Here is a 144,179-nt window from a genome sequence, read left to right on the forward strand (position 1 = left end):
TCCTATCATACCTAGGCTGCTACATATCTCCTCCTTTACTTCCATAAGCTGTACATCATTACTGAAATGTAAAAAGGATGGAATGCTTTCAAGTACACTGGAAAACTGGCTGATTCTATGGAAGGAAGCCTTTGTAGGACCGTTCATCTCCTATTAACTTCACCTCTTCCAAATTCCAATTTCAGCCTCTCTTATCATTATACTAGGGAAAAAAGAAAAAAAAAAAAGAAAACAAGAAGCATGGGAAAATCAGCTACAAAGCATGTTTGTTTTGAGTGTAACCTAAAAAAAATGTGAGCAGATATGTGGCACACTGACTTTTATGATAGTAAAGAGGAGGTGAAAGATAATGAGATCCTAATAATAATGAAATCCCAGCTTTGTACAGAGCCAGCTGAGAGAGAGAGGGACAAGAGAAGATTTAGGATTTAATTTTTTCTTCATCTGGGAAAAACATTCCTATTTTAAAGCTGATTTACAGCCATCTGGATAGTGTTAAAACTAACATGAAACAAATTTATTATGAGATGGGCAAATAGCTGTTGGTGAGTGAGATAAAATTTCATTTAAAACTCTGAGCTCATATTACAGATTGCCACTGTTGAAGAAAAAAAACCTCTTCGCTTGTGAATATGCAAATTCCACACAAAACCATTGAAAGAGTGAACACTGTGACATTTGCACGGATTCCTGGATCACAGCAGCCAGGGCTTAGGAACCACGATCCATTCACTTTTAAGAGATACATGGGCCTTCTGAAACAAGTTTTTGGCACATTTATTTCCCCTTTGAGTCATGAATGTTGTTCAGTGACATGGAGGAAGCAGAGGGCTGAAAGAAACAGTTCATCTCATACCTTTGTACATGTTACATACCTATCTGCTATGTAGCCGATTATCACGGAGCCAATAAAGAACCCAATGTTCACAGATGACTGAAAGAGGTCCAGCTTCCAGGAGTCCTCACACACCAGGTTAAACTGCACGGACAGTCACAGAAGAATGGGAACATTCAACTCAAACCATGTTTTTTCAAGGAGGGGTAATGGAAGGAAGCAACTTGGAATAGAAAAGAGTGAAATGAAAAAAAACAACTAAGAAACAGGCTCTGAAAAATAAAATACGTAATCTCTTAAAGCCAACATCTGCAATACATCTCATCCAGATTTTCCAGACTTTACAGAAAAGTTATGCCCTGGAAAATAATTACACAATGACAGAAGAACAGAATGACAAAGAACAGAATGACAGAGGCAGAGAATCTTTGAATGGAAAAATAAAAAAGCTCAGAGAAATGTCACCTTCTCCTCTCCCATATTTGCTTGAAATTTAGAAGATGCTTGGAGCATGGTTTCCTTCTCAGATGCCAAGGACTACTCCTAGCCATGTATTATCTCACTGTGTGAAACCAGCGCAGTGTGTAGGAGGTGGTGGGGTTACCGCTAGGCCAGCGGGGCAATTTGTGTGCAGGGGCTGTGAGCAAGGATCTCCATCCATGGAGCTTTCTATGGCTGTGCTTTGCCTTCAGACGGCATTGTGGGGTAGTGAGTTTTCCCAGCCTTGGCTCAGCAATATGGTTTGCAGGAGCTGGGAGAAGCCAGGAACGTGGCCAAATGTAGCTTTTGTGAAAGTTGGAGAGGAGTCTTTGGTAAATCAATGAATGCACTGCCTTTTTCTTTTTAAAAACTATTATGAAAATATCAATTCAAATGTTACTAGAATTCAGCCTGAAAATTTTGTTTTAACCCCACTTTCTACCCCAGGTAAGTTTAAGGACTGCAGGTGAGGCAGATATTGTTGGACAAACTGTTCCTTACCTCAGTCACTATGGAGGTGCCAGGGTAGTCGTAGACCCACCCATCTTGGCAGGGGCCAAGTGGGACAGAGCTCCGGTTGCCCACAAGGCTTCCAAGGGGGTCGGTGCAGCTGACAGCCGTTGCGTTCCAGTCCACCTCATACCTGCTGCAGCGGCTGCTGTAGGCGGCCCCATGGCTGCCCCACTCGGGAACGGTGTGGTTCAGCTGCTCCGCCAGGCTCCAGCCACAGCGCTGGCTCAGCTCCGCCACGCCAGGGCTGAAGCAGCGGTGCTCGGGGGTGAACCCGAAGAAGACGACCCCCACATAGACTGGAGTGAAGGCAGCAGAAAGCAAACACAGGGCGAAGAAGGTTTGTTTCTGGAACCTGTCAAATTCTCCGATGTGCTCTAAAATGTCATCCAGTGTTGGCATCGTTTTTTCTTGCTTCTCATTAAAAATTAAAATATCTAACTCTGTTTGCTTTTCACAGCTTTTACCTTCACCGTGATCTTATATCACAGCTGAGGTGTTTATTTAAAACCTGTAGACAAATAATTAAAGAATGTGGTCAATTGTCAAGCCATGCATTGCAACCTTTGTTTCTCAAGAGCCTTTTCTAAACAAACTTTTGGTACTGGAATATTAACCAATTCTCTTGGACCCCCTTACCTTCCAATGCTGTAACCCATGGGATACCTGCAAGTAGGTCCTTGAAGATGTCAAAGTTGGCTCTCCTGAAGTCTAGGATTGCAATTCCACTTATTGCCTTGTTTCTTCCATGTAAGATCCTGAACTCCACTATCTCGTGGTTGCTGCATTCAAAGCTGCCCACAACCTTCATATTCCCAGACAGTCCTTTCTTGTCATTGACAGTCTGTCAGCATAAAGTACGGGGTAGACAATAATTCCTTTTCCCAGTGCTTTAAAGTTAACTGAGGGCATAACTATTATGAAAGTACTGTTATTCTCTCCCCTGTATGTGTGTGACTGGAGGGCCTTATTATCAGGATTATCCTGAATATAGATAACAGCTTGTTTGCTACTTAGGGGTCATGGAAAAGGACAACTCCAAGAAGGCACAACAGAGCAGACTTCTATTAGGATCTCAAGAGCTGAAGAATAGCACTGTATCCCACATAGGAAGCAGACAAGACACCACAAGTACAGATTGGCATTTCTTAATTATAGGTACCCAGACCAAGCTTGCCATGGTTCACAGGTGACTGCTTTATCACAAGGAGCAAGGAAAGGATTGAGGGTCGGTGAGTGTCCCCAGGACACAGCACTGGCCCTTCTTTGTCCTGTGCCCCTGGGAAAGAGTAGGAGGAAGTGTGGATTTATTAGATAGTGTTAATGGGCAAATGTGTGCTTAGGAGACGGAGGCATCTTCAATCTCTTTTACTGCGTGGGATGATTTCTTTCATGTTCTCATAACTGCAGTTACATAAGGTGCTTTCATGATGTTCCCTGTATGGTTCCCCTGTAAACAATTAGCTTGTGTTAAGTAATGTAAGTAATGATGGAGAACTGGAAGAGATTCAGGGCACTGCATCTGAGCATCAGAAGTGTGGATTTGGACAAAAACTTCTGTGGGCAAAGGCTTCGGCCATTTAAAGCATATTTCTACTGGTGAATGTTCTGAAAACAGGTTTTGTTGTTCCTCTTTTCTAGTCAAAATGAAACCACTTTGCAGCTTGCTTAGTACTTCTGGAGGGAATCCCTGGGCAGGTTGGTGTCACTGAGTTAATGTCTCTCCCAGGAGCACTCAGTGACCTCTCAGGTTTATGAAGCACAAAACTAAATGATGAACTTTGGAGGTAAACAGAGGTGATAAGTAATGTGATATTTTGTAGGGCTATTAATAACAAGTCCTGCTGAGTTGCAATGAAATCATACCTGGAAATTGTCAAGAATCCCAAGTGAGATTGCTACTTTGCAATAAACATCTTTTATAGCTAAGAAAAGCACAAACCTTTGACCATTTACAACTTAACTGTTCACCTAACTGTGTTTAATTCTGTTTTACATCAGAAGCAGGGAACAGGCTATTTCCCTTGCGAATGCTTCAGGTCAGAGGGAAAGGACCTCAATGCACAAGCAGCCCTTAAACTGTACTCCCAGCTGCACACACACAGCTCCTCAGTGCATGTATTTGACACATCTGTTCTCAGCTAAAATTTGGGCCAGCGAAAACCCAATTAATTGCAACAAAAGTGCATAAAGCATCCCAAAGGTGTGCTTACTCCCTTTTCTGATTCTGCCAGGTTTAGTTTCATCTTGGAGGAAGACTGATATAGTTATTGGGTTCATCTGCCAGTTTTGCTGGCAGAGGGTTGTCTCCACTTGTAAGGTATACTAGTGTTCCTTCTCTTGGAAAACCTCTAGTGGCACTTAGAAATTCTCTTGTATTGCCAGTAAGCTTTAGATATTGCATGGCACCTGGAGGATTCTTCTATCGAGCTGCCCTCAAATATCTTAGCAAGACTCCCTAAGACTGGTGACACCAGCCATAGGGGAACAGAGGGGTTTTCTCTAATGAACATTGTGTGAACATCCTCCTCACATTCCTTCAGTAACTGTTTTGGAAAGTAACTCCTGAGAAGAACAGCCATTGCATCCAGCCTTGTTCCCTGGCTGAGGCACACCTCAGCCTGTTGAACTCCATCCTCCATCCTGTTGGACAATTCATCTGATAGCTCAGCAGGGCACAGTGTACGTATTGGTGTCTGAGCTGGTGGGACAAGGGCTTCCAGTTGAGGAGATGGAGCAGGGCATGCCTTGGCTAGTCCATTCCATCAACACGAGGGAATGGAAATTTCACTGACATATGACTTCTGTCATTTTAGCACATCAGAGTGTGTTTGTTTGATCACTTTAAGAAGTTTTGCAGATGAGTTTTTTTCACTTTTGAGGGGGATGGAGCAGAGAGCAAGCATATATGCAGTTCTGTTGGTAGATCTGAGTGCAAATGAACATACAGCATGATAGCTTACCAGTGTGGCATCTGTACTGAGAACCTAAACAAGGCTCTATTTGGCCTAAAGCACTGTTCCACACCCACACTGCTTAATCTTTACCACCTCATTCTACTTTCCCTTGTTCTCATTACCGTGGTCTTCACAATGCCCAGATATGTTTGGAGCAGTGACACAGGCCAAAACCTGCTACTAGTGGCCAGGATGGAAAAGATCACCCTGTTTCAGGATGATGCATTCAGATGTAAGCCATACCATGCTACATGCCTCCAGCAACAAAAATGGCCCCTGCTCATTTTATTTGTTAGTGCTGATGCAGTACAATGTCAATCAGTGTATAATGTGTAACAGCAGCTGGGGAGCAAAGTAAACAAAGCTGGAGCTGTTCTGTTAGCAAAGAATATCTGGCAAAAGAACCATATTGCCCTGCAGAAGAACCATATTGCCCTGCAGTCCATGAAGCAAAGCATCAGCTCTGGCAGGTTTTCTGCATATAATCAGTAATCTCGTCAGTTTACAGCAGTGAAACATTACCGTGCCCTACTATACAGATGTCCGCCTTCCAAAAGATGTGTTCCTGTACTCTGACCCTCCTGACTTTAGATGTATGCTTGCAGGGCTGAGTGAAATAGGAATGAAACAAAGCCTAAAATTCTGCTCTAAAAAATTAGATACAGATGCAAGCCAGGTCTAATTAATCCACAATAGTAATGTATAATTATAGCATATATGCTGTCAAACAATAGCCCTGACAATCAAAGAACTGAAAGCATCTTCTCACTCCTGAAATAGAAGGAGTGAGATATATAACATTTCAGAAAAACTGAAATAGAAGGATTTAACAGGCTAGCGTTCTAGAGAGGTTAGCCTTCAGATCTTTGAGAATTCAGGCTAAAATGACTTACTAAAGATGCCTTAGACAGTCATTTCCACTAAGGTGCCTGCTCTGGTGGTCACCTATATGCAAGCATCGCTGTGTTGAATTCCTTCTGGTGAGTCATTCTTTTATCCACATCACTTAATTGTGCTTTCAGTTAGTGCTTTGCTGTATGTAGTTTTATTGCAACTCTGTTTCCTGTTAGGAGATGAGCATTTAGCAGGGATCTTTACAGGTGATGCTACGAGCCAGAATCAAGTACTGATCTAAGGATCAGATTTAAGGAAGATATACCGTATTCACAGGAGTATCTTTGAGAATCACTGCATTCAAACAAGCAATGAGCCATGTTGCCACTGGGGTTCATTGCTTATGCATTAGGGAGGAGGTAGATGAGACAGTCAGAGCCACTCAGACTTCTTAGTGGGAAGGTCTCACTTCCTATTCCCTTTCCACTGACCAGCTCTGGCTCTCGTTAGTCCTGTACATCATGAACAAAACCAGATCACTGATCAGGTAAATGCTGATCCTAGTAACTATTGGGATAGTTTTATCTTGCTGTAGTCAGACATAGGGGCTTAGCGAAGGGCTGAGGAGGGGCAGAGTCAGTACAAGGGAAGGGACCAGACCACATGGCTGGGAGCCACTGGTAGAGAGAGGCTGGAACATGGAGCAAAGGACAGGGTCACAGAATGACAGAACGGCTGAAGTTGGAAGAGATCCAGCCTAAGCCCCTGTTCAGGCAGATTCCCCTAGAGCACATTATCTGAGATTGCATCCTGGTGGGTTTTGAATATCTCCAGAGAAGACGGCACCATAACCTCTCTAAGAAACCTGTGCCAGTGCTTCATCACCTACATAGTACGGAAGATTTTCCTCATGTTCAGTCTTCCTGTGTTTCAGTTTTTTGCCTGTTTCCTCTCATCGTATTGCTGATGATTGACAGACTCACTGAGATGAGTCTGGCCTCAATCTCTTGACACTCTCCATACAGATATTTGTAGACATTCATAAGATCACCTCAAGCCTTCTCATTGTTGGATTGTATATGCCCAGGTCCCTCAGCCTTTCTTCGTAAGAGAGATGCTCCAGACCCTTCATCATTTTAGAGCCCTTTGTTAGATGTTCTCCTTATAGTGACAAGCCCAGCTGTCACATGGCTTCAGTTTTCAGTAGGGCTTCACCTCAGCTGACTTCAGCCATGTCAGTGCTGAGCATACAGTCTGAGCTAGATGTCCATGCCTGCTGTCCATGCCTGTCTAGTCAACAGAGAAAGACAGGTGTATAGTAGAAGCCTTCAAAGGTGATTGACAGAAGAACTGTGCACCCAGAGCTGTTAGCAGCCATCTAGATGAGGTGTTGACGCATGAAGACATTTCTGGCAAGTTAACTAAGACATAAAGTGCTGGGCTCAGAGTGGGGCTATGCTGACATGCTGACTGCTTGCAGCACCTGATCTGTTGTGAATCCTTTTGGGAGAAAGGTGTAGGTCAAAAAATGCAAAAAAGCAAAAAAAAAAAAATTTTGGGTAGCCCAGGTGTCATAACTCACCAGTGTTTTCCGTCACAGGATCTCAGGTTTTCAGACCCAGAGGTGAGAACTAGGTATCTAAAAGCCAAGAGCTGACTATAGAGGGAGCCTACGCACCTCTGTTTTTAGGCTAAGTTATTTGAAGAAAACAGTGTTTGTTCTTGGTATTTATTTACATCTAAAGAATGCATTACATAACTGAAAGAAAGAGAAACAGAATGTACCTTATGGTTGGTTCACTTAGTACTAACACATTTTTCTTAGATGATAATTACACTGTATTTGGCAAAAAAACCCTCTATCTTTGGATTACCCGCCTCTAAATCCATAAATCTCTACATGAGCTCATTTTCTCATCACTAATTACCACACAGTATTGTGCAACCTGGGAGTAGCTCTGCTTATGACAACTCAGTGCACAGTCCTCACTCTTCAGCTTCTGCTGTGGCATGCAGTGTGATCTGCAGCTGGAGTTTGCCCTCTGAACATTGCATTTCTGCTTTTGCAGTGGGTGGGAGCATGGCTGAATCACTCTGCCACTGGTGTTGGGGCACAGAGGCCACACATGGCTGGGTTGATGGATGCTCATGCTGCACCACAGCACCTCAGCATGCTGAGCACCTGTGCCAGGGGGTGCTGCTGTTTTGTTCTGGCTCACCAAGGAGACAGCAAGGTCACCCTGCTGCACACCTGGGACATGGGCAGCTGCTCTTATCGGAGGGGGTGGAGATAACATACTTCTATGGGGAGAAAAGAGTTCTGGTGGTAACTACTGGTACAGAGTCTAAAGGGTGTGCTTCGCACTTCAGGAAAAATACATGGGTTTTGTTCAGTGGCGATCTGAGCTTTTGCACATGCCCACCCACCCATATAGTTCACAAAACTTGTCCAAGAGCTGCATGGGGGGTGAGGCTCTTTTCAGACAGAGGTGAGGTTGTACCTGATGTGGATATGGGCCAGTGTGGGCTGTTTGCAGCTATCCTTGTGTTTCAGCCCATTCTGCTATCACATCCAGCCACATGGCTGGGAAGCATGCTGGTGCTGAGCTTTAGTCTCCTGATCACCTGCCATTCATGGTTGGAAAATTACTAGCCTGGTTCCAGAGGGCTTGCATTCTAAGTTTCAGGTTTATTTCCTTTGTGTATGTGAACTGCTGATACCAGCTCTAAGGGGAACGGAACTCAGCATGAGACCAGCAGTGCAAACAATACAGATATTACAAAGCTAGATCCTACACAAGGATCTTGAAGAATGAGTGAGGATGGAGTGGACATGTAGAGACTGCAGCATAACATAGGTTTTTGCTGGGAGAAATTTGGCTTGCACCAACTCTGCTGTTAGAGGCAATGTGCTGGGTAACTGCACTCTTAGGTACACAGCAAGGGCTGAGGCAGTATCTGTTTTACAGTTCATACTCTGCACACTGTAGAGTGGGGACAGCACTTGCCCTGCTGGGGGTGAAGAAGAGGCTGCTTCTCTGAGAGACAGGAGGGTGCACGGAGGAGAGGCTGAACTGCAGAATCACAAGACAAGACTGCTCTGGAGCAAAATACCCCAACCCCAGAAAGATGGAGAGGATCAGGGGATCATGGGAAGATGCTGCTGTTGTCCTTCAAGACTGATTTGTCCTCCATGGAGACCCTAAACTCATCTTGTTCTGTTTCAACCTGTGGCAGATCCTACTGACTGTTCCTGCAGCCCTTGTCCTGGGCATCCAGATGAAATCCTATGAGATCCTTGAGGCAACAATATACAAGTACCTGGAGTGGTGGACTGTCTCAAGCCAGTCCTATTAGGATAAAATGTGGCATAACACTCTGAGACCTGATTTTCTGCATTTCTAACAGCCCTGCTTTTAAGGTGGCTGCTATGAAAGCAGTTTGACCAGATGCTCAGCTTGGGTCTGCTGCCTCTGGCACCATACAGGTGCTGCCCCAGCAGAGGACTGCGTTTCCAACACTACCTCTTATGGAAGGTGCTCGTAAGTCTTCTCTACTAGAGAAGTTGAGAGATCACACTCTTTCATTTCCATACCTTAGCTTTAGTTTTTGGGTTTTGGTGTCTTTTAGTTTGGTTTAATGAATATTTAGATATCCATCTGCACTTCTGGGAGATAATAAAACATGCTGGTGCCACAAATCCTATTGCAACTACACATGAGATAATGCAAATGTAATCTCACAGCATCTAGAAGGATAAAGAAAGCTGCCAAGGAGCTTAATGCCAAAATGGACACACCTATATAAAGAATGATTCGGCTGAATGCTACAGATCTATCGTGAATTGTATTTCAGCCTTGTATTGGTTCAATAGTAGCAGTTATTGGAGGGATAATGACAGCACAAAAAATCTCTGTTAGGACTGTTACAATCAGAGAAGGCACCGTCTTCTTTGTTTTTGCATTTTCTGCACTATTTGTAAATCCAGACTCTGTTTTTAAAATATTTTTTAACTTCACTGCGAAAGGACAAGGATTGGAAGAATCTAGCAGCTATCCTTGTGTGATTTTGTATATATATGTACAGAATTATAGTTAAACAAGCACCAAAGATGAGACATTGAACTTTTTATAGCAAATGATTGGTGGAATTGACACGTTCATGGACAGCTTCAAAAAGAACCAAAACAAAAACAAAAAACAAACCGAAAAACCTGGCTGGATTTGGCTCTGGGCAGCCTGGTCTGGTGGTTGGCAACTCTGCCCTTGACAGGGGGTTGAAACTAGATGGTCATTATGGTCCTTTTCAACCCAGGCCATTCTATGATTCATTCTATGGTTCTATGAATGTGGACAGCCTTCCTTCCCTTCATCCCCAGGGCTCTGTAACTTCAGTGTGACTGACTAGACTAAAGAGTCTGGGCTGAGAATTGAAGGTTGTCCACAATGAAAGGCAAGGAAGCTTGCTAGCAGGCAGCATTGAAGCCAAACATTATGTATGGAATATGACTTAGGAATCTGAGACAGATGTTTTTTGATTGAGTCTTCCCCAGTGGCCACTAGTACTGCTGTGCTGCCCAGCAGGCTTAGAGGCTGCCCTTCTGACTGATCAGGTGCCTCAGTTACTGCCTCTGGTGAAAGAAGCAAGGCAGTGGGTAGATGCTGGTCATCATTAGACATCCCCTTCAGGGTGGTGGTAGGTGGGAAGAAACTACCCATGAGCTTCAGTGAGAAGCTCATGGTATTGGTACCCCTGAGCATCTGTAGGGCTGGTTGCCTTCTTGAATGAACAGCTTTTGAGATACCTGAGCTTCTGAAGTGATCAGCCATGGGAAACCCCAGCCAATTTACATCAAAGGGAGTGCGATCATTGGACTTGGCTCGAGTGCACCATAAATCCAGCATAGAGTTACTATGGGGCTGGAGTGTGTCTGCTTTTGAGGTATGAGGAACTGGATAGCTGCAGCTGGGAGAGCTCCCAGTGGAAGACCCTCTTTCAGTAAATGGAGCGGAGGTGCCAAGTCATGCACATTAGTTTAAGTGACAGCAGAAGAACAGTACATCCCTCTGGACCCATGGTGGTTTCCCCAGGCTGAGGTGGTGGAACCAGCAGCGCAGACAGTTTTGCAGTGCACAGGTTGTCTGCAGAAAAGTATCTTGGACTGAATGACCTCATAAAATGCAAGAGCAAGACATCCATTTAATGCAGGATTCCAGTGACTTGTCAGTTACTGGGCTGCTCCCATGAGGATGACACGTAAGAGTAAGTGGACTGTGACTGTACCAGGAAATTCAGAGCCTCAGTTTCATTTTTATGAGTCCCTGAGAGTGGAAGTTGGTAGCAGGACAGTGAGTTATATCTGTGGGGAGCATCCAGCTTACCAACTAGTCACAGAGATAAAGTACGTGCTTTTGCAGGCTTTTTCAGACCAGGTCATAACTACATTGCAGCAATGTCAACATTAAACTGCACCTGATCCTTGAATGCAGCAGAAGATGCTGGGATCTCAACTTTTCTACCTGATCTCTGGATAAGTCTTTACTGTGACCTGCAGCAGAATTGAACACTCCAATAATGCCAGCACTAGTTCCCAGCTTGCACAGTACACAACGCTGACATTAATTGCCTTTGAATAAACATGTGCTTCTGTTGAATTAGTGCACATGATATAGGGTGTATGCCAGATTTCTGCTTTTACATGGGTCTCATTGCCAGCCCCAGGATGACAGGAGATACCCAAGCCAGTAGACCATGAGGAACTTCACCAGAAAGTCTCTTCAGTACTTTCTGGACAAACCATGCAAGTTTATACACGTGGTTGAAGCCATTGAGAAATGTTTCCTTGATTTCTGAAGACACAAGAGGAATAGTGGATAGGAATACATCTGTCAAGGAATGTGCCAGGCAGGTGACAGCATCTTCTTCAATGAATTTGGACAGAGTAGGGTGTGCAAACCTCAGCACAACTGTCCTTCCATGCTGGTCCTCTGTAGGGCTGAACCATGCTACCATGAGGCCACAAATCTGAACCCAGCTCAAATCAAATATGACAGCTACCCAGTAGGGAGAAATACATGTCAGCCTCCTAAACTCTGATTTTACCTAGAACATCCTGTAAGACTTGTATGTGCTCTTATTTACAGGTGGCAACTGTTAAGTCAGATGGTAACACACAAGAACATTGTTTAAACTTCTGGTTTACTGTGGTTATCTTGGGGTTTCCAGTTACAGAGAATTCAATAGAAAAACAATTTCCTGTGCTGTAACCGGAGCACTGCGGTGACACTATGGTGGCATCTGGTGATGCAAACTCCCATTCTCATGGCTCCCAGTAAGCTCAGAGTGTGCTGTGGTGAAGATTTTGTGGTCTATTCCTGTTCAGCCTCTTTTCCTCCTTGGTTCTGAGGTCACAGTGACAGTGCTTGTGCATCATGTTCCCATTTGAGTTTGGTGCCATGTATTGTTGCTTCTTCTTCCAGCACTGCCTTATAATCAATTTTTTTCTAGCCAGTGACCTTTACCTCAGGCCTCATCTTGCATCAGGACTCCATGTGCAGGCTATCACCCCAGCTGCCCCTTGGGAACAGCCATGTCACTGGGCCAGTTGTGACTGCAGCCATCAGTGCAGCCTCTCTCAATCCTCAGTCTAAGGCTTGCACAAACACACAGCATTCCTCTGGGAAAGGTGAGCAGTGCAGAGGAAGCAGGCTGCTGTCCACCTACCTCCACTAGGTGAACTTAGTCACTGTGTCACAGGCTGTACAGCAGCAGACAGGGAGATCCTGAATGCTTTCTGGGATGGCAGCTCCCCTGCCACAGACTAGTTGTTTTTCCCCACCATCCTCATCTCCTCACAGACTTTCCCATTTGAGCCTAACCTGCCATCCCCGGTTCTGCTGATTTTTGCAGTTATTTGGTATCTGTGGTATGGTAGCCTCAGTATTTTGTGCCTGGGTCAGCAACTCCTTTGAGCTGCTAACTCCCTGCTGAAATACTAGCAGCTATGTGGGCCCAGCATGGATTGGTGCTGTGTGCAGCTGGGTATTTGGAAGTTGAGTGGTTGGGATGGTGCCAGAAGCTATGCTGCTGATGCTTATGTGGAGATGACATGGCAACACTGCTGTTTTATGCATTAAACAAAACCAAAGTTGACCTCTTCTACTTCACCTCAGCTACGGGAAGAAAAAATAGCATATGAAAATACTAAACTACTGAACTAAAAATACTGTATGGAATAATCCTCTAAATAATCTTTTAATGAAGCTCATGTCTGGATGAGCCTCCGAAATCTCAGTTTCAAGGATCTGACAGTTAATCCAGTAAAAGCCTGTTTGCTGAAGCTGGTCCTTGCCATCTCCTCAGCTCAGTGTAGACGCACAAATAGGTGGGGCCAAGAATGCCAGCTGCCCCACAGAGCTCTCGTAGGCATCTCTGCAGGGACACAGCAGCTGTTGGTACTGCCTTGTAGGGGTCCCCTCCCTGCTTCCCAGCGTGAAGCTGGGCTACCTACTACCCCTTGTTTGGTCTTGGTGGTTTCCTGTATCACTTTGTTGCCCCAGACTCACACTGTATTATTTTGTCTAGTCCAGCTCCCAAAGACACAGGTGACAAACTTTGCACCCAGTCACTGCATGGTTTGTTTCACAGGAAAATGGATGTGAACGCTGCAACTTCTGAGAAATACTGGGCTTGAACTGACCTTTGTTTCAGCTCATCTGCTTGCTCAGAATTTCAGGATCTCAATAGCTGTTCCCTTTCTGCCTTGATTTTCAAATGTTTGTTGAATCAGTCCTGCTGTGGGTCTTCACATCATCTATTTACATATTTGTGCTTTTTTTTTTAAAAAAAAAATTATTCTTAAATGCTCAGAAGCATTAACCAAAGAAGGTGAAATATAGTAATTTAGTGTAGTAAATGTAATGACATTTCAAAGCAAATGAGCCTTAAAACAACTGAAAGTAATTAAAATAACCTGTGGTAGGTTCATACGTACAAAAAATGCCCATTTTGGGTAGTGTGCTAGGTGATGGAGCATGAACAGTGAGGGTGTATGCCCAGTTAAACAGCCAAATGGAAGTGGCTTTATCCTTCCTATTATTAAAGCATGCTCATCAAATAGAAGGTAAGAACCCAGACATACAGGATTCCTTCTGGTTTGTGTAGTGAAGTGAGAACAAAGGACACAGTGTTATAGCAGAGATAAACTACAAAACCAGTCAACTATAAATAGACTGTTAGCACTGTGAGCTTCCAAAAACAACAAGATGGAGATTAGAGGAAGGCGTTGAAGAATTATGGGTTCACATCCAAAAACCAACAACAAGCAAACGAACCAACCATACAAAAAAAAAAAAAAAAAACCAAAAAAAAACACCCAACAACAACAACAACAACAAAAAAAAACACCACAAGCAAAACTGATCTCATTTCCCCACGTTTTCCAGGCAGGACTTGAGGCAAGTATAGCCTGAGAAAGAAGGCAAGTAGTAATTCACAGCTGCCTGATAACAGTGGTACTTTTTTTTTTTTCTTTTTTTTGGGGGGGGAGGCTTTCATTCTTATCTCTAGAAATATTCTTGCTTGTTGCACTATATGAGGTAACCCTTGTTTAACTCAGGCTTCCTTATCTTGTGACCAAAAAAATCCAGTTATTTAAAGTTATTAGCAAGGTTCTTCCAAGCATACTCTGAAATTACAGGATATTTACCTGAACAGGAAGATAGTGCAGCTCCTCTACTGGTCTCCAGTGCTTAGAGAGATGCAGGTGTTTGCTGTTTCCTGAGTAGCATCAAAGTCAGTGAGGCACAGACCCTCCTTATCAGAGGGGTATCTGAATGCCTAGAACCTCATGCTCTCCAGAAGATGACAGGTGCAGCGTACAGCTGTTGTGGTGCAGCCAGCCATCCAGGCCTTGGAGTGTACTGTTTCTCAACAGCCCTTGGTACCTGAATTCCCACTCTCTGCACTGAGGCAGCAGAATGTGAAGATGGTCTTTGGCTGTAAGTTAGAGGATGTCTTCCTGCTCTGCTCTAACCTTTTTGCTTATAATGCTCAAAATAAATATAAATATGGTCCATAAACATGGGCTATCTCAGTTGTGCTCACTGCTCTCTCCCTCTCCTGTGTGTGCCTCTTTGTTCCTTTTTTGCTTTTCCCTTCATGCTTTGTTTTTTCTTTCTCACTTGGACTTTCCCATTTCTCCCTGTATCTCTATCTTTCTCTGCTATTTCAGCTGCTGTGCTTGTGATGAGTACAGATCCCCCTGGTTGTAGTGCTCTATAGTTCCTAGAACTACACTTATGTCTATTTGTTCTTGGAACCAGATAGTAAAAATAGTCTAACAGCCATGGAAATAGTGAGGGAGATGAGTACATGTATTGTACACTGCTTTCATGGATTGCCAAAAGGTGGAAACCCCGTTGCTTGATATTGACTTTTCCCATGTCTCAAAGCTAGCCTGCAGCTAACTAAGTTGATCTTGGAGGCCTGGGAAAGGACATGCTCCACTGAGTAGAGTTGCACCTCTTGGACAGAGAGAGAAAATCTGAAAGAAAAATAATTGAGAGAGAAAAGATGAAAATGGGTAGTGAGGAAAAAGAAAACTTGATAAAGTGTAAGGAAAAAAAGCCAAAAAAACTCCAAACCAGACAAAAGAGCTGTCAGAGAAAATGCTGCATGTAATCTAGTATCCTGACTTGGAATGAGATTGTACACATGTGGGAGAGGGGGGCATAAACTTCTATAACTGCCCCCCAAAGGAGATCTTTCTCTGATCTCAAGGAATCCACTATTTTATCTCCAAGACTGAAGTCTTGTATTTTTTCCATCCTGGTTTCTTAATGAGATGTATGAACGAGATGTTAACAAGAGCTCTATGAACATGCAGTATTTATGGGGGCTGTGGTTAAGGTTCTTCGCTTCAACATGGAGGAGAAATGATTTCGGCACAGAACCACTGCAGCTGGCTGTCAGTGGGGGTGAAGCGACTGGAGAGGAATTAAGGACTCTCTCATCTTCTGCTTTGAACTGAGCTTTGCCATTAAGGTACTGTAATTTGAGCTACTACTACCAAGCTCATCACCATGGACTCTGCTGTGAAGCCACCAGGTAGTGGAGGTACAGACAATCCCTAAATGCTGCAGTCCAGCAGAAGGGCTGCCCCTTTTCCTGGCATGGAGGGCTGAAGAAAAGACTGGTGTGGGCAGTCTTCTTGCCCTAGGATGGGGTGATACCGATGTGTTTACACTCCTGTTGCTTTAGGCTACCTCATCTATAGCAGATTTGTATGGGAGACAAACATTTGGGAGTATGAAGCAGCATTATCAAGCTGCATAATGAGCAGGGTGGATGATGGCTGCCTGAACACACCCCAGGGCCCTCTTTTATCTGGCTATCTACAGCACATGTTTTTCTGTACAATTTAGTCACAGAAACAATGCTATAATCTATGATTGTGTCCTAAAGTGGATGCGTATTCAGTGATGTCACTGCTACGTTGCTTATGTTATCCCAGAGGATACCAAGGTTTTTAAGTTTCTCTGAAGCACCGGTAAGTTATCTGGAGCGTTATGCTAAAACTGGAACTTCCTAGGATTAAACCAGAGTAGGTATTGATCCAAGTCTTTTATGCTGTCACCCAGACATATGTAAGTCGTACTGGTTGAGCCATAAGTGGGCAGGAAGTGTATGTCTTCTCTAGACTACATAGTTTTCATTCTGTTTCTGAAATAGCTGTGACATTTAGGAGTCTAAAGACAGCTCCAAACAAAGATGCTTGTGTTTGTATTTTAGCTGTACTTCCATATCTCTTTCTCCTCTGCTTCCCTTTCATCACTGCTTCTGCCTCTGCTCTTTCCCTGGCTTGCTGCCTTCTCACCTTCCCCCTCCTTCTTTTTTTGTTCACTACTCCACATCTATTTTTTTCTGCTTCTATCATCTTCACCAGTCAACATCTTCCTCGGCTATGTATTCCCTTACATACCTCTCAATATCAAAGAGCACTGTTTATTTTATTATATGCAGAGGACAAAATGCTTGAAATGCTAATTTGACCCCAAGATCTGTCCACAAAGAAGAGTTGAAGGCATTCTCTAAAGAGGATGCAGTTGCAGGCTTTGTATACAAACCCATCATCTTCTTGACCTCAAATATGTTCAGTTTTTGCAGTTCATGAAATTGAAGTTCCAGGAAAGCCTTGGAAAAAATGGGAATTGCTTTACTTGTAGAGTAACGTTAATGCTCATTCCCATGAATCTCTCACTGGGATGTTTTAGATTTCTTTCACAAACTGTAGCCTAGCAGAACATTGATATGATATAGTGGCAAATATTGATAATTCAGTTTTGGACCAAGGAATGAAAACAAGTATGAATGCTATGGAGGTCAGGTCACCTTGACATTGTCTATGCCAGACAATTGAATTGACTTTACTGAATGAATCATTATGTCTATGACCAACAATTACAGTAAGTAATATCAGGAACGTTCCCAGATTTCTGCTGCTGGGACTTTGAACTGATCTCTCCCAACTGCCAGCTTTTCTTTCAGATTCTGGTGCACATTCTGTGCACAGTAGGAGCATAATGGATGAGATCAATGAAATTTGTCAACCAGCTGCTAGACCATGCTTACTTTAGGAAAGGAAAGTAGTTCCTGATGAAATGCTCAAATATTGCTCAGATATCACATCAGACATACATCAGCTCCATTGATTAACTTAGAGGTGGAAATGGATGGCTTCTTAAACAGGTGAAATGCTGACCAGGGATATATTGTTATATGGTGTACAGGAGACCACTTATGGTTCAGAGCTGAGCTAACACTCAACATGAAAGTCACATTTCTTACTAGGGAAAGGCTTGAGAAGAAGCCAGTGTTTCACACACTCAAGCAGAGCTGTGAGAGCACTGCACATCAGTGCACTGTGAGAGCCTGCATCAAGCTCTGTCCCTGTTGGTTTAACTTAGAGGTGGTCCTACAGATAAATTTCCCTGGTCATGGCAGCTGTCAGAATCTTCCATCTAATCTTTGGCACCTCAGTGTGATCAACCCTTGCTCAGCCCCGCTGGTATAAAACAGTTTCTTGTGTTCAAAGCCAGCCATCAGACTCTGCTATTCTTCCTTAGGCACAGACCTGGACACAAAGGTCACCTCTAAGCTTAATTATTACAAAACAATTTAACTGGCAGACAAGTGAAATTTCCTCAAAAGCATCTCTTGATACAAGCACAGTAGCTCTTCTACCTTCAGCACTCATCTTTGCCAAGCTCACAGTACAGCCTGGTTTCACATCTGGTATAAAACCCATGTCAGATAGACTGTATAGTGATCAGAGTCTTCCTTAGTTTGCAACTAACTGTTTTAGAAATTGTGGTTCTACCCAAAACCATAGCTGTAAGTGACAGTAGATAAGGGATTGCTGGAGATATGCTTCAAAGGTGCTGGCTCTGTGGTCCCTCCTGCAAAGGGAGAGTGGGGCTATAGACCTTATAATCCAAATAAAGTGCAGAATGTGTATTGTTGCCTCTGATCTGACTGAGAGTTCTGTATGAGTTGTGCCCATGTGCCCATGAAATGAAGCCCAGATCTGGCTCTCCCTTCCCTTCTCACACTCAAAAATCCAGCAGAAAAGAAAAGTGAAATGATTTGTTTATGACAGGCAGAAAGGGAAAGTGGTCATTTTGCATTTTACTTATGGGGAAGATTTTGTGAAAATAAAATGAACAAGGACATGTAAAAGTCTTTTATAAATAGATGGAGCCAACTTTAAAAAAAAATCCTGGATTTTGGACTGGAACAGTTAGAGAGCCTTCTTTTAATTATGCTATGGAAAGGAAAGACTTCCAAATTAAATCTGTACGAGTGATGAAGTAGCGCTCTGGACAAGTAATAAACCATTACTGCAGTACTCACTTCTGTTTGCTGAAGAAAGACTTCACAGTTCTCTCTGAGGCAACTTTCTCTCCTGCTGAGTGGCTGCATCACTCATTGCTGCATTCTGCAACAGCCTCTGCTCTTTCCAATTAACTCACTGCTTTGCCCTTGCACCTACATATTTACATCAGCATTAGTGCCTCACTCACCCCTAAGGAGTTAACTGCTTTTATTACACGATCTGCTTGACATTCAGGATGAATAGGAAACGGCTCGCCCCTCCTCTCCGACAGTATTTTCGTGCTCTTTAAATCTCTGTGCCCCGGGCTGCCTGCAGCCTGGCACGCTGCATGTCGCCGGAGGGTCATGCACGGGGGCACCCGTGGGACATGAGCACAGAGCTGCTGCAAAGCGGAAGCCCTGCGGGCACATTGAGAGGGCAAGCTGTCTCGCACCATGCCCTCCTTCGATGAGGTGTTGAAGGAAGCCGGGGAATTTGGAAGATTTCAGAAAAGGGTCTTTTTCCTCCTTTGTCAGACAGGCATCACTTTTTCATTCCTATTTGCCAGCGTGGTTTTCCTTGGGCAGGTGCCTGACAACTATTGGTGCCGGATACCTGGGGCGGCTGATTTAAGTGAAAAGTGCGGCTGGACGCTGGAAGAGGAGCGAAATTTCACAGTGCTGCCCCTGCTGCTGGTGAATGGCTCCTCCGGTGGGCGCTGCGAGCGTCTGGATGTGACCTGGGATGCGGCTGCCGGCTGTGCCAGCCCCCTCAGCCACCGCCTCGACGGTAGAGTGGGCAGCCCACCACTTGCCACCTGCCAGGACTCCTGGGTGTACCAACAGCCCCACGCCTCCATTGTCAGCGAGGTAAGGAGAGGCTCTGTCCCCACCTCAGTGCTTCCCTAGCAGGGTGGGGTTGCAGTAGGAGGACCTAAGGATGAGTCACTTCTTCAGGCACTGATTTTCCTTACTGGGTTGGCTTTGGTCCCACCAACAGATCAGGACAAAGAGTGAGATCAGGTGTCAGTGTCAAACTTCCAGGGAAAGGTGAGCTGAGCTGGATGGTGCCTCCTCTTACTGCTCTGTTTTACTGGAGGGATTTGATGTTAAAACAAAGTGATGCCCTTGTGGCTGGGGCTGCCTGTGACCAGGTTGGACCAGCAGCATGTGTTCTCCATGTCTCCAGTGATGAATGCTGAGCTCTGCAGGTAGCAGTGAAAACTGGCAGCTGGCTCCCTTCTGAGATCCAATGGGAATCAACTGAGACTGTTGTGTATACTAAAGAAAAAAGCAACACATCCATGCTCAAAGTATCATTTGGCTTCTCTTGAAATGTCAGAGTGCCACCAAGTACCTGTTACCACTGCTGGTAAGCACGTGTAGGTACGGTGACATTTGTCAGGCTGTGAAAAGCCACGTGCAATGCTGTCCTAGAAAATCCTCTGTGCAGTCTGTAATAGTGAAGTAAGTGTACAGTAGACCTCTCCAACTGTGTCACCAATGCAGTGATGAAAAATTAGTAGTGTGCTTCGGGAAGCTGAGCAGGAAATAATCAAGGTGCAGTGCAAAACATGGCAACATAACTGCTGGCTGTAGTTCCTGCCTGATTCACCAGCTTTGACTGTGCTGGAGCTGTGCCCCTGAATTGCAGAGTAGGGTACAGCAAGTGAAGCCTTGAGCAAACATGAGGCAGAAAGTGGTGCCCACCCCAACCTTTCAACTTGCTACTCTCCCAATCCAGCTGAGACACTGCTGCTCACAGTTCTCAGGGTCTTCAGAGCAAAGCTTTGTGCCCTGAACACTGGTTTTTGTGTGCCACCACCAAAATTAGGCTGCAAGTGACAGGTGGGAGCTGGTGTCCAAATCTGGTCTTGTCTGGTGGTAATAGCGACAGGAAGGTGAATGCTGCTGGGCTGTGGTAGGGAGGCTGTGCTGCTGGTGTGAGGCATGCTGCTGGCATCAGGACAAATGTAGGTCCTGGTGTCTCCTACTTAGGAAGCTGTGCTCACCAGCTACCTGGTAGCTTAAGAAAAAAAAAGAACAGAAGAAAAAAAAAAAAGGAGATTCCTTTACTTTTCCATTTTTCTCCCTTCAGATTCTCTGTGGCATGTGAGTTGTGCCAATAGGACTGTGTTCAGAGGTTGTTTATGGCCTTAACCCTTTTGATTTTCCAGATGCATTGAAACACTTGGCATGGCTTAGAGAAAACGAAACCAGTGTTTGTGCTGCCACTGTAAATGGGAGCGAAAGGTTGAATGTTCACTGGCAAACCCTGTGCACAGCTGCCTTTCCTGTGCCTTTCCTTTCCCCGTGCACTTTCCTGCCTTTGTCCTGGGGCACTGCCAGGGCTGTGTAGAGCAGGAGGGATGCGAGTTGTTTGGGGAAGCACTCCTAATGTGCCAAGGGAACAAATTGAGAAAAACAGAAAGAAAGGGCTTGTGAGTAGCAGGGGGCAGAAATGCCTGTCCCTGCACAGGGACATCAGATCACACTAGCAGTGTCACCGCAGCTCCAGGGTGGTGGAACACCTCAGTGCTTGGGCTCTTCACAGTTTTGCAACATTTGCCAAACAACTCACAGCCCATGAGGCTCAGTTTCTTCATGTAGTAAGGAAACCTGTGACATGCATATCCTAGTTCAGCTGCTTTGAGATCAGCTATTAAAGGATCTTGATTTGAGATAATTTAAGTCCCAGAGTGTCCTTTTACTCATCTGAGGTGCTAACAAATAATGACTGAATTTAAGTAGATCTGTAATCTGCTTAACCAGATCAATGAACACCTTCTCCTTTTCTCATGCATCTGCTATTAAATGCATCATTTTGTCTATGTATGTGCAGAATTTTTTTTGTTTCTTTCAACTACCTGAAGAATTCTGGTACCTTATATCTGCTCCTGTGTCTGCTGGGGAACAGAGCAGGCTTTTGTCCTTCCACATTTGGGAAGAGCAAAATCTATTCAGAAATCATCATAGGAGCAGTGCTTAGCAAAGCCTGTCAGTATGGCCTAGTGACAGGTAAGAGAGAAATGCTAAGGGTTTTCTTTTAAAATCTTCTGATGTCCACAGGCCCTGAGAGGTGATCCACCCAGGTCATGGTGCTTGAAGGAGACTTAAGCAAAGTGCACTTGGGATGATTTAAAGGTTTTGAGATACCAGCAAAAGCCTCACAATGTGTGAAACTTGGCTGAGATCCCTCTAATGTGGTAGTGTCTTTGATGATGGGTCTGAGTAGATATCTGAGCCAAGTATAATCTTCTCCCATTCAACTTGATGAAGTCTTGTGCAACTCCATGTATAAACGGGAGGCATAACTGTGTGTATCATGTCATGGTTTTGGCTGGCATAGCCATAATTTTCTTTGTAGAGATTGGTATGATGCTGTGTTTTGGATTTCTGATGAAAATAGTGATAATAATACACCAATGTTTTAGTTGTTGCTGAGCAGATGTACACAGAGCCAAAGACTCTTTGTTTCTTTTGCTGCCCTGCCAGCGAGGAGCTGAGGGTACACAAAAAGCTGGGAGGAGACACAGCCAGATTTGGTGACCCAGGCTAACCAGAGGAATATCCTATGCTCAGCAGTAAAAGGTAAAGAAGGAGGATGTTTGGAGTGACTGGTATTTGTCTTACAGCTGCTACCTATGCTGAGTACCTATGATGAAAGCGTAATGGTTTGCAAAGTACTAAATATTTTATTCAGGCATTTTGGTGATGATGACTTACTTCTTCAGGCATGCTCACAAATTACAGTCACACCTGTAGCTTGGATTGCCTGTCAAGGTGCATGAAAGCATGAGGAAAGTCTGTGTGCTCAGATAAGCAGCTACATCACAGCTGGTATTTTTGGGCTTATTAGCAGCCTGGGTTGGCAAAAGTTCAGCAGAAGGGACTGATCCCAATCTGTCTTGCCTGCAGCAAGTCTCCATGACACAGATGATGTTTAAGGACCTGGCAGCAACTTATAGTCAAAGTGTGAGGTCTGAGGTGGACAAATGATAATTCAGATGTATCCTGTTGCACCTGCTGTGAATAAATCTTTTTACTCCTCTGCTTGCCTCAGAAAATAAGTCAGCCAACATTTGCAGAACCTGTAAGTAGGCCAGAAAAGTTTGTTTCAGTTTCTGCAGTCTCTTATCTCAGGGGATAATGCAGCAGTCCAGCTCTGGCTGGAGATAGCACAGCTGGTCTTTTTGCTCTCCCTCTCTGAAACAAGAAACAACACCCTTGAAGCACTGATCTAGTGTGATCATTGTTGCTGGTACAACAGTACGTTGTCTTATTTCCACCATCACTCTGGAATTAATATTAAGCAGCGAAGGGAAGGTGGAAAAAGGCAGACGCGAGCTCAGACAGAAGTAATAGCTAAACTTCCTACAAAACTCTCCACTTTCCCTGTGTGAGAGGGGCTGGAGCTGTTCCTTGCTTTTACATCTGTGGGGCCATGTTTCTGTTGTCTCAGTTGAGCTAGCTGGTACTGGTTGAGGGTTTGGGCCTTGGTTTGTCATATTGTTTTTTGTACAGATGCTGTTTCTTAAGAGATTGTATGTTTCTCTGGGAGCAGAGTAGAGGCTGGCTCCATTTGTCCTGTTAGGTGCTCAGCTTGAAATAAGACATGGAAAATGACTGTGTTCTGTAGCACTCTTTCAGAATCTTTTACAAAAAGATTTTCTCTCTTTCCTCTGTGTGTGTTTGCAGGGCTTTCATTGTATTAAATATGTGTTGAAGATAGCACTTTGGCTGTCCAGAGGATGTAAGAGATGAGAGAAGAACTGCCCAACAGCAAATAAACAACTCCAATTTTCCTCTTGCAAATAAGCAGTAAATTGTCTTAAACTCTTTGTTGCTGTTTAGCCATTTGTATGGATGCCACTTAACACACATGTATAGGTTTTAACCATGCTGTTGAAACTGGGCTGATGGATTACTGTAGGTCTTTTTCATCAAATGATGGGTGAAACTCCTCATTGGAACTTTACTGTGACAGGTAAAAAAGAACTTCCAAACTCCTGCACAAAAACGCAGTGCTTTGAGGAGCTTTTAATGAAATGTTGTCATTTAAAGCAGTGCATCTCTGCAGGTAGAGGTGTGCTGAAACATTTTGGGACTTGGTGCATAAAGCCTCTTTGTATGGGAGCTGCTGAGTCACAGCCTGAACCACTGATTGAGCACCTGGGGAAATGCCCCGGTCAGTCCTGGGAGAACAGGTGAAGGCAATTCAGCAGTGTGACCAGAAGGGGTGAAGCCTGGCTGCACCTCCTTAGACCTCATTTAAGGGCTGACTGCTCCTGGGGAAGGTGCTTTTTCTGGAGATCCCTTCTTGATGAAGCTTTCTCCTCCAAACTTAAAATCTTGTGATACAGGTGAGCAATCTTCATCCCTTCCTTCATAGCAACTTTCTATTGTGCTGGTCCTTCTGTTGTTGCACCTCTGTTGTAACACCTTTCCCATCATATTGATCTGTCCAATTGTTATATCTCTCAAATACAAGGAATTACAAGTCTGCTGTTAGCCTTCATGTCCAGCTGAAATGGAAAAAGCTTGTCTCTTGCCAAGCCTACGAGGAAATAAGAGGTTGCCACAAATTATGTTTTGTGATTCTAAGTCAAGTATGAGTGTTTATTCTGTTCTCATCTCAGCCAGTTCCCACTCCTTTTATGAGAACTTATTCTCTGATGAACTGCAGAGGTCCAGTGCAAAACCTCTTCCTTATCACAAAAAGATCTAGCCAAGGTAGTTTGATGCTACTTTGGAGATCAGTAAAAAAGTGTACCAGTATTTCTCCTTCAGTCACACCAAGGGGCGATTCTGCCTTGCGATTTCATGTTAATGTTCTGGATGTTCCAGTTCTTAATGACTGGAAAGACATCCATCACTGGGATGTTCTTCTAAGCTGGACTTAGAACATCCACCTGCCTGTACTGCTAGGCCATCAGGGTAGGAGGGACTGATTTCCCCACTCTAAGGATACTATGGAGGGGGATATCCTGAAGAAGATAGTTCCTATTGCTTGTCTCACCCTCAAATGCCGAAGGAGGACTGAATGCAGCCCTGCTCACTCTGATGTCTCCCAAAAGTTTCTCTAGGATATTGTCCCAAATTTTGCAGCAGATGAGACATGCTGGTGCAGCCATGGAGTAGCACTTCTGAAAGGAAACCCCACATGGATCCTAGTTTGCTGAGGTCTGTATGGCACTCAGCAATGAGCCATCACTCTCGCATCTCTTCTGCAGATGTGAGCTATAGCTCTTCTTCCCTGGGAGTCCTAAACTTGAAAGTTCAGGAAAACAAAACATTTTTAAAAAAACAACCAGTCAGCTGTGGTCTAGACAGATAGAGCTCTGGAGTTTTTGATTCTCAACATTACCAGTTTTCAAAAACATGCTAGATCACAGGAGGGGGTAGTTAGGATTTTTTTGTTTTGCTATGAAAAGAATGTGTACTGTCAATAAATGGGCTCTCCACTGATTTCGTTACAAGGATTCCTTGATGTCACCAGATGTATTTATGCAATTGCTCCTGGTTGGCAGATTCCTCAGTGTGAACCCTACCTGCCTGTGCATGGGCACAGCCTATGTGATGATGGCACAAACATCAGCTAGTGCCTGGAGGGGCACATGTCCTATCCTGGAGCAGAGAGGAGGCACCACTCCTTTCCTTTTTTTTTTGGAGGCTGCTAGACAGGTACATGGAGACGTTTTAGCAAGGAGGTGTCATACAGGAGTACTACTGGCTAAATGAAGTCACTGAAATCCTGGGTATATAGATGCAAATACTTTTCCAGTGATAAATAGGGGAATAACTATTAGGTAGAACTAAATGTCTGAAGGCAATTAAGTAAAAAGAAGACTTCCAGAGGACATGCAATTCTCTTGTAACTGTTAAATTCTCCTTTAAAGATAGTTTGCAGATGAAAAGGAAGATATTTACAGGATAATAACTTAATTGCTAGCTGCTAGGTCAAGCAAAAAGAAAAGCTTCAAGAGTGCTTATCTGTACCAGAAGTTATGTAAATACATTAAAAATGAACAGGGCATGGGACTAATTCAGGTGTCTTCACTAATTTCTTCAGAAAGAACACAGTTTCCTAGAAGTTTTGTTTTCCTGTTTACAAGAATATTTAAAATATTTGACTATATTATTAGCCAGAGCTAGTTTCATCTGTGTTCTATCTGTCATCTGAGAGTGATATGGAGATGAAAGACTGTTCTCCAGTAAATACATTTTTCTCTGAATGTTTCTACGTGTGTTCTCCCACTCTTTTTAACTGCTTATTCACACTGCCTGTTTATAGCAAAGAGAGATCAAATTAATTAAAGATTAAATATATATTATTTGCAAAAGTATATATCAAAAATACATGCTTCTAGAACCAGGGCCTGGGTAGGGCATGGTGCTGCTCCACATGGCCACCCAAGGGCCCATTGCTGCCATGGGCCTCGCAGGTTTTTTACTTTGGGCAAGGTGATGGTGCTTGGTGGCTAGTTGACAGCTGGCATGTTGGAGCTCACTCTTCCCTGACTGTGGTGCTCCTAAGTTACCTTTGCATCTTTGGAAATTTCTCTCCGCACTTCGAAGGTTGGCATGGCCTTCCTACGATCACAGCTCTGTAATGTATCAAGGGGTGTGGTAGGGGCACTTTGGGGAGGAAATGACTGAAACAGGAGTGAGGGGGTCACCTCGCTAGCGCGTTGTCATCTCAGGCTCCTTCCTGAGCTACCTGTGCATGGTCAAGGGCAGGAGGCAGGCAGCCCCAAAGGAAAGTACCCTGGCTCTTAACTATGGACACCTCCCCTGGGATGGGTTGCATCCGCTCTGACAGTGCCCTGATGACTGATTCAGACAGCCAGCTTGCTACACTGGGGTGAGACAATCTTACTGTAAAGAGTGGGGATTTTGGTACCAAATGTCAACAAGGAGGTCATGTTTGCTTTCAGAGAACAGTTCTTCAGCCAGAGCTCCATGTGTGTCAGTAGCTGTACAATTGTAAACAGGTTTGAGGTCAATTATTCTCCCCTTCCTGGGAGAACTGGTATGTCAGCTAGGAAAAACAGTAATACCAATACAGCTTTTTAGTGTAGAAATCTTGGGCTTGGTCTCTGAAATCAACAACTGAATTCAAGGGAGAACTATTTTCTTAATGGATTTCGATGTCTGTGTAAGCATAATTTCATTCTGACATTGCTTTGACAGTTTTATTATGTGCATCTTTTAATTTTTTTTTCTCACACTGATTTTATGGGTGTTTCTGGCAGGGCAATAATGCTCTCAGTTTGTTTGCTATTCTTGTGTTCCCTATTTTCCCTATTCTCGCTTTGTCTGTTCTGGCTTATAAGGGGAATCCTCTCTCATGACCATCTTCTGAAGGAATAAGTATCTGAGGACTTTTTGATCTCTAACTCAGGCAATTCTGTGAGGGGCTCTTAAATCTCATCCTGAATTAACCTCTCTCTGCTAATCTATCAGCCTGATATTTCCTTCCAAGGTCTGAATCAGAAGGAGCTGAGCTGTTTGTGTGGTGGTAAGTATTCTTAACCCCTCACAGGAGAGACTATTCACTCTGCAGGCCATGAAGTCAACTTATCTGTTATTCCTGGGGACTGCTGGCAGAGCAGTGTGAGGACTTTGCCTTTCTTGGAGAATGACATGTTCAGACTGACTCCACAGGCATTTGCTGGAAGGAGAATAAAGTGGTGTGAAGGCTCATGTGAAGTCATGTTGAGAGCTGGGGCACAGATGCAGGCTGAAGCTGGCTTTCTGCTTTGGGGTCCTGTGAAAGAGATTGCTGCATTGTACAAAAGCTCAGCTGAGCAGCAGCGTTCAGCTCCAGCCTAAACATATTGCCTATGCCTGAAATGAAGGCTCAGCTGGCCAGAGGAACCTTACCAAAGGACCTGCTGACCAGGTGTTGTGGTTTAACCCAGCAGATGGCTGTACACTACATAGCCCTTTTGCTCACTCCTACTCTTCCCTGTGAGATGGGGGAGAAAATGGCGGGGGAAAAAGAAGTAGACTCATGGGTTGAGATAAAACTGTTTACTAAGATAGAGAAAAGAATACATACATGAATACATGAATGTATGTAACAAGTGATGCACCATCAAAACCAACTGATTCCTAAATGTAAGTGAAACTCCAGTTCCAGAGATCTCCTTCCTCATCTTCTCACCTTTGTCCTTCCTGCTTATGTTGTTTCTGTACTGCTATGCTCTGGGGATGATGATAGTCTACCTAGGATGTTTACACTTCTCTCTTGTTCCCACAGTATAACCTTGTGTGTGGCCATGCCTGGATGTTGGATCTCTCACAGGCTATCCTCAACTTGGGCTTTCTGGCTGGTGCCTTCACCCTTGGCTATGCAGCAGACAGGTAAAGTGTTAGCACTGCTGTCCTTCTATTTGTTTGGAGATGAAATAAGCTGTAGTGACTGCAGTAAGCACACGTGACCAGTTTGGAAGTTTAGTGAACTTCGGGTAAACTACTTCAGTCTGAATTAACCAAACCTTGACTTCTTTTTTGGGGAGGAATCTTCAGGCAGTGATATTTCCTGATCATACTTGGACTTTAAAACCAAAATATTGGTTTCCAATGTTTTCTGTACACATCTGGACCCAGGAAGGGTAGAAGGATACAGAATGAAAAGGATGTATTCATAAGAGCTTTCTGGGCTAGTGATTACTGGAAAATATGTAAGGGAACCATTGAGGAAAGCAGCTACTTGAGGAGAAGAGGAGTGAGCACAGTTCACTGTTCATATGCTGGACTCACATGTAGACCATCAAGATCATAACTCTGTACTGTTTTTAACTGTGCTAGGGCTGGATGAATGTCATAGAAAAGATGTGGCTGACAATCAGGCTTGGGCAGCAGCCCACTCTAGAGCAGGGAGCCCCCGCTATTGCTACCTATTTTTTTCTTAAAGTGGAAGAAGGAGCCTGGCTTCTGCTTTGTGTTGGTAATTACTCATTGATAGGCAACCTATGCTTTGTCTACAAGCACCCCTGTTCACTATTATCAGTTATCAGAAAAATAAAGGCAGAAATAAAGTATTTTATGAAGAAATATGCTCTGCCAGTGAAGTGGACGGCAAGCAGAAACACTTACAGAATTAACCGGAATGTAAACTCAGAAACCAAACTTTAACCTAGCAAACAAGAGTACTTTTAAGAAAAACTTGATCTTTTCAAGGGATATAGTACTAAAGAATATAGAAAAGAGGAAGAGATGTAATGGCACGGGCAACTTGGGGTATGTTTGTTCAGTGTTTGGTTGTGCAGTTGTAATACTAGTACCTTAAGACTATATGAGAGATATTGCAGCTAATTATTACATTATGTCCAGGAGTACCCATGTATTAATCGTAATGTAACTACAGAGCAACTATGATTGCTATGCCTTGATGGAGGCACTGCAGGAATGTGCTTTACCCAAGGCATTAGACTTTTCTTTTTGAAAAAGAAGAACTTAGACTGAGAAGAACTGACTGAAATGAAAATAACTTCCTATCCTGATTATTGTCCCATAGCAATTCTTTCCAAGAAATCTTTTGAACAAAATGAACAAATATACTAATCCTTTCTGGCAATATAAACAACTGTATCAGCTTTCAGTTTCTTTCTAAAACCATAGCATTAACAACACCAGAAAAGATAGAAATGGAAATTCTTGTTGTGTTCCAAGGACGTGATTGCTATTAAAATTATAGGGAGGTTTTATTGTGTTTTTCTTTTGCTTCTTTTCCCTTTTTTCTTCTGGAATTGTGGCTTACCTTCAGCACACCCATTAATAATGACACTTTGTTTGCTGGAAAATGAGAGTCATGAAAAAGTTAGGCAGACTTGAGAACCAAGTGGTCTTAAACCTGAAAAAACAAACAAACAAAAAAAAGCAACACTGGAAAATCAGATAAGGTGATTAAGGAAGTAATGGCTTTTTTTCACAGAGCTGGCTACAATTACAACTAAGAGATTAATCTGTGTAAACAGAATTCCCTCCCCCCTCCACACACACGCACAAATTTTTCCCTTATTTCAATTAAATCAAAACTACAAACTGTGACTTAGGGGCCATAGTTTAGCTACAATATGATCAGCAGTTGTCTAAAATAAAAGAGAATCTGATGAGAACATCTCCAGTTTTAAAATTCAGTGATAACTACCATGGAGAAAAGAGCCACGTATCCTGAGGGCCAAGACTGCAGAGTTTCAGGCAGCTTCCATTTGGAACAAGGCACATCTCAAAAAGGCACCTTTGAATTTAACATTCAAATGAGATGGTACACTCTATTGGCTATCATGATTTTTGTTTTCTTTTTTTCAACAGATATGGCAGAATCCTCATCTACCTTCTCTCCTGCCTTGGGGTTGGGATATGTGGTATTATAGTGGCTTTTGCACCAAACTTTAGTCTATTTTTGATCTTCCGTTTTCTCCAAGGTGTCTTTGGCAAGGGAACCTGGATGACATGCTATGTGATTGGTGAGAACTGTTATCTTCCATTTTTCTTTTTCTGACTCAGCAAAGTGAGGGAATGAGGAATGGAGGACAAGGAGTCTGGTTATCCCTGCTCTTGATAATAATTTTTCCTTGATCAAAAGGGATGACAAATAACCCAAGTCCATTCTATTTAATGCATTTATCCTCAGTGCCAAGGTGGATGCATGCAAATTGTAACTTGGTATGATCCTGGGCTGGGCTCGTATTGGAACTAATAACTGTTTCCCCAGATATATAGTCTGCATGCAAAACATGCCAGGAACCCTTATAGAAGCTCTACAAAATAGTTTCCTTACCTGACAATGTCTGCTCACTTACTGGTACGATTGCAAGTGCAAGCTTGTTTCAATACTGAGTACAGATATGAGATGAGTATGAGCAGCAGCATACATGCTTACTTGACCTCATGAGATCTCATGGATAAGAGCAAGGAAGAAATAATGCGTAAGGGCAGCCTAGAAAGAGTGACGTCCTTCAGAACTGTTCTGATTCTCCTTTCATATGTGTCACCACACTATTTGTGTGTAGCAGGTCATAGGTAATTCAGAAGCAATGCAGCTTTTCCTGTTGACAGAAATACTGTCTGACATATGGGCTTGCACATGTTTCATAAACACACATTCACAAAATAAAAAAGTCCAGCAAAGGATTAAAAAAAAGGCTATGTTTGTTCTAGTAAATAAAGCAAATTGTAGACCATATCTTAGCCCTCAGAGAAATCAGTGTGGTGGAGCTAAACTCTCTTCCCCATGGAAGTTTTGTCCATATTCACTGTAAGTGCAGCCCCTGCCTGAATGATCCTCTGGTCTGGAGCATGAGCCAAAATTATGTGAGGGAGAATGCAAACAACTGCTACTAATTGTGATGCAGTCTCAAGACCTTGGTCTGTCCCTGTTTAATTTGTTAGTAAACGTGCAGTCAGAGACCTCTGGCCAAAGAATGGTGGATAAGTTAATGGGGTGGTACCAGTACCACTCATGTTTGGACAAACCTGGTGACAGTTTATACAGCTGAAGGCAAGATGCTGGGCTAGACAGACTGACCTGAACTGATACAGTACCATTCTTCCTTATGCTCCACTGCTGACATTTTCTTTTGAGCTAGGTTTGTTTCTGTTTTGTTCATTTTGGCTTTCTATCTGCTCAGTGACAGAGATTGTTGGTTCTGATCAGCGGATCGTTGGGATTGTGATACAGATATTCTTCACCTTGGGAATTATGATTCTCCCTGGAATTGCCTACTTGGTTCCCACCTGGCAAGGGATCCAGCTGGCCATTTCACTGCCCAACTTCCTTTTCCTACTCTACTACTGGTAACATTGCAGTCATTGCTCTTGTTGCTATTGGTATTAGAACACCTTGAGACCACCGCAGCGGCTCAAAATCCCTAGTGTGCAAGATGTAAATTAGGAAGGAGATCTTGCATGTATATACATGTACTCACATGTACATACTAAGCCACATATCCTTCTCCTGCATGTTGTACTGTTTCTTCAAAAGTTTTCTGTCATTGCCATGGCACTTTTAGACTGTGATTAATCTTAACTGCAAGCAAGCAGAAACTGAAACACTAATCTATGGTCTTGTGTTGGGCACAGTTTATAAAATATGTATGAATATAGCTAGAAGCTTGCTCTTCTGCCTGTTCTTGAAAGTACACGTGGTTAATGTTGGCTTTCAGTGTACCTTGCTGTTCTACCAACAACCTGTTGGTTTGTTGGTTACTGTACTTGATGTACAAGGTGCAGATAAGTTAGATTTCTTACTTTTGAACTTTGATAAGCATTGACATGGTCTGTTTCCTCCCTTCTTCCCCTCAAGGATGACATATTGTGTGAGAGACTGAGGAGTTTTCTCTTCTAAAGATTGAAAAATCAGTGTATAAAAGGGTATAAAAGCAGGCAAAAGTCAAAGGACTTTTATTTACTTAAGATTTTAACAGGCAAAACCCCTGCTAACGACTTCTCTGTTTTTACAGGGTTGTTCCTGAATCTCCACGTTGGCTTTTGACACGCAAAAAGGGAGAGAAAGCATTAAAAATCATGCACGACATTGCAAAACACAATGGAAAATATCTCTCGCCGCATTACTCTGAGGTACTGTCATCTGTCTGAGCTAGATTTTTTTTTTCTAAGATTTTTTTAAATCTTTTGAAAGTTCAATGTGATTTGTATGGTGGGCAACACTCGAAGCATCACACCAGAACAAGATTTTAGTCTCCATACTTAGGTTGTTAAGTGCAGGAGTGTTGGAAAGTGCTACTGGCTAGAAAGACAAGGGCTGGAAAAAAGTTTGAAAAACAATGAATGAAGTCTCTCATTTGAAACATGCCTACTTCAAAAACCTGCGGATTACTAGCCTAAACACTAGCTGTATGCTAACAGTATTTCAGAAATTTTCTTACTGAAAAGAAACTACTTACAGAAAATGCCCATCTATGAGCATAGAGTAGTATCCATAATGCCTACGTTTTCATTCTTACACGTATGCAAAATTATCATGTGTGAGTTTTAACTAGAGTTTCTCTGAGACTAAAAGCGAAGACATTAGGATGGTAGTGTTTAGAGAGGACTAGTTTGTCCTGTCCTCTCAGGAAGTGTTATAATCTGTGCTTTGTAGTTGGCATCCTGGGTTCTGACAGGTTGGTATCTCACAAAATTATTTCCCGTTGCTTTCCTTTAGTAAGGGAGGAACTGAGATTTATCTGAGCTTAAAAAAAAAAAAGTGGAAACACTTCACAAAAATCCTAGAATATTGTTCTAGATGAACCCCAAGCAAGTTTAATACTTTTTTCCTTAAACACCAGACATCTCTTTCAAATGCACAGGATTTTATTTATCTGCTAAGAAATGTGCTCCGTAAATCGGTCACTCAGCTGAAGCTGTTCTGCTAATTCAAGAGCATTCCTGCCCCCATAACTACAGACTTTGCAAGAAGCATACTAGAAGTCTGCAAATATGGAAGTATTATAGAAATGCCAGTTGGTTTATACTTATATTCCATTGTATTTCCACTTCATTAAATGTCTGTTAATGACAGCTCAGGCAAATTAATCTTAACACAGCAGGCTCTGTAGAGAAGCAGGGCCGTGACCTATGCTGTGCCTCTTGAGATGTCTCTAGACTAATGATTTTCTAAAGTCAAAACTAGACATACTATCAGGGATTAGTGTGCTGACCCACACATTTCCGTAGCCGGATGCTTTATTTATAAGCAACTTAAGTACCATAATGTTGCTGTAATTAAGTTTTTGTATGTTACATTGTTCGGGAGAGCAGTAATGATTGCGGGGGGAGGGGGAAGAGGGAGGAGTTTTTCAGGGAAAAAATTATACTTAACTTCTGTGGCCAAGAAATGGAATATACAGAATAAAACTGTTGTATGTTAGTGAAACAATGTGATTGAGGGAGATTTGAGGAGAAGTAATAGCTTAGGCCAGCGATTAGTGAGCCAAGTCACCAGTGAAAGCCAAAGCATGAATGTAATACCAGCCAAGATCAGGAAATCACCCTAAGCTGTCCTACAAAGCAAAATGAGCTGTGCTGAATTAGCCTTTGGTACAACAGAAGTGCAGATTGAAACCAGTGAGAGATGAGTAAACTGAAAAGGGCTAACTAATGAGAAAGAAATGGGTAACTCTGCTCATTGTGCTTGGCTGGGGCAGATACCCCAGTGAGGTTCACCTGTCCTGGTCAGCATTACCCAGCACTGAGCATGGCCAATGATGGGAAAAGCTTTGCTGCTGCAGCTCTCCCTCTGCATGCAGCTCTTGCACCCTCTTCCTCCTTCCCCTCTCTGGACATATCAGCATATTCAAAGTGTCACATCAGAATGCAGACGTCTTTCCTACTTTTTGCTATAAGTCATATTTAATTTCTTTCAGAAGTGTTCCACCTCATGACCCTGAGGCACTCATAGCTGCAGCAAATTATCCCAGCTTCAAGCTGAATCTGTTCCTGGGACCTTTTCAGTATGCAATGTGTCCTCTTTGTTGCTGTGCCCAGAGGAGAGACAGTATCTCCAGGAAGCTCGTTAGCAGAGAAGTGAGTGCATTTCTCACATTAACTCGCATCAGAGTTCTCATTCACATTGCAGCTCCAGAATTTCAGGTAGAGAAGTGCAGGTGTGGAGAGATGGGGGTGAGAAGCATTATCTTTCATCATATTTTGGCTAAGATTATCCTGTCCCTATACAGCAGTTTCATTGCCTGCATCCCTTGTATGGCTTTGGATGCATCAGCCTTGTGTTTTTACTGGCACACAGAGAACACAGATGACCTTTGTATAAAAACAGATAAACATTACTTTCTATTGCTCTTTGAGTTATGACATTGGCACAGTTCAGCTCTGTGCAGAACTCATTAACTTCGTTGAATATTACAAGCAACTGGGAAAAAGGACTTATAATTATCTTACTATTTATTTTTCATGCTAATTGTTTCATACTTGATCTCTATCCAAAAGGAGAATGAGCCATGACTAGTTGAGTAAGAACTGCTTCTTGAGAGAGTCATGGATCAAAATACTCTCTCCCTTTACACACAAACATTTCCAGTATATACATTAGCTTACATGTGTCTCATACATGTGCACACATTGTTCTGCAGAGTTAAGTATGTGCAGACTTATATGTCTCTGCTATGAGTAGCCTTTGATACTTGTTGCTGAAAAACTGAGATGTAATTCGATGGGACATAAACATGTCATGGAAGTTAATTATAAAACCTCCCACAGAGTCTTCGCATTGTGTATCTTGGAAACGTGGGCTCTTGTCTTTGAATTCCTGGCTGCACTGATGTGAATAGCAAAGCTCTCCATGACTTCAAGGGAGAAGAAGAGAATTTTCTTCCTGACAAATTGTTGACTCTTCAGTGTTTTATTTCTTCATCTATACAGAATGCTCAGTTATGCTTGGGGTTATTATGACTTTATTGAGTCATTAAAATGTATGGTAGCAGCCATGCTGGATTTGTCTTCCATCCTTTGGAGGACTAAAACCATATTTGCACAAAGGGCACAGCTGATGGCTGGCAGCCTGCTCTTATAAATCAGTCATGTCAGCTTTGTAACCATATTATGAGCAAGTCTGAGAGCAGTGCAGGAACCCAGCAACCTCAGCCTGCCCTACAAAATGCTCTGGAATGCAGCAGAAGTGGCAGTGCTTTGAAGAAAACTCAGGGCACTGGCTGCAGAAGAAAAGCAAGAGGGAGCAGAAAGGAAGCTCAAACAACTGTGGCATTTCTCTCTCTACTTAAGAAGTTTTGTGACTCAGTTATGAAAAGTTGTGCTTAAATATGGCTGTATAAATCTCACTGGAAACATTTGTGCTGCTTTGTGGTCTGAACAACAAATGCAGAGCAACAGCCATGGGCACAGCCCTGGCTGAGCAGAGGAGGTGTCCGGACAGCGCTTTGGCCTGTACCTGTTGCCTCTTCATGAATGCATGTGGTCCTATGTACTTCTCTGTCTCACCCTATCTCCCTGCAGGCCAGGGTTGCCTTTCTAGGCGCCACAGCAGCCAGGCTGCCTGAAGTCCCCCTCAAAATGTACAGCAGGTTTAACTCCTTGTTTCCCTCAGCTTTTCTGTGAGATGATGGAAGTTCCAACTGTGGTTGCCAGTCCTTAGGCAGATCCATGTTGGTCTCTGCTTAAAACCTCCTGTATGTTCTCTTCCTCACCTGCAAAAAGAACATAAGAATCAAAGGTCTGCCTGTTGGCTCAGACACCAGCATGTGTCTTAATGTTATGTCTGTAAATGTCAGTAGTGAATGCTTAGGGAACAAACTAAGAGCAGTGTCTTGGGCAGGAGTAGCCTGATCCTTCCCATGATATGTTCCTCAACCTCTGGTCCTGGCAGGCTTAGGAAACTCCTGGCCAGGTTCTCCTTCTGATTTGCCACGTTTAAAAACTGGTGGCCAAGTCTGCCTCTGTGGATGTGCTTAATAATCCCTTTTTGTCCCTGCTAGTGTTCTGGCTCCACGAAACTCTATGGCAATGAGCTCCAAAGTATAATCATGATATAATCAACCAGCCCTTTTCTGTTATTTTAAACCTTCCAGCTAATTACTTCATCATCTGCCTCATTATAATTGTGCTAGAGGAAGTGTGAGTAGACTTAACCTCTGAGGCACATGAAAATCATTAATCCATACTTCACAGGATTTTTTTGTTGTTTCAGGGTAAAAGCCTTGATCAGCATAGTGCTTTGTGCTTGAAGTGCCTCTGAATTTCACCAGCTACATTTTGCAACCCCTTCACAGATGTTTCACAGATCTGTTTTTTCTCACACTTCCTGCTGCCCATCTGTATCACCAGTGGCTATCCCACAACTCATTGCTTTGCTTTTCCTGTGGCATTCTCTGCTCAGAATTTGTTATTTGTTCTCTATTTGTTGTCTTTCAAGGGATTCTAAGTCAATCTCTTTCAGTTTGCTATGAGAAAATAATTTTTCCACTCTCAGGTCAAGATTTGAGATTTTTTTTTTCCAATTTTTGCTCTGTCGTTGCTAAGGAAAACCAGCATCTGAATTCAGTTATAAGCTATTTCTAATAACTACATACTGCTCTGGAGTGCTAGAAGCAGCAAACCAGGCTGTCAGTGTGCTTTCTCACTTCACTGAAATACTGCTGAGCACTGCATTTACTGATACTGTGCTGTCAGATGCCTTACAGCTGGTTCTGCTGTTTGCCTTTCTCAGATCACTGTTAGCAACGTGGAGGTCACCAATCCCTCTTTTCTTGACCTGGTGAGGACTCCTCAGATGAGGAGGAACACACTCATCCTGATGTACGCCTGGTAAGTGGCCATAATCAGTGCTGCTAGTTAGACGGGTGGGACATTATCAAGAATAATCCTCTGCTGACTTCTAGGGCATTTCCAGCCATTTGCCTCACAGAACTATTTTGTCTTTGGTGTTTAGGTTCACAAGTGCCCTGATCTACCAAGGGCTTGTCATGCGCCTAGGAATTGTTGGAGGAAACCTCTACCTGGACTTCTTCATCTCAGGAGCTGTTGAATTGCCTGCTGCTCTCCTAATTTTAATCACAATTGATCGCATTGGCCGGCGCCTTCCCTTCGCAATAGGCAACATTGTGGCAGGAATTGCATGCCTTATTACTGCCTTTTTGCCAGAAGGTAATTTCCAATTCTTCACTACCTTGGCTTATTTAGGTCAGTGGCTTTTCTCTCTGACACCCCTTAAACAAGGGCGTGTAGACAGAAGTAAAAGGGGTCTAGTGATGCAGGCAAAACTAGGAGTTATGAAACAACACAATTTATTTGCTCGAGATATGGCACAGTTATATCTTTAATAAACAGTGAACAACAGATGGGTGTGATCTTGGAAAATGTGTATAAACGCCCTGTACAATTTTGAAGGCATGTGCAAAGGAAGAACACACAAACAGGAAGGGAAGATGCATTCATTGACTTGGAAGTCTCTTGATGGAAGAAATCAGTGGTCTAGCTAAGACACTGTTTGGAGTCCCCTCATTACAAAATAAAACTATACCTGGGAAAATATTATGGCCCTAACCTCTTGAGATCTTCCTCTGGCGTCAGGGCTGTCCTGGTCTTAGACTGTTACAGTGGCTCAGTGGTGCCAGGTTATTGTGTGCTCTGTTCACCCTCATTCATGCTCTCCCTTTCATTCTCATCCAAGGAAGTAGGGGATGTGGCACACAGCAGGAGTCTGGGCAATGCTGAGGGGGTAGAGGAATGGTATGAGTTTCAATTAAGTAATTCTTGTCTGATTTCAAGGGCGTGTAAAGGGTCTGATATCACTTGAAGGCTCCTTTGTTTTCTTTAAATTGTTTTCCCTCCTGTATAGCTGTTATATTGTACCTTCAAGTGTGTATCCACAGAGGGACATTTGGAGATGCTGTGTACTGTTACCACGTCAGCGTGCTTTGCCTCAGAACAGCAAGGAACTGGCAACCAACCAGGCATTAGAGAGGCTCATTCTTCCCAGAGATGTTCCTGTCAGAACAAGCGGCAGTTTCTGCTAACCAAGAGGTTTTAATCACAGACTTTGTCAAGGGACAATAGTTTTGCTTCAGAAGAGCATGAGGAACCATTTCAAGGGTGTGATGTGTTGACGTAAGCAGGCAGATTTGCAGTGAGTGCAAAATGAAATCCTTCAGAGAGGACTGCTTGCTCATCTCCCTCTCAGTTAAGCTCCCTGCAAAGCAATTCCTCCAAAAGTACTTATTAGTGCATGTTTGAGGACCACTGAAGTCTTTGAATGCTGGGTCTGCTCTCCTAAAGGATTTTGTCCACCATGACTCAGGTTTCTGCTGCTGGGATCCCCTGTGTATAGCCAACATGCTGTGCTTGGCTACTGGCCAGTTCTCTGCTGTGGAGCACTGCCATTTAGGGCACAGAGGGCCCAATCCTGGAAGCTAAGGTACTCACAGATAGGACATCTGAGGTCCCAGTACTGCTTCAAGTAAAATGTTTGCACAGATGGGAAAAGCTGCACCAGCAGTTTGTGAAAGCCTAGTCATGTTGGGGTGGTCACACAGGTCAGAACCCCTAGCTCAGGGAGGAGCTACGCTTCTCCCGAGGGGTCCCTATGGACTGAAGGGCAACCAGGCTGAGAATGTGGGTTTGTTTTGTTATTTCCAACCTTTGCTTTTCTGGCAAGTGTTTGAAAACAGAGCTTTGCAGGGCAAAGGCAGTTTCACAATGTAAGATGAAATTTGTTGGGGGTCTTGTTTGATTATTTTGGAATGGAAAAACCTCTAAGTATCCATTTGTTGGTTCTGAAAGAACTGAAATGTTTTCTTGTTCCTCCTATTGGAGTTCTGAGAAAATACAATCTCTGCCAGAGCCCTCTCAAGAAGCAGAGCTCCCCTTCATGCCAGGTTCAGGGTTACTGTTTTACTATCCTCCCAGTCTGCTCACTCATGGTGTGTCCACACAGGAGACCATCCTCCTCCAAGGACATTGAGGTGCTCCACATTATGTTCTAGGTGCCTCTCCATCAGAGGCTGTTGGCTTTCCAGATGGAGCTGGAGGACTGCTGAGGGGTTTCACATGAGTCAGGATGGCTTTGCCCTGCGGCGTGGATGTGGCCATCATGCTCTTTGTACCTGGCTCCCTGTTAAGAGGCAGTGGCCAGAGCCTGAGCAAAGAGAGCCTGCTCGAGTGGCTTGGGGCTGGTTGTGACAGATACAATGCCAAGTGCCAGAGCAGGAGGATGCCTGAGAGCAACAGTGTTAGGAGTGTATCCAATGTGCAAAAGATAAAAAAAAATTATGAGCTGTAGTTAGCCTACTCTAAGGAGAATGATATGCTCTCCTGATTTAATTAGTTGGAAGTTATTTCTGTTTCCCCACAGCAGCATCTTATGATGCTGGAAAGCAGTGAACACCAATATAGGCTGATATCTGCAGCAGTTTAACTTTCATTCTGGCATGTACTGATTCAGCGTTGCTGTGTCACAGCTTTTGCTTACAGGGCTTGGAGCTTTTAGGAGCAAGAGAATAGAAATAGCATGTCTGAGTGAGACCTGAGTCCCACCTAAGTCCTGACAAGGAATAACTTGGGCAGACAGGCAGTGAGGATGCGTTCTGCTCCTGCCTGTCACACAGTCATGACTATAGAGGCTGATTTGGACAGGAGTAGGAACAGCTTTCCAAAATGCTTTTTTCTTGTAAATCCCCAGCTGAGTAGTTGACTCTCCAGTCCCTTTTTCAAGCTTGGTAAGCTGCTGTTGTCAGTGATTTCACATGGCAGGAGTTTTTCTGTCCGCGAGGAAGAATGGGAGCATTGCCAATGACTACTAGTGAGCTCAGAGCACCCAGAAGCAGCTGTAGCAACCAGAGTCTGCTCAGTAGATCCCACCTCAGCCTAATTGGGAAAATCCTTTGCTGTGCTGCAGTCAGTGCACATATCAAAGTGAAATCCCTGCTGACAGCATTCTGCTGATGCAGTAAAGTCTCCCTCACCAGGGTTTCTTTCTGAATGGACAGATATTCCATGGTTCAAAACCACAGTGGCCACACTGGGAAGGCTGGGCATCACAATCGCTTTTGAAATCGTGTACCTTGTGAATTCTGAGTTGTACCCAACAACACTAAGGTAAGGCAAAACTTTTTTGCTCTGCTTTTCACCATTCCCTATTTCACTGATTTTTAGTACAACTCATTTTTATCCAGTTTCCTAACTGAATACCATGCTTCAAGGTAATGGCGTATACTGATGAGATAATTTTGGAGTTAATTGTATTGGATCATCTGCTTGCTAGCATCTGTTAAATATCTGGCATTGCTTTTCTTTTGCAGAAACTTTGGTGTCTCCCTGTGCTCAAGTTTGTGTGACCTAGGTGGGATCATAGCCCCATTTCTGCTTTTCCGATTAGCAGCCATTTGGTTGGAGCTACCTCTGATTATTTTCAGTAAGAATTGATTTTAAATAGACTTTTGGTTGATATATTCTCCTAGAAGAGCTTTTTGCTTAGGGCACTAGTGTAGTGTGTGGCCTCATCTCCCCTGAAACTAGCCCTTCTCAAGCATCATGCCTAGTGCAAGAGGCTGAACAGCAAATGGTCGAGATCTGGGTGGTTTCACAGCATGCTTTGGAAGATCTCAGGCTCCCTTTGGTATCTGTGTTGAAGGATGAAGCTATGTGTGGTGTTTCAAGACTAAAAAACCTTGCAGCTAAGTTGTGTAATGGCAGAGGAGTAAACTTAATCTCTGGACAGTAGCAATTGATGTCCTTGAACAATTTTTATTTTGATATACACGGTTATGATGTGGATGTTGTATTAGCCGTAACTTCTTTTTCCTGTAAAAAAAACCTCTTTTCCTCAGTTTAATTTTGAAAAAATAAACCCTGCAGAATAAATATGCAGAAAAAAAAACATAGATTTTTTTTTCCAACAAGGAGGCTGGAAGTAAACCGGACTTACAAGAGCTATGTGTGGCTGGGAAAAAAAGGAAAAGGTGTAGGATAAAGTGAGAAGAGAAATTGAGGCTAATGACAAATTTAGCTTGGAAACATAAATGGAAAGACAAAATATATTTTTTAAAAATCCTATTAATTTAAGAATAGAAGCATATAGAAGTACTGCGATTACATTATCTAATGGTGAAATACTTATGCTGCTGAAAGATATATAAGATTTGACCTCTAAGATCTCTTATTTTGGGCAATTCAGACTGCAAATGAAGTCATGTTCCTCTTTTTTTTTTTCAGCTCTGGTTTTTTTGTTTGTTCATTTGTTTTTGTAACAGATGCTCGTTAAATTCACATGAAGGTACTCAATAGGAGTAGGACTAATCAGAAATACCTGTTGTGCTTTAAAAATATCCCTTTAACCTTAGTCTGAGTAAGTTTTCCTTATCTGATGAACCCTGAATATAAAAAAGTAACACTTTTAAAAATTGTTTTTGTTTTTCATCCATGCCCATTGCAGGTATTCTTGCAGTTGTCTGTGGGATCCTAGTATTACTTTTACCAGAGACAAAGGGAATCTCTTTACCTGAGACGGTGGAGGATGTAGAGCAACTTTCAGGGTATGCTATGTATTTTCTAACTTTTATCTGATTGAGGTTTCCTGAGTATATTCTTCTCCAACCTTGTTGACCACCATAAATTATAGATGTGTTTTGAGCATGCAAGTAAATTCCCTAGTCAGGTTGATACTATGAGCAGATAATTTTTTCTAAATAGAAGTGTGAACTTTCCAGTACCACTAAGGCAGGTTGTTAAACAGATCAGCACCCCCAAAAACCATTGGGAGATAATCTGTATTTTTCTCATAAATTTTTCCTGTGTACTTCTGGAGGCAGAAAATGATAGTGTACAAGTGATAGACTGCAAAGAATATTCTGCAGTTCTCTGGTCAAGAAAACCAGCACAGCTGGAAAATAGGCACAGCTTCCCCATTCCTAGCACATGACGAGCTAGAATCTTCAATGCACTACAGGCACATAGGGAAAATTTACAGCTTGGCTTGCCTGACAGCAAATTTCTTAACGAGCTAGTGACATAGACTACTGTTTCATACAGTGGGTTTGGATCTTGTGTCAACATTTTAGCACTTCAATACACAACCAAAAAAAAACAAATACAATTGAATGTCAGTACTGTGGCTTGAACTACAACTCTTTTTTTCTTCCTCATTTATGCCTTCTTTTTTCCTTCAGTCGCTGTGGTAAATGTGGGAAGAAGAAGAAACACCAGAACACCAATTCTTATATTTGATCTCTAAAGGATGATGTTGAGCAAAGGACTGTGATCCCCTACTGGGAATTTCTTCTTCACTTGCCACCACTTTGAAGTTTGCTCCAGGGTATGGATTAAATCCATGTTCTTTTTCCAAGTATAAGGACATTCAAAAAAAAGCAGTGTATTCTTCTGTAAATGTGAAATAAATTCATTTTTTCTAAGTGTGTTGTTTCCAGGAAGGAAGCACTTTTTGATTTTGATAGAGAGCAGATCAGCTTAATTGCACTATCCAGCTCATTGAGCTTTTATTTATTTCTTTATACATTTGAGATGTTTATTGGATGACTTTGAATAACTTTGGAGAGGAAAAGATGAATATGTGAGCCTTTGCCCTTGGACCATCTGGACAAACAGAAGAACTGATGTCTCATGAGGGAGAGCGCTAATCAGGGCAGCCCTTTTTGGATCAGAAGTGATGAGACTGGGAATCCATTCACCCTGGGCTGCTCCTCTTACCCAGCAACACTGCAGCAAAAGCTCTGTCCATTGAAGGTCTTTGTCAAACGTGGTAGCACTCCTCTTCTGTCACTTCTTACTCAGGGCATTAGCTCTGCAGGTCAGATCATCCCATTGCCCATTGGTGCCTCCCCCCAGACCTGTGGTCTTGTGTCCTAGACATGCTAATTTTTTCCATTCTAAAATATACTCTGTCCATTTCTGCAAGCCAAATCATCTCACCCTGACCTGGACCTAGGTGTCTTCCAAGTTCCTTCTTCCCCTCATTGTTACTTGTCATCTTTTTGGTTGAGGATAAGTTATTTGGGATACTGACAGGGATGTTAAGCTGTCTTGGGAAGATGAGCAAGGTTGAGACAAGAGCTCTGTTTACAGAGGGAAGCATTAACTCAGTCTGGTTGTTTGGAGTTGACCTGTAGCAGAAATGTTTGATCTCTGTCTCTGCAAGCAGATAAGAGGGACACCTCACCTTCCGTTTCATCTGTGTGACCTCCACCTAGTGCTGGGTCCTGGCTAGAGACAGACAATACCCTCCTTACAGTGAAGAACTTAAGATGTGGTGTTTAAACATATCTTGTCATGGACAATGAAGAATTAAACAAACAAAGGAAATTCATTGAGTTGTAGAACCTTATAAGACCAAAAACCAACAGATTTGGCATGAGCAAATTTAGGAGTGTGTCTTAAAACTTCATGCCACAAATGACTGATGATAACATTAAGTTTAATGCAGATGAATTACTACTATTCTATTCTAATTATCTTATGAGCACCAATAGTTTCCCGTGCATGGGGTTTTCCTGTGGTGAATTTACCAGTCGTTTCAAGAATTTCTGACTCTCCCTGTCTTTTCTGATCAGCTGCCCATACCACCAACCCCTGTGGAGGAAACTAAGACAGTTAGTAGTAATCTCGAACTCATGTTTGCCTACTCTGAACAGTTAATAATCCCTATTCTTCATTTTCTGAATGATAGTTAGAAGCCAATAAAATGCTTAGCAAAAGTCAGCAGTGATTGAGAAATACAAAACTAAATGAACATCTCATACTTTATCTGTCAAATTGGTGATATCTAGGGTATGACCTGAAATTGGAGCGACTGCTGCAGGCAGAAAATCCCTCTTACACCAACATGCTCTTCTACAGACAGCTGTAAGCTCCTTAGGTTGGCTGGCAGAGAACAGCCCTGAACTGGAAGTCATGAGCTTTCACAGCTTGGACCTGAGCAAAACCACTGCAGCATCTCAGTGTCAGAGCTCAGCTCTGCCTTCCCAGCAGCCCACCAGCCCCCCACTGCCCTGGGGAACCTTTTCTTTTAATGCTTCTCCTTTGTGAACTTTTATTTTTTAACCAGTTTCATAATCACTGTAGCACTCTGAGAAGGATTGTGGAGATCATTTAAAACTATGGTTTGACAAGGAAATGTTAATACTATTTGCCAGCATCTGCTATTTGTAGATGACTGAAAAGTGCTTAAGAAATGAGAGGAATGAAGGCTCCAGAATACAGCTGGAAAAAGGTAAAAGTGCTTCAGCATTTTCTGCCTGGAACAATCCCCTGTCTACCTTCAGAGCTGAAGGTGATTTGGAAACCTTGTCAGCAGCATGAAGGCCTGGTCTGGGATGGGCAAGAAGGTGTCACGCACCACCTCACTCTGAGAGAGGCAGTGAACTGAAGGGACCAGACATTGTCAGCTTTAGCTGTCTTGCATGTATTATACAGGTCATTCTAGAGGCTCAGTGAACAATGTGATCTGCCTAGAAGACAATGGATCACCTTACCATTGTTTAAGGCACATGTTCAATATGATAGCAGAAACCCAGGAGCTAAATTCTTCCTGTCTGCAAAAAGATTCCTTAGACCAGCAACCATGTGGATGTGCTATTCAGTTTAACTGTGTCTCCACCCCAAAATCTGGCTCTTAGGTGGGATGTGTGTAGCCTCTCTGGCATGTCTGTGTATTTCTACCCTGTCTACAATCTCTCATTATAGTGTATATGAGAAAAGAATGACAACTCTTAGGATGCAACCTATCTCCTCCATGGGCACTAGTTCTTGGGGGAAGCCATGGAAAAGTGTGAGTATATTTCTAGGGGGCAATGTGATTGCCATGTTAATAGCAGTAACTTACTGAAGTTATTTTTACAATGTGTTTTGGAAGAAAAAAAATCCCTTTTTGTGCAGTGGAAAACAAATGACAAAATTGAGAACAAAGAAAAAGTCTTAAATGTGAAATAAAAGGAGACAAAATTGCTTCACAGTTCAGAAAGTTCAGAAAGTGCCAAGAGTACTTTTTTTTTCCTTAGTGAATATGCACATGTATATTCAGCACTGAGTTTTAGGGGTCTGTATGGGAACTGCTGAATCACGGCCTGAACCTCTGATTGATCACCTGAGGCAAGCAATGAGTCAGCCATGGGAGCACAGGTGAAGGCAATTCACCTGTACTGCTGGAAGGGGTGGAGCCTGGCTCCATCTCTCCTAGACCCATTTAAAAGCTGACTACCAGTGGGAAAGGATCTCTTCTGGAGATCCCTTCTTTGAGTTTCGCAGCAAGCCTAGGGTGTGGGTAAGCTTTCTATCTATTCTCTTTTTGTTATTATATTCTGCTTTGCCAAACTCTCTAGTTTATTTCATAGTTATAACATCTTTAAATTCATTGACTATACAGGGTCTCTTCTTTTGTTTTTTTTTTTTAAATCTCTTTCAAACTTCATGAGGAAATTTGCCATTATAGCATCACAAATACACAGCTGTATTGTATGAGATGTTGGTCTTATGGGCACAGATTTAATTTCCTGTAAGCACAGGTATATGTATTTCCTCTTCATTTAGAGAAGAAAAAGCTGTATAGCTGTATGCAGTGGTAAGACAAGTTATACAGTGAAACAAGACTGGTCCTGAGGATGACAGAAGTTTATAATACACTACATGCATTGTCATTACTCACTGTGATGACTGACATCAGTTATTTCTCTGTCTTCACTATGAACTAACTTTTAGATAAAGGTATTTTTTATTCACTGTTTTATGCAACATTTGTACTTCTGCTGACACAAATTTCCCCGTCAATTAAAAAAAAAAAAAAGTACAAGCCAAATGTGTTTATTTTTTCATCCCACGTACAGTCAGATATATCTAATAAAACACCACAGGCATAACAGATGTGTACAGTGTTTCTTCTTTTTTTTTTTTTTTTAAATCACTGGATTGGTGAAAAGATCAAACAGCTCATAGAAAATGGCAAATATTCTCCTTTCTTCATCTGTTGGAGACACAACATCTTAAACTTAGAATAAAAAGTCATTGTAGAGTCTCATTGAAATGCTGATGTTGGAATTTTTGACAAGTATTTCAAAGGTGTGTTGGTCTATTGTCAAATATAGCAAACCATGGAATATATATATAGAAAGAGGGTGATGCAGTCAGATGGGTTTTATGGCAATAAACATTACCTTAAAGCAATTTTAAATGGATGATCATATTTATTTTGCTTTTTAGGAATGATTGTAGCTTTAATATTGCACTTGTAATCTGGTATTTCTAATGTGCATACTGCTTTCCAGGAGAGGGCAGTCCATACCCAGGATCAGTTGTTTTCCATTACGCTCTTAATCCAAGGAATATAATTAGAAACTCGAACATAAACTCCGGGTTTCATGGGTTGAGCACAGCCAAGGCCCCAAGAGGTGACTCCATGTTGGACAAATCTATCTTGGTCCAGACAAACTAGAGGTCCTCCACTGTCTCCCTAAATAGAGTGAGAAAAAGCAAAATGAGAGCTCAAGATGTGAAGAGTGGTGTTCTCCCAAGAGGCACAGAAATGGAACTGCCTCTTGAATGAGAGATCAACATGTGTTACCAGAAAGCACTAGAGCTTTGGCTGGAGAGGAGTTTTCTAATGCATGCTGTTGAGCACTGTTCTTATAACCAATGCTGATGCTCACAGCCCTTTCTTACCTGGCAGGTATCTGTGCCTCCATGAATATTTCCAGCACAGAGCTCATGTTTTTTGACTCTCCCATTCAAAAATTCAGGGCGGTTGCATATTTTATTCTCAATTACAGGGAAGCCAGTTTCCTTTAAGTAGCCTTCACCAGGAGTTCCTTTGCAAGTAAACAAAGTAAATTATAATAAAAAACCCAGTGTGTTAAATTACAAAGATAAATTAGCATCTTCATAAAATAAATGTCAGGATAGGAATAAGCAGTAAACAAACATACTTTCTATGCATACTCAGTAAGCATTATCAGTATTATCACAGTGCTTATCACCTTTTAGCACCCATCAAAACACACAATGCATTGATTGCCCTTACTGTTCTCGCACTGAATAGATATGGGTCCAGTACCCATACTGTATGTGGGAGTTGTGGGAGTCATTCCCAAACCATTTTATTTCTCTGGGTCTGAGAATACCTCTCTGTGTAAGAAAGGAGGAAGGAAATAGGCAGTTGAAAATGTCACGATGGACAGAAGCAAGGAGGCAGAAAAGTTATGATGCTCTTCTCAGCCAAGACAAAGTGGGAGGTTTGAAGATGGGAGCGCTTTTATATTCAAATGAGATCTTCTGAACCAGTCTGATTGTGAGAAAAATCATTTGAGAAAACACGTAAACCCACATCACGTATTAAGAAAATTGTGTAAGTCTGGAAAAACTTTCCTTCTGAGTGTGTAAAAGCCTACTCGGGGGAAAAGCAGAGTGGACTGAGAAATAAAAGCAAGTATGCGCTTAGGTCTGATTCCTCTCTTTTTGTATTGGTTTTGGGTGTTCCAATGCCTGTCACTCTGAGAGGTTTTAAAAAATCTAAATCAGAAGAAAGTGTTAGAAAGAAAGGAAGTATGCTACAAACTAGATGAAAAATGTATGCATGCAAGTTTTTTGGGGGGTGTTTGTGGCATAGAGTGAGTATACTTTGGATATAAATATATACCACTCCAAAAATGGAGTGTTAATTCTGTCTCACCTTTTGTATCTCCCCAGCCTGTAACATAGCACTCCTCTCTTCCTCCTAACACAGCATTTTCTTTTGGCAAGCAAACAGGGATTACCTGATCAGTGATGATTGCTGGGCTGAAAGAAACAGACAGAAGACTCACACAGGGTCAGTCATTATATCACTTATCCATGATACCACCTTAATATTTCTAAGAGGACTTTATACAGTCAGCCTTTTTTTCCTTGAAATTCTGAGCTTCAGGTAATGCTTTTTTTTTCTGAAATTCAAAACCACTTATATTTTAGGTTCTAATCCCACAGAACACGATACACAAAAGGAAAAGATCTGAAATGGAGAATGGCTTAAAAGGAAATAATATTAAAAATACTAAAGTAAATTCAAAAGAAAGTGTTCACATATGGTTAAAGCATAGACAACAAAGCCTACCTTACTCTGCCCGCACCCAGTCTCACTATTTATAGGTTACTTTCAAACTGGATACTCCTAGTGTAAAGCAGAACCTGAGTCAGTCTGACTTACTTCTGTATGCAGATTCTTAAATAGGTTCAATTAAGAAGCCACTTTAATTGTACTGTGTTTTGGATTTTCATTGCAGCCAGAGAAAGAAAAGCACAGGCAGGTGTTCATATCTGCTTGTTGCTATATAGATGTATTCCTATCAATTGCGTAGCATGTTGGAGTTTCAGACCAATGGAAACAGATGGAAGAAGTGCTAACCTGGATATTGCATCAAAAACGTGTACTGCTTGCCTGCTAGTGCAGGACAACCTGCTGGAAGAACTCTCCCAACTCTATCATGGAAAAAGTATGGGGTCACAGTATGCTGCCATTGTAGCTTTCAATCTCGCTACATTACCAAGATTGAAATGTATAGGGAAAGTTACAGAGTGAAAGCTTTTTTAGGCACCACCTCCTCCTGCTCTGCTGCCTCCACCATACTTCACAGCAGCTGGCTCGGAGTGCACCGCTAGCATAGGTCACCATCTAGCCCTCCTCCCTCTCCAAAGCAGCATTTTCCCTTTCTAAAGCCCTGCAAATGAATCACCCTAGCTTCCACTAGAGTTTCTGCAGAAAGGGAAGAGAGGGTCACAGTATACATATAAACACACACTTCCATAGCACCAGCAAAAAACCACTGCTTAATTAAAAAGCGGGCAAACCAAAATTTTCCTGTCAGAATGCTTCAGGTGAAAGGATACCTCCTCAGTTTTAGTAGAGCAATGTCCGCCCTGTGAGGCTCCTTGAACAGTTTCTCAACATCTCTTTTCTGCACTGATGTTTCTAATGCTCTTTCCTCGTGTAATCCAAGGTATACTTTATACGAAGATGGCCGTGATGACCTATTGGAAATGATTGCACACAGTGAGCACATTAACACACGTCCAGGACATAGGCCACTTATGATAATGTTGAGCACCTACTTCTTCAAAGTCAGAAAAGAAAGCCAGCTTTGGAGTAAGCTTGTTTTTGTAATTCCTTATCATGGCATGCGAAATCAAGCTTGCTATGTGCATTAGCTGGTGATAGTTCTACTCAACACTCTTTGGTTTTCAGTCAGAACTGCTTTAATGAATGATGAATAGTTCTGGCTCAATTCTTGACTGTGCAAACTGAGACAACTCAGGTTGGTTATTGGGCCAGTTTTATTTCTCCTGTTATTTTCTATCTCATGTAAGAAAATGCTGTTGCAATCTGTGACAAATACTTACTTTTCTAAGCAGTGAGCAGCAGTAAGAACCCACTGTGGGTCTATCAGTGTTCCCCCACAGAAATGCAAGCCATAACTGTAATAGAGCAGAAAGACATGAAAAAAAAAAACATGGGTTTAAGGTGGTGAAAGCAGCTGTAGATCACTGCAGTTCATCAGGTAATCCTTCCAGCATCACTTTTACAAACTAAAGAACTTATTCTGTATTTTTATTTGGAATAAAATTCTTTTCTTTTCTTGAACTATATTTTTTGCAATGACAGGAGTGTTGTGTATATACTTTTATAACAAAAACAACTAGGGTTTTTTTTCCTTGATCAGTATTTTTACAACTGGAAAAACTGATATGCACCAATGTATATCTTATGAGAGATGATGGCTTTTATCCAGTCCTGATTTCAGTCAAAAAACTTTGGAACTAGACTTGGTTTCTGATTAAGAGCGTATTTCAGACAGCTTACACTAATTTCAAGATATTGACTGTATGGTGGGATATAGTGACAGATTTAAATGCATTCTTCCTTACGGTGAAATGATAGTGTTTTTTGAATTATCAATTGTGTTTATTTTGTAGGTATTTGTCATAAAAAGAGCATTCTTGGTTAAATAAATTGCCTTCTTTAAGATTAGCAAACAGTCTAATTTACAACAAATAAATAGCTTAATAAAGTTTATTTTCAACTTTTAGCTTAGAGGCATTTACCCCTCTACTATTTTTAAATATGTAAGTCAGTTATCTTTAGAGCGTTATAACCACATACATACAGCATCCTGTGAGATGCTAAGCTTTCTTGATTGTAAAGCCTCATGCAATGGGGAGTGGCTATACCTTGTCCGGAGACTGATTTGCCAGGGCCAGGAGTGTGGATGTGAAATACACCCAGCAACAATCCTTTGAGCACATAGCTTTGGTCTGGTCTTGGCTTTTCCACATTCATACTGAGTGGGAGCTACAGAATAAGAAAAAAGAATCAAGATGAGGAACTTTAGAGTATTTGCTATGCATTCTCTATGCACTCAGAAAATTAAAAGGTTAAACTCTTACATTTTTCTATTCAGCTCATGGGTTCTAGTAAATTATACACTATACATCATCTATGTTTTGTTAGATTTGTCTTCTTCTGGGACATTTAAAATGCCTGGAATTTTTTTATTTTTATTTTTTTTATTTTTTTTTGCACAACCTTCCTGGTTCTCAGCAAATTACAATTGAATAGAAGTACAGTGAGGTAGAAAAAAGAAAAAGGAATGGAACAAGAAGGCAACAGAATTAAATCCTCCCAACGTGTTTAAATTCTTACAGATGACAGAAGTGCAGAAGTTGCACTGTCAACTGTATTCAAACTAAATATAGTGATATAAAGCACATGAAATTCAGTCACTGTCTCTGTGGAACAACACTTTGTCTGCTCTTATCCCATGCTCTTTTAAGCACTTCAGATGACTCTGCACTATTCCAGAAGGATAGATTTTGGTTAGCCATGGAAAGATGACCTAACAAGAATGCATTTAGATTTGTTGTGAGCAAAAGTAACTAACTACCAAAGCTAAAGGCAAAAGCCATGTTTCCTCTGCTCTTTTACTAAGCAGACTGGAAAGTTATTCTAAAAAGAAATTGGAATCTCAAGATGAAGTCAATGATTTTGTGTAAATGCTATTTTCCGTTAAGAGTCCCAGCCCAAGACTTTCCACACAGTAGTATTTTTACAGTTCTGGTTTGTATGTACTATAAAATAGCTTTCTTATTCTTATTTGTTCTATATTTGGATTCTGATCAGAGGTATATGAACATAGAAGCATGTTTTCCGATCAGCTGTGCCACATGACCAAGCAGGGTAATTTCTTCAGGACCAGCCCTGCTTTGAAATATCTGGCAAAACCTCCATGAGCTTTGGTGGAATCCAGGTAAATCCACTGAAGTGTTTGAGGATTCCAAGGAATAACCATTGGTCTTAAGAATTCAGGCCCTGGTGTTGAGCATTACTTCACCACAGCCTTAATTTCCTATCTAAAGCTACTGCACTGTCTTAGAGCAGTCTTTCAGATTAATCACTGAATGTTGTCCAGTAGTCATAAAAGGTGATAAGAAAGGGAGATGCTAGTCTTAAAAGAAATAATTACGGCACTTGGGAATGTCACAGTACTCCCAGGCTTTTCTTGGGTCAGTTGTGTAGCACCAAGGTCCATTCACGTCTCCATCAGGGTTCCTGCAATACTGTAAAGAATAATGACGATATTAGCTATTAGCAAGAGGACAAAAAACTTATTGATTTTGTCCTAGAATGGTGATTTCTGGAGGACTACAGTGCCTATTTCCACCCCCACTGCAGTTGGTAGGAGCTATAACATCAGCTCTCAGGTCTTTTCACATCCACCCTGTTTGCACGACTGTAAGGCAAGCAGGAATTGTATAAGCTGCTCTTGCACAACTTGTCTACGAGTCCCAGGACAGGGATGCAGTCTTCATCTTCACGCAGGGTGCCTAGTTAGCTGAATTTCTGTTTAGGGTTCCCTGGCCATGCTGTCTGATCTTCATTCAGAGCAGACACATCACACAATTGCATGCACTCATATGGAGGAATGTGAGTTTAGTCACTGTCGTCTGAAAGTGAGTCCCACCATTTGCCTGTTTGTTCACTGATCACCCTATATAGCAAGCAAGACCACTTGGCTCTGCAGCAGGATCTCACTTCTACAGGCTTAGCACAATTCTGATCTTTCAGAGCATCTTCATCCTCTCTGTCCTGCCCAGAACTAAACGACAGATATTTTTCTAATTAGCTTCCCTACTCTGAACTATAACCACAAAAAAGACAGGAAAACTCAATGACAGGAAGTATTAAATGAATAACAGCTTACATTTTTTTCCAGGCCTGATTTTGGATGAGTCCTTGGAGTGAAGTAGTCATGTTTATGTGGTGTCTGAGAACTCCACTCTTGACAAGTCCGGCCCCTTGCAGTTCTTGCTACTGTGCCACGATAATCTATACCATTTGAATGAATGCAATCTGTGAAGAATGAGGAAAAGAAAAAAATTGTTAGCTGTCAGCAATTGGGTCATGCCAACACTTAATGGTGGTGAAGCAGAAATAAATTTGAGGAAATGCTATTTGAACTTACTTATCTTCCTTAATGTATATACATTATATAAGAAAGAAGGAAAGAAGGACAACATAGTATCAGTGATAACTAGCAATCATATTTTGATTTGCTTGCATTTGCAAAATTTTCTTCATTACTATTATAGACTTAGGTCAAAGAAGCTTAGATTCACTTGACACTTTTTGACTTCAAGAGTCAGGACCACAAAGACCATGCAGTCATAAAATCTTTTCTTTATGGACATTAATGTCTACCCATCATGTTTTTCAATATGTAAATAGGTTGTAATGCACATTCAGGCAAAACTATTAATTATCAGACTGAAGAAAGTGACAGAACAAAAAATGAAAGCTGCAGCATTCTAAACATCTACTAGACAATGAAGTTGCATCTGAACTGAATTCAAAAAGCCAGCTGTCCTCTGGTGGTAAATGGAACTCAGAAAATGTGAATGCATGGCATGTGAAAAGACATTTTCAGAACATTTGCCAGCAAAATGCATTCGCTTCTATATTTGCTGTCATTGTTAATAGCACTCCCACCAGAGTGTGGTTACTATCAGTCATTTTTTTTTCCTTGTGCTTCCAGTATTGCCAGATGTAATAGATTAAAAAAAAAAATCCTATATTAATCTAAAATCAAATACAGAAACTATTGTATAATGTTCTATAGGAAAGTTCAGAAAATTACGAGAGTGGATAAGGTATTATGTTAAATCCTGAGATTGTTTAGGATTCTGTCTTTCATCATTCAATTCTATGATTTTTACATATAAAACATCTTTCTTGTTACAAGTGTTCCTGGGGAAAGCACAACGTCTTCTCACCAGGATTTGGTTCCAGAGTTGTCTGAGGAGGTTTTGGTAGGGTTATCTGTACATTGTCATTACATCTCTTCAGGTTGCAATACTCCCATCTCACACTTGGGTCAGTGGTGTAGCACCATGGGCGGCTATCAGCATCTGGGTTTCTGCAATAGTTCTGCCTCAGGTCCCTACGAATGCAAACATATTGTATGCCTATCTGTGCCACAGGCTTGAGAAGAACTTGAAAGAACATTTTAGAAAGCAGGGCTGGTGCAAAGATAATGTACAATGTCTGACAGAAATTCTATTTTCAGCGTAAAGAAATCAAGAAACAATTACAGAAAATTTAATTTTGAAAGGTACTATTCGCTGTTTAAGGCATATAGTAATAATGCTGTTTACAAATCCTGATAAGTAAATGCACATTTTAATATATATCAAACCCTTTTAATTTAAAAAAAAAAAAAAAATTAGCAGGCTTTTTGAATAAATAAATAACAAAAATTAGGAATAAGAAAATAACTCATCTTCTCTACAAAGCTCTACTGAATGGCAGGCTGGGAGCCTAAGACTTAAAATTGTGAAGAATCTCATGTACAGAAACAGTTCATCTCAGTATAAGAGAAAGTTTATGAAAACTCTTAATTTCTTTAAAAGTAATGTAGAAACACAATTAATTGGCATTCTAAAGCATAATAGTGATAAGTGGGGTTCATTTCAAGATGGGATTAATTGAAATACTTCCAGATTTAAAAAAAGAAAGGAAAAAAAAAGGACTTTTAACAAGTATATCCCCTTCGCAACTTCAAATCATTGTTGTGTAAAGGTGCTGCAAATAAAAATGAGTTCATGAGTGATCATTCTTGAATGAAATACAGAAATAAGAAATGCACATACGCATTTGGGAAGTGTTCTGAAGTTTTATTGTGACGATGTGGTGACATTGAGTTCCAGGCTTGACATTTCTTCCCTGTGATAGTGAAAGAAGCTGTACCACGATAACTCACACCATTGCCTTGGTAGCACTCCTCAGTTGCTTGAGCTTGCTCAGGCTGATCAACAGCTGTAGTGAATAGCAGAAATCTGTTAGCATTACACAGAGTGACAGAGCAATAATACAACTGAGCAGTCACCTCAAGTTTCTTGCAACCAAACACAATGACACAGCACTTCCATACTGCACATATCTCCTGTTGTTCTTACCAGGGCTGTCTGGTTCTTTCCCATCACAGGAAGGGATGGTGCAATATTCCCATCGAGCAGTTGCATTCGTGGTGTAACACCATGGCATCTTCTCACCATCAGGGTTTCTACAATAGTTTTCCTCTAAATTCCTGAAACAGAGAAGTTGTCTGAGAAAAGCCTCTCATGGAAACCTGATTATGGTTACGAACAAGGAGGGAATGTGTCTTGCTTCCTAGTTCATTGTTGCATTTACAGATGAGTAACTGCTGCTGTCATTTACTGGTTCATTTACTAGATGAATAATTCCAATGCGCCTGTGTTTTGGATGTGCTAAATTAGATGTCTGCTAGATGGACATACGACTTCATGCAGTACTTTGAAGCAGAGAGCAGGAAAGGAGAAACACAAGGTAAAATAATCCAGCCACAGGCAAATATCATAGTAATAATTTTCTCATTTTACTTTGCTTCACCTGAGCAACGATACAGAAGGATGAACTGAAGAGGGAAAAAGATAACTAAGCAGAGCATGAAAGTCAAAAGAGGAGACGCTCATACCTAAGAAAAACAAAGTGAATAAAAAGAGGATAAACGTGTGAAAAATCAACTGAAAAAATGCAATGCCACAGGTAACAAACTCTGGTGTAACACAGGGACTTTGCACAACAGCTGAAGAAAAATGAAGTGACTCTGTGCCTTGGTACTTCTCATGGGTACTGAAGAGGAGAGGTTACACTTACTTGCAGGGATAGTTTTCAGGAGTGCGAGCATGTCTGTGAGGAAACTGAGCACTCCAGTGCTGGCAGGTATTCCCTGATTCAGTAACAGATATCTTGCCTCGATAGTCTTCTCCTCTTCCTGACAAGCACTGACGCCCTGGTGCAGATACAGGTGGGGGTGTTGCTGTTGCAGAAAGAGGAACTGAAATTATATGAGGCCTTCTAAAAATATAAGAAGAAGAACAACAACAACAAAGGCATCAAAGCACTTAAGAGCTTTAGAGTGAGGTAGGAATTTTAGCTTACAGGTAAGGTTTATAGATCAAACTGTTTGGAAAGCCCAAAATGCGGAGAAAACTTCTTATCTTTTCTCTTTTCCATTTCAACATTCAGACTCCCAAAAGGGCGTTTGTATCTGCCCCTTTACAGCAGCCAGAAACAGCACAACAAATACTAGCAGCCCCATCAGATCATAGCTGAAAAGTGAGCAAACAACACTTGTGAAGAAAACTGGGGTGAATGTGGTAGGCATGTCAGCGAAAGATACAGGTTTTGGTGCAAACCAAAAGATTTGTACACAACCTAGTGAGAGTTAGGGACAGCAAGGATGAGGTCTGGTGAGAAGACCCAGGGGAAAAGTATTGTGGCAAGAACAGGCCCTCAAAGGAGAAGGAAATTGAGCTGGAAGAGCAATGAAATTTTTTTCAGAATGAATGAAAATGTCATCAAAAGGGGAATACAGAAGGAGTACCAGAATCACTGAAAAATATTGTTCTGGAGAAACACATGGAGGAAGAGAGATGTGCTCCAGGAAAAAAAAAAATTAGAAATACCGATGACAGACAATTCTAGTCTCAAAAGAGCCATTAGAAGCTCATTTCAAGGTTATTCCTTTCCTTCCTTTCCTTCCTTTCCTTCCTTTCCTTCCATTCCTTCCTTTCCTTCCTTTCCTTCCATTCCTTCCTTTCCTTCCTTTCCTTCCTTTCTTTCCTTTCCTTCCTTCCTATGAGATGAAAGTCAAAATCTTGTATTATTTCTTTTATTTTGGAGGCTTAGTCTACCTGTTCTAGTTCTTTGCACTACTCTGAATAAAAGATGTCTTCATGTCTTTATGTCTAGAAGCCTGGAAGTCAAACTCACTGCAACGAGGAATGTCACAAAATTCCCAGCGTTTATTCGGGTTGGTAGTGAAACACCAGGGCCGAGGTTCACCATCAGGGTTACGACAATAATTCATCTTCAGATCTTTCTCTGGAAAACTGAGCAGGAGAAATAGATTTTAAACAAGTCACAAATGGCTGCTGTGACAATTAGCCTGTCTGTGATAAAATGGTCTGGGGTCACCATGGTGTTAAACAACTCACTTTTCAGGGAGGTATCCATGAGAGTGAGGTTGCTGGGAGTCCCAGCGTTGGCACTCAAGCCCAGATGCTGTTGTTGCAACTACTCCATGATAGTTTTCTCCACTGCAGTGCATGCACTCCACTGTAGGAACAAGTTTAGAATGAAGACAAGAGACAGAGATTTCATGCGGAACTTGTCTGTAAACACTCACACTCATCTCACTTGAAGTTCAAGAGTCTAATGAGAACACAAGGCTGAAAGACAATCATTTTTGTCAAAGTTTCTTTTTCTTGATGACTTGAACTAATTGGTTATAGTATTCTATCAAAATATATATGCTATGGAATATAGTTTCTAAAAGGGATGTATTTAAACTGCTGATCTATAATTGAAAATCTGTTGTTCCTATCGACTTTTGCACTAGCAACCATCATTTGGTTCAATTCTAGGATTATGATCTGAGAATACATTGTCATTCTTTTGTCTAGGGAAATTGCTCTTGTGTAGCTGACTTGGTAGACGTATTTCTAGTCAGTGTAAAAAAATCTCTTTGGAAAGTTCCAGGCTGAACTAACCTCAAGTTTGGAACAAATCTGGAATGAAAATAAAAATATCTATATAACTACTCATTTTTGAACTTTGAATCTTCTAAACAAGGGAAACAAATTATGTATGTATCCTCACCTTCACATTCTGGGATGTTACAGTAATCAAATCTAGTATTAGGATCTGTTGTGTAACACCAGGGTCCTTTTTCATCATTATCAGGATTTCTGCAGTAATTTTCCTCCAGCCCTGCCTCAGGGTATTTTCCAGGTGTGTAACTGGAATAGAAGTAAAGATTAGAGAATAAGGGAAATGTCACAGTTGTTCAGTTGAGGATCCTAGAAGTGAAATCTCTCTGAGGACCATTTTGAAGATGTCATTCATCAGAAGTCTCATAATTGCTACTGTAAGTAAGTCAAGGGTTAGAAGTGTCAGAGCAGCAGACTTCAAGAAATTTGTTGTTTTTAAAGCCAGTCATGTATTTAATACTAACATTTACTCTCGATTCAGTTTCCAATAACTTTCACTCAGCCAGGTACTTTCATTCACTCAAGTGTGAGAGTTCTCTGTGAGCAGAATGCTATGCCATGTCAATAGCAGGTTGCTAAGTAAACCCGATTGAGCGTTTTTCTTTAAATACAATAAATACTGTTCTGTTTACTGTCTACAGATTCACTGATAGAGTGATGTTGTCTGTCTCATTTCCTTCATATTATACTTTTCAGACAAGAGAAGATACTCTTGTCCTGAGACTGATGAAAAATTGTTTCAACAGAACCAACTGCTTCCCTTTCCAGCATTCTGCTCACGTAAGGATCAAAAAAGTTAAACACAAGTGCCAAGACTCAAAAGTCCCTTTGATTGTTCAGCTCCACTTATAATTCAGACTAAAGAAGGATAAGTGTAAGAAATTATTTTATATTAAGAATTTAATGAATTGCTCATAAGACTACTCAGCACATACAAACAGTTTAGCAGAATTTCAGAAAAACATGAGCACAGATGTAAAGTCCATACTTAGGTTTATGGGGTGCAGTATCAGCCCACTTCTGGCATTCCACACCCTTCTGAGTTTTGGCTTCTGTTCCTCTGTAATCGCTCCCTCTACCTTCCTTGCATTCTAGAAGATAAACTGAAATTATACGTGTTTGATTAATTGGTATCATCACATATCCTTTGGAATTTAGTTTATAAAAATATTTTTTCTTTAAAGTTAATTGTTTCATGAATGAGATTTTATTAAATCATGATAGTATGCTGAAACAATGACTCTGCAAGATAAAGAAAAGTTGTAATGGTTGAAATGTCATATTATACATGCCTTTCTACTCCTAGTTTTTGAAACTTAGTAGTCCCTTCATGGAATAAAATAAAATAAAATAAAATAAAATAAAATAAAAGGAAGGGAAAAGGAAAAGAAGGAGAAGGAAAAGGGAAAGGGGAAGAGGGAGAAGCAGAGGGAGAAGGGAGGGCAGAAGGTAGGAGAGGATATGGTTCAGCAGCAATACTGGTTTGAAGTATTCCTGACTATCCACAGCATCTTATTTTCCCAAGGATTCATCACATTGCCTTCACAGCTACAGTAGTGCAGCTGTTGGCATGGATATGATGTGAAAAAGACCTAACATGAAAAAAAACTTTCCAAAAAGTCTCATATTCTATATCAAAAATATAGCCCCAATGAGGCTACAGTATTACCAAATCTTTCTTAGTGTTATTACCTTTTGTGTTTATTAGCAGATGAAAAAATGATTTTTGTTAGTCCCTAATCTGGTCAGTTAAGGTAGGCTTTTTTTCTTAAAAATTCTGTATTGAATTGACACAATAACCTAAGTTCATTTTTTTCAATAACTTCAGCACTCTTTTCTCTCCTCCATTCAACATTTTTTAATGCACATGGTGTAGTTCATCAACCAGTTCCTCTCTTCTAGCAGAAATAAAGCAATCTGTCTTTTAGGTTGTGACCTGGTTTGTCTCAGTGTTTTTTATGCAATATCCAAACATGATATTTTTGGAGACCCAGTTATGCATCAGATTTTTTCAGCATCTGTTATAGCAGAGGTGATGTATGAGCACAAGATTAACATAAATCTGCAAGAATGATGTCAATTTACATAAATCTACCTTGACAAAAATGAAAAGAATGAATACATGAATCTGAAAATAGATCCATATATTCTGTGTGCTGGTGGGTATTTTGGAACTGGATTTATGGGTCTTACCTTCCTTTTGATAAGCATACTTGGACAAGTTTTCTCTAAAAGCTTTAACAGGAATCCCTCAGTTTTGCAATAAATTAACATTAAAAAACCCAAATAACTGAATCTGTTAAATGCTGATTTTTCCAGTTTGTATAAATATTTGACCGTTTCATTGTCCCTTTGTGTTAACTATTTACAAACTGGAATGCAGAGAGCAAATTGCAAAAGCAGGTTTTAATTCTTATAGCTTTTTCAATAACCCAGATAATTTTAACTTTCTGTATTATACCATATGCCATAGGAAAAATAATTCTGAAAGCTGTAAATTTTGTACCAAATGCCATACTTTTCTTTGAAAACAATAGTAAAGACCAATTGGGTCTCATATAGCAACTGCTTCCACTCAAAAAAAAAAAAAACAAACCAAAAAAACAAAACAAACAAACAAAAAAAAACCCAACAAAAAAAAAGTGAAAAAATTCAGGTTTCATCAATATAGTAGTGCAAAAACAAAAAACAGTTGGACATGTGATAGGAATTTCTTTGAAATGCAGCAGCTCCTATGAACAGTGATATGATCCATCTAGGTGAAAGCTACATTTTGCTTTGTTTCTGTCACAGTATATTAAAATTATACTGTCATTAGAATGAGAATGTATGGGAACTGTTGAGTCACAGCCTGCACCACTGATTGAGCACCTGGGGAAAGGACCTGGTCAGCCCTGAGAGCACAGGTGAAGGCAATTCAGTTGTGTGATTGGAAGAGCACCTCTCTCAGAATTCATCTAAGGACTGACTGCCACGCCTTGGTGGAGTTTTCTCCTGTGAACCTGGAATCTTTTGATATGGGTGAGCAATCTTCTTCCTGTCATTTATAGCACCTTTCTATCATGTTGGTCTTTCTGTTGTTGCACCTCTTGTAGTGCCTTTCCTATTGTATTGATCTGCACAATTGCTATAGGGACCATAATTAATTAAAACACTCTGTAATAAAGGGCTATGCAACTATTTGACACAATTACTCTCAGCTACTTTTACGTGTTAGCTAAGACCTCAAAGTTATTCAAGATTATACCCAAAATGATAGCAGCTCTGGGAATGAAACAGTAAAAACTGAAGTACTGATTGGCATGAAAGTCAGAAGAAAAAATCCTGCATCTTCTCAAAGGTTATATGAGTAAGAAAGATTGTATAAGTGAAAAGGATTATATAAGGAAGAAAATCTACAAGAGTTGTGAAAAACATTAGGTTGAAATTATAACTCAGAAGTATTGGTCCAGTTCCCTATTCAGGTTCTGAGCTGGATGGGGCTTCCAAGAGCTTTGTCCATCAGTATCTGTAAGGGTGGGTGCTCCATAGCCTTTCTTGTTAGTGTGGTTCAGTGCTTACCCATCCTTCTTTGAAAGATTCTTTTCCTTACATCCTCCATAATTTCTGAACAAAATCTTATTTGGATGTTTAGTTGTGATTCAGCTAAAGCTAATAAATTAGTACGTAAGATCTTGTGTGTGCTAATTGCACAACACTAGCATAACTTTCAAGGCTTTGCAGGTCAGCAGTGGAGTAAGGATGTAGAAAGGTGCCTTTTCAATTTCTAAATATTCTCTTAAAAATGTCTTAATGCTTAAAAAAATTAGAAAAAAAAATTAGAAATCATCCAATGGTGAGATGGAATGTTCACAAAGTCATTTAACAGAGAGCTTTACTACTTCTGTTGAAAGGTTTATTGTATTATTATATTAAAAGGATTATCTTGTGTGTCTGAATAATCAGTAAGGAGATCTTTTCTCCTATGTGCGTTATTAAGTCAGAGAATGATACAATGAATCTTCCACTGCATTAAAAACAAAATAATTTCCTTCTTCCATCTATGTAACAAGAGCTCAGTGATTATGGAAGTTGAAAGTAGCTTTTAAATTCAATCATTTCACTGCATGTAGCATAAAGTGATGAATATTAAAAATAAAATAATAAAAAAAAATTAAAAAAAAAAAGGATAATTGCCATTTCTTAAAGACAAACTATTTGCTGAATAGAATAGGAAATCAGATATACTTTTCTCAAAAAGACCTCATTCATGGCAAAACTGACTGGAAACAAAACATATGCAAAAAGGGAATCCAAAGTACTGCCACATCAACTAATTATATCATAAAAACATACATTAGGATAAAAAGCTTCACGAAATTGATTAAATGAAGAGTGCAAACGTCATTTAAAATATACAAATATGAGCAAAAGCACCCATTTATGACTGGAAAGTGGTTAACACTCTAATTCTAACAATGCATGAAACTAAGAAAAAACTGATTTGACTGCCCCCCAGGGTAAGAAGTAAATCTTGTTTAGAGATATATGTGAAATCTTTGCTTGTTTTCATCAGTTTTCCACTGGATAAGTGCCTATCTCAGGATCCATAGTCTGTACGAGTAGCTTTTCCTACTACTCCCAGCAGAAACAAAGAAGATGCAGCCATAGGTTACTGGCTGGTTTAAAAGGAGAGGTAGATTAGGGACACTTAAGCACCTTCTTTACTCCCAGCAGTATCTGTGCTCTCAGAGCAATAGTTCGTTGAGTCTTGTGGATCCCCAGAATTTAGGGAGCAGGAAAGATGCTGGAGCACTAATCTGGGAAAAAAAGCTGGAACTGCATTTCCAGCAATGTGGCAGAAACCAGATATCAGAGAAGGGCTGTTCTAATCACATTGCATGACCCAGTGATGACATGGTCCCAGTTACAACAGTGTTATGGTAGTCTTTCTCAAAAGGATATCTTGGTGAAATGGTATCAGTGTGTAAACGTACTTCTTTTTTCATAAAGAACTGCGTTTGTTCTTCTGAATAGCACTGCTGTTTTGGTGTTCTCAGCCAATGTTATACACTGTTGGTCTTTACTGGTGAATAAGAAGGCCCTGTTAAAATTAAGAGGAGAGAGCAAGGTAAGAAACAGTAGATGAATATATGCATTATTTTCCTGAAGACTGTTTCTAGCATTAAGTTATCATTGTGAAAGTGCTGTGCTTTGGCAAGGTTTAAGATTCAGCAGTGCTTTGCAACACCCCAAATGTTCCATCTCCCAGTTTCAGTGCTGACATTAACTCTTAAGCCTTCATCTCAAAGTTAGGTTGAAAGTGAGCCGTACGAGGAGACTATGACACAGGTTAAAAATTTATAATTTATAATGTGCCAGAGACAACAGAGAGTGTGTTGAAGAGCGTACATGCAAAAATGTTACTGATTGTGCAAGAAGCAGGGTATTTTACAGTATTCAGCAGTTATCAAGGAACAGATAAAATTCAACAAGCCAGCATCATAAATTACTTCTTGATAACTGTTTTAAGTCACCATTACTTGAGGCAGTGTAAGCACACTGGATAGCAAGCTCGTTTGTCTTTTTAGCAAGGGCCTAGGATGGAAGTCTGAAAAATGAGAGCAGGTAGCATAACCTTTATAGCAGTATTTAAGGAAAACCCTTGGTAGGCCAAGTAATTTCTGTTGTTGACTCTTCTGATTCAACAAAGAGCAGTAGCAACATAGCATTGAGCGGGCAGGTCTGCACCAGTGCATTCCTGCCTTAAATAAAGGCCTGACAGGGAACCAAGTGCTGGAATGAGCCCTGCAGATCCTCAGCTTTCTGAGTTCAGAAAGGTATCCTGCAGAAGCAATAGATGCAGGGCTTGTGATCTCCCTGCCTCATACAAGAGAACAGCCTCTCACTGCGGTCACTGTTCTCATTCCAGTTGTCTGCTTTACAGCCGAGATTTCAAGGAGCTTCTGAGGCTTAGATGTGGAAGGCTTGGAAGCCTGAAGCTCAAAGTATTAGGCTCTTCTTAGACAGCATCAGCCACTGGTGATCAGCCAGTGGTATAAACTGATTAACACCCTTAATGGTTCGTGTTTCCTGTCCCTCAGTGTCTTGTTAAATGCAAGTGCAGAGGGAGTGCTTGGTGGAAATAGGGCACAGGTTTAAATGGCTGTCTTTTTCTCAAGGTAAATAGAAGGTAAATACACAAGTCCGAATTCTAGTAAAATTCAGAATAATTGACATGTCTGCAGGATAATAGGTAAGGCATAAGCGTGTAATTATTACTGTTCTAGATTTTCAAGAATTACTTATGAGTCTTTATTGTGAAAAGTGTCCTGATAAAACCATGTCACCTTGGTTCTCTGTGTGCCAAACTGTGCATCAAGAGATATTGCTTTCCAGTGAAAATCCAATATAGTTTTCTTATTTTTTTCTACTTCTGCTTGTCTTCATCTATGTCTCTCAGGCACTGACTTTCTATATCTCTGTAGTTTTTCCAAGAGACTGCAGAAGCATATATTCCTAAGAAATCCCTCTAACGTCCAGTCAATAAATAAGGTTGACTTCTCCACGATCTGCACATCTATATACATCTGTACATCTGAAATACATATACAAGAAACAGCAGCAGAAATTACCTGCAAGAAAATTTAGTTTCAGTTTCACATTGCTCTGCACATTCTTCTTTACTACTTGTCTTATAAGTTTGCTTCTTTGAGTTAAGCAGCCAAGCTCCCTCTGTCCTCACATAGCTGTCTAGTATGCTTCCTTGCACTAAAAGGAAAAAGAGAGGAAGAAGTAAGAATGTGAATGCCGACATAGTTAATATCAAATTTTCACATTAAATCCTTTGACACATCATTTAATAAAGTAATAAATCAGTAGCTACAGAAATATTTTCTTGTCTAGTCTGTTAAATTGTAGTGTCACTAAAAAACCCAGGGCAAGCAGGGTTTGACTTGAACAGTGCTTTGGTGATTCTGAAAGGCATTGCAAATGTCACAGACCTGGTGCATAAGGTGATGGGAATAAATAAAAAAAGAAAGTGACGTGCTTTCTGTGACAGAAAGAACTTTTTTTTTCCATAGTTTGGAGAAAGTGAAGGAATGAAACCCAGGAAATATATGAAACAACTGTTGATTGCTGATACCTATCCACAAAAAAAAGAAAACCATTTCAGTTTTATCAGTTACATTGTAGATGGGTTTTTTTTCCAAATGTTCTTGTGAGAAGCCCATTCTCTATCACTGTTGTTTTCACTGTGGGCATTGTCAGTTAATCTGGACTTGATATATGCTTAATAATCAAGGTAGCAGATGTTTTTCTTTATTGCAGTGAATTGACACTAGAGCTAACTGATAAATAACCTTAATCATATAGCCCCTGAGCTATGGCTGCATGTGACATATATGCGATGTTAAAAAATATGCCTACGTTAACCAAGAAATATATATAATAAAAAAAAAAAAAAAAAAAAAAAAAAAAAAGTGCTCAAGTACAAACCTCTTTAATCCTCTCATATGGTGTCTTGTTTTTTTTTTTTTTTTCTCCTCTTACAGCAATGTTATTTCTGAATGCTTAAATACTGATCATAGAACCATGACTTTCATGATTTCTGGCAGCAGTGTCAGAGTGTTGCAAGAGTCCTGTGATTATTACAGTTTCTTTATCCTACGAGCCTATGACTTCATTATAAACTGATTTGGCTCTGGGATTTGTCCATTCTCCTCGATTTCAACCTCAAACAGGCAAGTGACTCGTGGTTTTTGCAACACATCCTAGTCCTGCTCTGCGTGCTGTTTTGTGTTCTGATTTATGCAGTTGCTGAATTAAAGGCAGACAGGGTGTGAATCATGCATATTTCAGCTTCCTGCTCTTGTGTGCAAACACACTGAAGAGAAGGTCTTTCTTCATCTTCTTGGACTCATTTTTTTTCTGAGCCATTGCCCAGTGGCAACAGAAAGAAGGCAGTTTGATTTTGCTCTAGCCGACAGCCTCTGAGTAGGGAACTTCCCAGGGTTTCAATTATTTTTTTTTAAACTGAGAAAATGTCTTTTAGGCAACTATTCCTCCCTTTTCTGAGCTAAACTTCTGTAGTATGAAACAGACTCGCGTACCTCTTGGTACAGCTAAATGTCTTCACCTGAGTGCTAGTTCAGGCTGCAGTTGACTAGCAAACCTAGGGAACCTGCTGTAGCAGGGGGTTGGACTAGATGATCTCCAGAGATCACTTGCAACACCTGTGACTCTCTGATTGTCCTTTATGATCATTTTACATCTACAATGGATAGCTGATAAATTGGACCCAAGAGCCAGACTATACTTAGAATGACCTGAGTTGGAATAGACCTTAAAAACCATCTACTCTGAGAAACAACTTCCTTTCATACCACTGCAAATTCAGAAAGGTTACTGAATGTCTTTTTTTTCTGCATGTGTGCTACTGAAGATACTGGCTTTAAAGGTTGACTAACATTATGCATTAAAGGAAAGCATGATTAAAAGTGAAATGAAGTTAAAGTGGAAAATGATACAATAAAATTCACGTGTCAGGCTCACTTATTATCCTAGATGTTTCAAACCAACAATGACATTAAGATGTAGCCAATTGTGAAAGAAAAATCTAACTGGGTTTAAAATAGTCATATGTTGCAACGCTCAAGAAATTCAAGAATTCCAACTATGCTTCTCTGCAACATTAATTCTGCCATGTTTTGACATCTTGACAATTATTAATTTATATAAAAATATAGTTATTAATTGTAATTATGGTGTTATTTTTAAAAAATATTGATTGGGTCATGACTTTCTGTTATAATTACATGGCCATGTACAATGCTTTAAGAAAGCAATAGGGTACACGCAATCAGAATAGAAATGTGATACATTTTCTTGCTACCCTTTTTCCAGTGTCTGTGGAATTTTTCATTGTTAAAAAGATGTATTACTTCCTTTTTCAGAAATGCAAATATTTACAGCAAATTGAAGGATTTGCAAGCAAAAGCAGAGTATTGCAGACAGAAGTCCAAGTACTATTTTTTTCCTCCTTCATATACATTCCTAATTAATTGAGAGGTGTCTTTGATCTGAGTGAGGCTGTTCTACAAAAACATAGCTTAGAAATCAGAATTTAAATGAATGTTCATTATTAGCAAATTCTTGATATTATTTAATGTTAGGTTGGGGCTTGTCTATAGTATTTCTAGTTGCTAAAATCAACTAATACATTTTTCTGTGACCTATTGCGTATTTTCCATTCACGTAAGAAAAATGTTACTGTTTTTTATTGTTCCTTTCTTTTTGGCATATACTGGCATACTTGGGAATATATTCTAGTTGCATTTATTGCACACTGTGTAGTTATAGATAATACCTGAAATAAGATAGGGCACAAATCACATCATTGATTGAAGCTCTCTATCACATAGAATGAAAAATTTCCTGTTAAGACCGTGGCAGTGAAAAATATTGAAACTACAGTGTGTGAAGGAACTTTCCTCCATCTCACTTTATTTTTGTGTGTGATTCTACTTGTAGTATACTTAACAAAGAACCAAAATATATATCACAATACTCATCAATTACAGAGGGGAAAAAAAACAACCAATGATTTTAGGATAAAAAGCTGGCTGAAACCAGAGATACTCGTGTCTTTTTAGCAGCCTACTTGTTTAATGTGTCCCCATTTCTGGCCATTTGGCATATTGGCAAGTGCTGGCCATTTGGGTAGCCATGCAGAAACCAAGGCTAATGATTTTCTAGTGTCTGCAGCAAACACCATAGCTCTAACTTTGTTCTCCAGCAACTCTTGCCCATTGTCCATGTAATTGGTGATGTGGATTTGGTGACCCACTTGCACAACACGAAGTTTTAAAGTATCTGGCCTCTATCTCACCCACACAAGCAGAAGAGAAAAGACTCTTACCTGAGCTGAGCAAGAAAAGAAGAAGCAAAGTGGCTTTGCTAATTCCCATTTTGGCCCACCTGGCGGGCGCTGAAGTTGTCTGTCAGTGCACAAAGTTTTTATCGACTTGCACTGGGTTGAAGAGGCATCAAACAAACAGGGCAGGTAGATTAAGTTAATGATTCTCCCATGCTGATCCCCCTTTGCCATGGAGTGGCACAATGTTCAAACAACCTTGAATTGGATATATTACCAAATCGGATTCAGACATTTGTATTGGATGCTGGGAAATGTGAAGGCACTCTCTCCTATTTTGTGGGGCATGTTTTTGTTCTTACATTGTTAGGTCTCTCTTTGCTAGAGAATAAAGAAGAACACTATTGCTGGAAAGCATAGGAAATTATTAGTCCAGGAAGAATTTTTCTTTCTCCCAGTACTAGAGTCTCAATGCCAATGTTAGCCATTCACACTTGTACTGATGCATGAAGACCACCTTCCATTTAATCTCAGGAAAAGCACTCTTATCAGATCCAAATAATCTTATCAGATTCAGTTAGTTCTGAAAGATAGTTTAATTTTACTTTAGGATTTTCTTTTCTTTTTCTTTCTTTTCTTTGTTGTTAATTTAGGAGTAAGAGTTCATCTTGGTTCAGTGGTGGATGTTATTACTTTTTGTTTAAGATCTGTGAATAGCTATTTTTCTTTCCCAGACATTTAACCTCATAGTGTATGCTTAAACTCATCCTGTGAGGTTGCCAGACTTTGTTCATCTATACATTATCCTGATTTCAACATCAGCCCCACTCTGCATTCCCCAGGTGGCCTTTGCCTTGGAAAAGTTGCACTGCAGCACCATTTCATGGTTTCTCGTGCATGTTAGGTCACTGGTGGAGCTTCAAAACAGCTTAAATCAAATGTGCTAGTGACTTGCCTGAGGCAGGGAGGAGTTGAATGCTGGATGAGGAAAACAGGCTTGAATGGACCGTCCTGGGTCATGAAGTTCAGACTTCTGCAACTGAAGGCAAAAAGTTCATAGAATTATGAGCTCCGTCTAAGAACCAGTTAGGCTATCTATGACCTTGTCTCACCTAATCTAAGTCAAAACTGCATTGTACTGAGGTCTTGGGATAAGGCTCGAGTGAAGAAGAAAAAAAGGACTCTAAGGTACAGTTCTCCTCTCAGTCTCATTGTCATAAATCTGCTTAAAACACATCTAGTTCACTGTAGCTGCTCCTGAGAAAATAAAACTTGGATTTACATTCCTTTCAAATATGATAATCCAGGTTTGTGGAAATATAATCTCTCTCAACAGATTTGATCATGGAAAATTGATCGCGGAGCTACTGTCAGCAGTCAATTCTGGTATAAGAGTGAGTTCTCAGCATGAAAATGTCAAAATGGGAGAAGTGTTTCATCTCCCACAATGATGCTCCTCGCTGCTGTTTTGTAACAACGCTATGACCTCTCATGGCATTGCATTTAAAACGCGCTTTTGTGAACTGTTGATTCATCTGTCTACTTCTGTCTTCCCCCTTTTTCTCTCTTTTTCTCATAAGATCCATACGTCCTCTAAATCTTTTCCCAGTTTTGATTCTGTAGTGTTTGTTCTCGCTTATTTGACCTCTGTGAGGCCCACAGAGGTGGGCCTTGTGTGGAAGTTTATCAGATCTCATTTCAGAGTCAGGGTACTTTTGTTAGCATAGTGGTTAAAATGTAAACAATGGTAGAAGGCTTTTTAAATAGAAGTTGACCCTTGAAATTGGGTTTACTGTAAGCTCAGAAAATCCCCTGCAAATGAATTTGCAAACATTGTCAGAACATGGGTTACAGTGTATTAAATTCAGGTGGACCTAGTGTTCCTAAATATCAGAATAAGGAAGAGACAGAAAACAGCCAGTTAGATGTCAATTGCTTGAGGAAGGATCGAAAGGAAGATTCAGTGTTTTGAAGGGAAATTCTCAAAAGGCAACTGTAAGGAAGGAAACATCTGTTAGGCTAGTGTGAGGGTGAGCTAAAGCTCTTATTTGAGCTCCGGAGAGTAATAGTATGTCATAGATATATGGCCAGCTGGGACATAGAGGAAGATATTCTTTGTTTTCATTGGAAAGCAGAACATAATTGAGAGATGCACTGCCCTGAGTAACAGAGCCAAAGAGCATTTATGCAACAAACTCAGAGGATAACATAGATGGTTTCTAAAGGCAGAAACTGTCAGGAGCAGGAAGAGAAGTTCTTCAGGAAAGAAGGAGGCAGCCACATTAAAAGCAAATTCCATCCTTGCTCTAGACATACACACAAACACAGAGTGCAGAATCCCTTGTGGATGAGCTCCTCTCCATCACTTCTGCTTAAGCTTTGTTTGCTGTTACTGGGAGTCCTTGGATGAGGGTTAGGACTGATTGAAAATGAAATGTGTAAGAGAAAAAGAAGGAAAAACCAGGAGTATAATTGGGAAAACTTGGTAATGTGAAGAAACAGATTTTGCACTTAACCCAACAATTGCTCAAGTTCCTCCAAATAACCCTGCAAATGTCTACCATTTGTAAAGTTTACTTTTGGTATTTCTCTATGGACTTGCACATTTATATTGTGTCATTATATTATACACTGGTTCCTGAAGTAGTGTGTCGTTTACTGATGGTTTCAATGTCTGAGAACCAGTGATTAAAATTAGCTGTTTAGAAATGTCACTGAAACAGGATGAGCATTTATAACTACTTGCTTCATAAGAATCTTACACTCTGTACCTGTGAAGATCTGAAGTCACTTACTGAAGTTTAGATGTATTATCTAGCAATACCTGATGTTCTGCTAAACCACAGCTACGTTCCAGTGCCTAAAACTAGCAATAATATCTCTTTATAAATAGTCTATTATGGTTCCATTTTAATATACATTGTGCAAATGATAAAGGATTTTGTATACTTCTATCATATAAAAGAGACCAAAACAATTAAAAAAGATTTTGTAGTATGCATGCATTTGCTGGAAGTAACATTAAATTTTTTTTTTGTATTTTTCCCCAGACTCCTCAACTAAGATCAGGGAGTTTTGCACTAGAAAGCATGGAAAATGTGCTGATCAGCTTTATCATTTCCTATTATGTTTTAGCTCAAATTTCTGAAAGATATGCCACTTACACACGCCATGTGTCCAAAAGACTGCAACATATCTGTATGGAAACTGTTGAGTCAGAGCCTGAACCACTGATTGAGCACCTGGGGAAAGCACTTGGTCAGTCCTGAAAGAACAGGTGAAGGCAATTCAGCTGTGTGACCAGAAGGGCTGGAGCCTGTCTGCACCTCTCTTAGACCTCATTTAAGGGCTGACTGCATTTGGGGAAGGATCTCTGTTTGGAGATCCTTCCCATGTGGAGTTTTTCCTGCAAGCCTAGATCTTTGGAGATGGGTGAGCACTTACTGTTTTGTAACACCTCTCTGTCATGCCAGTCCCTTTGTCATTATACCTCTTGTATCACCATTCCATCACACTGATCTTTCTGATTGTTACAATATCACAGTATCTTTTTTGCAAAGAAAGTGTGAAAACATCCTGTAGAGGTATTTACTAATCACTTGCTTGGATTTCTGGAAAGAAAACCTATTTCCAAATGTAATGCCTAGTCTCATTAAAATTGTCATATTTGTAGGGTGTTTAGGAAGAACTACCCTGACATCAACCTAAACCTATCCAAATAGTATTAAGAAGTAATCTGATGAGAGCTTCCAGGCAAAATGGTCTTGAAATCAAGGACAATAACCTTTGGTTTATTCAAAACAGTAGTGTTGTTGGGTTCAAATGGAATATGTACATATCTGTGCTGCAGTGATCTGCAAATTACAGGCAGGTGGTACAAAACCTCTGCAAGCAATTGTATTGCTTAGGGAGGCAGACCATCAGGAGGCTCAGCATATACCAATACAGGTATAAAATACCTCAGATGTTCATTAGGCAATGCCTACTGGCACTGAGGAGTGGCTTACAGGCACCAAGAGAAACAGGAACAATTCATACATCTGGGAAGTTATTACCAAGGATCTGTGCCAATGTTCTTTGAAGGACTAGCACTACTGGCAGAAAAACAATGCATAGGAAATTGACAAAACACGCCAGACAGTAGCAAACCTTTCATGCACTCAAGGAAGCACTGCAGGTTCTGAAAGTAGACAGTAGAAAGTAGACAAGTTTACTGAGCCCATTTAAAACATATACCTCAAAAAACACTGTAGGGACTATTACAAGAGGAGAGCTATGTAGGGAAGTGCTAAGAACTATAGTTATATATATATAAAACATCTGCAACTAGAGAGTGTGTTGCATTGGATGACAGCAAACTGAACTCTTTCTGTGGCATACTTCAAGTTTTGGTTCAACACAAAGTTGTTTAGTGATAGTCATTTTTTTCCATGTGTACATATAGCCTAGGAAATTGAAATGGTTGTAACAGTGTAATTCAAAGCTTATCTTGGCTGGTGAGAGTGCAGGGAATTAGCCTGAGGGAGAAGCAAGCCCACAAGGTCTTCATCCATCTCCTGGCAGCATGGGCATAGCATAGACTGGCTTTTTCTCACTCAAGACAGGGGCTGGGTTTGGATGTTAGCTTCCTGCTTCCAGAGCAGCAGAAGGGGAGAAAGATGCCAGTGATAGGTATGGGTCCAGGCCTGTCTGGGTGAGAGTTTCTTGCACTGGTTTTTGTATGACCTTGAACCTAGAAATAGGCTAATTACTTGCGTGTGCAAAGGAGAATGATGGATGTCTGAACAGAAGGAACTTTGTGTCTCATAAGAGATGTCTGAAGAAGGAACCTGACAGCCACTATCACATTCAATGTGTCTGACTGATCCATGCACAGCACTAAAATAGTCATAATTGGTCAACGTGGCTATTGCTTTGCGGTAACTACTTATTCTCAGCAAAAAATGATATTTATTTAAGATTCTTACGAATTATTTCTATTCTAAAACCGTGCTTGGAATGCTGTCCAGATTCAGTGGGTAACCATTACATTCTTGATCCAAGACAGAAAGCTAGGAATTTGGACAAAACCAGTGGGCTTTGATGGCTGAGTACAGTCCAGTCCCCAAGAAGTGACTCCATATTGGACAAATCTATCTTTTCTTTGGCAGACTAGAGGTCCTCCAACTTCAGCCTAGGGATGAGAAAAGAGAATAAGGTAACTCCTCTAGTAAAGGCACTTGACATGCAAACAACAAAATACTGTCAGGAATAACACTGTGGTAACTCTGAAGGCCTCAGAATATAACTGAGATGAGGGCTGTAGAAAGAGTTTTCTTCTCCTTTTTTTAACAAAAATGTGAAGAGGACTTTTTTTTTTTTTTTTTTTTTTTTTTTTTCCAAGCACACAGTTATTCGTTTTGTTTGAAGAAGGGAGATCCAAGTACAAATCATGGGTGTAGGAATATCCCCAGATCAGCATGAGACTGGCTATGCAACAAAAGGAAGTACTTAGTTTTCTCCATTCTCTAGCCTACTTGATTCCAGACAAAATGAATATAATGGTTATGTTTCTTAAAACCCAGGCAAGGCAGCATACGAATACGAATGCTTAGTGATTTGTGTATATATCAATGAATTCACCATCCAAACTCTTGAATGTAGCATTTGTAGTGGCACTGACTACCTGCTCAGACAGGTCAGCATTTGACTGCTGACTGCCTCCTAATAATCATCAGCTTTGTTTTGAAAAGTACCCAATACAATATCCTCCACAAAGAAAATCACATTTTAAGTCTTATCTTAAGCTTATGAATCTGAAAACTGGGAACACTTTGAACATTAGATCAAGGACTAAAATAAAGAAGTGATATGATAAAAATGAATGTCAAGTGGGAACCAGAAACATTCACTGGTTTCCCTCTGCCTCTACAAACAAAGGAAAGTCCAAACGGCATATCCCAGGGTTACTTTTTGCTGGTATGGAATATTCACAATGCTGGGCTACTAGTACGTATGGGATACATCAGGATACGCTTTGTGGAGGAAGAAGAAATTACCCTACACAATTTTGCAGTTGTTCTGATTGACAGAGTAAGGGAAGAAAGATGCTATGTATGCCTCAGTCCTCACATTTCATGCAGAGACCTTGAACAGATGAAGCTACTTCTGAGCGTTGAAAACAAAAATTTACATTCGACCTGCTAAATTATTCTTACCTCGCAGTGATGTACTCTTACAAAAGTGAATCCACCACAAAATTCAAGGTTATCTATGCTTCCATTGAAAAATCCAGGACGATAGCACATTCTGTTCTCAAGTATGGGGAATTCAATGTCTTTTAATCTTTTGCCTGTATCAGTACCTTTGAAAATGACCAAGAAAATAGAACAGTTATGAATAGCAACCTAGGCACTGTGACAGTGCAGTGAGGCCTGAGCAATGAAAGGGCTAGGATCAGTCCCAAGCTTGGTCTTAGGTACTTCAGGAGCCGGAGTCTCACTAAAGGTTTTACATTTTTAGTAATTAGTTCATTCCTCTCAACAACCAGCTTGTAAAGTGTTACAAAATAAAGACAGATGCTTAGTATGCAGAACAATCACATTTATTTTAGGCTTTCATTATGGTGTGGTAGCTATGGCTTATGTCAAGGGAAACAGCTTGGATTTACTCTGAGGCTTGAAAGAATTCAAATTAGTTTAATGCAGTGTTTACCAGATTGGAGAAACAGTTGAATTTTCCTAGAATACGCTGTATTTAGGTATGGGGCTCTGGCTCTGTTCCTCTTTTCAATAACTAGTTTCATGATATGGCCGGACCCTCTTTCTGCTATAGCTTAAATGTTATAATGGCCTGTTGAAAACTAGACTGTACCATTCTCTTGTGGCAGTGATCAATAAAATGAACGTAAGAAGCTGCTGCCACCGTGTGGCACGGTAAACAAGAAAACCCTGTCTGCACTGAAGAAAAGTGTTATTGGTAATGCTGACGAACCATGCCACCGATAGAGTGATTATTGCTAGGTGCTATTTCCATAGCATCAGCTTTAGAGCTAAATGACACAAGAAGGAGAAAGAAGCATTGCAACCCATGTGAAAGATTATTATGGTGAAACACAGAGGCAGAAACCTGTTCTGCTGAGATTTTTTTCTCTTTTAATTTTATGAATGCATGCACTAAGAAATGTCTGTTTTTTCATTTTACAGGTGAAGTATTGCTAAGGTGCTGCCTGGCACATGAGGTGGGAAAGGCATTCCTCACATGTTCAGAGTGGCAAAATGTGTGTACATGGTGAGAAAGAAATAGAATAACGTTGCCTGGTAATTTCTGACTTAGTTAAGTCTTCTGCAAAATTTGTTGCTTTTTTCTATTTTTTTTTTTTTTTTCTCTCAGATCACAAAAGTATATGTATTTTAGGAAAAGATTTGAGAATCCCCTTTAATTTTCAGTCCCACTGAATATGCTTTACCTTTTGTTTTTGCAAAGGCAGTTAGAAAGCATACAGAGTTTCTTTCCAACGTCAGACTTGTTTCAGGCAAACAAACTGGTTTTACACGGTCAGTAATTGTTATAGGACTGGAAAACAAACCAACAAAAAACAGATACTTAGACAAATGGTCATCCACTTGTTCAGTCTTCAAACTCAGTAAGCTCTGCAAGAAAGTGGAGAGATGGGGAAAGGTAAAGAAGGTGATGATACTTTGAAACTATACAGACGATTACAAAATGGTGCCTGATCAGCTCCTGAAAAAAAAGTTACCTACCAGCAATTGAAAGTCTCTGAGATACATCTGTGGGCAAGGACACAATGTGAGCGTATTTGCAGCACAGTGCTAGAGAGCTGATCGCAAGTTACTCAGTCAGAGTTAAAAGAACATGCACAATCTTAAGCCCAACTGTAACAGTTCTTGCAGGTGCAGTGATCCTGATTTCTCAGATCCTCTCTAACTCAGAGGCTGTGAACATTTCCAGGGACTTCATAAGAAGTGGAATGAATGATAAGGGATTAAATAAGGAGACATAGCTAAAGTTACAGAAAAATCTTTTTTCTGGTTACATGGCTGATGCAACTTTGGATCTCACACACTGTGAAACATCCTACTTCCTTCAAAAAATAAATATGAAAATAAAACTCCTCCTTATCATAGCATAGTGCCTCAAAGCTTCAACATTGGAATAAAGCTTGACAAGGAATGGACAGGGACCTGGGAAAGTTATTCAGGGAATGAAGACATTGTATATGGAGGTCTTTGCTTTAGGCTGTTCAGTCCCTCAGCAACTCTCAGGCAAAGTCGTCTGAAGATAGAAAATGACGGATCACTATACAGATGCATTTGTTATTTATGGCATGCAGGAAGTGTTCAGGTGATGATTATTGATGCAAAACTGATGATAGTGCTCTAGCATGCATAAGTGCACAGAGCATGCAATCAAAGAAGGAATGGACAAATTAGTCACAAGCAATAGCAAATTAAAAAACTGATGAAGCACAAGATCTTTATACTCAATTGAAATTAGTGGGATTGTCATTAACTGAGAAACAGAGTCTGAGTTGAAATTTAAGTGAAAGTAACTGTTCTACGTTCATTAAAACTGAAAATATTATGGTGGACGTTTTAAAAAGAAAAGTCCTCTCAGGTCAAACACAAAGTTTTCATGCTCTTCAACTTAAGTGGTGAGCAGAAGATCAAGAGGAAAACTGATGAGTAAGAAGAAAACGTATGGGATCATTCCTGAAGGACAAAATAAAATTGAAATAAATGCACAGATTTCAGAGCAGACTGCTCAGATGTCTAAGAAAGACACAAATGTGGACTTCAGGAATTGACAATTATGCACGTGAATTTTTCCTGTATATCAAGCTTATGATGCTTATGAAACATGCATGTGGCCTGGCCTACAGCACTGGCAGGGAAATTGGACATTTCCACTTGCTCCCAGAAGAAGTCCTCGTGCCTCTTAGCCAAAACTTCAACTGGTTCTCAAAGCTCAGAAGGAAAATCCTCCAAGCAGAAGATCCTCCAGGCAGAATTCTACTTGGATTTATTTCTATACTTTCTGTTTCAGTGGAGCTCCAGTCAGCAGGTGCTAAGTGGAACTCCCCATGGCAATCCCTCCTTTCCTGAGATTCTTTGCTAAGCTGTGTAGGTAGCTCACACATGTTCTGCCAGTGAGGTCTTTCAGCAGGAGAGATGCTAGCATTTGCCATTGAGGAGATCCCTAAGATAATATACTCTCACACAAATCCGGGCTAAAATAATTCATGACTTCAGAATAAAGGAGAGAATGGAAAGCTTTGCTTGAAACAGTACCTGTTCAGCTTTAGCAGAGCAATGTCTGCTCCACTGGGTTCCTTCAGTGATTTGTGAACACTTCGGATTTGCAGGGATGGCTCTTCTGCATTTAGGTTCTGTATTCCAAGAAAGATCCTGTAGGAAGAGGGCTCTACTGACCTGGAAGAAATGACAGTGGCAATGTTACACATTTATACATGTATTCAGGAATGTCACTCATAACATTTCCTGATTTCTTCAGAGAATTGCAATTTACAAGATGGCTGACTATTAGTAGTGGGGGTTGCTGTGGCCCAGGTACAAGAACTTGCACTTTGCTTTGTTGAACCTCATAAAGTTCTTCCAGGCACACTGATCAAGCCTGTGCCGGTCTCTCTGGATGATACCATCACGGATGTTTATCAGTGTACTTTGGAAAGGGCAGATGGAGGAAGTAGCCTCTGTTTTGCTCTCCATTTTTTTTTAATGTAAGTGGCAGAAAAGTCTACTTGCTGGCAATAAAAGACAAGAAGTAAGGTGTTGCTTGGGATGATATAGCAAACAGCAGGAAATTTCTTAAGGAAGTCCTCTTTCTACTCTATCCAGCCTCAAAGAGATTCATTTCTCCTTAGACTACCAAAGAATGATGGGTGAGAGGAAGGTGACGAAGCAGTCAAATCACACCTTCTAAAAGTAGTAAACACAAAGAAAAAAAGAACTGGATCCCTGCATTCTGGAGTGTGAAAACAAGAATGACATGCAATTATGTCAATGCAATGACATTAACTGCACCATCAGAAAATCCTTACATCTCAGAAGAAGAATTTAGGAAGAGCCACTTCATCTTTCTCAGCCATCAGTCATCAATGTTATAAAAGCTTTAACTTAGAAAGTGATTCCCCAAGACACACATTTGCTTACTTCAGACATTAGAGATACTGCTTGCTTGCTTTAACTTGGAGAGATGCAGCACAGGCCAAGCAACCGTCCCTCAAGATCAACAAGTGCCCAATCAGTTACATTTTGTGCCTCTGATTAATTTTCTCATCCAGCTGCCAGAAATACCTATCCCTCATTCTAGCTGATACTTACTCTTGCAAGCATTGAGCTGCAGTAAGGACCCACTGTGGATGTATCAGAGTGCCAGCACAATGATGCATGTTGGTACTAAAACAGAGAATACAATAACCTTATTAATCTAAGACCGCACAGTCAATTTGATACCACCTGTGCTGTGTGCAGTGGGAGAAACTAGCAAACAAATATGCTCCACATTCAAATATTTTACTGTTAAGAGATTGTCTTATGTCAACTGCAAGAGAATGTTTCTTTTGACAGGCCACTCTTGCTTACAGGAATTTATTAAAAGTAATTAGCATTTCTTAACAATTTCACATGTGACGTACTGGGTTTTCCTGAGAAACAATTAAGAAAATGCTACATCCTATTTATTTGTAGGATTACCTTGGACTAGATCATTGCATGGATCTTGCTATAGACTTTTAACTTTTCTTGGGATATTATTTATGATAATGATTGTCAACAATTGTGTAGAAACTTTCACTAGCCTTTCTGTAAGCACTTCTTCATCTCCTGTTCTACTACTCTGTGGTGGTGGAAATGCCATACTACATTTATTTTTGTACAGAGCGGTGATAATCTTCACATAACTTCTAACGCAATAGAAAGTTAGATTTGAATATTTCTGGGCTTAACTACCCCCAGTGCAGAATGCAATTAACTGTCATTACCCTCTATGAGACTTATTCCTTCTCCATTTCAGTAAATCTAAGTGTATCTGTAGTTCAAGTTTGCTGTCTAGATATTCAGAAGAAAGTGGGAATTTTTGTGCTAAAGGCCCAACAGAAACTTTCTGTGAACATTATGCCCCCCCAAAAAAGAAAGAAAAAAGTTAATTTTATATGTTAAGGTATTTTATATAGAAACCAAACCTAGTCTCCAGAATCACATACATTGTTTTGTACCAATCCCTTTCTAATGCCTGTTCCTTGTGAAACCCTGGTGTTCATGGATGGTGATACAGCCTGGAGTATCATTACCTTGTCCTGAGGCTGACGTGCCAAGGCCAAGACCCTGGAGATGCGTCACACATGCTGTGTTGCTCACAGGTCCGCTCACTTCTCATTGAGAATTTTCCACAGTCATGCTCAGAAGAAGCTACAATGTTAAAAAAAAAAAAGAAGCTACAATGAAGAATTTTGGTTTACTTCTGTAATGCCAATCACAGTGTAATCTGATGGAAAGAGAAGGAGATGAGGCTTCTTATATCTTCTTCGGATTTTCACTGTTTATGTTGGTTTGGATTGCATTATCTGGAACATCTCAACACCGTGCTAATACATGATGTTTGACCTGACAAGAAATCAAATTCCCTGACAAAAATTATCAGCTGCGTCAAAGATTTAGGTATGGTCAGATAACGTAAGTAAAACTACAATTAGTCCTATCTAAATAGAAAAATTTTAGTAAGAAGTTGAAGGGAAGAGAGAGCTAAATGAAGTAAGTTTATTGGCCAGGTTAATTCAATACAATAAGAATTCCTAAATTCTTCTAAACTTTACAGGCTACACTCTGATTGGGTTCAAACCAATCACTGAATTATAAAAGAAATTCACTCTCTGTCCCCTTGTCACAAAATTTTCCAATTTTGCTCTCACACTTCTAATTCTGTTTCCTGTTAATCCAATAGATTGAGCTTGGATTCTCTTTAAGGAGCCAAGTAATGCCTTCCTGAGCTACATGCTTATATGGATGTGAAATGTTAGTTTTACTATGAGACAATTAGTAATCAAAGGCAACAGACCGTAAGACTGACATTTTATTTTAAAAATCTAGTATCCCACAGTTCTTTTGATAAGAAATCAGATCTCAGAAGTGAAGTTCCATCACAGCAATTCCAGGGAGCAGGTTTGTTTCTAAGATGTGGTACCTATTATTTGTGTAACATTTTGTAATCTTTTATCTGTGCAGCTCTTAGGTCTGGTTGGCAAAATTGATGTGCATAATTGTAACTTATCACTGCTTAGATGAATACACTAGATGGCCAGCTTGACAAATATTACATACTTGTAATGGAGTGATCAGTCTTCACTATTATGCATTGCTACACAGTCAGAGTAGAGTCCTGGCCTCTAGATGTTACAGTAGTACAAATAATACATGAGATGAAGAAGAAATAGACTTTCCATGTCCCCAACACACATATATATGTATATATACACACACACAAGCACTTATGCATACGTATTTATCTTTATACATACATATGCATTCATTACATATATACACATGCATGGGTGTGTACATATATATGTGTATACAGGTGTATAGATACACAAACATCTGTCAAAATTCAGGCAAAGATGGGAAGAGCAAAGCAAGTGAGTTGCCTTTGTGACCTAAGTAGCATTATCAGTACACCAGAGCTATTACTGGCATCAATTCCTAGGGCATCACAAAAGTTAAGACATCTTTTGCTGCTGAATTTTCTGCAGACACTACAGCTGTTCAGTGTAATAAATAGAAAGACTGAATTAAGGAAATCTGCATAAAATATCTCTTGGACCAAATTCACTCCCTACCCCAAAAGAAAAGCAAACTGTCTAGGGACAAATTATTTTTACATCCAGGTCAGAAGAAAATTTATGTCAGCGGATTATGAAAACGATTTTTGTTTAATCTCTGGTTCTCCAAACTAACAGAAATGTTATTAGCCATTTCTCAAGACACTAGTCTTGCCACAAAGTGCATGGTAAAACTAGCATGCATATCAAGGAAATCCTCACCTTTGTTTGAGGACTCCTGGGAAAAAAGACATCTTTTCACAGCTTCATTAGGTATTTAAAATTCATGTAGCAGCCCTAAGTGCTCAGCTTCTCTGATAATAAAGAACGCATGAATCTATGAATCTATGAAATCTTATTGAGGACACTATTCCATGTATATACATATACCATATATACTATATATATATATATATAAAATATATATATATATATACATAATATATATATATATATTATATATACAATGTGTATAATATATATATATTATATATATATACAATGTGTATATGTGTATATACATACATATATGTATATACATACACATATACACATTCCATGTATATACCATATAATATATGGTATTCTCAACACCAGGTAATCTAAATGGCTGAATATTAGAGACATCTGGTTTGGTCTAACTGCCCTACATTGAAATCTAAAGTTACTACCTACTCCAGCTGTTTGTAGCTAAATTTAAAACTTTTTGTAATTGCTATGAACAGAGAAGTCTTTAAGGATAATTACGGCAGCGCGGGATTTCACAGTACTCCCATATTTTTTCTGGATCTGTTGTGAAGCACCAAAGACCATTTACATCTCCATCAGGATTCCTGCAGTACTGTAACAATTACAAAAACAAAGAATGAAGACTGCAAATGTTAGCCACTTTATGAAGAAGTCTATAAGTGCATGTTTTCTAAAGATATTAACCTGAATCTTTGAACTATGTTCCCCAATCACTTCCTCACTGCATGTTAAACACTTTGTAAACAAAATTCCTCTAAACAAATCCACCCTCTCAATAAGATTCATTATTTCTGTATATCAAAACCAACTGTAAGATTAGACAAATATGATAATGCAGCTATCATTTTCTGAATCCACCAGGAGTCAGCCTAACTCTAGTGCTTTTTAAATTAAGTTTGACATAGGATGACTAAGTGTTTTGAAATAAGGCGTTTACTATTGCCCTAATACTATTGCACTGGAACAGGTTGCCCAAGGAGGTTGTGGATGCCCCATCCCTGGAGGCATTCAAGGCCAGGCTGGATGTGGCTCTGGGCAGCCTGGTCTGGTGGTTGGTGACCCTGCACATAGCAGGAGGGTTGAAACTCGATGATCATTGTGGTCCTTTTCAACCCAGACCATTCTATGATTCTATGATTCTGTGATAATACTTCTTCCACTGAAATTAGTGAGAGCAAATTAGGTTAGTCCTGAGAGTTTGCCACAAGCCTGCTCAGTTGGTGACAGACAACAAAAATCTTTGCTCTGGTGCTTGCAAAAATAAGGGAAGTCCTTATCAGCTCTATGTTGTACATCTACGCTTGAAATACCAACATCTTACGTACTATAACATGCATCTTTCCCTCTTCACCACTGCTATGGGTTATCAGCATAATGATATGCAAGTACACTTAGGCTCAACGTGAAATGTTTGCTGAGGAGTCATGGAGAAGGGAGTCAATGTTCAACAACTCCAGTAGCAGTAGAAGATGTTTACATTTTTATCCAGGCCTGCTCTTGGATGAGTCAGAGGAGTGAAGTATTTGTGGCTATGAGGGCTCTGAGAACTCCACTCTTGACAAGTTCTGCCATTTCCAGTTTTTGCTACTGTGCCACGGTAGTCTTTACCATTGCCATTAATGCAGTCTGTGAAAAAAGGGAAAAGGAAATGATTGTTATCTACTGAATCTGTATGTGCTGGTGCTACGGAACGCAGAACTAAGCCAGATTAAGTACTTTTAGGACTTCCTCATTCTCTACTGTCTTTAGCAGAAAGGGTTGTGATCTCTTGCCTGTCAAGATGTTCTTTTGGACACATAGAGTAAATGAACTGCAAAACAATATATTCAAGGAACTGCAGGCTGACATTTTTCTGAAGCATATTGTAATATCTGAAGACTGTAAGATCCCGGTTAAACTAAAATTAGGAAGCACCTTTGATGAGAAAATCATCTTTAAGAGTTAGCAGCCCATTACACTGAGAAAGCAATTGTTGTCTCCAAGAAAGTTGCTTCAGATACTTCCTTCTTCTGCATGTAAGAGTACACAGTGCCTTTTAGAAATGAATCTTTTATCCAGCCCTGTCACCTTCCTTTGCAACACAATTATTCAGTGGAGCTCTCAGGAGCATTCAGAAAAGTGAATGACCAACATGGGCTATTAATTAAGGAAGCAATAAAGAAGGATAGAGAAGAAGCCTACTTCTCTTGGTGTACACATTTTGAAAAACACTAACACAAACACAGTTGCCTATGAACAATACAAGAGGATTAGAACAACCTCCTAAAAACAATAAAGCAAGGCACAAACAAAATTCCCTGAAAATTTATTATCGTTGTATTTCAATAGCACACAGCTACAGAAACACTAGAAGTGTTGTCTATTTTCATTCATTCTCCTAAACAAAGATGATTTCTCAGAGAATGCCCTGTAAAATGATACAGGTTGCAAGATATACTCTGGTTAAGGAGAATTTGCTGCAAAATTCAGCAACACAGTTGTGATTGTCGCAGGACAGATGTGCCTGTTTTGTTGTAGCACTACTCAAGAATAATTGTGTTAGATTGCCGTTTGTTTGATCCATAGACTGTAGAGGAGGTGACAGCTAATGCCAGCTGTTACCAGATGTCATGGGGGGGATATTCAGGCCAACAGTTTGTGCCATTGTTGCAGGGTGGTCGTTTGGCGTGGCTTCCTCAGTTTGATCATCACATCTCTTGAGACTGCAGTACTCCCATGGAACGCTGGGGTCTGTGGTGAAACACCATGGGCGGCTATCACCATCTGGATTTCTACAGTAGTTCTCCCTCAAATCCCTGCAAAAATAAGTACAAATATTCATGCTGCATAAGACTGAAAGTAATCACAGAAACGCCTTTCCAAAAAGCTGCCTACTACACAGAGATAAACATATTTTTTAATTCTTTTACTTATTGCCAGATACATTATTACCACCAAAAACATCTATGACTGAGATAAAATTGGAGTTGAATTCTGGCTGCAATATGTTTATATGCTGAGTAGCTAAATAAATGGCAGCTATGACAATGAATTTATTTCAAAGTACATATATATGAGCATACATAATCATGTGAATGTGCAAATTAGCTATAAATATGCTGGAAGATTTTTCTTTTTTTAATGTCAAAGGGTTCTTTCTCAAATGAAGAAGAATAGAAATTGAATACTCATGCAAATTATTACTATTATTATTAACTTTGTTTAATAACAAACAAACACATGGTAATTCAGGGAGTGCACAGTATTTGCTGGGATGAATGAAACTGGAATTCTTCTCTCTGGCAAGTTGCAGAGTTGCAGTATTTTCCCATCCCCAAAAAACTAAAATACTTTAAAAAAAAATAAATTCCAGAACACACTGATTCCACGTTTTCACAGCTGCTTTTCAATTATTTAAAATGTCTGTGAAAAACAGTGTCTCCTCTGAGGATGTTTCAGGTTCAATATGTAAGAACTTTCAATGACAAAAAAATATGGCTGAAAAAATCAGTCACAGAAATTGAAAAGTAGGATGGCATCGTAAAAAAAAAAAAAAAAAAGGAAGAAATTTTTTAAAAGTAGTAACCTTCCTGCCCAGAATCATAGGAGTTGGAAAGGACCTCGGGAGATCATCAGGTCCAGACCCCTGCTAAAGCAGGCTACATAAGAAAGCATCTATGAAGGTTTTGAATATCTCCATAGAAGAAGACTGCACAGCCTCTCTGGTCATAGTGTTTCAGTCCTTGTTTTTCTTCGTGTTTGTATGGAACTTCCTATGATTGGGCTTGTGCCCATTGCCCCTTGTTCTGTCAATTGGGCACCACCAAAAGGAGCCTGGCCCCAGCCATTTGGCTCCCACCTATACTCGTGATCCATCAAGCAATTATGGGTATCATAGCAATTCTCTTGTTTTTGCGTGCTTATATAACCGGCACATTAGTAATTATGGTTAGTTCTCTAAGCTGTTACTAATCCAGTATTTCTATTCTGGAGAAGAAAGTAAACAAGTCAAGTGAGAAAATTCAGGGAATTCAATTAGGGATGTCCAGTTCCAACCACAAAGGAAGTTTCAAATAGTATCTCTAACCATGATGTTCTTGTCCGTGTGTTTTGCAACATACATGCTCTGTTCTCCCCAGGTAAAACAAGTAGAAAACAAGTACTGCATAGCTCTCAAATTCTTAAATAAAATGCATATTTCAGCAGATGCCTAAACTCTGGGTACAAGCCTCTCAGATTTGGTTACACCAGTTCAGATTTATGAATAAAAGAACACAACTTTATTTTAATAAGAATTTAAATAACAAGAAAATAACAGGTTTAGAAACATGAGGCTAATAGGAAATATTTTCTGAATCTTGGTAAAATTACAGTGAAAGAAACTATCTTTTATAGATACAGTCCCTATCAGTGTTTCAAAGCATAGATGTACGGAGATAACAAAATCGGTCTCATTTTCAGCACTGGTCATTGTCAGATAGAGAAAAAAAGTGAGATAAACATACGCATTTGGGAATTTTTCTGGGGTCTTTCCATGGTCATGTGGAGACTTGGAGCTCCAGGCTTGGCATTTCCGTCCTGATACAGTGATGGAAGTTGTGCCACGATAATTCAGGCCTTTGCCTTGATAGCACTCCTCTGGCAAGACTACCTGTGTAGACACATCTGCAGCAGAAAACAGAAACAGATCTCTTGCATCATGATTTTATGATTGTATTGAGTAGGCACAAGAAAACATTGAATTTGTAAGAGAAGAAAAAGGATGGACTCATTTTTGCAGTGGACTTCCTACAAGAGCACGTTAGCCAGTGTGAAAAACAGAAGGGCATTTCCAAAGTTATTTAGAATTTTCACAGATTATCCTCATACATCAGATGCTGGCCAGTGGAGGGTGCATTCCTCTGTTTCATTTTGGCATTTGTGGAAATGTTTGAGTTGAAAATGAAAACTCTTCAAAGGTGAGAGATCTTAGTGATTTTGTCTCTATTTCTAGAATACAGATTATGTTAAACTTCTGACCTCCTCTTATCCTTTTAATTGAACAATTTCCTTGTTGTTTTCTCTGCTTAAGTCAATGGGTACCTCACAGGAGATTTTGTTACCACTGGACCTTGGAAGCCACTGTCCCCTCTTTTACTTTTTTTTTTTTTTTTTTTTTTTTCAATGAGAAGCAAGGAGTGTGTCTCTGTTTTGATGTCCTTAAGTGCACTCCAGTACTCATACCAGCACTTTGTTCTATCCCATCACACTGGGGAACTGCACAGTATTCCCACCGGACACTGCTGTTGATGGTGTAGCACCAAGGCCTCTTCTCTCCATTAGGGTTTCTACAGTAGTTTTCCTCTAAACCCCTGAAACAGAAACATTCACTTTAACTCACTGGAGTAAAAAACAGTTATGTACAAGACTATTCACAATTGGTGCATGCAGAAGTCAGTGATTATATTCATTCTTTTTACAGGTACATTACCTCATTCACCACTATTCCTAGCTAGTCAACAGCCATTGAATTTATAGTCCAAATGATGATGTCCTATGAAGAGTTTCTATGATGCTTACACTTTCTCCTCTTTTCTTGAGATCAGGAAAGGGCAGTAATAGCTGACTTTAAAACGCAAGCCATTAGTGCACCTGACTCCCTACTGCAAGAACAAGGCAAGGCTGGATGTCACATGGTGCAAGGAGCTCTCTGCTCTCAACAGCCATCTGCAGTGACGATGGACAGGGTTTTGCATGCCCAGAAAATCTCACAGGATCCATTTCACAACCTACTGGTCCCAAAGAGGAACACAGCTAAAAGCCTGGCTGGTTCCAGCTACCTGAGTCCATTGATAATGCTCTTCAGACCCAGCTTCACTGACCTCAGAATACAGGGAAGTATTAGAGCATCTTGAGTCTTGGAGCATTGCTTTTCAGAAGCGTAGAACATCAAAAGTGTGTCAAAGAACACAACCAGGGGTTTTGTTAATGTAAAAGCAGTAAAAACTAACAACTGCAGTGGGATGAGAAGGAATGCAAGTATAGGTGACATAAGTACTTGACAATTAAGTTTGTTAAAAAAAAAAAGGAGTGCAGAAAAAAAAAAAAAAAAGGGCAAGGCCTGAATAGCAGTAGTGAGAGGTGATAAAAAGAGAGAAAACAGCTTATCAGTGTAACTGCTCCTCTTGTCTTTTTATCTGGATCACTAAGGGAAAACCACGTTCTTGCATATTTGCTAAAATGAGGAGGCTCAGCATACTTGCAGGGGTATCTATCAGGAATCCAGCCATGTTTGTGAGGAAACTGTGTGTTCCAATGCTGGCAGGTGTTTCCTGATGCAGTGATGGCTATCCTGCCTCGGTAGTCATCTCCGTTCCCTGAAATACACTGGGAGCCCAGGCCAGAGGTTGGTGGATGCACAGCTGTAACAGGATTTAAAAAAAACAAAAGTGAAGAACAGAAAAATTGCATCTAGACAATGCTTTCAACTATATTAAAAAAAAAATATTTCTATGCTTTCTATTATGGTAACATGCAAATTTTTCTTTCAGCAGAGATTATGCTGGTGAAAAGCCATGGCAAATCAAAAGCACGCATTTTCACTAGCAGTCAGGCTGCCTAATGGTTGCCCTGTGTCTGCCCCTTTACAACAGTCACTAATGAGGTTACTTCAGAGGTACGGCTCTGGAGTCAGTGGATTGGGATTATGAGACAGAAGAAAGAGTGAGAGAAAATGAATTGGCTTGGCATATGAGGAACATCAAAATAAAAGCAATGAATAGAACCACAGAACCTGAAGAGGGTAAAAGAAAAGGAAACATATTTATATTACATATCCATTGTATAGGTAATTCCCAGAGCAGAAAAAATGGGACTCAAATGATGGGTCTGTTCTTTACACTCAAAGTTTTAAGCACAAAATGGAGAGACTATGGTATCTTTCACAACTTCATCATACCTGTAATTGTGATTGCTGAAATGAACTATGAAACAAATGCTGCTGCTTACAGCACTGGCAAGAGCAGATGCTAAGAAAGCAAGCTCTACTTGTACAAACACAAAGTATTTTCTCAAAGTGCAGTCTACTTCTAATAATGGCAGTGCTAATATCACTATTTAGTGCCTTGGAAATATCCAGAACTAGTGTGTTCTTCTTCATGGTCAAGTTAGCTAACAATTGAATTAGGTTTTTTCCTGAGGCCTGAACTTGTTTCTCAGGACTTATCCCTCTGTAAGAAAAAGGCAGTTCTACCTCTGTGGGTCAGACGCAGGTAAAATATTGCAATACAGCCATGGAGGCTAATGCATTTCTCATGACTCTGCCTTCTCAGGTAATTGGAAAAGCAAAGTGATTGAAGAGAGAATGCCCTGCCTTTCAGGTGAATTGAAAAGTATGGTTGTTTAGGAAAATCAGTTTCCATAACACCTCTGGCATTGTGCACCTGCACTCTCAATCACCTTACATGATTTTATGCAATAGTAGCATAGTGAATGATTCTGCTCATTTCTGTACACTTTCTCATATTCACAAGGACATCCTCAGGATATTCACAACTGTCACCTCTTGTCTTTCCCCTCCCTGCATTATTTTAATTACAAGAGCTACCCTATGGAGCGATCTCAAGGAGTCAGACTCACTGCAACGAGGAATGTTGCAATATTCCCAGCGCTTAGTGGGGCTCATGGTGAAACACCAGGGCCGAAGTTCACCATCTGGATTACGGCAGTAATTCATCTTCAAGTCCTTCCCTGGAAAGCTGCACATTGAAAATGAAAGATAAGCTTATGAGCTCTTTGTGGATAGCTGTGGCAGTATGATTGCAGGCAGGGTCCCCCAAGCACTGCGGAAATGACTGGGGCAACACAGCACTAAGAATGACTCACTGTCTCAGGGTATATCCATGCATATGAGGTTCTTGGGCATCCCAGCGCTGACACTCAAGTCCAGACTCTGTTCTGGAAACATTTCCATGATAATCCTCACCATTACACTCCATGCACTCGACTGTAGGATCTATGTAGAATGAAAACAAAACAAGGTTCACACCAGCCCTTGAACTCTGATCCTCATGAAAGATTACACTGACAGGAAAACACAAATAATAGAATTTTTTTTGTTCTTCTAGAAGGTTTTGCCCTAAAGAATGATTAAAGGAATCCAGAAGACTCGGAATGATAACCTAGTCAGATGAATCAAGCTTTAGAGATAGATATCATTTGCTGAGAGTGCTTTGTCATGTATTTGCATGTGCTGATTGCACTGGAGTCTTTATATACAACACAGAAATTGGGTTAGTCTTTACTCTTGTTAAAATTAAATAAATCAGTAGGAGTAAGAGCAAAACACTACCATCAAATCACTAAAATAATAATAATAATAATAATAATCCTCTGTATCTTCTAAAATTTCAGCTTGACCTAAAACCATGTTCGAAACCAACCTGCAATAATAAAATAAGAAAAAACAGCAGGAATAATATTATGTCCTTGCTGAAAACCCATTCCCAGAAAAATAAATATACCTTCTCCAGTCTGCATGACCTGCCCCTCACACTCTGGAATGTTACAGTAATCAAATCTGGTAGCAGGATCTGTTGTATAACACCAGGGTCCTCTTATATCCCCATCAGGATTTCTACAGTAGTTTTCCTCCAACTCTGCTCTGGGGTGTTTTTCAGGTGTAAAGCTGTAATAGTATTAAAATTATATTTTAATACAATTCTCTCAATAGAGCAGAAGGGATATGTCAAACATACTCAGCTCCTTTTGGGCTCTATTCATTCAGAGTAGAAATGAGAGAAACAGATTCCAAATTCTACTCCATAAATGAAATCTGAAGATCATTTTCTAAACTATCATCAGTAGTAATCTCTTCAAGTAATCTCTTCATAGATCCCAATTGCCAATGATGAGTGAGCATACAGCTTATAAGAACTCCGCAAATCTCAAAGAAATATTATCATCTCTGCTACATGTATCCAGCTATCTAATCAACTCATTGCAACCTGGGTCTGTGATCTATTTTTCCTAAGACACCTACTTGAAAAGCGTAGTATTTCTGGAGGCTAGCAAGCTAGTGCAACTGGATCCAAACTTGCAGAGACTGAAGGAAGTCTTCTGATGAATTTTCCAATAGCAATCCTCCTGGGAAGACTAAAAGATTTTTGAACTACAAATCTAAGTAAGTGGTTCCAATTTTCATTAGAACATGGGCTGGCAGGGGAGTCAGAGACCTGGAAAGACACCACTGCTCATTGTTTTCACATCTCCGACAGAAGAAAGAAATTCTGGCCTCTGTGTCACCAGTAATAAAACATTCATTCAGTTTTGGTGGAAGAAGCATTTCACCTTCTTAAGATGCACAGTGAGTGGACAAAACTTCTCCAGCTGACAATGCAGCCTTTTCTTATCTAGACCATTACAGTTCTCTGAATCAAAACTAATACAAGAGCTGAAAATTGTCTTAAAATGTCCCTTCAATAACTTGCAATATGAAGTTGTTTATGCACGTAAAGTTGGGAAAGCTTGGAAATGATTCAGAACAATATGAAGACAAATATAAATAAGGTCTTACTTTGGATTGTGGGGTGATTTTTCTGCCCATTTCTGGCATGGAATACCTCTCCAAGTTTTGGCTTCTGTTCCTCTGTAGTCCTCCCCAATCCCTCTTTTACATTGTAGAAGGTAAACTGAAATTGAATTGTTTTTTGTTGATTTTTTTTAATTCAGTAATGCTGCAACATTACATCTCTTAAAACTCAGAGTGTGCAGATGTAACTTTGAAGTTAATCAGTTTAGATATGTTTTGAACCTCTCGCACATGTGAACACAGAGATGTGATTCTGTAAGGTATTTAAAAATGCATTAGTTAGAAATGAATAAGTAACTAGAGAAGAAAATTCTTGAAGCATTTTATGAAGCTAATAAAATCAAATTAGAAAAGAAGATGTAACAAGTTACAACTACGAATTGCATATTACATTATCATAATACTGGGATATAAAACAAGGTCTTTCACTGACCTCTGGAGATTCCTTGAAATGTATTTTTCGTAAGCACATTCATAGCATAAGTATCATGCAACTATTCCTTCAAGGGACTACAAATTATAGAGTCATAGAAACATGGAATAACTGAGTTCAGGAAGGTCAGTGGGATGAAATTTGGGATTGGAGACATCAAAAAATAAAAAAATAAAAAATAAATTGATGTTTCCTCTTTTTCTGAAGAGATGAAGGCTCCTGGATATAAAAATCACATCCTCTGGTAATAACATGAGGACCAAGTATATCTCTTCAGATGTTTCAGAAGTTTGGAAGAGCTTGGACAATGGCAAGCAGTGTAAAGAACAGAAGTTAGGGATGTGTCTTGATTTATGCTAGTTCATGCCAGTGTTACTTTCTTGCTCTCCGTTACAGAATATAATTTGGGTCAAATATTATTTATTAATTTAGAAGAGTTAATCTCAATTTAATATCTAATTACTTATGTATATGCATATTTGGTTTCAATATATATGCCAAAGAATTATGCAGCAGAAACTCCTCTTTTATCCATTTCTAACTTAAAAGATAACAGGTCAATTTTTACTTTAGTAAAAGGTATCAGATTTAAAATGTTGAGGCACTGGCTACAATCTTCATTTCTACTGATTTCTTCTAAATAAACACAATAAATACTGAGTGGGAAGAAAAAGGCATGATTTTTGCTTTGTAGTATGTTTATTATGCCTGATCATAGTAACACACAACTACAGGAGATCTGACTGAGTCCAGTCCAAGTCATATATAAGAATCCTTGGTGCTAAACGGGGAATTCTCTGGCAGTTCCAAATAAGTTCATAATGGGTTCAAGCTCGCCTCGCTGAAACTGTTACCACCTTCAATCATTTTCTCCAGCACCGCAGCAGGGAATGCAAGGATGCAGTAAAAATAGACTTACTGTATAAATGTGTAGTGTCATACTATATACATACTTTTCTTTTCATAGAGAACTGCATCTTCGCTGTGGAATACAACTGTTGTTTTGGTATTTTCAGCCAATGTCAAACACTGTAGCTTTTTCTTGGTATATAGGAAGGCCCTGTTGAGAAGAACATAGGAAACAACCTTTAATTCAGTTCAAATTTTCAAATTTTCATTAATTTTCTATAAATTATCATTTTATTAGCACTTTTTATATCCATCCGGCTCTTTCAGAGGCTGTTATCAATACTTGAGACGCAAACATTTTCTACTGCTCTGAAGTAGCTGGCATTTTCAAGATGTGAGAGTATGTCAGTAAGTTACTGTGTGAGAAGCTAGCTGCAGCATTGGTAAAACACTGCCAATGGCATTCTAGCTGCTTAAGTTAGTACCTTTCCCTACAACACATTAAAACCATCTTGCTCCTCTTTTGTGAAACAAGGCAACATCAGGCTAAACAAGTGCAAACAGCCCTTCAGGAAAGCATTGTGTAAGAGTAGGAACTTATGCTTTTGTAGAGAAAGACAGATGCACTGCAGATTCACCCTTTAATTGACCTTTTGCTAATTTATGGGTGGAGATAAGCCACAAGGCAAGGGCATAGATGATGCTGTTGTAAGCAGAGCTGCAGGAGCATGAGGATGCTGGTGTGGGAAAAGCTGTAGCGGGAACAGCTGTAGCACCTGGCTCCTAACCCCATCCTGGCTTACCTACAGGTGCAGATTGTGCATTCAGCTCCTCAGACAGCCCCTATTGTCTGCATAGCCACCAGCCCTGACCTCTGAAGAACGAGGGGTCCTCCCAAGAGGGACTTCGCAGGAGCTGGCACCTGAATGACAGTCCCTTGTGTTCCCTAAGGGCTGTGGACTTGTTTTACACAAATGTGTTCATTTACATCTCATGCTAAAGCTCCCACCCTGGTTTCTGAGTAGCACATTTCTGAAGAAGATGGGTAGAGCAAAAGGGTTGAAGAAAACTCAGTATTATTTTATTACAACGTTTCTTGTGGAAAATGTGCACCACTTCACTAATGTGTTGAAATGACAAAACAAACAAACAAACAAAAGCATTACGTGTTTGTCTCTTTCATACTTTCTTTTTTTTCCAGCTACATATTGCAGAGGTTTATTTATTTGTTTGCTCTCTGTCCAAATTTGAGGATGTAAACTTACTTCTAAGCAACAGCAGATTAAGATTCAACAGAAATTACCTGCAATTAAAATTTATTTCAGCATCACATTTCTCTGCACATTCTTTTTCATTATTTGTACTGTAAAACTCTTTATTTCTAGTAAGTATCCAAACACCATCTGTTCTTAAGTAGTCATCCAGTATGTCTCCTTTCACTACAAGAGAAGAAAAGGAATCAGGCATTAAAAATTGGAATTCTGCAGTTACGAAGATCTGTGACTTCGTGTCCCACTTTTCATACAGCGTTGGCAGGTGAAGTCACCATTTATCTAAAGCTGTCAGAAAAACACCAATCAGAGAATGGTGGGAAGTGGTATCAACACTAAAATTTTGGAGAACTGCGAAATGGGAGACTGTGAGATTATGAGCCTATGTGGAAACCACAATCACCAGTTTCATTGGTTACTGAACTGTTTGACCCCCTTATATGTTGCCCTGGAATAAGAAATCTCAATCAATAAAAAAACAGTGTAATCCTTCACAGTGACCACCACTAAGTTGTTGTAATAGCTTATGCAGGCTTAATAATGAATTTGTCAGGCTACATCTCTGGTGCAACAGAATATTCCATTATAAATTAGTGAATCAATTAGTGTGATTATATCTGAAAGTCACATGTGCATCAGATGTAAATGATGTATTTGCTCATATATTTCACAATTTGCTCTCAAATATTTTTACTCATAAAGGAATTTGTCACCTAATTAATTTTTTTCATGACCACAAAGTTTCCATGTTCCGTTCCTAATGTTAAGAACAGTTTGTTTCCATACCTAGTATTAGGTTACAGATTTACAGAAGTGATGTGGCTTAATTATTTCATTTTTCAAGGTAGGTTATTGTTGTCAGGCATGGTAAAGTCAAAACTGCTTTCTCTTAGCCCCAGCATCATTTATACTTGGATAGTTCACACAACTTGCAGATGCTCTTGAAATTCGTGTGTTGTCTTTAGTGGAACTCCTAGCTTCTTAAGAAGTTGTTAAAAAAAGAATTCTAGGTTTACTTCTGGAAAAACTAGTTTGTTGAAGATTAAATTTTTACCTACTGCCCCCAAGGGCAGTTTATGCTAAGAATTTGACAAGAGAAAGTGTGATGTCCATGGAATATCAAGGAGATTTTCTTCATTCTCTTTTATTTTTGTTTTAAATATTACTTTAAAAAAAACTTTAAAACTCCTGCCATAATAGATGAAAATCAGGATCACCATGCTTGGCAATGCTTGGCAGTATAAAAAAAGCTCCAGAATTTGATCCACAGCTTGCTGAATTAGAGGTACTGCCTCACTGACTGCTGTGGATTTTCTCAGAGGCTTTTGGACTACTTACAGAAGGTGTCCCCATTTCTGGCATGTTGGCAAATGCTGGCCATTTGTTTCCTGTGCAGAAACCAAGGTAGCTGCTCTTTTGGTACCTCCAATAAGCACCAGATAGACCACAGCTCTGACTTTGTTCAACAGCAGCTCTTGCTGTCCAGAAAACCCCAAATCAACCATCATCCATACAAGTGAGGACTCATGGATTTGGTGACGCACTTGCACAACATGAAGCTTTCAAGTGTTTGGCCCCTATCTCACCCACACAAGCAGAAGAAAAAAGACTCTTACCTGAGCTGAGCAAGAGAAGAAGGAGCAAACTGGCTTTAGTAAATCCCATTTTGGCCAGCTGGTGGGTGCTGGAAGTTGTGTCTGTCAGTGCACAAAGTTTTATTGACTTGTACTGGATTGTGGAGGCATCAAACAAACAGTGCAGGTAGATTAAGTTAATGATTCTCCCATACTGTGATCCCTCTTTGCCATACAGTTCATGTTCAAACAACCTTGAATTGGATATTACCAAATCAGATTCAGTCATTTTTATTGGATGCTGGGAAATGTGAAAGCACCCTCTGATTATGTGGGGCATGTTTTTGTTCTTAGTTTGCTTGGCCTCATTTTACCAAAGCAAAAGTGGAGATCGCAGTGGTGGAAAGTATATGAACTACCTCTAGATACAATTTTATTCTACACAATGCTGTGTATTCTTCCTTAGGCTGCAACAGTATCTTCAGCCTCAGACTTGCATGGTCTTAGAACTACTTAGGATTTACAGTGCTTTGTAAAATACATCCCCGTATCAGATCCAGATAATGCTAACCATCTCATTTCTTTCTTGAAGGGAAAAAGCTTCCTTCCTGCAGTTGTTTCCCATTTCTGATTTGTGTTTCTTTGTTCTTCATGAATTGGGAAGTATGGTTCACTATGGTACAATGTATAATGTCCATATACATTAAATGTTCACATCGTGTAAAGCTCCTGATATCTCAAGAAATCTCAGGACTACATAGACCTCGAAAGATTTGCAAGATGCCCCAAACATTTCAGCAACATGTCTACCCCCTATGGGACTCAGCTGAGGCAAATCAGGCAATCAGTGCCTTATGACTTTCAGCTGGTTTACCAAGTTGATAAAGCCTTCAGCTGGGGCTAGCAAGGCAAGGTTAGATGAAACTGGGGTTGTGAGGTTTTAGTTATTTATTTTTATTTATTTTAATGAAGTTATTTCTACCTGTGTTAGAAGAATGATGTTTTGGGAAATGGTATGTGTAACAGCCATATGGGGATGGGAAGAAACAGGATTGGGGAATCATTCCTCAGTGAAGTAGTTATGGAGGACCTGAAGATTTACAAGTTTGATATATGTGAGAGGTGAGTTAACCAAGAGATGTGTGAGGGCACGATGAACGGGGATACAAACAAAAGCTGAACTTTGCTTGTTTTGCTACCAACACCACTACTTGATCTTCTATCAAATAGTAATTGCTACAGAATGCAGAATTCTGAAGCTGCTCTAGATCTGTAAGCAAGCATAATGGAAAAGCTTTCTCTCTTGAATCTCATTTAAGTCTTAGATTGATCAAAGCTAGAGAGACTTTTGTGCCTATTTTCTTTTAAAAGTAAGAAAAGTTACGTCATTGCTCATGAAAGCTGTGCTCTAGTCCTGCTTAGTTTTGTTTGGGATTTTCTATAGAATGTGTTGTTCTGGTAATGTCCAGAAGGGTGCAGTAGATGATACTTTTTTTGACAAGGTAGGTGAGTAAACCAGTACAGGCTGAGAAATGTCAAGCGTTTAACAAATTCCCAAGGGATTTATTTCTTTCCTTGTCTTACAGCACTCTTAAGGAAATTTGTCTTATGCAAATAACTTCTTATTTGCTTTCTCAACTTCTTCCTCTACTCCTCCCACCACAGTATATCAATAGACAATGAAAACAGTAGGAGAAGAGGATGATTCAAGACTGAAATTTCAGTGGCTGATTGGAAGAAGAGCAGAAAAATGTGTAGTAAGATTTAACAGTGCAACCTAGGGAGTGACTTGCAAACATGATTGCTTTCAGCATCACTGTATCACAAACTCTGCACTGACTTTTTATTTTTTTAACCTTTACCTCCATAGCTGCATCCCTCTGAGGAGACTGAGACTTCTAAGCCTTCAGCACTAGCCTGGCAGTCAACAAAATGATGGATAACAGGGCATTGATAAGATGATCTTAAACAGCCTCCCAAATGCTACAGTAATTTTAATTATTGCACTTCTAAAGAAGTTATTGTATTCTTGTAATTATTGAATAATTATTATATTATTGAAATTATTGTATTTCTAGAGAAGGTTGAAATAAAAGATTGAAGATTGTTGAAATAAAAGAGGCTTAAAGTTGATTGATTTTTAACTTACTAAATAGGTTCAAAAAAACTTCATTTTCTCAAAGCTGCATTCTGCCTATAAAAGACACCATGAAAACATTAAGAACAGAGGTAAAAATAGGATTAGAAAGGGTAGTAGGAAAAAAGGCAAACATAATATTATCACTGAAAAACATAAAGATTAAGATGTAGTGGAAAGTAAAAGCACTTTTTGGGAATAACAACAAAATTTGTGACATCACAGCACAGATTTCAACTACCCTAGAGAACTTAGAATGAGAAGAAAAATTCCCTTAAAAATAAATATGGGTAAAATAAACTAGTGTGTCATGAGCCCTAACTTTGTTTTTAAATCAATTTAGGAAAACAGAGCTATAGAATTGTTCCACAACTGAACAAAAAACAAAACAAAACAAAACAAAAAAAACAAAACAAAACAAACAAACAAACAAAAAAAAAAAAAACAACAACCCACAAACATGGTTTTTAATGCCTAATTGCAAAATACTTTAATCAGGCTTTGAGCTTGGAGAAAGAAACAGATTTGCTCATGCTTGTTTGTTTTAAATCTTCACTGGGAAAATTGTGCAGCTCTGCTGCACTGGCTTGGAGTGTGTATTTTTCTTTTGATGAACAGAAGACCATTAATCAAAGAGGTGCTTCAAGCTACCAGTTCAGTGAAGTGTATAAGTGGCATAGAAATATTTCTTCTGGTTGCAGAGGGCTCTTAGAAAGGCTATGTGTATTCTCTAAATTGATTCCTTGTGTAGGAAGTTTAGGAATAGAAAAGAAAATGACTGCATTTCCCAACAAGTGAGTGAGAGATCAAATGTTTCTTGTCAAGGAGAGGTCCTTCTGTGAAGAACAAAGGAAGAATTTATCTGAGACCTGGCTCTTTATACTTGCCTGTCACAACCTTCATGAAGCATGGATAAGTTTTCATTTTCCCATCAGAAGCAAATTCCTTTCAAAGAACCAGTTCCTAAAGTACTTCATAATATTTGTAAGTACTTCTCTAACCCCTAGTTATTCTTTCCTGGTAAAGACACATTGATAGGAGCAACAAGTGAGAACTCAACTACAAGAAGCCACAGAGTATGTAATGAGTGGTCAGTACAGCTTAATGCTTATTGGCCAATTTCGTTTTGTTTTGTTTTTCAGTGTTATACTCTGTATTTTCTGGATCTGGCCACAACATTCTCAGTTTCAGGCTGGTTTCCAAGGGGAATGAATGCAGTGTCCTCTAAATTTCATTAATGGTTTTTTGCTTCTGCCCTAATGTGTCAATACACAAAAATTAATCAAGGAGACTGTTAGTGCACTGTTTAGATATGCTAAGCTCAGAGCAGGACCTCGCTCCATTCCTCCAGTACATGTGAAAAGCATTTTTATTAGTTTTGCTACCTTAATTTTGGTAAGGTTATAATTTACTTGTTCTAGTTGATACTTCCTTATTTATTTATTTATCTATTTATCTATTTATTTTATTTTTTTTCATAGAGAATGCTTGTGATGATGACTATTATTAACATCAGAACCTCCTGAAACGAGGGGCAAAACATTAAAGTCTCAGCCCTGAAGAGTGTACTCCATAAGGAGGCAAGCAAGAGGTGAAGAAATGAAATGTCATGGACGAGGCAGTAGCATGGTCAGAGATTCATACGCTCTGCTTACTGGGCTAACTGATGGGTGTAGGGCATCACACTAAACAGCCTGTTGCTTGCATTTGTAAGTAGTTGTGAGAATGGAGGTGAGAAGGTAAGCAGCTTGACTTCCCTGCCTGGGGAAATGGGTCTGCTTCATGTGCACCTGGAGCTCAGGACTATTTCTGACACAGCTACGTGTTAACACCTGCCCCATTTATGATGTCTCCTGAACAAAACATTATAGCAAGTTTCTTTTTTATAAAACAGAGACAGCGTGTTTCACTGTCCCTCTTTTGTGACATAAAGAAAACACTAAGTGCTAAGCCTAATCATTTTACCAGGCTGTAAGTCACGTAAGGGTCAAAATTGATAGGTATTTATTTAGATCATATAAATGACACTTGTGGCCTGATTCAGACACCTGAAAAATGACTTCAGGTTGTTTGTTACAGCAACACCTTGTTCATTCTAAGTTAAACAACTCTGCAAATCAAATGAAACTTGCTGGGAAGCCATGTGGGGTAGGCTGCAGAAAACAAAAGAAGGATTACAAAAAAGTGTGGGTTGATTTGTGTAGAGATAATGTTAAAGCAATACAGATTAAGAACCTTCAAATACAGGCATATGAATATATGTCTATTATAACATATGTATATTTTACATAGTGATTATCACAAAGAAATATTAGATAGTCAGTTCATCATAAATATGGAGGATAAGGCAGTCAGTATGCATTTAAAGATACAAGAGAAATTTTAAGATCGTGGTTAGAAAAAAAACTGTTTGACACTGAAGAAAAAACAAAGCACTGGAATTGTGCCTGAGGAATTTGTGGGATTTCCACGACTGGAAGTTTCAAGAACAGGTTTGATAAATAGCCACCAGATGTTCCAAATTAGAATGTTCCTAGCATGCTGTGGTTGAACAAGGTAACCCTTTTTGCTGTCCGTTTCTTCAAAGCTTTTGCACTTGCCCTCTGCCTCTCTGCTACTAGTGTCTCCTCACAACTTGTAGACACAAAAAGAGGAACTGTAACTGCAGGACTCCACAGCAATTTCCAGCTTTACAAATTCAAGATCTTGCTGCCACCATCCCTGCTAACCACCCTCGCTTTTCCCACGTGCTGTGCGCAGTTGGCAGGCTGCAGTGCTGCAGCTCATCTGGTTCAGCATTTTGGTTTCCTGTGGAAAGAGAACAAGACACAGAATCCTACTCGGAGGAAGACTTCCTGAGCAGAATAACTCTTTTTAAAGAAAGATTTCCTCTTTTCCAAACTGCCCTGGAAACATACAGAAATCTTTCTCAAAGCATTTCCAGTTTGAGCCTACAAGCATCACTTCATTCCACTGACAGCTCCCTCTGCCCTGGGGCGTACTGAGAGCTCTTGGTTTGCCCCTGCTTTTCACAATTCGTGACTGCTGGTGTTGCCTCACCTTGATACTTCAATTGTTTTTAGCAGGAGTGCCCCCCAGCTATGAGGAGAAATACATGCAAGTCAGACTTGTTTAGGCCTGTTGTCCTGGTCTCTGCAGCTGGTGGAGCTCTGGTTCTCATCCAGCTCTGCTCTCCTTCCCAGGCTCCCAGCATTGCTCCTGCTGAAAACTTTTTACCTGGAATAGCCAGATAATGAATTATCAGATAATGAAACACTTTAGAAAATTGCCTAGACCTAAATGGCTTTGTTTTAGCTTGCATGAGCTCCAATCATTTTTGTATATGATTATGGCCCACTTGAAGTACAGATCATTCAAATGGAGCATAGTCAGAGTTATGTTCCTATTAATAGTCAGCCAGAAAACGTTGATTCTCTTGCTGAACAGTCACCAGTTGAAGACCTCCCAGCTTGGTGTCTCTACACCCTTCTCAGGAAAACAGCTAACAGTTATCCTTGCAGTTAGGTTGTTACAGATGTCTAATCTAGAGCTTTTGCCGTACTGTAGTCCTTTCCTCTCTTACAGTATATGGAAAAATGTAAAAATCATCAAGTAAAATAGCAGAGTTGTAAAAATAACCCAGGACATTAAAAACCTAGTAGTTTCTACAAGTTCCTTGGTGTGAATGGATTGTTTGCACAACAAATACGATGGCAGGCTTTTTTTGAAAAGGAATCATTCAACTTGATACAATAGTAGATTTGAACAGGCAGAATACCTCAAGTAAAACACATTTGGCTCATATGTATTCATAAGAAATTAATCATACATTTCAGTATTGCTAAAGCATGTATGTCTATAGCAGTAATGTCTTAGATTTTTGAGAGCAAATATCTGAGCTGACCTTACTTGTGCTATGCCTCATAGGCCTCTGCTGGTTCACTGTCTTATGGCCACCCCTGTGCCCAGAATTTACTCCTCCATTTCTGGTCCAGTTGTACGAGTTAGCTGTTCCTTATCTGAGCAAAGTATGCATGTGGGCAATGCAAGAAAGGGAAGAACAGATCTCTGTTTCCCATGTTGTTCATGTTTATTTTTCTCCTGTAAGTTGCCTTAGAGTGTCTTCAGTATAGCTGAAGCCAAAACTAGACCTGCTGTATCTGCACCTGCTCTGACACCTCAGGTGATAAACACACTAGACAGATGGGAAGCCTTAGGCTAAGTGCATCCTTCCAGATCCTTGGCTACAAGAAAAACCTGACTTAAGTCAACTCTGCATGAGGAGTTCTAATCAGCTCCAGCTGTGAAACAAACTCTGGCAGGGCTGGAAGCAGCATGAGTTCTACAGGGGTGAATGAAGATAAACAATTATTGAAGGCTGTGAAGCAGTTCTGCTTGGAGTGAGTTGCAGAAGCCTGGTATGAGTTGTGCTGCCTTACCCTACTATTACTGACAGCCACTTCTTGCACATTCTGTGGCCCGGACTCAAAATATTGTCCACCACAGGAATTGCTTTGTGGAGACAGCTGCAAACACTTTCCTGATGGCAAGGACAATAAGAAAACCATTTTGCTTCTTAAGGAACTGGGGATAGGGTGAGCAGCCTGTCCTCCCCCTTCATTCCACCAGGAGTGTGGCACTGGGGGCACTGAGCACCTCCCTGAGGTTGGGTACAGACCGGTGCTGTGCCACAAGCCTGCAGTGGGGCAGGGTTTTGGGTAGCTGGAGCATGGCCCTGCTGTGGCCTCACTAGGGCTTGTGACCCTGGGTTGATGTGGGAACTGGGCCTGGTGGTGGACAGGGATGGGCAAGATTGGTGGTGCCTCTGAAATGCTGATAACCACAGGTTAAGGGACTGGGACAACAGGAGCTTTCCCCCTATCTTGCACCTTGTCATAACTAAAAATCCCTTTTCTGCAAACAGTGCAGTTTCTTTTGTTATAGATACCTTCTGTGCAGAAGATGTCTGTTTAGCTTCACATCTTTCAAGCACCTTCCTATTCTCCCCAAGCCAAGCTGGCATTTAGCACTCATTGCAGGGAAGAATCCAAGGCTAGAGGCATTTCTGGAGAGAAAAAGTCAGTGAAAGCAGTTTCTTTCAATGGAGAAGCTGAGTATTCAGGACACCTGGCTGCCTGCTATCTCTATGCCTGCAAATGTACAAATATAACACTCATAAGGACCTTTTCCATGATTTTTTTCCATGCTTACATTCGTCATGTCCCTTCCTGCACGGTGCAAGACTGGGAGCTGGGTTAGCACAGGGAATGTTGTTGCAATCGCCTCTTGGAAACTGTGGGACAAACTTACTCATTCCTCTTAGACATTTTGTTAACTAAGGCGATAATAATCTGCTATGACATTTCTTAGTACAAGTTTTACTGGCCTGAACATAAATGTCAAAACTGCATGTAAGGTCACAATGAGCTACATACTGGCCAGTATCTTACATGCACGGTGACTGCACTATTTAGCCTTACATTTTCTTTGTCTCCCCTGTACATATCTGTCTTCGGTACTGTGTTGAATTTTTTTTTTTTTTTTTTTTGTCCTAAGGACCTCCCTTTAAGGGAAATCTCATTCTTTCTTTTTGAGGAAAGCATTTCTAACCCATATCTCTTCATTCTCCCCAGTAAAAGTGAGTAATCAGCTCTGTATCCAGCCACAGGCCTCTTTTTACGAAATCAAACAGATTTCTAGCTGTGTCAATTGGGCTGATAAAAAAGCATCTGACAGAGAATAATGCTGCAAAATTTATTTTTAAAAGCAAATCAATATTTTGAACAACTCTGTAAAGTTCAATGGCTGCTATAAATAGTAGGATGGAATGGTGTATGGGAACTGTTGAGTCAGGGCCCAAACCACTGATTGAGCACCTGGGCAAAGGAGCCGTCAGCCCTGGGAACACAGGTGAAGGCAATTCACCTCATTTAAGGGCTGACTGCCACTGGGGAGCAATCTTTGATTGGAGATCCCTCTCTTGTGGAGTTTTCACTGTGAGCCTAGATCTTTGGAGATGGGTAAGCACCTTTCCTTTGTAACACCATTCAATTTGCACTAGTCCCTTTGCTACTGCACTCCTGTACTCCTGCCCTTCCTCCACACTGACCTTTCTGATTGTTACTAATGGAATGGGATATGAGAGAATAGTTCAGTTGGAAAGGACCTGCAAAAGTTACCTAGTCCAACTGCCTGACCAGTTCAGGGCTAACCAAAAGTTAAAGCACACTAATGAGGGTATTGTCCAAATGTCTCTTGAATACTGGGTGTCAGGCATCAATTGTCTTGTTAGGAGGCCTGTTCCAGTGTCTGACCATCCTCAAGGCCTCCTGACATCCAGTCTGAACCTCCTCTGGAACAGCTTTGTTCCCTTATGGCCTCTTATTGGCACTTCCCTCTGCACTTCCCCTCCTTATGGAGCTGCTGAGAGTAATAATGTCATTTCTCAGCTTCTTCTTCAGACTGGACGACCTCTGTGCTCTCACCTCTCCTCACAGGGTATGCTTTCTAGCCCTGTTACCAGCTTTAGTGCATCCTCTGAATGCTTTCAAGGATCTTGACATCATTCCTATATTGTGGAGACCAGAACTGCACATGATATTCAAGGTGAGACCATCACAATGCTAAATAGAGTCGGAGAATCACTTCTTTTAACTGGCTAGATGTACTGTGTTTAATGCAGTAACTAGACATGGGTAGCATACTTCCTATTTAGATTAAATCTTCTAGCAAAAACGGCAGAGGGAATCAACACAGAAATAAATTTGATTTGACCTAGATAAAAACGTTATCAGTTACTATGACATATCTATAGGATTACTAAGTACAGCAGAGATGAAACCATAGACACAAGTGAATAATGATTAAGATGAAATGCAAGTGAGCTGGTTTTTTTTGGTTTTTGTTTTTGTTTTGTAGGGGAGCAATATTGGCAACTGCATTTATAATGTATTAAGAGATTTGGAATGGGTGTTGTTTATCTTAATTGGGTTTGAAAGCTTTGTAAGTAAAGTAATAGAGATGCATTAGTCTCGTTTTCGTGAAGTGTAAGTCAAAACACTTGTAAAATTCATGTCAGACTATTCTTATTCTTCCAGTGAGTTGATACACACACACATATATATATATGGTGTTAATTAAAAAACCAGCAAAAGTCTATCTTCACGTATACATTTAAAAGTAATATCAATTAGAAGTGCACATCTTAATGATAAAAACTGTTCAGAAGAAGAAGAAACTGTTCACTCTGTGCAGTTCTCTCTGACATATATCATCTACTTAGCTCTTGCCAAAATAGTGGGCATGATATTAATTGTTAGGATTATACTCTGTAAGAAAACTTACTCAGTACTAGTAATTCTCATGCCATTATTCTCTTTCTACTGTGTGAATAATGTGTAGATTTATTATAATAAATCTAGTAACTTCAACAGTTTTTTAGGGAGCAAATCTACAACTAACCTTCTTCATTTGCACAGAATATCCAGTGTGGGAAATAACTTGGGTTATTTGCTCCAAAGCTTTCTCAGATCTTCAGAGAGAGCAAAAGTAGTAACTGGGGATACGGGGTGAAAGACACAGGAACATTTTAACTGATAATATACAGGCAAAGTGCCTTCAGGACAGGGATGAAAGAGTGCTCTGTCATGCATGTCCTTGCTAGCAATTTTTTAATTGAAATTTGGAAAATAGATGCTGAAGAAAAGAGATGAAAGTTGCATTGGCCTTTGAAATCTATACTGACTACAAAGGCATAAAGCAAGCATTTAATTTTTTTTTTTAAGAGTTAATGTGACCAAATCACAGGCTCCAAAATTCACAGCTCAAATAGCCTGAAGTCCTTAAAAACAGATTTCAGTCTATTTTCTGCTCTCCAGGGAGAAGAGCAGGGTGGTGAAAATCTTGTGCAATGAATGTTTGAGTCTAGTCCAAGGTAATTGTTATTTGCTCACTGGGTGAAAATTATTCCTTAGGCTATGAATGGCAGATAATCTTTTGGATCTATTGACACTTCTTGACAGGCTGACAGTCTTTGTCTTGATGATTGCAGCTCACTATATTGTCAGACAGAGAACTAATTTTTTTTTTTTTTTTTTTTTTGACACATACTGGGAGAAATCATGTTGTGTGAGATGACCATGGTAGAATGAGCTACTGAAGGATGAATATAGAAGTGCAAAATGAAACATTCAATTAGCCAGAGATCTGATGGTTTTCTAGTTTAATTTTATAAAGCATGGCCAAGAGTAAGTTGTTCTAAAATGCATCGCAGATTTGTTTTCTTCAGTTTATTTTCTTCTGTTGCATGTCTGAAATTATCAGTAAGCAGTAAAGCTACTTGCATATGCACTGCATCTGGGAAAGACAATAATTCTCCTTTTTAGCAGTCCCTGTGATGGCTGTCAGGTAGGTTCCAAAGCATATAAACTGCCAGTGCTGTGTCCTGCTGACTGAAAGAGGCTTTCACAACTACGAAGAAATTTAGCATCTAGCCTTTGTGCCTTTATGATCTCTGGCAGCCACTGGGAGAGATCTTGAAGTGTAGCCATTAATGATAATGCAGGATGTCAGTGAAAATATTGAGAATGCAAAAGACCTAGAACAATGCAACCTTTCTGTAGGTTTCCATGAAAACTATTTTTGTGTGATGTTCAGCTACACACAGAGCAGGATGCTCTGAATGGATTCTTACCATGTATTATAGGATGTAGCAAGCTGTCAGTTTGATGACTTCTCAGTATTCATTTACAGTAATTTATAGTGGATTACACTTCTTTTTAATTTTTAGAATATAAATTCAACAAAGTACTTAAGATCTCATGCTTCAAATATGCATATAACTTTCCAGGAGAGGGCAGTCCATTCCCAAGACCAGCTGGCTCCCATTGTGTTGTGAATCCAAGAAGTGTAACCAAGAATTCCAATAAAAAGAGAAAATATCTTAGATGGAGAACAGCTAAGGCCCCCAAATGTATTCCATATTGGAAAAATCTGTCTTGGAAAAGAAAAACCATCAGTTTGCTTCTGTATTCTGAAAGAAGGAAGAATGTAAATGTTAGTGACATCATATTGGTAATCAGCAATGTGCAGAAAGGGGGCACGGAAGTGAATATATCACCACTGCTACACAAGTGTAAGTAAACAGCACAACCTGAACTTTCACAGGGGAAGACTTCTCCCTATCTATTGTGAAAATATAAATTGGTATGCTATGAAGAGCTCTGGAGGCAGCAAGGAGTTAAGACTGACCTCTTACTTCATTTTTCAATTCATTTCAATTTATGCTTCATATTTTTATGGAATGATGTGAGGGGCTATTTCTGCAAAAAAATAATGCTGTGAGTCACTTCGCTTACATTTCTTCTCTTGAAATCCTCCCTGTCCTTTCTCAACCTGTCTCTGCCATGGATGTGACTCATCCAAAAGAGCCTTGAACTCTGTTCTGCTGTAGAAGCAGAGCAGTCATATTGATAAGAAATTGCATCTGCTATAGTTTACCTTAAAAGCATTTGGCTCAGGCACTTCTAAGCTTGTCTGAGATACCATGTCCATGTCATACATTCCAGGGTTATTGAAATCTAGAGGGGAGACTGGATCCTATCCAGTGGTGGATCAGTGGATCCTATGTGGTGTAGCAGCATCAGTGCGTTGTTCAATAGCAGCTATTCAGGTACTTAAATTGGCCTATTCCCAATATGCTGTACTGCATTGTAATCTACACAGCAGGAATCGGTGTGGGGGGGAAAGAAAAACTCAGCATGGAGAAGGTGATAGTTTTTTTTTTTAAAAAAAAAAGTCTAAAGGTGTTGATTTTACTCGTTCACACTTATTTTGTCATAGATGTTATTTACTCACAGTTTTATGGCCGCATGCATACAAGTACCAAGACCTACCTGTCCAAGCATCCTGGTCAGACTTACTGGTGTATAACATGAGGGACAAGGGTTGCTGATACTGCTGAATTCTCATCATATCTCTGGGTTACTTTTGAGGATTGGTGGCTAATTAGTTTTTGGACAAATCCTTTTCTATGTATGTCTTCTTAATGGGTTAGTAGCAAAACAAATGTCACAGTAGGATATGCAGCAACTTTGTTGCCTTCTTTCTATTCTCCAAGCAAAGTTCTTTGAAGCAGTGAATATACTGAGAGGACCAAAGAACAAGGAAAGTAAATTTCTAAGAGCAATCTACCTTTGGTAGGCTTGCATAAGAATAGAAAGTGATTGATTACATGATCCCAAGCTTTTCTTACCTGACAGGTATCTGTGTAACAATTAAAAGTCCCAGCACAGAAATTAAAGTTTCTAATAGCTTCATCCAAAAATTCAGAGCTACTGCGTACCTTATTTTCAATTATGGTGACTGTGATTATGTCTGTTTTGGGACATCTGCAATCTGTCAATCTGCACCTGTATCATCTTAAATAAACAATTAAACAAAAACTCCACAAACAACCACCTCCCTAAAGCCCACACCTTAATATACAAAATAGGGGATTATCGAAAGTTCTGTGCTGAGAGGAGCTCTTGTTCTCTAACTTTATCTCCCCTTCTTTATTTGAATCAGTGGGACCTGTTTGCACTTTGTGCCCTAATAGGCATCTTCACAGGCTTTGAGATGGCATCTTTGTAAATAATTTAGTAAAGGATATCAGAAAACATTTTATTTGGAAGTGGCATGGTGAAGGAAATTAACATGTATTTTCAAAGCTTAAGTTATTAAACTTAAGCTTGGGAAAATCTACCCAAATCAGAAGGAAAGTAGTGATACCTTCACAGTGGTCTTCCGGTTGCTGGAGTGGTTGTTGCAAGCTTAGAGAAATATCACTGCATATCACTACAAAAAATAAGACAAATTCTCATCCTGGAGAAACGTCTTATGTGGGCTCAGTATGAAACCTGGATCAAAGACTGAGGAAAGAATGGTTCTGATTTTGAATTTCTATTCAATTCTTTGTACAGTGAGTTTCCAGCTAGAAAATTTGGATATTGAACTGAGCTTTTTGCTAAATGCCAACTGTTCGTAGATGGGGCTTTAATTCTCAATGTTTTTTTGCTAATGGGGCAGAATCTTCACTAAAATATCACACAACCTTGCAAGAGCAAATTTGACTTAATACCTGTTTCTTCTCTTTTGGTGAATGCTGTAAATAGCCACTTAGAAGAGGGTAGTGTTTCCAATTTGTAGCCAAACTGTGAGCAAAAGAGGTAAGGAATTTGGGAAATGGTGTACTGTCAGACACAATGGCACACAATGAGATAGCACACAACTGTGCACATCATGTTTTTACTTATGCCTGAAGCTCCCCGTCTTTTGTGCTTTTATTTGAAAATGAAGCTACTGCACAACTGCAAAATCTCAGCCTGGAGAAAAGAAGGCTGCAGGGTTACCTCATTCCAACCTTTCAATACCTAAAGGGAGCCTACAAACAGAGGGGAATCAACTCTTTGAAAGGTTTGATAACTGCACAACAAGGGGAAATGGTTTTAAGTTGGGGGAGGGAAGATTTAGGTTGGATGTCAGGGGGAAATTCTTTACAGAGAGAGTAGTGGCAGTCACAGTGGCTGTCTCTCTGCTCACACGCAGAGAGGCTGTGGATGCCCCGTCCCTGGAGGTATTCAAGGGCAGATTGAATGGGGGCCTGGGCAGCCTGGTCTAGTATTAAATGGGGAGGTTGGTGGCCCTGCATGAGGCAGGGGGGTTGGACATTCATGATCTTTGATGTCCCTTCCAACCCTGGCCATTCTGTGACTTGCTGGGAGGACTGTATGGCTCAAAATCATTAGTGACTTGGTATCTACCTTGGCCACAATAAGCTGAGGTCCCCAAGGATCAAAATTATTATTTATATGGCCAGTATCTTCACTAATGAAACAAATGATGTAACCGACTCTATCATCAAATTTGAGGATGACACTGAAGTAGGGGAGTGCTGATCCCATATCTGCACCGAGATACAAGAAGCCTTTGTGCTGGGAAGCTTGTTGAGGAGGATGTCACAAAAAGAGCATGTGAGTTGCAGAGAATATGGGATGAATATGAGACAATAGTGTACTCTCTGTAGGAATAGGGCACATTGCATATTGCAGTGCCTTAAAAAGATTTAAGAAGCAGAACAAGGGAGGTTTTGTCCCTTTCTATCCAGAGCTGATGGTGATGTATCTGAAATCCTGTGTCTGACTGTGAGTCATCAATTCAGGAAGGAGTCTGAGAATGTGAGGAGAATCCAGATGAGTCAACCAATAGGGTTAGGGCACATAGTATGTGGCCTTAGAGGAGAGATTGAGAGAGTTGGGCTTGCTCATCCTTCCATACGGGAGAGTAATAGAAGATTCTGTAATGGCCTACAACTACTTGAAGGAGAGCAGCAAAGATAACTAGGACAAACTCTTCTTGGTAGTACCTAACGTGATAACAAGTTGAAATGGTCACACGTTTGCTTTGATAGTTTGATTTGCAGATGAGGAAAAAAGTTAATGAGAAGGGTGCTGTGGCATGGAAGTGAAGTCCCTTGGAAACTGTGGATTACCCATACTTTTTGTTTTTTGGGCCTTGGTGAAGCAGTCGCTCCTGATTGGACCTGTTTTTAGTGGTCCAGCTACAAGGAGTTATATATAATCTATGGTACTGACGTAACTACCACACTTGAAGATTTCATTGTATTCCCAAATTTTCTGAAAGTCTGTTAGGCAACACCAAGGGCCATTAACATCTTCATCAAGATTTCTACAGTACTCTTAAAATTACTGAATGAAGAACACAAGACCTCAGCTTCATGGTTTCCTAATTTCTACCACTAATATAAAATCTAACTTTTGCACAGGTTTTTTTTACATTCTCTTTTGTGACCAATTCATCTTCTGAACTTTATTTATTTATTATGTGCTCTATTTATCTCCAAACCATTAATTTGTAAGAAAACTTAATAAACATAGTAGAAGAGGCAGAAGATGCAGGACTGTAAGTGTTCCTAAGAGAACAAGACAGAGATTGGGATTTTCCTTATTGTTGGCCCTGTCTTGATGCCTGTCAATTCAATGGAATTCAACTAGTTAAATGCTGAGAATTCCTTAGACCAGATCTAAGAACACTTAGTCCAGTTTTTGTAGTACTAGAAAAGCTGAAAAAGTTATTGATCTGATATATGCAATGTAACTCATATTTTGAAAGGCTGAGGACCATTAAATTTTGATTTGTGTAGATGGCACACCCACTTCATATCTCATCAGTGCTTTAAATAGTAGTGTCCAGGTAAAGTGCAAAGTCCTCTAGGTCTTCTGCTTGTCTCCTCTACTAGATCTGAAGGGAGTGAGAAGATTTCTAGTTATTGTGGATTTTTTAAAACTATTTTATAGGTTTTGTGGATAAACGTAGCGTGTTGGGATGAACAGGTTCAAACTACAGAGTGAAAAAACAGTTTCATTGAGAGAGAAATGTAGAGAATGTTTATGTTTGGAAAGCTAGAAATATCAGGCTAATATTGTATCCTAATATGTAAAATATTAATATTAACATTAATAGGTTAGAAATACTTGCAAAAGTCTGGAGTACAGTTCACTGTATCTGTTGTAAATTGAATCAAGATCTTTCCTAGATTGATGTTAGTGCATTGTCTTTCTATTTACCTGTATTCCAGTCAAATCCACATTCTACCAGTTCCTTTAGAATTTGAGACAGTCCAAAACTGTGTGATCATAGGGGAAATTAATCATACAACAGCACAAATCAAGCAGAAGATTGAAAATGAAACAGCAGATCAATTGCAGACTCTGCTTGGAATAAGGCACGTTTGAGTGTGCTAGAAGAAGAAACAGAATTGCTGAGGAACTTTTTGGGCTAAATTCCAAGATAGGTGGAAATAAGCAGATGGAAGGATTTTATTCTCTCCTGCTTACATGAAGTTTTTTTGATAATATTCTGAGAAAAAATTGCTCTGATATTCTGAGAAAATATTGCTTTGTTAAAAATAGCAGTTCAAAGACTGTGTTGATTTGTAGGTGCTGCTATCAATCATCACATATACTACAAGAAGATTTAGAAGGCTCCATTGTGCTGTTGAGGATGAAGTTAAAGTTCGTGACCCATTTCATAGTAAAAATGTACTAAGTTCCTGTTCTCCACAGATATTTCATATTCTTTGCCATCCAACAGATCAAAAGATATTGTTTATAATCTCTTCATTTTAAGTTTTTCACTTTCAAGTTTATGCCATCGAGGAGAATCACACAATTTTTAACACCAAAGTTTAGAATCAGATAGCTCTCAGTATTATAAGAGGCAGGGATCTGGGTGTGTGCACATTTGTAGGTGTATTATTAGCTCAAAAATGGCTTCTGCAAAGCTTTGCAAAGGGTACTCGGTATCTTGCAGCACTATGATTTAATCTTGTTTTACCTTTTTATTTTCAGAACATGACTGGCCATTGCAACGCTTTACCATATGTAACAACATCGGACTATATCACTACCTGGATCTCAGCAATAATTCTTTCTCAAAACCCCAGAAAAGTAAGTATGATACACCTTGGCTCATGGAGCCCTGCAAACACGTGTGGGAACATTTCACAGAACAGATGATGTGTAAAGCACATAAATAGTACGAATTTGTTTCTTTGCTATATAACACGGAACATAGATCTTTACCAAATGAAAAGAAATGAGACCAGACTCAGTTATTTTCTCCACCTTAGTTCAGAACAGTGATGAAATGTACATCATCTTCATAGCTAGAAAGCTTTCACGATAAAAAAGAAAACTAAATCTGTTGATCAAAAATGTGTAATTTGGGATAGAAGCGAAAATAGGAGATGAGCTCCCACTAGGATTGAACAAGGATTAATGTGGGAAGCAGTAATGGATTTGAAGAAAAAATGAGAGATGAGGGAATTGTAGAAGGCAGAACTCACTTTAGTTGTATTGGTTTCATCATTTCCATTGCAGTTTACAACTAAGGGTAGACCTGATAGCCATTGTGATTTCTTTGTCATGTAAAACACCTTCTTGACCACTGGTAAATATTTAAGCTGCTTAATTCTTCCATCTATTACTCTCTGAAGCACTTTAACGACTATTACAGCTATCTGATGTTTACAAAGAGATACTTTTGGACAGCAGAAAGCTATTTTACCATATTCATGAATGACTCTTCATGTTCTCAAAGAATAATGACAACTTTTAAATTTTCAAGGGTGATTTAAAGGGACCTTCTTCATTTATACTTAATCCACAATTTGAGTTTTGGGGGGGGGGGGGAAAAAGACATTTTAAAAGTTTGGATTTTTTTTTATTTTTTTTTTTTTATTTTATTTTATTTTTTTTTTAAATCAAACACATTGTTGTGGCTGAACCCAGCAGGTGGCTCAGCACCACTCAGTTGTTCATTCTTCCCAGTGGGATAGAGGGGAGAATCAGGAAAATAAAACAAAGTAGAATTCTTGGGTTGAAATAAAATAAAACTATTTACTGTGATAGAGAAAAGGGAAAATAAAATAGTTGTAGCTACTTATATTTATATTTATATGAATGTATATAACAAGTGATGCTCCAGCATTTGCTCACCATCCCCCAAACAATGCCCAGCTAGCTCCTGAGCAGTGGAAGAGAGCAAGGTGAACACCCACCCCCTTCAAAACTCTCCTTCCACGTAATGTCATATGGTATGGAATATACATTTGGACAGTGTAAGTCAGCTATCCTAATTTTGTTCTCTCCCAGCTCCTTGGACCCTTTGCTGAGAATGTCCTTGTCCCTGTGTAACACTGCTTAGCAGAAATGATAAACATTGGTGTGCTATCAACATTGTTTTTCTCCTAGAACCAAAAACATAGCATCATACCAGACACTGAAGAAAAGAATTCCATCCCAGCTGAAACTAAGACACGCATCCTCTTCTACTTTCAAGTATTGGAAGGCAGCTATGGGGAAAGGGTAGAACAACAGGCTAACACAACATATAAATGCAAAAAAAAAAAAACAAAAACAACAAAAAAACCACCTCATATCCCTTTGGGAAATTCCTTGCTGTTCTACACTGATGATACATCATCAGTAAGCTCCAGGTTTGGCTTGTTTTTTCAATGGTAATTAAAGGAGGTGTCCCATTGTGGTATCTCTCTCAATAGCACTGGGAGACTGCATTGGCATATCTGCATCTGTAATGGGCAACTGAAGTGAGTTACTTAATTTTAGTGTGTCTAACTTCATAAATTGAAACAAACAAATAAACAAGTAATACCTTCTGGAAATAGGTAAAAGTTACAAAATTCAGACAGATTAGTAAGCAGTTGTAGGAATACTTGAAAATAAAGATCAGAAGGTGTTTGCGAGGGTATTTGGAAAGACTTCATGTACCAGATGGCATCTGGCAGGAACATTTGCATTTAAGCTTCACTTTTGCACACCAAATCTGTTTTTCATTAGGGAAGGGAAAGTTTCACATGCAGATCTAAAAACACATAAACTGTATTTTTTCCATGAGTTTGATTTGAGAGATTAATGCTCAGTGAGGAGTGGGTGGTGTCTTTCAGCAGTGGTGACAGTGACAGCGGGTCCTCCACTGGTGCAGATTTTTAAGAGAGCAGCACACAGGCTCGTGTTTCATGGCTGGTGAAAATGCATAGCTGATGGTGTTGACTATGCTGAAAAATAGTGTTTTGTAGCTGAGAATTTGCTGTACCAAATGCTGTTATTGTGCTCGTCTTATCTGTTGTCTTTTCTACAGAAATAACTAGGAAGCATTATTTTCAGAGTGATCTATGTGTAAAGCGATGAATTAGAGCCACCTGTAATTCTTTCAATTCTCATCCAAATTCCTTGTGATTTTCAAAACAATCTCAATTCAGCTGCTCATACATTTTTGCTCATAAAGACGTGCATTCTAACTTGTTTAAGCTGAATGGAAGAGAGTTTCAGTGGCATACATACTCAGGTGGGAGAGAGACTCCGGTTGAATCTCTAAGCAGCAGCAAGAAAAGGAAATGTGGCTTAACTGTCTGACAAGGACTTCAAAACAAACAAACAAAAATACTGATTTTTTTAAGACATAATTGATGTGCATCATCCTGGTTTGAAGACCGTTCCTTTATAAGAAGAGGAATGGTGCAGGAAAAATAAACCAGCCTGTCTTAGAGATACATTACAAAACTGTACAAAATATACTGATGTGCTTGTTAACGTACCTTAAAAACGCAACTGAAGATTTAAAAGACATGACCACATTATCATATTTGGTGTTACATGAGATCTGATCATGCATTGTGTTCACTGAAATGTTCAGTTTAAATACCCAAAACTTTTAGAGAGGCCCTAAAAAAGTAGCATACATTTAAAAAGATGTATTTCCATATTGCTTAGAATTTTATAAATCCACATATGTTCCTTAGCAAAACAAATCCTCTAGCACCTAGGCAATTGAAAACAGCATTTTAATCTGTGACATCTAATTTGCTCCTACTTCTTGTAGGCGATAAGATAGTAACTACGAAGTTACCCTGGATTACAGGGCATTCACTTGTTGGCACACTTGCACCAGTCCCTACAAAAGATTTTTTCTCAAATATGAGAAGAGAGCTACAGATTCTCTTAATTTGCTAAAGATCTTTAATGTGGAACAAATTTACTAACAGTTGTGATTTAAATATACATGTTGCCAGTGCCAGTCAGGCACTTTAATGAACATCCTTCACTTCTGGCAATCCTGAGCTATCATGGGTCTGATGTTCCTACAGCACCTATTGCAGCAGATCAGCAAATCTGAAAATCACGACCTGATTTTGCTAATTTGAATGTAACTCATAAAAATTTTACCAGAGCATAGACATGCAAGAGAAAGAACTCTGCCTTTGCTAATTTCCATTTTGGCACAGCTGGCTGAGGCTGAAAGCTTTTGTGTCAGAGCACAGTACTTTACTGATTCCCACTGGAATCACGCATCTACAAACAAATGTGATAAATGAAGTTAATCATTTTCTTAGTTTCAATCTATATATTTTTTTAATTTCCAGACATTACCTTGGAACCAAGAACTTACAGAATAATATTTACATGTTTGTATTGACTAATGGGAAAAGTAAAGGCACTCTCATCTTACTTAACATGCTGTTACTCTGAAATTTTTATGCCTTGTTTTATCTAATCGAAGATGTAGATAACATTGTTGGAAATTAAGGGTGATGTCTCTAGGTAGAATCTCAGATTCTGCATGTTCAGCCCCCACTGTCTGTGTTACGGAAGAGTTACAAAGAAGACAAGGAATGAAGGTCTGAAAAGGACCTTCAGTCTACTTCCCTGTAATTGGAGAATTGTACCTTGCTATCACATGTGCAAAATTATCAAAGTCCAGTGTAAAATTGTGTATGTTGAAAGCTTATCTCCTATGCACTATTCCACCAGGAAGGCTGTTCTTAACCCTTGCAGCTCTGGAAAACCCATGAAAGCGAGAAGTGACGTAGATGGGGAAGGAGTGGATGAACTGTCATTAGCAAAACTGAGAAATCTCATAGGATTTGGAGTGAATTGCTTCTAGTCAAAGATCTCCTTACAGCAGTTTGTTTGTCATGAAAACTATTTGAAAGCACCTGGCAAAGCCTAGAACTACACAGTCTCCTTAAGGCAGACTCTGCCTGGAGTCCCGGCAGCAGAAGGAAACCAGAATTTCTGCTGTGGAAGTACTTAGCTCTACAGAGCAAAAAAAGAAAGGCTGTAGTCTAGGGAGGTAGCTGACAGTTGAAAGGCATAAATGGTTATAGCCATCAGAGATGGGGGAAAAAAATCCTGAGCAGAGAGAGAAAAAGCAGTCCAGTTGTCCTTAGGCTAGACAATACTTTGCATGCTGCCATTTTCAAGAAGGAAGAAGTGAAGACACTGAAAAATATACAGTGGTACTGGCATTTGACTTCAGAGGTCCCATTTCTTTACCAACAAGACTTACCAATACTCAGTGTTCATGGTCCTGCTTGGGATCAAAACTGTAACAGTTTTGGCATAGAACTTCCAGTTTGAAAGAGGGTATCAAGATGCTCAAATACCTTGAAATACTATCTGTGAGGCAAGCTGAAAGAGGTAGATTTTTTTGTAGTCAAGGGAAAACTTGCAATTCTTTGGTAGGCTTCATAGAAACCTTCAGAAGATTAAAGTGTCTGTGCTCATGATGGATAAACTTAAAGTTTGAAGGACTCAGGATAAATGTGAAAAGCAACCTGCTAATTCAGAACAAGAAAGTCTTGGAGTAGAATATCTGAAAAGGTCTCTTAAGGGCTGGTTAGATGACAATTAATAATACTGATATGGAATAAGTCGAAGGACAGAAGGGTAGAATACATAATTCTATTTTTCTATGAAACTTTCTATAGTTGTGGACCTCCGCTCCTTTTGCTTTCAACAGTCCATGATGATCTGTCATGATCTTGGAACAAGGGTGTGTCAACTTCCACTGCTAGTTCCAAAGCAGATGTCTTTCTGTCTCTGCCCACTTTTCCATTTTCCCGTTCTGGTTTGAAGCTCAAACTCCAAAGTTTGCACCTTTGAAAAAAGTTCAGATCTTTTTGAATAGCTTTCAAGAAGCCCAGCTCTATGTTTTAAAACTCTCTAATAACACTAATTTCTTATTCTACAAGTTCATTTTGCCATTTTGATGTTTCACCTTCTCTGCACTTATAGCAAGTGCTCTTAAATATTTAAATGTTAAAGTATTACTGGCATTATAGGATACAAGGGAAATTAAATTAGCAGAAATAAATAAGGTGTACCTCTGAATTTAAGCTTTGAAATGGACAGCCAAAATGGCTTTTTTTTTTTTTTTTTTTTTTTTAACCACAGTCACCAAGTTCAAATAGCAAAGACTGGGATTAAAATGGGGTAAACAATATGAAATGAAGAGGATGTTGCTGGCTTGCTGTCTGTATTCTGAAGTGGGGCACAATGCAGAGAATTTTGAAGCTTTTTAAGGGTAGGGATAGGAATTTTATTTCCTGTAAACTGCAAGACAAATTCAAGTTAAAGTAATGAACCAGTAAGTATGCAGATAAATTTTATAAAAAGTATAGGAAAGTATTCCAGAGGCAAGTATTTTAATTGTGTTTTTGAACTGATAGAGAGGATGAATTTGGAATTTAAAAGTTTTTTTTTAAGAATATATAGAAAGTTCCTAAAAGCTTTCAACAGCATGAATTTTGAACTTCACCTCAAAAATGTTCAGATGCTTTTGGCTGAGTAGAAACTGCTCCCTGCAGTAGGAGGAATGCTTCAGAGGATGATGGATTATCTGAAACTCAGTACGTGTCCCCTACAGCATGCAGTGAGGTCAAGTGGCAGCATAATTTGTGAGGAATATACAGGAACATTTTCCTGTGTCCTGTTCCTACTAGAAAAGAAATGCGCAGAACAGAACTGAGATAAAGTTAAGTTACTAGGTAAACACTCATTTCTAACTAGTCTGTAACTACTCACCCATCAGATTCACTTTCCAACTGAGAGATAAACATTTGGAAATAGTTTGTCCGACTAAACATACGAGACTACTTTGGGATGAGCCACACTCTAGGAATTTTTATTTTTCTCATTTATTACGACACAAATTTAGTGAGATGAACTTAGCAGGAGACATCTACACTGTAGATCTTTGCGTTTAATCAGATAAGTCCACCTACAGTGTATATAGTCCAATTGAAAGAGAGCTTGCTTCACTTCCATTTGTTCTTAAGAATATGCTTAACAAGCGTTCCTTCCATGTTGACATACTCACCACTAATAGGATGGGAAAAACAATGAACCTTTGAGCAATTCACATGATTTTCCACGCAAGTGGCATTCATATACACTTTACCCATTTTTCATATTACTGATACATTCATATCATGAAAACAGTTACTGTTTTGATCTACTCAGTTTTTATATTTACAGTGGATCACTTTGTTCTTTTTCTCATTTAGTAGTTGTTATCATATTAATAACATTCCTTATATTAACATTCATTATATTCCTATATATTCCATATTATAATTCATTTCTTATGCACAAATCAAACTAAAAATGCTAAATAAACTTTATTTCATTCAAAATGTACATAGAGTCAGAGAATCATAGAATCTTTTATATTGGAAAAGGCTTTCAAGATCACCAAGTTCAACCATACATTTGGCCTACCAATCCTATCACTAATGAAATCACCAAATGGTACTCTAATCATGAGGAGTTGTCACTGACTTCAGTGCAGCTAAAATATCCTCAACAGTGAGGTAAAGACAGCTGAGCAGACTTCAAAATGTACTGATGTAAAAAAAAGTAACTGAATAATACTTCGTGTATTTGCAGTGCTACATCAATATAGCAATATAACTTCCTTTTTTACATGTAAGAAATCGTTATTATATTATTATGTGTCAGCTAGCAATAAGACTACTTTATTTAGAAAAAATCTGCTACTGAAAGTATGGCATCCATGTCTAAACTAATACACACTTGTAAAACTCAAGTAAGAACTCTGAAGTCTCCTGGCTGTTATCATCCATCTTTTTTTTCTTGTAATAGTAGAATACACTGCTGCTACTGAAAATACATATCCTGATACCAAAACAGCTAATGCGTTACTTATAATCCTTTTGTGGACAAATTGAGTTTATGTTTCAAGATGTCTTCAGTCAGACCTGAATTAGCAAATAAGACAAATATCTCACAAATATTTGATTCTGTGATCTCAATCATATTTTTTATCTATGCTGTTAATGCAAAGGGTACACGCAGTATTCAGAAATGACATATCTCTTTCTGAAATCCCTGCAATGCTTATTTCAGTAACCAAGTCTGAGGAGAAAAAGAAAATACTCTAAGTACATATTTTCCAGTGGAAACGTGCACAAGTACATGTTTTCTTGTCTTCTCTGTAGCAGGCACCTTGTGGAAGGTGTAAGCAAGCTTCTTTCAAGGAAGCAAGAGGTCTCTTAATTTCAGGCTGCACACTAAGATTAACACAAATACCACTAAATTTCATTGAAATTCTTTCATTTTTATTTATAAAGGTAAAAAAAACAAAGCACTTTGTTATTGTACTCAATCTGTTGTTTACTACTGAAGACTGAGATAATGAAGATCACAGCTCAAGAATGTATAACAGTAATGAAAAACTCTTCCTTCTTCACAAATAGTTTTAATTATCATGAAAGGAAAGCAAAAACACGAGTGAAATGCATGTACCTTGAAATTGATCTGCCTACAATTTACAAAATATTTTACTGTGGTTGCAATTATCTCAGCATTATATAACACATGTAGGAGTCTTTTGTCTTCAGGCAGCAAAAAGTCCTAAGGTATAAGAATAGACGTGATCTGAGACCATACTTCAATTTTGGCAGAATATAGCACAGGAACTTTCTTGCTGCTGAATCTCCTTTGGTCTTCAGATCAGTCAGAAGGATTGAAGTCAAAGTAAGCTATGCATGGAAACTGAATTTTCACTGATCCAATTCATCCTTGGATCTTATTACATTTCTGTATGAATTTCCTTTTAAAGTTATGGTATTCTGTGAATGTCCGGAAGTGTGCTGCTTATGACGTTTTATTTGGAAAAAAAGAAGGGTATAACAGCACAAAGTACAGCATTATAATGGTATTAGTAACCACACTGTTACTCATTTGCACACTGAGCTAATTCTCAACTCCTTCACTATTTCCTCACCCATTCCACTGATCTAAATTTATCCAGAGCTGGATCACTCCCATAACAGTAGTTGTGCCTTGGTAACTTGAACCCCTTTGCAACAATAAATGAAGTAAACAACAGGTATCACCAAAGATAAGAAAGTTCAAGGTCTTACTGCAGTTATGGAGCATATGACTAAGTAATTCACACTTGTTTTTTGTTTAGTAATTTATAATCAAAATGATAAATGTTCGGAATTGCTCTTCCCTGAATTCATCCTACTGTTGAGATTGAAAAAGTTTGACCTTAGTAAATGTTTTGGAATGTTCCTGCTTCAGTAATATAGATAAGAAAATAGGAAATGTTATGAAAACAGTAGACCAAAAATATAGCTTTCATGACAATTTGAACCAGAGGATAACATTACCAAGGCCAAGTTTCCATTAACTAGCCAAGGTGCATTAACATTTTATTCAAAGTGCATTAACATTTTATTCAATGTGCAAACAAAATTTAATTCTGTAAAGATCCCAATAAAAGCAGCAAATTGAAAATGTAAAGCTTATGATGAGACATATAACAGAGAAAGACAAAGATTCAGAATAATTTATCAATAGGAAATATAGTTTGGCCTTGTTTAGCTGACTTCAAACACATATGCACATGCTCTTTCTTAGGGGTTGCCAACCCACTAGCCAGACACAGCTTCTGCAGCTCACTGTTCATCCAATTAGAGATTCCCTTTCCATTACTAAGTTATTCAGTGTTCCCCCTTTTGATACTGTGCTTCTGTACTTTGTTGGGTCTGTAGGGGTAAGCCTTTTAACACACACCGACAACACTTTGAAGCATTCTTAAGAGAGCAGTTAAGAAACTAACCGTAGTATTTTGGCTATAGGCAGCTTCTGTACAACACTTGCAGGTCTTTTCCAAATACTAAACACCCAAAAACTATGGCAATGTCCTACTTCCACCAGCCTCCAAAGACTTTCTGCTAAGCTTTTTGTTGTCAGGTGCATATGCCTTAGAAGTAAGCTACAAATCCTCGACTGAAAAGAAGGCTAGAGAATGAATCAAATGAAATGACAGTATTTTTAAACATGAAAATGGAAAATTAGACACACAGCTTCCATTTTAACAATAGTTTTGTTAGGGTAGGAAAAATCTTTTCAATACCCAACTCGTCACACATTCTTGGACTGAGTTGTTAAACGCAGCCAGCAGCAAGTCATGATCTTGTGAAATATGAGTACCTGCAAATCTCAATTCTGTCGTGGGCACGTACGCACATTATTTCCTTTGCTACTCTGCATTTTTTCCTCTGATATCTGATGTTTCATAGTTCTCTATTGAGAAAAATATTGTAGTGACAGTGAAAAAGGAGTAGCGTAACAGTCATGGGGTGTGATGTAATAACAGTAGGCACAGCATTGCTCACAGTATCGCAGTGTGCAGTTGTTTTCTGAAGTGAATGAGCGTGGTGACCTTTAAATCTGTCCCTGCTACTTCTGCACTGTATTTCTTACCCACTGCTGCTTCACCAAAGCCACTGGGCCATGTTCAGCACAGCACAGTTCTGGAAGAGTCTGTTATACTGGGAGTAAGTAGAGAAACTTCCTTTCAACTTCTGTGCTTTGTTTTCTTTGGGTTTCAGTCTTGCCTCTTTTGTTTGTTTGTTGGGTTTGTTTTTTGGGGGGGAAGGTGATTATTTTGTAGTTCTTTTTTGTAGTTACTTTGTTCTATGAGATGTCACATTTAAAAGAATCATCACTTATTGATCATTGCTATTACCATTATTACTGTATTACATACTACTGTGAGTCCTCCTGTTGGAGATTGGGACCCAGGGCTCAGAGCCATACAGCTGAGCAGACCAACCAGGAGAAAGTTCCTTAGAGGTGAAACAGAGGTACAAAGAATAAAAACAATTTGTTCAAAGATGGGAAGAAAAGTGTGGCAAGACCAGAAACCCTAATCACTTCTCACTGGTGGGCTGTGTCCAGTTTTCTCAGAGAGCATTTCTGGACTCTGCGCGCATTCTCCCTTCCCCTCTTGGATGAAAGAATCCGGGGTGTAATAGGGCAGCTGTTGCCCACTGTATGTCCCTGGACTGGGCACTGTGCAAGATGTTCTCCATGGGCTGGTGGGTACCATGCTGAATCCTGTTGTCTTAATCCTATCATCTGACGCACCTAGGCTAAGGCAGTGCTCACACTCCCTGTGATTAAAATGACGGTGACAACACATGCTCATCTTCTTCCTCCATGTCTGAGAAGTGAGTGTGAGCTTGCTGACAACTTTAAAAATGAAAAGCATCGCCTACCTTCCAAAAGTTGCAGTTATGTAAGGTATTTGTTAGTTTTGAGGCATGTTTCTACTGCAAGCTACTGAAAGACATTTGGAAAACTGTGAAAGTCCTTATTTCAGCCAAAGCACTGTAGTTTGGTACATAGTGATGCACATGGAGCTGAGTGATTTTCCTGGTTTTGCAGAAATCTTGCCTTGAGACCTGAATACCCAGAGGGCTAGAGGGCTGTTATTTCAAGTACCTAGCATGTCTGACATTGCCTAGATCACTGTATGACTGAGTCTAACTTACAAGGAAAAGAATCTCTGTATTTCCAGTAAAAAGTGAGCTCTCATTTTTCACTTAACAAATATTTCCGTGAAGCCTTGATGGTTTGGTGCATTTCCAGAGGGGCTTTAGGCTAGGATGAACTAGGAGCTGTTTCTTCAGGGAAGACAGACTTTAATTGTGACCCTCTCTTACTTTCATTTTCCTGATGTTTGGGCAGTATATTTTTTATGCCGTGGATGAGAACAAGCAATCAGATGGGATCATCTGCAAATTTCAGACTACCCTCTTCAATGCAGAGAAACTGTACTCACAATATATTTGGCTTTTATTAATCTAGTTTGACTGACTACTAAAATACTCCTTTTACAAGGGCATAGACATTTCAGATGATCTGGAATTTATAGTGACAGATAGGATAGCTTAATATTCAGAGTACAAGCACCTTTGCTGGTTTAATATTGTTGCCTGTAACCAACCACTGTTTTTCAGCTATCTGCTCAGAGTGATCACCTCTTGAAAAGGGCACATCATCTGAGCATACCAATCTGTGGCCTCAGCATAAAAGCTCCCATGTGCTTGGACTGAAATAACTGCTATTTCCATGTAAGACATATCTATAACTTTACTTACATCACAAGCAGATAAAGTTTCAGCTGTCCCTGAAATCAGACTATTTCCTCAAAACTTTCACTCTATTAACCCACTCCTCCACATGCTGTCATTAGCAGGTTGGTTTGCTTTGATGCTTGTATGATTTCAAAGAACAAACTAGCTGAACTTGAGCGGTCAAGCCATAGCAAATAGTTGGGATGATAACCTTTTAATCCAGCTCATCATAATAGTTCATCTGACTTCTCTTTACAAAGCAGGTTGAAATGAATAGGCAGCAGAAGAGATCAAGTGATGTGGCCTGCTGTGGTAACAGAGGTGACTAAAGTGGCAGTTCCTGGCCACAGCGCCTGGCTGCATGACTCAGGTTGATAGGGATGGATGAGGCCATCTGCTAAAAGCCCCAGGTGTGACTCCTTCCCACACCTCTCCTGTGTATTCGTTCTCTTGCATGCTCATGCTCATTCCCACACCTCTTGCTGCATACCAGTGGCACCGTGACTGATCTGAGTGTTCTCGAGTCCTTGACTTGTGCACATATGGCTTAACCATAGAGACCTGCTGCCAGATGTGGTCTCTATCAGGTGACAGGGTGGCTTGTTCCAAAGGGCAATGGAGGTGAAATAACTTCAAACTGAAATTGTACTGCAGATCTCCCACAGATGCTGAGAAATACCCCACATCATTTATTCTACTCAGCTGGTACCTGTAATATCTCTGGTCAGGGGAGCAGATACTGTCTGATTTGGGCTTCCTCCATGAAGTAGTTGCAGGCCACCCTCAAGTTACCTCCTGGTATAGACCAGTGTGGGAAGAAGCAGTTTCCTTTTCATAGATCCCTGCTGCTGGTTGTCCTTGCCCTGCATGTCTTTTGAGGACCAGGCCCTGACACCGAGGAGGCATCCATCTTGTTGGGGTGCTCTCCACTTGGGTGGTCTGCTGCCCATAAAGCAGTAAATCATTCCACTTGTGTAAGGAGCAAATGTTCAGCAAGCCTGGCAGTTATTTGGCTCAGGGTCTGAGGAAGTAGCTTGGCTTGTCATGCAGTGGATTTAAAAAGAAACAGAAAAAGGTGCAGCTGTTCTGGGTCCAAATGCAGAGCTGCAGGACTTAGAGCCTGCCAGCCTGCCCTAGTCAGCCAGGGACTGAAGGAACAGTCAGGACAGACAGGGGAAGTTCAGTGGGATTAGTGGGCCCATCTGACCACCTATTGGTAAGAAAAGTCTTTCACCAGATTGCCCAGAGTAGTTCTGGATACCCCATCTCTGAAGGTGGTCAAGGCCAGGTTGGATGGGGTCCTGGGCAGCTTGATCTGGTGGGTAGGAACCTTGCCCATGGCAGGGGGTTGGAACTGGGAGGCTTTTATGGTCCCATTCAGCTAAGCCAACCTATGATCCTGTGTACAGTTTCTGGCTCAGAACATCCCTCTGCAGGGATGAGCAGCAAAGAGCAGAAGGGCAGGGAATCAAGAGGTCAAATGGGGCCCATAAAATAAACAGTGCCAACACTTCCCTAAGTACAAGAACTGCAGAAAAGGCTTCTCTACTTTCAGCCAGTCTTTCTCGGACATTTGGTGTCAGTGCAGAAAAAAAGAGCTGAGTCATACAATTTTTATGAGGGCTTCTCCTGCCATTCTAATAGTTACTTAATTTCACAGGTAGAAGAGTTACCTAGTACACAAGAAGGGCATTACAAGCAGAGGAAGTTATTTAACAGAAATAAAATTATCTCGTGTGTCTACTGTAAAGAAGCAAGTTCTGCCTGCCTAAAAAATACAAACTTTCTTTTGTTATAATTGCTCATCTAACCAGAAGTCCCTTTGGTTTCATGTCTTTTTAAATCCCTTCCTTTTCTTTCCAGAACAAGCTGGCATTCAACACTGTAGGAAAGAATCCAAGCTAAGAGACGTCTTTGTAGAGAAAATACTGTGAACACAGTTTCTCTCAATGGAGAAATTGAATGCTCAGGGCACTTGGCTAGCTGTCATCCTTATCCCTACAGATACACTAATGTAATATTTAGCAAGGACCTTTTACATATTTTTTTCCGTGCTTACGTTTGCTGTGACTTTTCCTGCTGAGTACAGGGTTGGAAGCTGGACTGACAAACAGACTGTGTTATTATAATCACATTTTTTAGATCTTCTGGAAGAGCATGTGGGTTTTGCATTTCACTCTAAAGAATTTTATATGGAAAATGAATAGCATAATAGCAGCTCCTATTAATGAAGAGTTTTTGTCTTTTTTATAAAGTAACAGAATGAGAGCATGGGCAAATTTATATTAAAGGAACCCAGTATTTTGGGAAAAGGAAGAATCAGTATCAGATCAGGCTAGGAACAAACATAATGATTTCTGCAAAAAGCTGAAAGAGCTCAACTGAAAAAACTATCACTATCATTTTTGTTGGTAGTCCTGAAAGGGCACTTCCTCAGGTAGATGGTCTGAATGTTCACTGAAGAGCAGATTTCACCTCTGCAGAGCTAGAATTTGTAGAAAAGCAGAAAAACTCTTGTTTCTCATGGGACTGTTCTCTTTTTGGTGTCTTGTTGCTGTGACAGCTTGTTGCTCAGGAGGGAAGGTAGCAGTTGGGGAGAAAGTGAACGCCCTTCCTACATGACAGAAGGAACTGATACAGAGCCAGCGCAGGGGCAGATCACACTGCATAGTTACTCACATAGTTCACCCAGCATGTATTTTACTTCTTACACAGAAGTGTCATTTTTGAAACTAACTTTAAAAATTACTTGGCAGTGTGTCCTTATATTATCTCACTGCCCAGGTGCCTTTTTTTCTGGATTATACAGATCAATGATGTATCAAAGAGAGAATGCTAGGACGTAGGCCACTAATGGAGATAAAAATCAGGGTTATTTCCATGTCCTTCTTTTACATATTTAATGAAATGTTAAGTTATGCTCTACTGAATAATGTGCAAGAATCTGCCTTGCAGAAGCTATCAAAACATCATTATACAACTAGCTACATTTGTCAAAGCATGCAGTCATTCAGAACACCTTTGCATAGTTTAAAATCTGTTAATCTTTAGATTCATTACCAGAGTTGCACATGCCATCATATTTTACAAGTTTGTCTCATTAAAATATGTGCAACATATTCATGTAATCATGTACAGATAAGAAAATTACATAGAGCAGTAAATAGCTCAAATAACGCAATGTGACTTTACAACACAGAGATGTAACAAGTTCTAGAGAGGGAGGACATACAGGAATTCTGGGCAAATAAGTCACTTGAAAATTAAAATGAGACATGGAGGATTTTCCATCCTCCATATGCAGGCATGGGCCCGCATACAGGTTAGTGGATTGCAGTATTGCCATGTTTTAGTTTGAGAAATACAGGAGGTCACTGTTGGAGTGGTATACATTCTCTTTTTACAGACTTTTGCTAATTTGTGGGTTTATTTGTGGCATTTGTTTTAAGAATTTTAAGGTTTTTTGTTTATTTGAGTGTGCTATTAAGTACAGTGACAGACATACCCTGCACTCCTTTTCTGCTCCCCCAGACCAGCGCATTTAGAACAGCTGGTGCCCTTAAGGAGGTGCAGCTGTGGCTGATTGACACTTGCTCAAGCAGGTTGGGGTAAGAATGGGCTGGTGCCTGCTTTGAGGTGGTGTTGGCTAGACTCTGATTCTGGACATCAGGTAAAGTGTTTATATCAAGGATTTGGAGTGGAGTAGCTGTAGAGTTTCTATAGCACTGAGGATGACAATATAGAACACATGGGACATTGTTTTAACATAATAGTTTCAATTTGCATCTAAAATACATATGTATAAAAGAAAACATATGCTAGAGAAGAAAACTTATTTGCATTACTCTTGTAAGCTTTTAAAGCCTGTGTTCTGGAATGAGGAACTTTCCCAGAGAGAGGCCCGAACAAATTGATTTCAGCACTTTGCGTACTCCATCGTGGCTTTAGACACAATACTGAGAATGCAAATTGACCAAAATTGTTATTTATTTAATGTTTACAATACAGCAGAGTGAAAAAGGTTCTATCTGGTTATTTTCTGTTATTGTAACAGAATAACGAAAGAGATGGTCTCTGCTCCAAACAACCAGCTGTCTAAAAGATTAGATGTCTAAAAGATAAGATCAAGAGATAAATCAGACTGGAGCAGATGAGTAGGAAATGCAGGTAATTGGTTAAAACTTGTCTGCATTCAATCAGGAACACTTTGCAGTTTTCCAATTACGTAAGTTCTGAGATCACAGGTTTTCACTTTAAAAAGGACATATTTATTTTGCCTGGTGAACCTGCTTTGTTGGAAGTTCAATTTCTGTGCTCTTGCTTTCAGGCTTAAAGGAAAAGTAGTAGAAGAGGAGGAGTTCATCAGAGCAGCCCATCAGTCCCATTCACTGCAGAGAAGAAAGAGTTGAGAACTTCAGTTTCAAGAGACACTGTTGCGCATTGATCTCTGTGGGCACGCTCTGCTAACTGCCAAGGTTTGGGTTTCTTTTTTTAACAGCTTAGCATGGCTTTTAGCAAGCATAAATATAGCTGTACAAATAGTGAGAAGCTATTTTTGAACATTTTGTTCACTGCTAAATACAGAATTGCTAACTCAAGCATTCAGAAGTCATGATTCAGGTCCCCAGAATGAGGAGGCTGGCCTTAGTACGTAGATCCTTTTTTGCTTGCTGTCTGTTTTGCCTACTGAAAATTTAGAATGTCTCTGGATCATGTCTTCAGGCTTTTTAGTTCAAAACTGAAAATAGAAGTTTAATCTGAGTTTATATTTGCAGGCTCTTAGAGCCAGGACTTAAGGAATTCTTCCTTATGCTTTGGTACAAATGGAAACCTTGGAAGCAGTGTAAAACAAAATCCTTGCATTCTTATCTCCTATTAGCTCTTTAACAACTGTCAAAAGATTTTCTTTGCTTATCTGCCAAAGTGTATGCCATCCTGGTAGCTGAAATTTCTTTAATCAAAAAGGGAAATATCACCACTGACCAAACAGACCAGCACAAGACTGACCCATGCACCATTCATCTCCCACCTTCCCTTGTTTTCAGAGCTTTGGCAGAAGGGGAACACAATGGCTCCCTGTACATTAGTCAACCGAAAGTAGAAAAGCAGCAGTATTCTGAGTGAAGAAGCACTTGCTCATGCAGCATAAATGTATAATGAATGTCACTCAGAACACAAATATCATAGCACAAATGTCAAATACTCCAAGGAATATTTGCAACAGGCATTAGCTTAAACTTGTTTGATGAATGTTTTGTACAAGTAATTTCAATTTGTGACGCATTTGGAAGGGTTTTTGTTTTGCAATTTTAAAAGCTGTTTATAGGCAGCTCATAAACAGGACAAGGATTTGACTTTGTTCAGTGAAAGGAAAATAATACATTGCTTGTCCAGTGGTAACCTTAAGCCCAGTATGATTTTGTACATCCTTACCTCCCACTCTCTAACAAATTTTAAACTTGGCTAATGTTGTTAGCAACTGAGTTTTCCTGCAAGAATGGTTTATTGTCCTTCTTCTCTTGAAAGGATCCATTTTTAGGCAATCAGTGTCATAAGAGCTGGTGACTGTTCCATTTCTACAAGCACTTGAAATTATATTTTTGTGGATGAAGCACACTTTATTCACTATTATACTTTTCCTGGAAACACCTCAAAAATAAATTCCATACACAGTGAATACATTGGTGTTTTCACCAGTACAAATTAGCAAGCTTCCCTTCTTCCTTCTAGTATCCTTTACTACTGTAAGGCTCTCAACTGGTCTTTGCTGGCAATTAAATTGTTCTAGCACCATAATAGTCAATTATTGGTTCAGCAGTCATTTACCAAACAGCTGTTGTATTTTCTGCTTGCTCTCCTGAATTCCTTATTTTGCCTCCTTTCACCTAAATAAAATTAGTAAATGTACTAAAAATACTGTAATAATGCCAAGCTATTTTTGTCAGTAGCTCTCAAAGAAGGTTGTGCGCCTCTTTTACTCCCACACTTGAAAGTGGCATTCTGCTTGATACCTATGAGGGAACAAATAGTCTGGCAGGGAAGGGCACGGGCAGGGCTTGCATCACCCCGACCCGTTCCTGCTTGTTGAGCCAGCTAGGCAGCCCAAGTCAGAGGTTACACCTTCCATAAACAAGTGTAACTTGAATTGTCCTGCAACTATACTAGGGAGCTAGGCTGAGAGAACCAGAGTCCGTAAACAATTTACTCTGGAGTTTTCTTCCTGTGGCTTTGTTGAAGTCCAACCAAGAGCAAAAGTCACATTGTCCTTTCCCTTACCCTTGCAGATATAATGCAGCATGTAGCATGCTTATGACTCACATCACAATAACCTGAAAGTCAAGTCAGTGTGGGCTATGCTGCTGCTACACATGGAGGTGAGGAGATGGAGCTCTTGAACAACAGAGAAGCAAGCAGAAGCCTTGCAGTGCAGTTCCCTCTCAGATTCATGGCAAGTCAGGACTCTACAGAACAGGAGCAAAGAGGCCTGCAGCAAAAATGAGCTGGTCTGGGATGTGTCTGGCCATCTGCAGTGACCTCATCCTCCTGAAAAGCCACAGGGATTTCTTGCCAGATCACTGCTGAATTTGCAGGTCTTGGATTTTGCTATGTTTTATTTGAGGCTTAGCCCTACTAAATGCAGATTAAATGCATATCTACATACATTTGCAAATATGTTCAGAGATAGTGGGCCTAACAATTCTCTCTGTATCTTTGCTCTTCATGCAAAACAGGCTCTCTTGGCTTAATGATCTTGAGCCAGACTGAAAAATGTTTATATTAATTAACTTTTCTAGGTGTAGTCTAAGGGTTTAGAAAGATTTATTTCCCTATCTAGCTATTTAAAGAAAAAAGAACCTTGAATATTAGGGTTGTTGGTGGTGCTAAGGAGAACATGCAGACTTCTGTTTATAATCAATGAGTCCAGGTTCTGCTCTGATAATGTGGTTGGCAGATGGGGAGCAAGCTGGCTAAGTATTGACAATTAGGCTGGGCAACCCAGGCAGCTGAGTTCTTTGCTCTTGGTGAAAGAACATGTGGCTTACTGACACTGAAACTGGGTCTTAGTCTATTGATAAGAATGCATGTTTTCCCTATTTGCATGCACAATAAATGCATATTTCACAGTAAGCTAATGATAGGTGTCTATAAGGTATGACAGCATCAGCTCAATTATTGATTTAGCTACTCTGGTAGAAAATGCACCTTATTAGTTTCATACTGCAATAGGAAGAGATTCAGTTGCACTCACAAGTGCTGCTGGAGCTGTATCTATTGTTCTGCTGGTTTATACCCAATATAAATACACTAAGAAACCCTTTTTCAGCTTTGCAGATCATAAGAAATAGAGCACTCTAAGTAAGAATGCTATTGAACAAAGTGTCAAGTAATTCAAGCATGTGGAGCAGAAAAATCAAGCAGTATACAGAAGTGAGAAGTATAGTTCATATACATGTTGTAATAAATGACAAAAATTAGTTCACAATTAGTTATTTCAAGTAGGCTTCTTGCTTTGAAAAGTAGCTGCTAAGTTTAGTCCAGTCAGCTATTGTTAAACAGATACTTCAACCAGGTTAGTATAATGCTGTTTACACTAGAAAAGCAGCATCTTCACTCTCCTCTTTTTTTCTTCTCTTCTGCACTTTCTGTTTCTGCTTTATATACCCGCTATTGCTAACAGGACCTACCATTTAATGTTACATCTGGATGGGGCATATTTTGGTTGTAATTATACTTATCTAAGGATATTTCTTAATTTAACTCCTCCATATTATACAGTATCTTTCTAAATTAAATTTTAAAATAAAGGCAAAGAATGAATCATATTGAAGAGAACCAGGTAGAAAGACTAACAGATCTACTTTGTAACATCATGTAGGTAAGCTGGCTGATTCTTTATGTGGTTTTCAATACAGATACTGTACATTTTTAGACAGTGTCTTTCAGATTATTTTTATACGCGGAAGGACACATTTTCATAATCAGCTTCTAAACCTATCTTCTAAACCTTTTTAAACCAATAGTTTCATGCTGAATCCTTGGAGTGATACATGGTTATAAGGCTCTGTGGTTGTTAAGCTAGTAATCCACTTGTGGTTTGCAGTAAAAATTGCTAGTAGCATTCCGTGAACTGTGGATGAAAGTGTCAATGCTCAAATAGGAAAGACCTTTGTTTTCACATTTAAAAGGCTGCTTGCTCGCTACTGCTTTCTTGGGCAGAAATACTTAAAATTAATAGAAAGATCATCTGACCTTACAGTTTAGAGGAACTGAGACTCTGTCATGGTAATCCTACTGGCTGTGACTGTGACACCTACAACTTGCAGCTTTCTAGGAGACTCATACTTACTGCATTGCATCAGAGAGTAATTTTGATAGCTCTGCCCTTAACCTCTTTAGACAAATGATTACACACACAGAACTTCTCTTTCTGAGCTAGTGGCTCCAGGAGAGGGATCCATTCATAGTGAATTCCTCTTATTCAGCACTCTTGTTGGCAGGCTGTTGTGAGTATGGCACAGACATTTGGAAGAGCTATAATAAATGTAGCATGAAAGGTAACCAGATAATTTTAGTAGCATAAATAAATTTTAGGTACTTTCCACACTAAACACGCTTGCAGATTATTATTTGAATGCAGATTGTGATAATTAAAATACATCAGACAGACTTGATTTATTTGACATGTAAAATGCAAAGGTTTATTATTTATGGAATTTTAATATCAAGATTTTTTCATTAATTGAAGTATGAAAGCAAAATACATTATTGATGTTAATTTTTCTGTAAGTGTTTCTTAAAACACCTTACTAACAGCTCAGGCATAAAATTCAGAAAAGGCAGGATGTCAGCCTGACTGCAAAACTTTACCAGTAGGAAGCTACACAGCCTTCTAAAGGAGGAAAAAAAAGATTTTCAACAATGCTGTCCTTATATCTTATATTAACAGTCTTTACACAACTTCTTCTGACAGGAAGTTACTATTTAATATGCAGAAGAAGTGGCTACTTAACAGTATTGTGAATGATAAGGAATAATTTAATTCTCACCTTCAGCTGCTCTCTATTTAAGATCCAAAATTTAAAAAGCAACCAACTACAACAACAAACACATAATATGTGACAACTGTAAATGACAACAAAAGTTTTGTGGTGCTGTGTGCTTTTAAATAGTTTCATTTTCCAGAGTATTGGAGTTTGGTTGTAATTGGAAAGCATTTATGAGATCAGTCAGATCACTGAATCACAGAATGGCTGATGTGGATGAGTACCTCTGAAGATCATTTTATCCCAGTGCCCCTCCTCAAAGCAGGGGTCAACTAGAGCATGTTGTTTAGGGCCACAATTAGTGGAGTTTTGTATATCTCCAAGGATGAAAACTCCATAACCTACCTGTCTAAGCAACCTGTGCTGTTGCTCAGACAACCTAGTGGCAAGGGATGTTTTTCTCATGTTTGAACAGAATTTCCTGTGTTCCAGTCTGTGCCCATTGCCTCTTGTCCTTTCACTGGACACCACTCCCAGATATCAAGTATTTATTCCCTTTGGTAAGATCCTTCCTGAGCCTTCTATCCTCCTGAAAGCTGAACATTACATGTCTCTCAGCTTCTTCTGAGATGCTCCACACTACTAATGTTCTTGATGGATCACTGATGGATCCACTCCAGATGGGCTATGACTCAAAGGTCCATCTGAAGAGCTAGTTAGAAGATAAATAATTCTATGATCTCATGCAAGCAGGTTGCAGTTATGCAATGTGTGATAAAATTTTGTAACTGACCCAGACTGAATGCTTCCAACAGGTGAACAAGCAAGCTCATCAGCAGTCCCTCTCCAGAACTACCAAAAGAATAATGTGTGCTCACCCAGTTTAAATCTACTTGCTGAATATCCAGATAAGCAGTTTTTCCTAGATTTGCAAAACCTCCACGAACCATTAGGAAGCTGGAGTCTTTCAACTGAGTTCAGGATGCTTTGTGTTAGTATCTTAATGCTCAGCCTAAGTAGCAGGGCTAATTGACTGCTGTCTCTGCTTAGATTAAGAAGGAAGAAATCTAGACTTCAAAATATGGAAAATGTCAGAAACAGGGTTAAAAACATGTAACAACACTCAGCCAGTAAGAGAGGAAGAATGGAGCAATGACAGATCCTCAGCTTCAACAGTCACACCATTCTCCATCAATACACTATATAATTCTATTTTTCTTGGTTAAAAACAAGAACTAAGAAAATTTTGTCATCTGTGTTGTTCTTTCTGATTATCACTATAGTAGCAAGCAACAGCTATGGATATGAATATGTTTAAAGTGCAGCCACTCTTAAAAAACAAAGTGTTTTATCCTCACAGTCACAGTGAGATCCACCCAAAGGTGACAATATCAATCATATTAAAGAAACAAAACAAAACAAATGACAATTGCAAAGGCATCTGCAGTGCTAAGAAAAACAGATTACAGTTACAAGTTTGTACTGTAATGTTTGGGATACATAACATTCTAAAATAAAAATTGGTTAAAATTGGTGACATCACTTAAAAAGCTTTCTCTTTGATTTTTTGGGTTTCTTTTTGGTCTCATGGAGAATACAGTCATGATATATCAGTAACAGCATTGTAAGACTAACACTACATCCATAAAGGTAATAGGAACTTTATCTTTGTGTTTTAAACAAAACCAATATAAACACATAATGCTTGTTAATTAACACCGTTGCTTCAGATTATGTTACTGAACATTCCTGTGGCAGATGCATTAGAAATAAATATTGCCCTGGCAGTCTGCTCTTCCCTTAGCTTCAGTATGGAACCGACTGGGAAGCAGTGACTGCACAGCCCTTCAACTGAGTTACAGATGCATGCGTGTTTATCTCAGTGAATGATGGTTTTTCTCACGTATTATTCATCCAAACTAATTCCAAATCACTTCGTGTGCTTTTCTCTTTTCCCTTCTCTTTTTTCTCTTTTTCTTTTTCTTTTCTTTCTTTTTTTTTTTTTTTTTTGGAAGGAAAAAAAAAAGAGGAAAAACAATCCATCCTTTTTTTTCCTTGGGAATGAGAGGACTTTAATTAGATTAGAAATTGCTAGATGCACTTTGTAGAAATTAGGGCACCTCTTTTTCTTGGAGAAGGCCTGAATCTGGAAACTATTATTTTGAAGATTTTTAGACAATTATAAACCTAGGAAAAAAAGCAAAATGATGCACCCTTTCAATAATTATGAACAGAACACTTTCAGTAAGACTGTTGCTATGGTTATAGAAGAGAGTTACATTAAAACAAAACCAAATAGTTTTCAAATTTTGCAAAAATTAATTTTCCTCTTTCCAAATCGAGGTTACGTAGGTAGCTCTAAATCACATGGTAGTCAACACAGTGGAAGTAGATTATATTTCCTTTATCTGTAACACATTTTCTTGTCAACAAATGAGAAAGAATGAACTCTTATGTCATCTGTGAGATAACAAGATTACATAGGAAAGAGAAATTCACAGGGGGTCCATTGCCAAAAGACAGTTTTTCAAACTATTTACAAAGGCAATTCCACTTGTGTGCAGCCTCTGCAACTGTGATGGATGCATATATGTTATTCAGGCACATGGGGGACAGGAAGGAGGATGACAGAAAAAAGGTGTAAATGGGGTAAGATTCATGCTTTTGAGAAATAAGAGCTTCTCAAAGCTGTTTTGAGTTTCAGGATTCAGGAATCTGTCTTGGAAAAGGCATATAACTGCCAGTCAAGCAAACAGGCCTAAAACTTTGCATTACAATTCATCGCCTGGATAACAACTAGTATGGATTTATAACATACATGGAGATCCTAGGGATCTCTCATCTCAGTTAAAGGTGCTAAGTAGGTCAAACAAATGCTGTATGTCTGATTCTTTAGAGAAGGATGTGTGAACTCCAGTTTACATAGTGGATAGGGAAAATAGACTCTTTAAAATTTTATAGGATATGAGTTTTGTTTAGTTGAAAGTCAGGAGGGAAAGTAAAGAAAAAATGATGAAAGAGCTGTTAAGCTTTGACAAGTTTTTCATAGATCTTCTAAATTTTTCCTTTATAGTTTTCTGTTATTTTAATCTAGGAAAGTTTCAGAAGTAGCATTCATAACTAACTTCCAGGTCTCTTTCCAGACTGGCTCATAAAGATGCTAAATACCCAGATGCTGTATCTTCTGCAGCTGCTCAGCAGTGTGTCACAGAGACCTTAGCTCCGTGGTACAAGGGTCACAAACTGGATTCCTCAACTGGCTGTAGCTGGAGAGGTTCCTGTTGCCAGGAAAGCAGATTAGCTCCCATCATTCAACACTCATTTCAAGTGCTATGTGCTATGTTTCTTACCAAGGACATCTTAAAATAATCATCAGTACCTGTGAAGATGAGAAGACTCAAAACAATTATAAAAATAATGATAGGGAACAACAAGACACAAATGAGAAAAAAAACTTGGAATGCACTGAAATAACACAAAATGGCAGGTGAATATCTCTTTAGTGGTTTATAGTGAAGGATCAATGTACAATTATTTAGAAGCATGGAAATAGTAATGTTCATAATGAGGTAACAGGTTTTTTTGTTTTTTAACTAATGAAGTGGATAGATGTAAGTGTAAGGTAAGAAAGAAACACAGAGGAATTTGAGACAGTGGGAGTTGTAGAATGAGATGCAAACTTGACATCCCCCAGACAGGGGTGCATTGTGACAAAGGGAGAATACATTAGTGCCTGAACTATCAACAGGATAAAATCATGGCAGATTAATTCACCTTGTGAAATCATGGGTGTTAAATTATTCCAGATGATTCAGAGCAGAAGGTGGAAACAGATCCTCTAAACAATGCTGTATATATGAGTAACTATTCTCTTGGGGCTGTCCCACTGATTTCGATATGCCTATTATATAAATGAATTGATACGTATGTAAATGTTTGCAGAGATTAACATTAAATGAAGATTAAAATTTTCTCATAGTTGCTTATAACGTCATAGAGCTGATGAAAAAGCCATGACCTACTGAGATGAAGGAATATAGCAGCTATACTGCTTTCCTGTGACTACTCTCACTTTACACAAAGCTGTTGGATGGAGGAGCAGTGGACCAGAGCTGTAGAAGATATTGCTAGGCAGGAAAGCTTGATATAGATCTCACAGCTGTTTTGCAGCTGCTGTAAGGCAGATATAGGAAGAATCTCAGATGCACAACTAGTTATTTTAAAAGACAGAGTATGGAACTTTTAAATTGTTTTCTGAGTTGACAAAAAAAAACAAACAACCAAAACAAATAGCATCTCTAGAACTTTTAATATAAGCAAGTGTTCAGACACACAAAATCTACAAAAATACCAAGTGTTACATGCAATGAGGCACTAAATTGCACTGCCAGACATACATAGAAAGCAACTGGGTATGCTCTAGGTCTAGAAAATGTGGCTTCAGAGGATTCTTCAGTGGAGTTTCTTTGGATATGTTATTATACTATATCAAACTCAAACAGAGACAAAGCACTGCCATAATCTTGGTCGTTCTTTAAGAATATCCCATGGTTGGTTACTGAGTATGTCTATAATACGGTTGGGGAAAGAATTATACTGTGATTAACAGGAAACAAGTTAGCTTTAAATGGACTCACACTGATATGTTCAAGCTGTACTAAATTCAGCTCAGGTTTTATTGACAGGTCTAAAGTAAGATATTGGGAAGATATGAGCTACTGTATCCATGGAAATTTTTTTGAGTCTATCTATATCTAAAGATGGTCATTTCCATGCTCAGTCTCTAGGTAACTTTGAGTATCTGTCCGTGATTGTAGCTCTGCCCAGCAGTACAGGCACTAAGCCCCAGGCCAGCTCTACACACCAAAATCATACTGCTTTAAGCAGAACTCAGGCTCATCTTCCTCTCATGGGTCATTTTGTTTTAATAATAGCTGCACACAGTTGCTTTTTAGGACAGGAAGTACCAAAAAAAAAAAAAAAAAAAAAAAAAAAAGAAAAAAAAAAGTAACCAACAAAAAAAGTCCAGAGTTGAAGTGATAAAACAGTAATCCCAGGAACGTTTCTGACCTCATGCCACTGCTACTTACAAATACTCTTTTAATAGTGATGAGTCAATGATATCAGGCCTTGTGTGATCTGACATGCAGCATGTGAGATGACAGTGTTTGGACAGAAATACTCTACCTCCATCAAGCTTGCTGGCTCCTATTATAGCATGGCTGTTAAATCATGCTGCTGAACAAGCTTTGGCAGTTATTATGCAAGCTTCTGAAGTGAATGAATCACAGTGGTTAACAGATGATTGAACAGAGCCATACAGTGCGATTCCTTAATTTCTTTCAGAGGTTCACACTTCAAATCAATTGGAGCAAATCTCAAGCTATATGACACTGAAAACACAGTCCTCTTTCTTTCAAAAAAACCTACGCCAAACATCCTGATCTTCTGTGAAAGCAACAAAACTGTAGATGGACAAATCTGCTTATTTCCAGGTAGAAATGCATCTTGGTATTTTATTTTGGCTCTGGGGTGAATAGCTGCAATATCTACATAAGAAAGAAATGTTGTCACGTGGTCTGCCACATATCAAATGCAGGTATGGTTCATGCTTTATTTTTCATAGATCTGCAGAAGAGCATTTCTAACCTGTGACCAAGAAAAAATGACAATTCTATTTTCAGCAGATTTAACTAGAGCTGGACTAATTGTATCTAACAGGCTGCTTTCCAGTGTCTGCTGCTGAGGGTGGGACTACATTTAATTAACTTCCCTTTGCTTTTAAATAGCTGTTCATGGAAATCAAATAATTTCTTGGAAAGAAAACCTAAATCTACAATACTGTTATTGACCAGGATATTATTTTTGCATGTAAATTCATAGCGAACGACCATTTGATTACTATGTTTCATTAACTCTGCTTGAAAAAAAAAGAAAGTCTGAGCCTGTGACAGTTACTGCAACAACTTGAAAGTTATTTTTATAACAGATTTAAATATTTACACAGGCTGTATCTTTCTTTTCCTTATTCCTTTTTTTTTTTTTTGGTATATAGCTGTAGAACTCACAGATTACAAGAGTAGTACACTTGCATGCACAGTCTGGACTGATATTATAATTCCAGGGTTGTGATTAATTACCACCTCAGGAATTGAAATCCATTAAAATTTCTAATGTTTTTAACTCATTTTTTGGGTACATTTATTGTGATGTCTCTACTCTTTTTGTACCTTTCTATGTTTTAGCAGTAGAATCGAACTGAACAACTCTATCAATTTTCATGCATCTGGTATACTCAGACTCACAAAATGGCAGTCATTGAGCCTTTGATATAAAAGAACATTCCCTAAGTGAAGACAAAATCACTAAAAGAACTTCATATATACCAACTTTTGAAAGATCTCTGTAATTTCTTTCATTTTTGCATGTCTAAATATCATCTACAGATAAGCTCTGACAGTCTTATGTATCAGCTACATACACCCCTGAATCTTTTTTCCTGTCCATCTGTGTTCTCTGCAGGCCTTTCATGAATCTTCTCTGTTAAGGAGATAAGGAGAGAGATTTACACACTCTCCTTTTGATGCCAGCAGCTTTGTTGCTCGCTATGCCTACTGTATGCAAGGAAGTGCTGTCACATCAAAGTTACAGGCTTGCCTTGCTTGTCATTATTTGTAGTTTTAGCATACTCTCCATTGGTGCACCACAGAAATGTGATGCTGGGTTGCAGTATCAGGAAAAGAGGCATGCTGAAATTTTTTTCTGGCTCTCCCCATTTGAGAGGCTGCAGTGAACCCTGATTTACTTCAGTAAATTATCTACATGTTCATAGAAAGCAGTGGTGGGAAGTCCCCATTTCCACCTCTGTCATGTGTCCCTGGAGTGTCAATACATCTATACTATCACATCATCGACCGTATGGCATAAGACATCAGATGTGTACATTTTTTTTTGCTAGCTAAGGAAAACATGCTTCTAACACAAGATTACAGTGACTGGTGTCAGATGATGACCCATAATATAGCTGAAAATAATGCTAAAAGCCACTGCCATGCAATGAAAGAAATCAGTGTAAATTTACTGTATAATTAATTTAATTGAGGAATTAAGCACAAAGCAGAAGTGAGCACCGATTCCAGTCCTTTCTGAGTTCAAATGTCACTCTTCAGAAATAACATAATATTTGAACTTGTATTACCAGTGCCAGGGTTTGCTGCTCTTCATCCAGTCCTATAAAATACAAAAGATGAGGTTCTCACCAACTGGAATATTTAACCAACCCATTGCATTTCTCTGCATTTGAAGGGCGTTAGCCCGTATTCCAGCCAAGTTATAGATGTAGTTCAGGAAATTACATTTTTCCTCCCTATATTTCCAAATGGATCATGTGGCTTCAGGTCTTTGTTTTAAGCTGATAAACAGCACTGCTGTAGGCTTTAGAATGTTTGTAAAATGAAACAAGCTGTTCCAGGAGCATGAAGCCTGCTTTCCCCCAAACCCCTCCCCCTGTGTGTATAACTGCTCTCTCCTGATTGTTCTTTGGTGAGAGTGGAAGTCACTGCAGGGCCTCCAGACTTTCAGATGCCTTTGAACTATTTGGGTGGCTCCAACCTCTGCATGTGTAGGTCATCGCCCAAGCACCCAGAGATGGTAAATATTCAGGTAAACCCTGCAGCCTTCCTCGCAGTTATCACTAACTTTGACTTTCTCTCTGTCCCTGGATGCTAACGTCCGTGCTGCTCACTCACTGTGAATTGCAGATGTCAGGAACAGTTCCGTAAGCCACCTGAAGGACAGCAGCTCTGGGATAACCAACAGGGAACAAGCGAGCACGCTGATCAACGTGGTTTCCTCAAAAAACCGAAGAAACAACACGCATAATACTGCAGCGTGAGGCAGGGCTGCGTCCCTCTCTTTTCTTGGTGAGAGCCGCCTCACGGCAGGCTGCCGTGGGACAACCTAGAGCTACTCATCCCGCCGGGAGGCCAACAAGCGCCGGGACGGCAGCTCCCTGCATCCCCCGGCGTCCAAAACAACCCGCATAAACCGGCTCTCTCATCAGCTGGCGCAGAAATCGGGTCCTCCCGTCCCCGGCAGTTCCCCCTCCGCCGTCCCCTGATCTCGCAGACGAGAACGCCCCGCTCCCGAGGCGCACCCTGTTCCTTCCACCCGCCTCCGGCCAGAGGGCGGGCGGCAGCGGGACGGAGAGCACCGCCGAGTCCTGGGCGGGAAGCACTGCCCCCTCCGCACCCGTCCGACCACGGCGCACAGAGCGCCTGTGGCTCGGCGAGTCCCTCCTCGCGCGCCGTAGCGATGCTCCCGGCTTCGCTGCCCCGTGAGGCTGATTCTAAGATGGCGGCCGCGCGGGCGGCTCTTGGCGGCCGGGTCCCTGCAGCCGGGTAGAGCTCCCACCCCCGCCCCTCCTCCGCCGCTGCACCTCCGGCGTCGCAGCGGGCCGGGTCGGGCCGCGCACTGCGATCCACCGCCATGGCGGCCTTGGTGCATGCATGAGAGACGTCTCCGCACCGCTCCCTGCAGCCGCCGCCGCCATGGAGGAGCCGCCGCCGCCGGGGAGGTCAGTGCCGGGAGCTGCCAAATAGGGAGCTGCGTGCGGGGAGCGCGGGTCGGCAGCTGCCAGATTGTGGCTGTGCGGCGGGCGGGGGCCGAGCCCTGCTGCAAGGCGGCGGGTGCGCGTCGTGCACGGGGCTCCGGCTCTGCAGCCTCAGCGCTTTCTCCTCGCGACCACCGAACCGGCAAGCGCACCGATAAGAAATCTCTAGCGTCCGCGGGTGGGTAAGGTAGTGCTTTGTGGGCGCTCGGCAATTAGCAGTGTATCGCCTCCTCCCCCCGTGTCGGGCAGCGGAGCGGACCGGCGTTGTGAGGTGCTCTGCGGGACGGCTCTAGAGAGAACTTTTGCCGGAGCGGGGACTGTGGGCTGTGGAGGAGGGAGGAGACCGCTGCGAGCGGCGGCTGTGGGCGGGCGGAGGGGTCGGAGCATCGCATCGCATCGCTGCTGGCGGCATCCTGGTCGGGAGGTGCGGCTCCGGGAAAGGCTCCCGCACAGCGGCTGCGTTGTGCGCGCTCCTCCAGCTCTGTGCCGCCGCCGCCTCGGAGCTGGCTGACCCCGCGTGGCTGTGCCCGGCTGAGAGCTGGGGGTGCAGGCTACTTCTCGGCTTAGCGTTTCTAACCGGCTGCAGAAGCGTTGCGTAAGTCCGAGTTGTTAGTTCGCTGGCGCTTATTTTTCTTTTTGAAATAACATCCCGTTGATGCGCTTCGCTCCTCGCTAGGAGGCATTCAGGAAGCGTTTGGAAGCTCTCGGGTGATCGATTAGTTCTGCAGGGCTGGAGGCGGGCGGCTTGCTGCCGTGAGCTCCGCGCCTTCTGAGCTGCTGCTCTGCTCCGGAGGGACCAGAGAGGACGTGGGGATGCTCGCAGTTTGCATGGCAGAAGGCGTGGAAAAAGTTATTTCAAAATACTTTTGCGATATCTGATTACGAATGCCAGCAGGGCGAGTAGATGTGAGTGAGTGTCAAGGTCCCTTCTTACAGTAACTTCAAGGAACGATAGTGCAAGTTAGGAGGAAAGCGCTTTCAAATGAAGTTTGCACAGCAGCGTGACCCTGGGACCTGGGCTGCCTCCGTGTAGAGAGGCAGTGCAGCGCCTCGCTGGAATACACCCAGGCATTTCCTGTCTGGGGCCATTTCTGACCTCTGCTGGATTCTGCTTTTTAACAGACAGTTTATGTCAGTCGGATGTGGGTGTGGATGGTGTGGTGGCAACTTCACCCGGAGAATGAAAACAGAATTAGTTATTTCGGAGTGAGCTGGTGGGTGGGAAGGAAACGTCGCAAAACAATTAGGTAGTCTTAATTGGTGTGGGGCAACTCATGCACTTTGCTGTGATTCACTTCTGTGTGCACTTGGTGTACTGACTGCACAGCTGCTTTGGAATTGCTTCTCTGGCTTTGTGCAATACTTTATTTCTGCATTACTTTTAAGAAAAAGCGTTGGAGGCCTTTTTCAACATAGTCAAAGTTTCTTTAGATTTTGGAGCTGTCATTAAGTATGTCATTCTTGCTTGTGAGGTCAGAATCTTGTTGAAATTGCTGTGATGCACCAGGCTGACAGTATGAAATTCATTTGGTGGCATTGGATAGGCTGATTGTTTTCAGGCCTGCTTGCGGCATACGAATGTGTTTTTATGCTTCTCTGGCTAGCACTGCGTCAGTATAATGCATTCTTTTAAAGTTAAATTTAATTTTGTTGGGCAAGTCCTCAGCCATTCTCATTTGCAATACAGCTACATTTGCTTAAAAAGAAAGTTGATTGCTTTATTGTTGTGAGACAGCCTTTTGTGTCAGAAATCTTTTGATCTTTGTGTGAGGATTCTGTCTTGTCGGAGCAGAAATGCAGTGGTACCTTTTGTATACATAAAGTAAGCGTGCAATACATTCATGGCTTTATTTGAATGATACAGTTGTTCTAAGATGTTCCAAAGCATTTAATTGCAAACTCCTCTCTAAAAGCAAACTTTTTTTCCCCCAGGGCTTCCTTTTTTTCTGGAACATATGCTTTGGGGTCAGGAGAGAGGGGAGGCAGCTCCAAACCAAAGAAGGTGTGCTTGAAGCCAGAGAGTAGGTGCTGAATTTGAGACAGGATTGCACTTGCATAAGGCTGCTGTGATTATGGGTAAGGGAAATAATGCTCCTAGAAAGTTTTGTGAAGTATTCACATTTAGGTATTGATTCTTGTTACCAAGCAAACAGAAAGTTTTCAAGATTTCCCCTTGGGTTGTGTAGAACACTAGATAAAACAGGTGTCTATTTGGTACTCCTTGTTCGTGGCTTATAGGCTTTAAATCTTCTCACCTCAAACTTAGGCATTCACAAGAGCTTTATGGCACAAAATTCATTGTGGCAATAAGGGAGGCCTTAAGCAATTGCTTTGTCGGCATGCCATTTTTTTGGGCACACTGTAAAGGTGTGAAGAGCCATAGAGCTACTCTGACTTGTCCTTGGTTGCTTGTAGACCTCTTTTGTCCTAGCATAAATCCAATGCAAGGGGTGGACAAGGGAGCAAGGCTGTGAATATAGAGCAGGATAGAATGGGGAATGATGGTGGAGGCTTCCTCTGCACTGGGATGTTTTTCAGTGTTCTGTCTCTCAGATTTGTTGTGGCTGTACGGTGACAGTGAATTGGGCTGTTAGTCTTCAGCATCTGTTTGGGGGAAACTCGAGGTCATGACATGGACTGTGCTTAACATACTTTTCTGGCTACCAGACTGTATCTGTATGATTGATTACATATCAGCAGTGAAAAAAGTTAAAATTATTTTATTAACTTAGGATGATAGCTTCCACTGGAACATTTACCACTATCCTCTTCTTGACTTTTTTTTCTTTCCCTTTTACATTTAAATGAGGTAAGATGTAATCTCCATTTTTAATGTATTGAATTTTCTTGTTTACATGTGAAAGATTGGGATGAATGATTGCTCCACCTGCATGCAAATACATGAAGTGCTTGCTGAGATATCCTTGCTCCTGTAAATACCATGGATTACTCTGTGTTGTGTGGCTACTGGAGTTGGTTTTCTGTCTGCTAATTAGTGCTGCCTGTGTCAAGGTTGGTTTTACTATTATGTAAGCAAGAGGTATTGGCCCTTGTGGAATGCAAACTGCTGAGAAGAACAGACCCACCAAATTTAATGGAAAGGTTGAGGGGTGTGCAGCAATGCTTATTCTAGGGAGTGAGTTGGGAGTTTGGGAATCTTTTAAAGGTTTGGTTTCTGTGACAGCCACATATCATAGACCATTTTAAATGTATTTTAGATACAGTTTAACAGAGGACAGGTTTTTATACTACCCACTGATTGTTAAATAGCACATTGACCTGTGTCAGCACAGGGGGTACAAGTCTGTCAGCTTTAGTTCTTCAGCTGTGTGGTTGGATTTACCATTGTGTGTGTGTGCCATTTATGTTTGCAGGGCTGTTGCTCTCCTTAAGGTTTCTTCTGCTTTTCAGTATTAACTATGTTAATGCTATGTTTTGCTTGTAATCTATTAATGATAGTTTATTCCTTTAAAAAGGTGAAAATTGTTCTGTACTCCTCCTTGACCAGCTGCAAGCATAAAAGCAAATTGAAATGTTTGATCTTACCATCCCGATTTGTATGTTACTGACTTGTCTGATGTTGGTTCACATGCAGCCCAGCAACTCTGTGTGCAGGAGCACAGCAGCTTGCCATGAACCTTCACCTTTATTTTGGATTCAGACAAGTGGGATGTAGCTTCATTGCCAAGATGAATGTGTGATGCTGTCACGAGTTGGAGGAGGAGATTTGTTCTGCTCCTGCATCCAGCTACCACTTAGCTGTGCTGAATGTTTGTATTGCTTTCTGATGTGGTATCCTGTGTCTGGTTTGCTATGCCCTTGGCTTAGCATGTTGCTAGTTTACTTGCTGATGGTTTCTCTTAGAGCAGTATTTATAAAGCTTTTTACCATTTTAGCTCTGAAACATCCATCAGGGAAGTAGTAACAAGGTCACAGTTAGAGATGTCTCTGTTACTTCTCAGCTGCATGGTGGAGCTGCCTGTGGATGTGAAGTGCTCCAAATTGTGTATGGCATACTGTAGCTTCAGTGCATTGCCTGCATTTTCCAAAGGCTGTGGATTGACCATCCAGCACCCAGAATTAGAAAGTGCTTAGGTACCAACTTCCACTAAAAATGTACTTAACTTTCAGTGCTTCACTTTTGAGTTTCTTGCAGACTTTCACTTCATCAAAAAGATGAACTGAAATTTTGGGACCCAAACTAGGTGATAGCTTTTCTCTTCTAGGAGTAGAACATTCCTGCTTACAAACTTCACTATTCTGACAGAAAGTGTTGGGGAAGAAGAGAAATGACTGATGAAAATCAGTGGCTGTTACAGTTCTGATTATCTTTTAGTGTGGCTCTGTGCCTTCCCAATTTATCACTGTTGCTTTTTTTATGAGCAGTCCTTAGGAGCTGGTTTGGGATCTCTGATGCCAAGTACTTAACTGCAGCATTTGTCCTTTGGATTTGTACTGTGATGTCTTTTGCTCAGACGTCTTTAATTTGGTGATGAAATCACACTTCAGAACTTCTCATTTAAAGAAATAAAAAGGTGAAGTGCTATTCTTTTCCCAAAGATGAGTTAGGGTATATTTGGGGTTGAGAAAGTAGCACAAGCCTAATTGCTGAAGAATGAAAGAAGCACAGTTACTGAAACCAATTAATATTTGACTTCAGTTGTTCTGAGGCATTGAAGATAAGGAAACCGTATACTGGATAGACTGGATGAAGCTCTCTTTACTTTCTCTCCTGTTTCTGCACTTCTGACCTTTGATTCTTTTGCTGCTTCTCTTCCTAGGCTTGAAAGTGAATGTGGAAATCTAACAAAGCCATCAGCATTTTCACAGTTGTTGTTTTTTCATGCTTTGCAGAGTGATGCCAGAATTAAATGGTTTCTCCTTTTTGTTAAAATAACTTTTGGCAGGGTTTTAATCAAGTAATACCTTTGTGTATGGGAAGAGCACT

General features: G+C 40.0%; 5 protein-coding genes across 9 annotated transcripts in view; 2 read left to right on the forward strand and 3 right to left on the reverse strand.

Annotated features, from left to right (window-relative positions):
- Positions 1-2,227, reverse strand: part of LOC122158895 (solute carrier family 22 member 2-like) — an 11,061-nt gene extending 8,834 nt beyond the window's left edge. The window contains exons 1-2 of the mRNA XM_042815950.1: positions 1,817-2,227; positions 876-979 (exon numbers count right to left, since the gene is read on the reverse strand). Coding sequence (XP_042671884.1) covers positions 876-979; positions 1,817-2,227 — 515 coding nt within the window. The remainder of the gene's footprint in view (positions 1-875; positions 980-1,816) is intronic.
- A 16,363-nt stretch (positions 2,228-18,590) lies between these two features.
- Positions 18,591-45,092, forward strand: SLC22A3 (solute carrier family 22 member 3). 2 transcript variants are annotated; one of them, XM_042827301.1, is made up of 11 exons: positions 18,591-19,359; positions 27,755-27,858; positions 29,812-29,966; positions 31,131-31,296; positions 31,962-32,079; positions 36,680-36,777; positions 36,902-37,116; positions 39,957-40,065; positions 40,269-40,381; positions 41,402-41,501; positions 42,135-45,092. In XM_042827301.1, the coding sequence occupies exons 1-11, from the start codon at positions 18,946-18,948 to the stop codon at positions 42,190-42,192; spliced, it is 1,650 nt and encodes a 549-aa protein (XP_042683235.1). In that variant the 5' UTR covers positions 18,591-18,945; the 3' UTR covers positions 42,193-45,092. The 2 variants fall into 2 exon arrangements, with proteins under 2 accessions (XP_042683235.1, XP_042683243.1); XM_042827309.1 differs by lacking the exons at positions 29,812-29,966; positions 31,131-31,296.
- A 1,045-nt stretch (positions 45,093-46,137) lies between these two features.
- On the reverse strand, positions 46,138-67,078 carry PLG (plasminogen). The gene is made up of 19 exons (XM_042830236.1): positions 66,971-67,078; positions 63,684-63,819; positions 62,046-62,152; positions 58,058-58,172; positions 57,179-57,318; positions 56,515-56,635; positions 56,291-56,409; positions 55,172-55,334; positions 54,451-54,581; positions 54,145-54,310; positions 53,269-53,435; positions 52,200-52,348; positions 51,462-51,555; positions 50,170-50,290; positions 49,342-49,416; positions 48,832-48,972; positions 47,639-47,745; positions 46,633-46,778; positions 46,138-46,423 (listed from the first exon to the last, which is right to left on the reverse strand). Exons 1-19 carry the CDS (start codon positions 67,017-67,019, stop codon positions 46,262-46,264), a joined length of 2,409 nt encoding a protein of 802 aa, XP_042686170.1. The 5' UTR covers positions 67,020-67,078; the 3' UTR covers positions 46,138-46,261.
- A 3,617-nt stretch (positions 67,079-70,695) lies between these two features.
- On the reverse strand, positions 70,696-93,838 carry LOC122166439 (plasminogen-like). 2 transcript variants are annotated; one of them, XM_042830224.1, is made up of 19 exons: positions 93,726-93,838; positions 92,142-92,277; positions 90,943-91,049; positions 89,542-89,656; positions 88,490-88,653; positions 87,852-87,981; positions 87,606-87,724; positions 86,227-86,389; positions 85,212-85,339; positions 84,494-84,653; positions 82,611-82,804; positions 81,487-81,635; positions 80,508-80,601; positions 78,237-78,354; positions 77,269-77,343; positions 76,216-76,332; positions 74,373-74,479; positions 73,123-73,268; positions 70,696-72,098 (listed from the first exon to the last, which is right to left on the reverse strand). In XM_042830224.1, the coding sequence occupies exons 1-19, from the start codon at positions 93,772-93,774 to the stop codon at positions 71,937-71,939; spliced, it is 2,433 nt and encodes an 810-aa protein (XP_042686158.1). In that variant the 5' UTR covers positions 93,775-93,838; the 3' UTR covers positions 70,696-71,936. The 2 variants fall into 2 exon arrangements, with proteins under 2 accessions (XP_042686158.1, XP_042686147.1); XM_042830213.1 differs by having other exon boundaries at positions 76,216-76,356.
- Positions 93,839-139,098: 45,260 nt separating this feature from the next.
- Positions 139,099-144,179, forward strand: part of MAP3K4 (mitogen-activated protein kinase kinase kinase 4) — a 68,880-nt gene continuing 63,799 nt past the window's right edge. For all 3 annotated transcript variants that reach the window (XM_042822141.1, XM_042822328.1, XM_042822231.1), the window contains exon 1: positions 139,099-139,195. In XM_042822141.1, coding sequence (XP_042678075.1) covers positions 139,128-139,195 — 68 coding nt within the window. In that variant the 5' untranslated portion in view covers positions 139,099-139,127. The remainder of the gene's footprint in view (positions 139,196-144,179) is intronic.

Source organism: Centrocercus urophasianus, unplaced genomic scaffold, assembly GCF_019232065.1.
Source record: "Centrocercus urophasianus isolate 14NV4802_14NV808 unplaced genomic scaffold, USGS_Curo_1.0 seq_10, whole genome shotgun sequence".
Lineage (NCBI taxonomy): Eukaryota > Metazoa > Chordata > Aves > Galliformes > Phasianidae > Centrocercus > Centrocercus urophasianus.

Excerpts from the sequence above, each read along its gene's own strand:
- SLC22A3 (XM_042827301.1), top strand. The coding sequence starts at position 18,946 with ATGCCCTCCTTCGATGAGGTGTTGAAGGAAGCCGGGGAATTTGGAAGA. Across the intron at positions 31,297-31,961 it reads CTTTTCCTACTCTACTACTG|GGTTGTTCCTGAATCTCCAC; the intron begins GTAACATTGCAG and ends CTGTTTTTACAG. Across the intron at positions 37,117-39,956 it reads TACTGCCTTTTTGCCAGAAG|ATATTCCATGGTTCAAAACC; the intron begins GTAATTTCCAAT and ends CTGAATGGACAG.
- PLG (XM_042830236.1), bottom strand. The coding sequence starts at position 67,019 with ATGGGAATTAGCAAAGCCACTTTGCTTCTTCTTTTCTTGCTCAGCTCA. Across the intron at positions 50,291-51,461 it reads CTGTGACATTCCCAAGTGCC|CTCCCACTCAGTATGAATGT; the intron begins GTAATTATTTCT and ends CTTATTCTGTAG. Across the intron at positions 49,417-50,169 it reads CAAATCAGTCTCCGGACAAG|TTATGGCTTGCATTTCTGTG; the intron begins GTATAGCCACTC and ends GCTCTATTACAG.
- LOC122166439 (XM_042830213.1), bottom strand. The coding sequence starts at position 93,774 with ATGGGATTTACTAAAGCCAGTTTGCTCCTTCTTCTCTTGCTCAGCTCA. Across the intron at positions 82,805-84,493 it reads CCAGAAAAATTCCCAAATGC|GGATTTGAGGGAGAACTACT; the intron begins GTATGTTTATCT and ends TTATTTTTGCAG. Across the intron at positions 81,636-82,610 it reads TATCCCCCCCATGACATCTG|ACTGCATTAATGGCAATGGT; the intron begins GTAACAGCTGGC and ends CTTTTTTCACAG.